The sequence below is a fragment of the Rhinichthys klamathensis genome, unplaced genomic scaffold (assembly GCF_029890125.1).
Source record: "Rhinichthys klamathensis goyatoka isolate OS25496 unplaced genomic scaffold, OSU_Roscu_1.1 h1tg000090l_1, whole genome shotgun sequence".
Classification (NCBI taxonomy): domain Eukaryota; kingdom Metazoa; phylum Chordata; class Actinopteri; order Cypriniformes; family Leuciscidae; genus Rhinichthys; species Rhinichthys klamathensis.
In genome coordinates, this window is record NW_026606629.1 from 5126776 (window position 1) to 5246412 (window position 119637).

The 119637-nt window shown below is 41.1% G+C and overlaps 4 protein-coding genes across 12 annotated transcripts; 1 reads left to right on the top strand and 3 right to left on the bottom strand.

The window, feature by feature from the left end:
* Nucleotides 1-637: 637 nt before the first annotated feature.
* Nucleotides 638-18332, top strand: cops8 (COP9 signalosome subunit 8). 2 transcript variants are annotated; one of them, XM_056251938.1, is made up of 7 exons: nucleotides 638-786; nucleotides 1123-1193; nucleotides 1279-1327; nucleotides 1408-1540; nucleotides 16908-17015; nucleotides 17292-17354; nucleotides 18065-18332. In XM_056251938.1, the coding sequence occupies exons 1-7, from the start codon at nucleotides 715-717 to the stop codon at nucleotides 18142-18144; spliced, it is 576 nt and encodes a 191-aa protein (XP_056107913.1). In that variant the 5' UTR covers nucleotides 638-714; the 3' UTR covers nucleotides 18145-18332. The 2 variants fall into 2 exon arrangements, with proteins under 2 accessions (XP_056107913.1, XP_056107914.1); XM_056251939.1 differs by lacking the exons at nucleotides 16908-17015; nucleotides 17292-17354; nucleotides 18065-18332 and adding an exon at nucleotides 11940-13386.
* A 17097-nt stretch (nucleotides 18333-35429) lies between these two features.
* col6a3 (collagen, type VI, alpha 3) lies at nucleotides 35430-87683 on the bottom strand. Of its 8 annotated transcripts, XM_056251940.1 has the most exons (73): nucleotides 87151-87683; nucleotides 86367-86963; nucleotides 85290-85889; nucleotides 84430-85029; nucleotides 83650-84249; nucleotides 82866-83462; nucleotides 81790-82389; nucleotides 80930-81529; nucleotides 80150-80749; nucleotides 79366-79962; nucleotides 78290-78889; nucleotides 77430-78029; nucleotides 76650-77249; nucleotides 75862-76458; nucleotides 74785-75384; nucleotides 73925-74524; nucleotides 73145-73744; nucleotides 72361-72957; nucleotides 71285-71884; nucleotides 70425-71024; nucleotides 69644-70243; nucleotides 68860-69456; nucleotides 67784-68383; nucleotides 66924-67523; nucleotides 66144-66743; nucleotides 65360-65956; nucleotides 64283-64882; nucleotides 63423-64022; nucleotides 62643-63242; nucleotides 61859-62455; nucleotides 60783-61382; nucleotides 56829-57434; nucleotides 53669-54274; nucleotides 52907-53500; nucleotides 52192-52806; nucleotides 50642-50976; nucleotides 50434-50512; nucleotides 49961-50106; nucleotides 49743-49835; nucleotides 49575-49628; nucleotides 49014-49085; nucleotides 48897-48923; nucleotides 48673-48717; nucleotides 48489-48542; nucleotides 48329-48391; nucleotides 48159-48224; nucleotides 47732-47785; nucleotides 47409-47444; nucleotides 47213-47275; nucleotides 46947-47009; nucleotides 46667-46729; nucleotides 46276-46338; nucleotides 45969-46019; nucleotides 45829-45864; nucleotides 45646-45708; nucleotides 45504-45566; nucleotides 45147-45179; nucleotides 45014-45050; nucleotides 44868-44879; nucleotides 44261-44754; nucleotides 43499-43601; nucleotides 42643-43344; nucleotides 42405-42507; nucleotides 42151-42203; nucleotides 41795-42055; nucleotides 40999-41079; nucleotides 40734-40814; nucleotides 40472-40552; nucleotides 40121-40201; nucleotides 37084-37269; nucleotides 36562-36624; nucleotides 35725-35913; nucleotides 35430-35634 (listed from the first exon to the last, which is right to left on the bottom strand). In XM_056251940.1, the coding sequence occupies exons 1-73, from the start codon at nucleotides 87671-87673 to the stop codon at nucleotides 35594-35596; spliced, it is 25110 nt and encodes an 8369-aa protein (XP_056107915.1). In that variant the 5' UTR covers nucleotides 87674-87683; the 3' UTR covers nucleotides 35430-35593. The 8 variants fall into 8 exon arrangements, with proteins under 8 accessions (XP_056107915.1, XP_056107916.1, XP_056107918.1 ...); XM_056251941.1 differs by lacking the exon at nucleotides 40121-40201; XM_056251943.1 differs by lacking the exons at nucleotides 40121-40201; nucleotides 40734-40814.
* A 117-nt stretch (nucleotides 87684-87800) lies between these two features.
* LOC130085811 (collagen alpha-3(VI) chain-like) lies at nucleotides 87801-93529 on the bottom strand. Its single transcript, XM_056251766.1, has 7 exons — nucleotides 92873-93529; nucleotides 91431-92091; nucleotides 90650-91249; nucleotides 89866-90462; nucleotides 88791-89390; nucleotides 87931-88530; nucleotides 87801-87808 (listed from the first exon to the last, which is right to left on the bottom strand). Exons 1-7 carry the CDS (start codon nucleotides 93527-93529, stop codon nucleotides 87801-87803), a joined length of 3723 nt encoding a protein of 1240 aa, XP_056107741.1.
* A 1120-nt stretch (nucleotides 93530-94649) lies between these two features.
* Nucleotides 94650-112559, bottom strand: LOC130085928 (collagen alpha-3(VI) chain-like). The gene is made up of 9 exons (XM_056251949.1): nucleotides 112270-112559; nucleotides 105508-105616; nucleotides 103225-103821; nucleotides 102008-102601; nucleotides 101170-101784; nucleotides 99217-99816; nucleotides 96177-96776; nucleotides 95491-96081; nucleotides 94650-95272 (listed from the first exon to the last, which is right to left on the bottom strand). Exons 2-9 carry the CDS (start codon nucleotides 105602-105604, stop codon nucleotides 94665-94667), a joined length of 4302 nt encoding a protein of 1433 aa, XP_056107924.1. The 5' UTR covers nucleotides 105605-105616; nucleotides 112270-112559; the 3' UTR covers nucleotides 94650-94664.
* Nucleotides 112560-119637: the final 7078 nt, after the last annotated feature.

Below are 119637 nucleotides of genomic sequence, written 5' to 3' on the forward strand. Positions count from 1 at the left end.
AAGTTTCATATGCTGCGCATCTGTTGTTGTTCTCGGTGGTTACATCTAAATATAGGTCCGACTGTAAGTTGATCTAAATGTTTATAAGACTGAAGTTAGCATTTATCACGTCAAAACTAATGTGAAATCTCAGTCAGTCATACAAGAGTGGAGCAAGCAAAGAAACATGGATTAATGAAGTGTATTATCACAATCGCAATATAACGGAATATTTGGTGCAACTTCAGAAAGTTTTAAACATACAACGCAAGGACTTCTCCATGTGTAAGCATTCACAGTAACAATCTTTAGGAGACGCTTCTAAATACAGTGTAGTGTTAAGAGAGGTGGATTATTATAGACACTTCTCTCTAGACAACCTGGTGAGCAGCTGGCCTAGCAGTAGGACAGTCAATCAAATTTGACCTCACAATTATGCTTTTCTGAGAAGAGCAGTTCAGTGAGCTGTTAAGCCTTCTCATATCTGTGCACAAATGGGTCTCTGAAGGAAGTAGAGCGACTCTGTAACGTGCAGCAATATACGTTCTAATAGGAGTAAAACTAGCCACCAGTACCTCCAGTCCTCACATTTTTGTTTTTCAGCTATACAAAAATGTAAGAGGCGTGGTGGCGTCGTTTGCTCTCCAGTCCAGCAGGGGTCAGTGTGGCGTCGCAGAGCCAGAGCAGCAGCGGTTTATTTTCCTTAGCCGTTAGCATATGAAGCTCCTGTAAAAGATGCCTGTGTCTGTCATGATGGCTGAACCTGATGAAAAGCTGCTGTTGCAGTTTGAAACTCAAGAACTGGAGGTAAAACCAGACAGATATGCTGATTTATTAATACGTTTATTTTGCGGATGTTTGTTATATGCTAAACAGCTACAGTGTCTGGGTCTGTCAGTTGAACAACACGTAAAGCCAGCTTTAGGCATCAGTGTAAGATAAAATAGAGACTTTTAAACTCATTCATGTGGAATGAAACGTTAATGCGTTAATGTTTATGAAGTTTTGTGTGTAGTAATAATTTTCCTTGTGCTTGTGTTTATTTGTTATTTTATTACAGGCATGACTGAATGTTTTTATACAAATTGTCATATTCATCTCCTAAATGTCATTCATTTTAAAGCATGTTACCTTGTATCGTAGGCTCCCGGTGGCATTGCTACACCTCAGGTGTATTCTCAGTTACTAGTCTTGTATCTCCTGCATAATGACATGTGAGTATGTTACATAAATTATATTTGATGTTAATATACATTTAAATTATCAGTTGATGTTATAATATTCACTTGCTTTATGCAGGAATAATGCTAGATACCTTTGGAAACGGATACCCCAAGCAATCAAAACAGTGAGTTGTATGTTTGCTTCCAATTAGTCTAACATAAAGCACAATAAATTTTAGATCTCTGATACAGATTTTAATTACAGGCAAACCCAGAGCTGGCGGCTATATGGGCGGTAGGACAGCGTATCTGGCAGCGAGACTTTCCAGGGATCTACACTGCTATTGCTGCTTACCAGTGGTCTGAAAGCATTCTCCCTGTGATGGAAGCTTTACAAGGTACTGAGATCATGTGGCTTGGGGTTTATGCTGTATTCCTAAAATTAAATCTATAATGAAGATGAGTATATTGGCTTTGAACTTTTCATTTGCTCTGTGGTTATTCTTGTCTGTTTAATTAAACAAATCCTCAATACGATTTGACATTTAAGAAATTGTAGGTTTCCGTGCTTGGCCAGATCTAGACTCACAGCCCTTTTTAGCTGTCTATATACTGGCTTTGATAATGTAATAATTAAACAGTGTGATTAATGAATTGTTGGTTGGTCATCTTAAAGGGTTAGTTCACCCAAAAATTAAAATTATGTCAGTAATTACTCACCCTCATGTTGTTCCAATCCTGTAAGACTTTTGTTCATCTTCGGAACAAAAATTAATATATTTTTTATTAAATCTGAGGGCTGGATCACTCCTCCATAGGCTTATATGGGATCAAACTTGCCGGCCCAGAAAGTTAGTAAAGACAATGTTTAAAATAGTCCAAGTGACTACAGTGGCTCAACCATAAGTTTATCAAGCAACGAGAATACTTTTTGTGCGCAAAAATAACATCTTTATTCAACTATTCATTTTCTTCTGTGTGGGCCTCTGAGTGAGTTCACGTAGTGTAACAGCGCAGCACTTCTGGGTTGTACGTCAGAACGTAGGCTCACTATTGGCCGACGCTGGTCATGTGTGTGATGCTGGCCAATAGTGAGCCTACGTTCTGACGTACAACCCAGAAGCGCTGCGCTGTTACACTACATGAGTGTGAGTAATTACTGACAGAATTTTCATTTTTGGGTGAACTAACCCTTTAATCAGTGGTTCTCAACTTTTCTGACATGAAGGTCCCCCGGTTGTCTTACAAAAAGGCCCCCTCCATCTTAGATTTTTTTTGCTGTTTTTGCTGTAATCATGACTATGCTTCTTGGTTTTAATCCCCTTACACCCTGATTTCAAGTGGCATACATAATGATTTCAAGTGGCATACTTAAAGGGTTAGTTCGCCCCTTTAAGACATGAAGTTGTATGCAATCCTTACCAGCACTATAGTGCATACACACTGACCGACTCTGTAGTCACCTCCCTGGTCAGAGTTCTGGCCGCTGGAAGTTTTTCAAGAAAGTACTCCCGGTTACTTTCCGGGGCCTCAAAACTGTGCGTTTTTACGTGAAAAAATTATTTGCGTTTCAAAGCTTGATTAATTTACCACACAAAAAACACGCCAGACAAAATTCATACCTCAGTTTTAATCGGCACTATTTTCTTTCCATTTCTATCAATCCGCGCTGCTGTCAACGTCAACAGTGCGCACGTTCCGATCAGCTGTTGATAGCGCGACTCGCTGACAACATGTCTGACTGCGAAATTTCTGATGATGAAACCAATTTTAGCACAATGTCAGACGGAACAGATGATGATGAAAGTAATTTTAGCACAACGCCAAAGGGATACCTTTATGAACCGGAGTATACCGATGCCGAACTTCAGCAGATGGAGATAGAACGGGAAGAGAGAGAGCGAGAGGACAGAGATGAATCAAATAGTTTTCTCAGCAAATTGTACCTATATCTAGGGATCGACCGATATGGATTTTTTAGTGCCGATACCGATACCGATTTTTTTCCCATCAGCCTTAGCCGATGACCGATACGGGCTGCCGATTTTCTTGAGCCGATATTTGGAGCCGATACATTTTGCTCCCTCAATTTACATCATAAAAATGACATGATGTTAAAAAATGTTACAGGTCTCAATTTAATAAAAGTAACATTTATTTAAAGGTGCTCTAAGCGATGTCACGCGTTTTTTAGGGCAAAATTTTTTTTGTCACATACAGCAAACATCTCCTCACTAACCGCTGGCTGCCTGTCCCCTGAACACACTGTAAAGAAACGCGATCTCTGTAGACAGCCCAGGCTCCACAAACAGCAACAAAAGCAAACTGCAGCGACCCGCTCCCTGAAACATAATAAACTATTCCAGCCAATGACCGACAAGAAGGGTTTGGGGGTGTGGTTTGGGGGGTTAGTGTGCGGATGAGGAGGAGGGAGGGTCTAGCTAGCCTCCGTTTTGTTTGACAATAGTTCGAACGTCAACAAGAAGTGACGTCACCCAGGATCGCTTAGAGAACCTTTAACGAAAAAAATCAATATTTAACGAATAGTAAAAACATGTGAGGTAGAACAAGAACAAGTAGATAAACAATATTTAACAAATATTAAAAACATGAGGTAGAACAAAAAAAAGTTCACTGCTGAAAATAAATATTTAAGCATAAATAAAATAATTACACTATTGCACACAGTAGCAACCAGCATAATAAAGTGCACAGTGCACACTGTACTTCATTTTAAAAGTAACAAACTATTTACTGCCATGGTTTAAATTTTTCTACATAAAATAAAATGAGCATGTCTAGTCTCTAATATCACTGCGATGGCGAGGGAGACACACACCACACGCGTCCAAACCTCAGGCAGGTGGTCGCTGAATAAATCTTCCACAAAAAGCACGGAACAACGTTGGTATTACTTAATCCTATGACCAGTGTTCGTAACAGCTACCGTACGCATACTAGGGCTGTCAAAATTGCTCAAATGGCGTTTGTATATTCCCTTCAAAAAAACATATTTGAACATATCGTCGTGCATTTGGTCAATGACGAGCATTACGTCAATAACAGGACAAATTAATACAAAGAGACATAACTACTAGTATTAAGTAGCTTATTTGAGTTTAAACATATTTGACAACGTATTACTACAAAAAAAACGAGTAAATCAACTAATGGCCAAGACCGCAGAGCTCACTCTGGCTCGCCCGGACTCGCAGGCGCACTCTCTCTCTCTCTCGCACTCACCCTCACGCTCTCCGCGCATACCGGGTTAAATGAACAACAACAAACAAATGTTGAGTGCTGATCAAGAGTTTTGTGCAAGCAATTTAAGGTATACAGCAGGCTTCATTCAGTGATTGAAACAAATACATTAATTTAAGTTTCACAGTACATAGAACCGACACTGAGCGCTCCGAGCGAGCTGTGCCTGCTACCGCGGGCATGTTTTTCCACATTCGAATATTAATTTTCACCTTCAAAATTCAGTTTTTTGAAACTATTCGAATATATATTCGTATTTAGAATATTCATTGACAGCCCTAATGCATACTGATCGGATAGCCTACAGCTATTTGCAGCTCCCTAAATACAATGGCAAGCAAGCAGTTTTATAGACGAGTCATTCGCGTTTTCCATTTGGACCCACAAACTTGCTTAGCTATATAGTTGCAACCACATAACAGTTATAGAGCAACGTGTTTCCATTTTCAAAGTGTTTGACAATATTTCAGCAGTCAAACAGTTAAAAGATGCTTTGAAAGTTTAAAAGTTACCGTTATCTTGAAGCGCAGGTTGCACTCTGCTAGTGGGGGAGGGACAGTGCAGGGTCTGCACGTGAACTGCAGCGTCTCCAGCAGCACAGAGCTGCCTGTGGACGCCTGTCTATAAATAATGGCGGGAAAAAACTATCGGCGAACGCAGCAGCCGCGTATGGGCCGATTCCGATACACGTAAAAACCGCAAATATCGGCCCGATATATCGGCTGGCCGATATATCGGTCGATCACTACCTATATCCCTAAAACATTTTTTATATTAGACATCTTTTCACGTGTTTTCCACTGGAGTCTAAACATCAGCTTGTTTACCGTACAGTTTAGACATGGGATCATAAAGTTAGTAAATAGAGCTTACCCGTGGTACTGGTACAGCAAAACTCTTTAAAATCTGTTTTTTTCTTTTTCCTCCTTGGTTGGGGATGTAATCGTCTTCGCTGAAGTGAGCACTGCACACACGATAATCCTTGATTCTGGATATTTTAGCTCCCGCAGAGTAGCCGATGGCAACCAGCCAAAGCTGTCTCGTAGCTATATCCGAAACAGGAAAACGATGGAATCTGAACGGTGATCCCGGCACATTCTTGTGGTCACAGCCTGGGAATTTACAAGTTCGCACCATTGTTAATTTTCTACTTTTTACGTCGTTGTCAATCGATTGTGTAAACACTATGGAACAGCTGATCGGAATGTGCGCACTGTTGACGTTGACAGCAGTGCGGATTGATAGAAATGGAAAGAAAATAGTGCCGATTAAAACTGAGGTATGAATTTTGTCTGGCGTGTTTTTTGTGTGGTAAATTAATCAAGCTTTGAAACACAAATAATTTTTTCACGTAAATACGCACAGTTTTGAGGCCCCGGAAAGTAACCGGGAGTACTTTCTTGAAAAACTTCCAGCAGCCAGAACTCTGACCAGGGAGGTGACTACAGAGTGGGTCAGTGTGTATGCACTATAGTGCTGGTAAGGATTGCATACAACTTCATGTCTTAAATGGGCGAACTAACCCTTTAAAGGTGCAGTGTGTGATTTTTAGCGACATCTAGCGGTTCGGTTGCGAGTTGCACTAAGGGCTCAGCCCACTGCTCACCCCTCCCTTTTGAAGAAGCTACGGTGGCTAAAACGGGACAAATATATCGTCGTCTGAGACAGCAGAGAATAGCCAGAGTAAGCCAAGAGTAGGGTTGGGTATCGGTTGGGTTTTATCCGATACCAGTACCTACTCGGTATTTTTTAAACGGTTCCGGTGCTTAAACGGTTCTTGAAACGGTACTTAAGAAAACGAAACCGCACACACTTTGTAAAAAAATAATACCCCTTTATTTACAGGGCCAAACTGGACACAATATTTACTTATATCTTTTAAAGCTCCAGTCGGCAAGTCTGGCAGATTGAGTGGATTTAGGAAAATTTTGAATGTTTACAACTCTCATGCCCCTCCCCCACTATCAACGGATACCCTCCCACCCAGTTCATGCTCGTCAGTGCGTGTGCACCAGATTTTCAGTGAACGCCAGGACTCTCAAGTGTCACGCATTGAGCGTGACAGTCACTCATTTCGGTCTTTTGTCACGCTCTCCTGCCACACATTGTATTTCTCACGCTGAAAAACTATTTGTAATATATTTAATATGCCGCAGCGCCCAAAACTCTGGCCGCGCCGCTCTCACTGTGGAACCGGCATGAATCAAGCGCGTTTCCTCTGGTGTTGTTCGTCGAGCTACCCCATAAGCCAATCAGAAAATAGCACTATTGTATCTGGGTAAGATTTAACGCAACAACCAATGACAAAAATGTATCCAACCCCCCGTCGGCTGGGTGTCACTCTTACCTGTCTTCAAAACTTGAGAGCCCTGGAACGCGCCCGTCTCATCAGCATCCATCAACACCATGGAGTATTTGGAGGTATGCTGTCCTGGCTAATCTACCGATAGATTGCAATTGCTAACGTCATTTATACTCTAAATGAGCTTACTTGATTTTCCGCCATCACTCTTCGTTACTGCGCGAACTTCCGCGAACTTCAGGCGTGTGCATGTGATTGTAACGTGCGTGAGGGGTGGCGTGTGCCCGATCTGTGATTGACAGTCAGATCTCACACCCCCCTGCGCTGATTGGACATGATGAACCGGGAGCTGTGGATTTTTGCAAAACAAATAACACGCTCCAGGTGGAGTTAGAAGCTCGGGTTTTTTCTAAAACCACTTTATTTATGTTGTTCTGTCAGATTATAGTGTCGATTTCACTGAATATGATAAAAAAAATGTTGCCGACGGCAGCTTTAAACAATATAAATACAAGTAACATATGGTAATAATAAATAAACCAATATAAAATAAAATTTCACATTACATAATATCAAATAAAACAATATTGTATCAAACAATCTAATAATACTGGAGATTAACAGAGATTACTACCTGGGTAATCTAATATCGACATGGCTACAGGTTCCCATGTTTTGTCTGCTTGAACCAGTCATGTAAGTTATCTGATCATTGTACTAGTTAGGCAGCGCTTAGCTTGGCAAATTTGGTATTTCGTTCCCACTGCGTCTTAGCTACGCAGTTTTGAGTAAAATTATGAAAGAGAACGTCTCTGGTTACTGGTGTAACCCATGTTCTCTGAATAGGGAACGAGACGCTGCGTTCACTGCCAAACTCCTCGCGCTGCCAACAAGCTTCCTTTTTCGGCAGAGAAATCTGAGGAGCAGATGATGCACGCGCTAATATAATATGATGACGTGAGCGTCAAGGCGGCGGCCGCGCCATCAGCCAATGGATTGGAGTGAATCCTGATTCTATATGGGCTTCAGACAATCGTTCTGACGCGTAATTTTACACGTGAAATGCAGCCAAACCTTGGAGCGTTTTGTCTTCGGCATCTTCAATAATCCCCTCGCTATCAGCAGATGTTCCGGGAGTCTCCCGCATATTGATAATGGCTCCCTCATGCCCGCAAATTAGTTAAAATCTCCCGGAACGCTTGAGCGAGCGAGCAAAAGCGCGCATGTGAGACAGAACAGACAGTGCTCCAATAAACCGTATAGTGCGTGCACGGCGGAGAGAGCGAGAGACTTTGCGTGTGTGCGCCTTATGCCACAGAGACTCAGGCACCGAAATCAGGCACCGACATTTTCGTTCTTATTCAGTCTGGTTACTACCGTTTACGTCAGAACCGGTTCCCTATTGGCACCGCGTTTCGGTACCCAACCCTAGCCAAGAGTGTGTAACATTGTCACTGTTTCTGTACCACAGTCTATTATAAACCACATCATGGATAAAGTTTACAAAGCCATAGTCAGTTGAGGATCAAGGGTCTTAATATATAATATAATAATAGTAATCAGCTGATTGTCTCACAAACGTAACCAGCACATTTCTCCCCACATAGCAAACCCATAATACAGCGAGGGAGAAGAACCACATGAAACTATGCAACTATATATTTTTTCTAACAGGGTAGTAAAAGTTTAGCTGGCTAAATATGAGCTGTTACTGTGGCTGAGCTGGTTAAAGCGTAAAGCCTTGTTTAAACTCGACGCGTCCGCATGAGCCCAAAGGTGCGCGCGGCAAAAATGACATGATTGTAACAGCGCGCCTCCGCATCCCCTAGACACCATTTACTACACACAATAGGCTTTTTTTCTCTGATTTTGAAAACTCTTCGCAATCGACTTAAAATGCTTCCAAGATCGACTTGTCGACCGCGATCGACGGGTTGGTGATTCCTGTAACATACTGTTTTACGGTCAATGACTAGAGTACTAATCAGCTGTCTCACGAACGTAACCAGCACATTTATCCCCACATAGCAAAGCCATAACACAGCGAGGGAGAAGAACTAAGTTACATGAAACAATCCAACTACATATTTTACACCACTGACAAGGGAAAAGTCACTACTCACGGTGTTTATGGCTTCTAGCTTTCTGCTGCTTCTCTTTCAAGGTAGTGACGAAACGCGCTCTGTAGCGATGTTTGTTCGCTGTCGGCTACGGTAGAAACATGACGTCACAATGTGTCGACCTTCATAGAAGGGGGTGCCCGCGGTTATGTAGATATAAATGTCTCATTCTAAGGTAATAAAAACATTACGGTTTATTAAGTAAGTTCTTTATACACCACTGAAAACATAGTTATGGATGTCATATTGCATTTCTGTTAATAGATACTCAAAATTTGTACTGATTGCACCTTTAAAGTAATGGTTTATAACTCTACAAAAAAACAAAACAAAGTATCAAGTACACAGAGGTTATTATGTTACAAATTTTGTGTTGATATCTCAATGCAATCAAAGGTTATGACATTTGGAACCATGGTACCCTTTTTATCAAACATTTGTCCAAACACGTGAGTGTTATACTGACATGAGAACTACTTGCGTGTGTAAACACCACAAAGCATACAAATATTAAAGTGGTTTTATTATGTCCTTTTACAAAGTCTTGATTTTGTTTTTAGGTTGTACTAGAATAAGTTTTCATGCTTGATTGTTCAAAAAACGCATTGTTTCACATATTTTACATTATTACAGCACCTCTCTTCCCAGTCTGGCTCGAACATGCCGTATAGTTCGATGAAGCCCCTCCTTCCGAAATACGAAAAGTGCTGTGATTGATTAGCTGGCCCAGTGTGTTGTGATTGGCACCGGTTAGCACGTGTTCGGGAAATGTGCCGCCCCTCCATAACTGCGTGTTCTTCTCTAGCATAAATATTACAGATGGTGTCAATTTCAAACCAATTCGAGCTCAAGTCAGACCCTGACAATGTTAATGAACAAGAGGATTGTGCAGAACGGATTTCATGCACAGACTTTGCAAGCACCTATTTCACAGGACGTTTCAGAGTGGAATGTTTGTTGTAATTTCCCTACATAATAGATACGATCCACCATTTTAGCGTTCATATTTTTATGCTCAAACAGCAACTTTCACACTAACTAAAGTGGAAAAGCATAATAGGGCCACTTTAATAGTTACATAGAATATGAAACAAGTAATAAGATCCTGGTTGATTTGTGATCATCTTCCAGCACTGTTTCAGATGTGCACTCCTATTCTATGGCGCATGGTAAATTAAGACCCGTCAATCTGATCGATCGATGCAATCCAAGCACGCTCCAGCTATAAAACAGTGTCTGATTGGTAGGGATGCAGCGAAATGAAAATTCTGGGCCGAAACCGACAATTCTGGATGCACTCTGCTGAAAACCAAAAATTACTTATTTTAAATTAGTTTAAAAAAAAATTAATATTAGTATTAAAATGTTAATATTAGACTTTTATTGAATCTGAATTTAAAACGTACAAGCCAATAAAAAAAAACTTTTATTTAAATTAACACCAAAATTGGACAGAAAATATATTAAAATAATATTAAATATCAATATATTATTCCTCATTCAGTTCTGTGCAACATAATCAGATTTAACAGATTTATTTTTTTGACCAATTATCAAAATAATATATAGTGCACTTTATTATACTGAATGTCCTGTGTTTTTGTTGTTTTTTTGTACTTGAGTGCAATCAATTTTGGTTGAAAAAATGAGAATCGTGTAAGAGAATCGTGATTTCAATTCCCATGGAGAAAAATCGTGATTAACATTTTAGCAAGAATCGTGCAGCCCTAGTCCAAGCTATTATTATCAGAGCATGTGAGCAGAGAATGAGCTTTACCCAGCACATCTATACCACACCATGTTACAGTACATTATAGGGCTATTGCAAACAGAAACAAGTCTTCTACAGAGAAATTTCATGTCGGCACGTTATTTGAACAGACGGTACAGTTGCTTCGAAGTTCTTCGGAAGTGGAGCCGTTTGCAAAGTTACAAAAAATGCTGCACGAGAGTGAAACCTGAGCACTGATCGCTGAAGGTTTTACGTCATAAAATTGAAATCGGTTCTTGAGATCGGCCAAATTTACCAAGCAAGTCATAGAATATGATTATCTGTGTGATTAGCTTTACAAGCAAAAAATTTAAATTGTGTGTAAAAAGAGCCCGCCATTTAAATATGGATGGATGTGCAAAAATAAATTAGAATTTACCCTAAGAAGTGGCACATATCTTGCTCTCAAATTTAATTTCAAGTGGTTCATGACTAAACTTAGCTCAGACATTTAACTCTATTCATAGGCCAAGTGTGAATCATTTAAATGATGACTGCTTGTAGGGACAATTTAAGTGTGGAAGTTACTTTATCATTAAAATGCTACATTTTGTTGTATCCTTTTCTTGTTCTAAGGGAGCAACAGTTCTTTTGCAATCTCTTCTCTGTATCTTCAGGGTTCATGCTAAAACACAGCTTTCATTTGATCCCCACGTGTCAGAAGCTGACCCACCCAGGCCAAGGATAGGTTAAAAATAACCCTTTCCATGTGTTCATGGGTTCCCTATGTACTGTTTTAGGACATCAACAGTTGCTTTTCACAAACAAATTACTCAAGAACATTTGAACAAGAAATTATTTTGAAAAAGAATGCGTTTTGAATGATTTATGGGTTGTTTTTCTAAATAAAATATATTTTCAAAAATACTATTCCTCAGAATTTTAAGAAAATGTAAAAAAAATAAAATAAATTTTTTTATAGAGGAGCTTATATAGTTATTGTACAATTTGGCATATTTTTATTTTATTTTTCTGAATAAGAAATTAGCTATGAAAATTCATGTTGAAATTTCAACTTGTTTGTCACCATATTTCACCATTGAAATCTCACTGTACAGGAAAGGGTAGGGGTGTTATGGTATCATCATGACAACACATGGGTTTTAAGGGGTGGGGGCTTTTGTATCTCCAAAAATGAATCCTGAAAACAAGTGGATAGGAATGTGTGCTCTGATTGGTTGGAGGAATGGCATGTCACCCACTGGCCGAGGGTAGTATAAAGACCAGGGCCACTGTGCCCCAGAACAGATCTGATAACTGCAAGGGATCATTTGCTGCCGTGCCACAGTTTATTTTTGACACATTTTTTTGAGAAGACCGCCACTGGAGTGGCTGAAGTGAAGCAAAAGGAGACAAGTCGACCACTCAAATGGAAATTCAGCGAACTGCCTCTTTGTTGGGGTCTCCTGACTCCATGGAGAGCCTTGAGAAACAGTTGAGCTGCCCGATCTGTCTGGACATGTTCACTAAACCGGTGGTGATCCTGCCCTGTCAACATAACCTGTGTCGAGGTTGTGCTAGTGATCTTTATGACTCTCGAAACCCTTACCGTTTCTCCGGTGGTGTCTTCCGGTGCCCTACTTGCCGATTTGAAGTGGTTCTCGATCGTCATGGCGTGCATGGACTTCAGAGAAATCTTCTAGTTGAGAACATAATTGACATATACAAACAGCAGCAGGAGGGTGGAGGTGGTGGAAACACCACCACAGAAACTTCGATAAAACCCAAAAGCTCCAAGGAGCCATTGTGCCAAGAGCACGAGGACGAGAAGATCAACATCTACTGCGTGACTCACCAAACTCCCACTTGCTCCATGTGTAAGGTATTTGGCCAACATAAAGACTGTGAGGTGTCACCACTTGCTAGTGTCTATCAGGCTCAAAAGGGAGAGCTGAGTAACGCCATTGATGCTCTTGTGGCAGGGAACGGTCGCCTTCAGGCGTTGCTCAACCAGATGGAGGAGGCCTGTACAGGCGTTCAGGACAATGCTCAATGTGCCAAGCAAAGGCTTGGTGAATGCTTCGATTCTCTGTACGCAGCCTTGGAGGAGCGTAAGAATGCCCTCTTGGAACGTATTGGCAAGGAGCAGGATGAGAAGGTAGCTGCCCTCAGAAGTCTGGCTAGGCGTTATGGGGATCGTCTTCAGGCAGCCACAGAGTTAACGGACACTGCAGTGCTGGCGCTGGAGCAAAGTAGTGCCGCAGAGTTCCTGCAGGCCTCCAAGAACCTGATTGTCCAGACAAAGGATGCGGCGAAGAGCTCACTTGCTGAAGAAAGGCCGGAGCCAGGCTTTGAAAGAATGGACCATTTCACTCTGGATACAGAACATGTGGAGACTTTGTTGTCCAAGATGGACTTTGGAGCCGATGAGGAGGAGGAATTTGAAGATGCTGAGGATCAGGAAGAGGAGTAAATGGGTTGCAGGGAAGGAAGAGTGTCTTGGAGGTCAAATAGGATGTGAGGAAAGACAAGATGATCAAGCAAAGATGGTGACAATGAGAAAGAAAATGTTTTAAATGTTTGTATATCACTGCTAAGCAGTGTCAGCATTTCAACTTGTATTATCATAAGAATATTTTAGATTAACTAGGTGCCATTTTTATACTTTTTATAATGTAGTTAAAATTCTGCTGTTGTCACTTTAGAAGTTATCTTCCTACTTTCACATTGTTTCACTCAAAAATTGATCATTGCTGTCATTTCACGATATGTGGTTATGTAGGTCTGTATGTTCAGTTTACTCAAATGTGGACTTAATGCTTTGGTATTAAATAAAATTTTCAAATTTCAGATTTGAGTTCATTTATTTATAAATTGTAATTATTATATATTTTTTTATGTATAAACCAAGTTACACATTTAAGGATGCAGTTTAAATAGAGCATCTTGGACTTACTCTAAACGTAACTGTTCACAAGTGAACTCTGTGCACTCTTTACTCTCAACTTCTCTGGTTAAAGGCACATGCTATTTTTAAAAGGAAAGAGGATGAGATATGGCTGGGGGGACCTTGGGGTAGGATACCAGAATAGGACAGATGGACACCACTCCACCTCCCCCCAGCACTGCCTTGCTCAGCAGCTCTTGCTATTCATGATAGAGGGTCAAGGCAAGTTAGGAATCAGGTTGACTATCATGGATTGACAAGCACTTGGAATGACTGTTGTTAAAAATAAACAAGCAACATACTGAATGTAACTCTGTTCAAGTTTTCTTGTTGCTTGTGAGGTGCTAAGACCAAATGTTTTTCACAAATTGGGTGTATCTGGTTTTCTTTCTGTAGAGGTCATTCTTGTATAACATGTTCTTGTCTGCCTGTAATTTCCAAACGACAGTCTTGTATTCAATGCTGACCTCCTTGGTGTTGTATACCAGTAGCTGTTAGTAAACACTGTTGCTATGAGAGTTGCTATATATTTAGTTCAAGGGCTGAACGTGTTTAGAAGTGTCTGTAAGCCTTTGTATCATACTTCTCTCCATTATAGCAAACAAAGAAATATAAACAATTTAATAAAACCAAATATTTATCTGTTTTTCATGTATCTTCTTTAGGTTAAACTTGGGTTGATAGATAATGTCACACAATCCCTTTAGTGCCTTCACAGCATTACTTAAAGTCTGTTTCAGTAATTGGAAGTGTGACAACAATTTACAGACATCATCTTTCAATCTTGATAACATTTGAAAGCAACGGTTGTCCTCTCAATTTGCTTAATTGCACTATAAAGTAATTTTTAAGCAAAATGATTGTACTTTTGTTTAATAATCAATAATACAATTTCCCAATGCATAATGCAACTTGAAAGTTTAAACAAACATGATTTCAGTTTGTTTCACTTCAAAATATTTATACGTAAAGCATGTTAAAAACGATAAACGCACATTTTGCATAAACAACTTATTTTCGAGAACATATACTACCATTAAAAATTTGGTGACGTTTTATCGTTTGTCGTTTTAAGATTTATGTTTTTCAAAGAAGTCTCTTATGCTCACCAAGGCTGCATTTATTTGAATAAAAATATAATAAATCAATAACATAGTGAAATATTATTAAAAAAAAAATAAAAAAATCTACTTTCATATATTTGGAAATGTTATTTATACCTGTGATGGCAAAGCTGAATTCTCAACAGCCATTGCTCAAGTCTTCAGTGTCACATGATCCTTTAGAAATCATTCTAATGTGCTGATTTGGAAAATTATCAAGTATGATTTATTATTATTCTCAGTTGAGAATAATAATAGAAGGGTCTAATATTGAGCCCAATTCTATTTTCCCTGTTTATGTTACCTTTGGGGCCTATTTTCAGAAAATATGAGATCTCATACACTGTTATGCTGACGACACTCAAGTGTATGTCCAATTACACCCAGTTGACAAGTCCCCTCTTCCAGCATTGGTAAGTGTCTTGAGGATGTAAAATGCTGGATGGCTAAGAATTTTCTCCACTTAAAGTTGGTGATTCTCTGCAGAAACATTTGTTTGTTATGCTGGTTGAAAGTCTCCTAATATCCTGATAGCAATCACTCTGTTAAGTGGTCTAAATTTATTAAGATAAATATGTTGTCTGTAAAAGGCGTAGTACCACAGAATGTTCGTTCAATCGTTGCGTTCGGTCCGAATGGTCCTATAGCGTGTGTTCCCGGTCGGTCAATGTGTGTTTGCATACCACTGCGCTACCACTACCACTCTTTTGGAACCCACAAGGGAAAAGGAAGAGAGGCAGGCCAAGGAACAGCTGGCACCGCGACCTGGATGCAGATGTGAAGAGGTCTGGCCACACATGGGGACAGTTAGAGAAGTTGGGACAGTTAGAGAAGTTGGCCCAGGACCGGGACGACTTGAGAGCTCTTGTTCGTGGCCTATGCCCAAAGTTGGGCGGTAGGCGTAAGTAAGTATACCACTGCGCAACCTGTATACGCAAGTCATCAGCGTGTTCACGTACGTTGTGCAGACAGAGCGAGAATGGCAGGCAAGCAACAACAACCAGACTCTCATCGTGGAACCCCTGGCATGCAAGAAATATTATTACACACTGACAAGTTTTGCTAGCTAAACAAACCGATAACTTGCTGCATCTAATTTCGTTTTTAAGAATTTGTTTACGTTTGGTATTGTAGTACTGTTACTGACTGTACTATAAAGTTTTCTCACCGGTGAATGACACACTATTGCAGTAACGTTGTCTCCGGTCTTCTGGGCTGTGCGCATTCATGCTTTCAGGAGTCGTGGCTTTGGACGGCGATTTGCAGGGAGGGTGGGACGTACGCTTTTAGTGCTATCAGGCTTAAGTTAGCATTTTCACAGATGTCCTACTGCACCTTTAAATGAGAGCAAAACGGATATTGTTGTTTTTGCCCCTCTTAGCTCATCGCCCCTTCTCTAACAACTTGGGGCCCCTCTCTAGAAATGTTCACCCATACGCAAACAATCTGGGTATATATTTTTTTGATCCAGAGTTGAATTTTGTAAAACAAGTTAAAAACTGTGGTGAAAACTAGTTTTTTACTACCTGAGGTTAATTGCTAAGATAAAACCTATGCGATCATCCTAGAGATCTGGAGATGATCATCCATGCTTTTATATCATCCAGTCTGGACTATTATAATGTTGTGTATTTAGGACTCTAACAGGCAGGGATGAATCGATTGCAGCTGGTTCAAAATGCTGCTGCTAGACTATTGACCAGTATGTGAAAGTGATTTTTTAAAAATTTTAACTGGCCCTAACATCACTCCCTCTTATCTGTCAGATCTTGTTATTCTACACCAGCCAGTAAAGAATTTGAGAGAAACTCTTGCTTCAGGTACAGTGTTCCCGATTTAAGCGAAAAAGTGACCGTGCCTTTTCAATAACTGGACCTAGGTTATGGAATAACTTACCGCTCTCCATCTGCTCCGCCCCCACTTTGAATGCTTTTAAAATGGCTTTTACATCTTGGCTTTTGAGTCTGACCCAGGAGAGAACTAAATATTAGTCTTTTATGTTTTTGTGTTTGTATTGTCTTTGTTTGGTTTTCTTGATTGCTGTGTACAGAAGCACTTTATTTAAGAAAGAAACTGAACTAATAAACTAAGTTGGCTTAATAAGTTTGTGTAAACTGATTTTTTTTTTTTTTCAGGATCCTTTGGGGAAAAAAGTTCAATATAACAGCATTTATTTGAAATAGAAATATTTTGTATCATGTCTTTACTGTCACTTTTGATCATTTTAATGCATTTTTGCTGAATAGAAGTATTAAATTTGGGAGATTGCCACCTCTGGAAAACCTCTCATTTGTTTTTCTTGCATTTTGTGTTTCTTGTAGAGTCCACCCGTAGGAGGGCATATGGGCTTGTAGCTCAAGCGTACACCTCTATCAGTGCAGACGACTTCGCTGCCTTTGTGGGATACTCTGTAGAAGAGGCGGTTAAAGGTATATAATCCTAGAAAGAGTGCCACAACACACATACAGTATGTATATGATGGATTTTTATGTAAATAAAATATTTTGAAGAAATATATTTAAACATGCCTGCATTTCTGTTGGAGTGCTTTCACACGTGTTTGGTCATCATTAGAAAATAAGTTTCTTTTGGCTGTGACCATTTCTTGATCTTCTGGAAAAGCAACTTATATTGGTTTAGAGATGTGCAAACCCTTTATTGTGCTGCACTTTGTTATGTAAATGTCCATTTTTCTTTCACTCAAGGTGTAGTTAGCCATGGGTGGCACGCAGATTCAAACACCAGGATGATCATGCCACAGAAACCAGGTGGGGGCACTGTTTCACTTCTTATAACCAACAAGAACAGATGTTTTTTGTCCACTCTATGACTCATTCCTCCATAAGGTTTTACTCATGGGCACTCCTCTGTATAAAAACCTTCCATTGAGTTAATGGTTCTGCATGGTTATTTCATAACAAGCATGTGAATGGGTGCCTTCACTCCAATTCCGTTTTCATCCTGCTCTCATGTTCGTTTCTTATTGGTTCTCACAGTTTCTTGAAGATTCCTTCATTTTGTAAATGGCAAGAAAAAATGCTGTAAATGCTGCTCTTTGCGTTTTGTATTGTAGTGCACACAGCTTTTTATGTGTTTGCCTGTAACTGTTGAGAACCATTTTTACGAGACACGTTTATTCCAAAGAAGCAGGAACAAGCAGCATCTGGGTTTCTGCATGGGCCTCGTGAGACAGCGCAGATGTCTGTAATGCATTTGAGTAACTGATGATTGAGAAATTATTCCCAGTACTTGTGACCTACAGCTTTCACTAAAAGCAGCTGAAGTTTATTAATTCAACAGTTGGTATGACATTTTTCTTTCTTGTGCTTTTGCATCTCTCTCGCACATATTCATGCGTTTATTCTGTGGCACATCTTTGTTTACATTCATAGGTCTATGTGTTATAGAGCAGATCATAGAGGACTTGAAGGAATCCCCGCTCCTCTCATGTTTCTGTTCTGTCTTCCCCTCTCTCCAGATCCGCCCCCGGTCTCTCTTGTTCCAAACGAACAACAGCTGGCCAGACTCACTGACTACGTGGCTTTTCTTGAGAACTGATAAGCACTCCACTCTCTCCCATCCTCTTCCTCAACACCTCTCAGATACTCAGTTTTACGGAAGAAACCCTCTGGTGTCCAGGACCCTACACACACACACACACACACACACACACACACACACACACACACACACACACACACACACACACACACACACACACACACACACACACACACACACACACACACACACACACACACACACACACACACACACACACACACACACACCCATCTGTCCTGCTCAGTGATGGAGCTGAAAATGGTCTAAATGGTTGTACTTGTACAAATTTTACATCTGCTTTGAAATATGGCACTGCTGACAATATTGTAAATTATTATTTTTCAGCAGAAATACTTCACTATATGAATATATTGTTTAGGCCATTTGTGCTGTTTTGATGTTACAGTTCAAAATGTGATATTTGTGTCATTTTGGTTCAACGAAGACGATGGTTTGTGATGGTTAAGACTTCCATTTCCATCTGTTGTACAAAATGACTCATCGGAATAAATCAGCACATTTTTCATATGCGTAATTTCAATTTTATCATATTACAAATTTTGGCACATCAGGTAATCGAAATGACTTCTTGCAATATTTAACACAGTCTCATTTTTAAGGCCATGCATACAATTATATAATATGTAAACTATTTTCTCTTATGTTGATGCAGTGAAAAATAAATGAGTTTACTTGCATTTTGTTGTTAGAAAAAGAAGCTTATGTAAATCTGATTATTAGGCAGAGTTTGCAGTGAAGGAAAAGTTCAGTTTATAATAGCCACAAAAAAAAAAAAAACAGCTGGAAAATAAATAAAACAAAGGTGTTTTTTACCAGTGCAAACAAGCGACAGCTTAAATCTGTTTATTTTGGGAGGCACACAGTTGTATTTAAGATGTTTTCCACTGTCTGACAAATGTTTTGTTGACAGTGCATCTCTGTCTGCTATTCAGATGCTTTGCACTGCCGCCTTGGTTTCTCATGCAGAGTGGTTTTGAAAAAGTAGAGGAAACGTACCAGCTGTTGGCCGCTGTCGCATCCTTTCAGCTTGAGAATAAAAGTGCACTCCATATGTGCTGAAACAATGGGCACAAATGGTACTGTGAGAATATTAAACCCATCCATTTTACTCTGTCTTTGAATTATATCTTCCACATTTTGAGATTGCATCAACTTTGCAGATGCAGTTTATTGTGGAATTGTGGTTAGGTGTCTTGGCCAAGGGCATAATGGTCAATGGGGAAAGTGCCATATCTCTGGCAGGTAAGTTCACTGTTTGCTGTGAGCCTGAGCAATAGAGCCATAGAGCCTGAACTGTTTAGTTCATAATAGCCTTTTCGAACATTTTAAAGGAGACTTGTTATTTGGACTTAGAGCATGATCCTTTGCACTACGGTCCTATAAAAACACGAAACATTATAAAAAATATTGACATTTGCCTCATTTGTGTGTGCATGCATTTCCTTTGTGTTTTATTCTGTGACCAGGACTGGAACTCTTGAGGGGTGAATGTGTTAAACTAAAACTGAAACCTATAGATGTTTTTTTTTTTTTTTAATTGTCATTTGAACCATCCTATTTTTCTTGTATTTTATATTTCATTTATTATGTTCTTTTTTTCTTTTTCTTTTCTTTTTTTTGGTTGTTCGATCCAAGTGACAAAAAATCTTCAAAGGACATATTTCAAGATCTGAGGTCATCATTGACGTTACACTACTTCAAACAGTAATAAATGCAGTCCAGCTGAACTGAAGTCTTAGACATCAGGAGCGGTCAGGGGTCACAGACAGGCTTTACTGGAGCAGCTGCGGTGTGTGTGTGTGTGTGTGTGTGTGTGTGAAACGACACAGCCATTTGTTAAGTACTTGTTGCAAGGCCAAATGAAAGTGATATCCGTTCCTAATCTTTGAAAGTTGGTGCTTTTTTGCTTTCTTCATTTTTTTTTTTTACTTGACAAATGATAAATCAACATTATTATGATGGGTTTTTTCTTTGCTTAGGCCTGTGTCTTCATAAAACAAGCACCCCTGAGGGAGGTTTACAAAACCAGATCTTACCTCTTCTTAGACAGATGTTCATAAAGTGCTATTTACCATTCCTAATGAGTTCGCTTTTTCAAGGGTTAAGGGTTATGTCTGTATCCCATCATGCTACATGCCACAGAGGTGACGTGCTGTAAAGGTGAGCAGATTTCAAATCCTGTCTACCCAACTCTCTATGCAATCCTCTTTGAAGAGTTTTTGTCATCATAGATTTGTTTTTTTGCAACAGCTTGATAGAAGAATGAAAGTCTGGAAATGAATCTGTAGGCAATGTTTAAGCATATACCTGCTGTTGCTGCAACTACACTACCTCTTAAAATTAGCTTTGTCTCCCACTGCACTTTTTTTTTTTGTCTCACTGTAATACTGCACATTGTCGTCCGTTTAGATTTTCACTTCAGCACTGTAAGTGTTGCCATTCATCAAATCTGAACACCATCGTACAGATCAACAGTTCTGGCGTTCTGTTTATGGACAGAGAGCGTTATGAACCAATGAGGAAGAAGGGTTATCTGTCAAAACACAGAGTATAGATTTATTAAATTTAAATAAACAAAAATCCTGCCACATGTGAAGGGAAAATGTTTCCATGTGGGTGGATGAGTCATAAGCTTTTTTTCCCCCCAGCCATGAAGTATTAAAACAGTGTGTGCTTGTGCAAAACAGAAAAAGTGTTTTAAAATTGCAAAATGTTCAGAAGAAGACTTATTTATGGTTTAAAACTATAACATCTCTTGAAGTTTTACAGTTAATTGTTGCCAATGGGGAGGGGGAAGGGTAGACTCTTGTGATTTAAAGAATGTGCAGTGCTTACAACCTCACACAGTTTAAAGAGTGACTCATTTAATTTGCCCCATATGGAATTCCCTAATTTTAGCTGGTCTTTGTGTATTTCACATGCCTTGTTAGTCCAGAAAAAGTCAGAGGGGGATAACATTGCTTTGTCATTATGTCTCTGTATGTAAACTACGGAAGCGCTCCGACCAACATGAACAACAGAGCACCAGACATGGAGGTGGCATCCAAATACAAAACATACTCCCATTGCGAACGTTGTAGGTTCTCCTCTGTGGTGAGTTGAGCTCACACAGATTAAAAAACAATCTGTTTAAGACAATCAAACAAACTGCAGCTGCTTTTTGTTTGGCTCCAAGTCATTGTACATTTATTTAGTTCCAGCATTTTGATCTTGGATAAAAAAAGAAAAAGATTTATCTTCTTTCTGCAAATGTCTATTGTCATTGTTTTTCTTTGTGCAGAGGTTTAGTTGACATCCAAGCTTGTATCCCATTCCTAATTTAATGACTTCTGTCTTCTACGTTCTATGGATGTTGAAATTGTTCAGCTGTCTGGGTGATCCCAATGATTCATACGGCCTGCGTTTGTGATTGCGAGTTGCATGAACACAGTGGTGTAATTATCAACTGCCCTGCCTGGGCAGTTGACCTGAAGCCCACCCAACAGGAAACCCAAATATTCCAGCCATTTCCAGGCACCCATGCAGTTATTATACCCTGTCAAATAGTGTATTACAGAGTTTAAGCATTGTAACTTTCTTATTAGGCTGTAAATAGTATAATCGTTTTTGTATGTTCTTTTTGAGTAGTTTATATTTTCATCATGGAGGTCATGAAAACTGCAGTAAAAAAAGATAAAATTGTACTTTTATGTTGCCTGGCTGAAAGTACTATGTGCATCATTAAAGGGTTAGTTCACCCCAAAATGTAAATTCTGTCAGTAATTACTCACCCTCATGTTGTTCCAACCCCGTAAGACTTTCGTTCATCTTCAGAACACAAATTAAGATATTTTTTATTAAATCTGAGAGCAGGATAACTCCTCCATAGGCTATAAGGGATCGAAACTTGCCGGCCCAGAAAAGTTTAAGACATAGTTAAAATAGTCCAAGTGACTACAGTGGCTCAATCTTAAGTTTATCAAGCGACGAGAATACTTTTTGTGAGCAAAAAAAACAAACAAAAATAACGACTTTATTCAACTATTCATTTCCTTCTCTGTGGGCCGCGAGATTTCACGTAGTGGAACTGCGCAAGGGTTCTGTGTTGTACGTCACATGTAGACTCACTATTGGCCGACACTGGTCATGTGTGTGATGCGTGTGACGTACAACCTAGAAGCGTTGCGCAGTTCCACTACGTGAAATCTCGTGGCCAACAGAGAAGGAAATGAATAGGTGAATATAGTCGTTATTTTTTTTTTTGCACAGTCTTACAGGGTTGGAACAAGTGTAATTACTGACAGAATTTTCATTTTGGGGTGAACTAACCCTTTAAGATCCTAATATGCACCTTTTTTTTTAAGAGAAAAATTAAAGGTGTACAAAGTCATGGACAGTCCCTGAGAGTACTTTTGATAACGAAGAAAAACTAATGAGAATAATGAGACATCTCATTTTCAACACATTAAACATTGCTGAAAAAGTTCTTGTTATTCCAACCTGCCACTACTCTGCAAAGTTTAGAGTAATTTTCCATGGGATTCAAACCTTAACATGTACAGCCAGGCCAAAAAATGACATAATGCTCCCTAGAAGCTGAAGTCTGTCAGGATATGGAAAGGCAGATGTACTAACCACGCAGCCAAAGCAGCCAAAATTCTCATTGCAATTAGTTCCAATCATTTGCTTGCTACTTTTCCATTCCAATCACTGAGATAGAGTGGGTCATTTAGAATAATCAGTAGCACAAGAAAGTGGATATTTCACAATATTTAACCAGAAAAGTCCATACTTGCACGTCAAAAATACAAATATTTGTGGAGAAAGCAGTCTGGTCTGCTTCACCTTTTTCCAGGTCATGCTGAACCAGAGAATGTGAGCATATGGTGTCTCATTGCTGGCTGCCTTGCATTTTTTTTTTTCCAGAACCAAAACGGAGGCAGATTAGAAACACCAGGATGTTACTAGTTAATGGAAAAAGCCTTTTCCCATCTTTCATCTGGAGCAGGGGGATGTCTGTGGGTTTAGGGCTAATCAGTGTTCTGGCTTAAGAAGTCCACAGATGAGAGTGGGATGTGATTTTGGTTATACTGAGGTGGACATAACGGCGCTGTTTAATAAATAAAAAAATATGCCCAGCTGTGTACAAAAGCGAAATAATTATTGGTATTATAAGGTGTTGCTATTGCTCATTCTTGTTTTTATTTACTTATTCGAAGAGGTGTTAGTGAGGCCAGCAGGGGGCGCTCACCCTGTGGTCTGTGTGGGTCCTAACGCCCCAGTATAGTGACGGGGACACTATACTGTCAAAGAGCACCGTCCTTCGGATGAGACGTTAAACTGAGGTCCTGACTCTCTGTGGTCATTAAAAATCCCAGGATGTCTTTCGAAAGAGTAGGGGTGTAACCCCGGCATCCTGGCCAAATTTGCCCAGTGGCCTCTGTCCATCATGGCCTCCTAATCATCCCCATATATATATATACACTGATTGGCTTCATCACTCTGTCTCCTCTCCACCAGTAAGCTGGTGTGTGGTGGGCGTTCTGGCGCACTATGGCTGCCGTCGCATCATCCAAGTGGATGCTGCACATTGGTGGTGGTTGAGGAGATTCCCCCTTCCATGTGAAGTGCTTTGAGTGCCTAGAAAAGCGCTATATAAATGTAATGAATTATTATTATTATTATTTAATTATTATTAAATTATTTTAAAAACAATATAGCTGTAAATATTAAACTTTGGTGCGTACAGTCATGGTCAGAATTAATGGTATACCCCTGGTAAATATGACCAAAACTGGCTGTAAAAAATAAATCTGCATTGTTTATCCTTTTGATCTTTCATTAAAAAAATTGGCAAAATTCTAACCTTTCATTGAAGTAAAAGAATTGAAAGTGGGGGGGGAAATCACATTATGAAATAAATGTTTAATGGACATCAGAACTATATTCTTTGGTTTTACTCATTGTGATGAATGATTAAGGGGATTTGCCCTTTGTTTTTCCTCAAATTCAAACTCCTGTGAAACACCAACTCATGGCTGGACAATATCATGTTCCTAGTCACCCTGGTGTGCTAAAAAAGGTAAATATTAATGGGAATATACTTCAGAGATATTTTACTGGTAAAAAAAATGTAGGGGTGCCAATAATTGTGGCCAACGTGTTTTGGAGAAAAACATTTATTTCATAATGTGATTTCCCCCACACTTTCAATTCTTTTACTTCAATGAAAGGTTAGAATTTTACCAATTTTTTGAATGAAATATCCAAAGGATAAACAATGCAGATTTATTTTTTACCAGGGGTTACCATATTTACCAGGGGTGCCATTAATTCTGACCATGACTGTATTATACTATTCTGATGCCAGATTTCTCAGAAAGATGTACAGCAGGCTATACCACAGGAGCTTAATGCTAAATTTATTCTCCTCAAAACAGTGAAAATGTATTGTTTACATCATGGCTTCATATACATAATCATGTTTGTACACTCATGAAGTAATGTTTAGTACAGTTTAATTAGTGGACTTTGTCTTTCAGAAAAGAAGCAAACAAGCAATCTGCTGTCATTTTTGCATTCAAACATCTGTTTAACATCGGCTAATTATGATCAAAGACTATTTTTCCCTCAAAACATTTCATCATTCAGAGGGAAAGGAAATAGATTAAAATAGATTGACCAAATTAGTCCCTTACATTTATTTCTTGAATCTTTTGAACAGTACAAATTGATTTTTTGTTTGATGATTGTTTTCCTGACCATCTCATTTGTAAGTGCTATTTTACACCAAACGCAAATGAAAAATGCGTAACAAATTGCAGATGAGTCAAATTACACTATAAAAGTGCCAATGACCTTGGAGACAGATACATGACAGATTTCAGTGCCATGAAATGCTTGGCCCTTGTGATCAGACAAATGGAGACATTTTTCTGTGTGACAGATTGCAGATTAATTGGACTTATGGTGAGCCTTTTATGATGTGAAATATATAGTGGGTTTTTGTATTTATTGCACCCATGGAAAGCCAAAATGCCACTACAATGAGTCATATGTGAGCCTGGAATAAACTCAAAGCACAAACTCACAGAGCAAAGGAGCTTGAACTCTCATCTGAATTCAATTCAAAAGAACCAGGAGAACAAAATGCATACTCTATACTTACATGGACATCTCATCCACACTGCCATTTTGTAATGCCAGTTTTGTTGACTTTCAGAGTATAGTCATGCTGTAGCCCCTTTACATGAATTCTTCCCTTGTTTTTCCACTCCTTTGTAAACTCCTTTCCTCATACACTCTAAAAAAAAAGATGGTTCTTTAAAGGTTCTTTACATATAGTAACAGTTCCCTTTCAGTCGAGAACGTCAGACATAGTCGACGTCGACTGAATGGGGATCACGCTAGGGAGCCAATCGTCTTCGAGTACTATTGAACGAGCCAATGGAATTGGTGTGCATGATGACATCACACACTCCGCCCCCGCAGCGCGGTATAAATAAGGAAGTGGATGCACGCACTAGTTGCCTTTCGCTTCGGAGCCGATCGTTTGATGTCTCTGAAGAGTGCTGTTGTTTACAACAAGCGAGTGTGTCTTCTGGAAGACTCTCCCAGTGCTGGTGGTTTCTACAGCGCGAGTGCAGCGGTGATCCCGAGCTTTGAGCTCTCAACTGCTGTTTTAACAGCAACACATTTCTAAATGTTTGTGTGTGTTGACGGCTGGTTAGAGGGCGGAAAAGTGAGTGCTTCACTGTTTCAGTTCACTGTTCAGTGTTGCCGCAGTCATTCCCCTGTGTGCTCCGGCAATGGTGATGGGTCCTATTTCCTGAAAGAGCAACACGGGTGCGTTTGCATCTTTTTCAAGATGTCATTCCACCCGTGCGTTTCTGGATGCAGTCGTTCCCTTTTCCTCTATGGCGGTCACAATTGTTGCATCACGTGTTTGGGCTTACAGCCCGCTGAAGCAGCTTTTGTGGACGGTTCATGTTCCCATTGCGGGAATATGACTGTCGCGGTGTTGAGATCGAGACTCGCCTTCGTCCGCGAAGCTCGAGTCCCCATTACTATGCCCCACCCCAGGGTGCCGTGTGGGATGGGTGATCGGAGGATAGTGATGGATGACTCGCCCGGTAACCATTCCCTGTGGGCTCCTCACTCGTCCATCACACCGCAGCCGATGGAATTCCTGTTGAACGTGCTGATCCCTCTGTAAAGGACCGATCAGCCGTTTCAATTGGGGTTCCCCCAGAGGATAAGATGTCGATAGCAGCATCGAAGGGTGAGCTGACCTCTGGAGATGACGACTCGGCTGTGTTATCTCCCTCTGGAAGTGTAACATTGCCCGAGCCAGATCCAGAAATGTCAGCTATGCTGAAACGGGCCGCTGAGGCTGCCGGGCTCGAGTGGAACCCTCCACCGTGTCTCGTTCAGTCTCGGTTGGAGGATTGGTATCTCTGGGCTGGCCGCGCTGGTTCTCAGCTCGCCGCCCCAGTGCCTTTCTTTCCCGAAGTGCATGGAGAGCTTACTAGGTTGTGGACGGCACCTTTCTCTGCCAGAAACTGCCTGAATAGCTTTTCCCCCTCGCTACCCTTGAGGGAGGAGCGGTGAAGGGTTATGAGGCTGTCCCTCCAGTGGAACGGTCTGTCGCGACACAGGTGCACCTGTGCCCGACGGCCACTGCTTCTGGGGGATCCTTGTCTCCCCTCGCAGGCCTGTAAGCTCGCGTCAGGTTTGGCGGTCAGAGCTTACAAAGCCTGCGGTCAAGCCGCCTCCTCTTTGCATACCATGGCGTTGGTGCAGGTCTATCAGGCCAAAACACTCATGGACATGCACGAGGGTAGTCTAGACCATGCACTCATGAGTGAGCTCCGCACTGCTACCGCCCTCGCCCTCCGGGGCACAAGTGTCGCAGCGTGCACGGTCGGTCTAGCGATGTCCACATTAGTTACCATCACTTCGGCGAGCACTCCCTGAAAAGAGGAAGTTGTGCTTACGCCCAAATAGAAGTGGAACCTATTCGTTGAGTGAGTCTTCTCTCCATTGAGAATATCCTGAGAGCGTTCGGTCATTTCAGTGCTCTCTTTCCTGCAAGATGGGTTTGAGTAGGCTGTTTTCCTATTAACCCTCTGGGGACCAGAGTGTTTTTGGGGCCCTTGGGATGTTTTGACATGCACTGACATTTGTGCTTTTTTCAGTTATTTATAAACATGTTAATGGCAAAGGTGTAAATTCACTCTATATAGCACAAACTTGGCTACCATGAGATCTGAGCAACATGTATGTACATGTTTGTATTTTTAATAGAATAATGTTTATGCGTGGTTATTGAAAAAAATAAAAATGAAAGTTGCTGAAATAAGACCACAAAACACATATTGATTATTTCTTCACAAGACTTTTGAAAATTGTATCACATAGCCTAGAATATTTGCTCCAAAACTATGTGAGAATCATCCTGACTACTCATTCAGATAAGTCAATAAAGTCTTTTACATTTTTAATGACGTGTTTTGTTTGAGAAAGCTTTATGCAGGAGGCTTGATCTCTCATTAATATGTATGGCATTCCACACCTGAGAAAGACAAAGACCCTCCCATAATGGCCCTATTAGGTGCTATCAGGCCATATCATTACAGGAGCCTTGCACAAAGAATGAGGAGATTTAAAAAAGAATGGCTTTTAGATTGTTTGGATATTATAAGGAAAATACAGGGTGCATACGTCTGGACACTTCTATCACACACCCTTCACCATATAGACATGGTTTTATTTCAGTTCAAAGTTAGAGTTGGAAACATCTTGAAAAGAAAATTGTCTTTCTCCATAAATGTCTTAGTTTGATCATACATATTTCAAAGTTGAGGATTCATTATTTTGATATAGCTTGAACAAACACTATAACATCTTAGTTGATTAGTTTATTGACAAAACATACTATATATTTAACATATGAGCAGAAACTCCTAAAAAAGCTTATTTGATGTCTATTTTAGAGTAAAAACTTTATCCAAAACGAGTCAACGAAATGTTGTCTGTTATTTAGTCTGTAACAGTGCGTATCTGTGCGTTCATTCATTCATTCACACACACACACACAAACTGTGTGACACAAACATGATTCACATTTAACAGTATGCTATTTTTCCGTTTACAGACACTACGTTATTCTATATCGCGATTAGAACAAAGCACTTGCAAAAAACACTTACTTCTCAGCTGAATCTGTTCATCCTCGAAGTGAAAATAACCCAGTGGTAAATGTCCCAGGATTGTTCCACATATAGCCGCGCAAGACGACAGTAGATTAATCTGACTAAAAAATAATGTGTGTTTTCAGAGTTCATGGGCGTTAACGCGTCTCAATGTGTTGCTTCACATATTTGCGTTTGAATAGCGCGTGCTCTCCGTAGGCGTGTCACATTACCACAGATAATCAGCTGAGAGAACGATAATGAGATGGGCTGACACGTCTCTCTTTTTATATAGATGACATAAACGGAGAATAATAATTTTAGTTTTGAATCGGATCATTTAAAAGTACAAACTCAAATGATTTAAAAGATATATTGCTTATGGCTGGGTGAATAGTATTAGCTGAGTTGTGTTGAAGATTAGAGACGTGCTCCAGAAAAAAAGTTCACGGTGACCGAGAGGCAGAACGCACACCCTGTTTATTTTCTTTATTTTACAAAAGCACAATATTTTATTTCGATTGTATGTGGGCACATAAAAAAGTAGACATTTAACAGATTATTTTCTCATATTTCTTAACTCTATATGAACAGAAATGATGGTAGTACTTTAAGTCTATTTTTCTGCTATGTGAAAAAAAACGAGCAAAACGCGCCGGCGCGTTTCTGGTCCCCAGAGGGTTAAAGAAGCCTTGCGCCCCTCTTTATCCTCTTGGGCCTTATCTCTGGTGCTATTGCACTGCAGAGACCGCCCCTGAGCCACTGCAGGCAGTGAGTTAAAAATTCTGTTTTTACAGTTCTCCTGCGCTCATGGGGGTAGGGACTTGCTCGCTTTCGGTCAACGAGTTGTGCCTGGAATTTGGGCCGGCTGCTCTTACAAGTTGAGACCCCGGCCTGGATATGTGCCCAAGGTTCCTACCTCTCCCTTAAACTGGGACCAGGTGGTGAGCCTGCAAGTGCTGCCCCGGAGGAGGCAGACCCAGCCCCGGCTTTCTCTGTCCGTCCGCTTCATTCCGGTTATATGTGTACAGAACTCAAGCCATAGGACCTCAGACCAGCTCTTATCTGTTAAGGAAGTCAGCAGAAAGGGAAGGCTGTTTCCAAGCGAGGTTGGCCCACTGAATGTGGTTGCCTTCATTTTGGTGAAAATCACGAGATGCACATGTCCACTTAGGTGGTGAGCTCCTCTTAAATGAGTGTGGGCTCCCGCCTAGGCATTGACACAGAGTGCTTCGCTGACAGATATTCTAGAGTTGGGGGCTGGGCAACACCTTAGTCGAACCGCGGCTTCCCGTGGGCTCCCTTTTCATGAAGCCAGATTCACTGTGAGCCCGGTTCGAAGTGTCGGCTTGCTGCGGCATTTTGCTCCAGTAGAGTTCCCTTAACCGAACCCTGTTCGTATGTGTGTATTCTTCCACGGTATGGCTCCCTACGGTATGCCCATGTCTTCCCTCGGCAGAGCCTGCTCTGCCGTCATTGGCCGGTTGAGTCTCCCCCTGTCATAGGCTGGAGCCACCCCAGTGACCTTACATATGTTGTACTGCCTGGTCTCCGCCCAGTTCATATGTGTATTCTCCACGTTACCTCCCTTCGGGCAGAATGTGGCTTCCGCAGCATCCCTTCCTTCCATGTACAGGGAACGCTTTCCCAGTGAGCCTGTAGGAACAGCAGTGACTTCCCTGGCCTAAAGCCCTGTCCCTTCTCCGCCTTTAATTGCAGGTGGATCAGGAGGCTTTTTGTCTAGGCACTGGAAGGTGGCAGCTTTAGTGGCGTGTTCAATGGTTGATCCCCATTCAGTCGGCGTCAGTTCTTGACTGAAAGGGAACATCCTGGTTGCGCATGCAACCCCCATTCCCTGAAGGAGGGAACGGAGGACCTAGTCCCCTTGCCACTACCGCTGGACCACCGCTGACTCCGAGTTACGCTCGGCTCCTCAGCGAAAAAGCAACTAGTGTGTGCATCCACTTCCTTATTTATACCCACGCTGCGGGGGCGGGGTGTGTGATGTCATCACGCACGCCAATTACATTGGCTCGCTTAATAGTACTCGAAGACGATTGGCTCCCTAGTGTGATCCCCATTCAGCCGACGTCGACTACGTCCTTCATTCCCTCCTTCAGGGAACGGGGGTTGCATACACAACCAGGACGTTCTATTTAGAACAGTAATGTCCTGAAGAACCCTTTTTATGCAGAAATGGTTCTTTGTGTTAGAGTTTAGGGTTCTTTATTCACGCCTTTTTGTTTTTCAAATCTGTAACTGTCTAAGCCTCCTCATTTTCTGGAGCTCAGCTAAACAACTACAGTTACACAGACTGTCAACATACTCTCAACAGGTAAATGATTTCTTTCTTAAAATGTCTATACATTATAACTTAAAAAATTGTAACAATCATTTCCTAACAATCATGTCTTTTGCTCTTTATAGTTTAACAGAACATGCAAGTGTGAGCAGCTCTGTTCAGTTAAGGATACTCATCTACTCTTCTCCACAAAGTAAGTAACAGAGATATAGAATGCATGGTCCATATTGTTTTTTTTTGTTTTTTAATTATTATTATGACTTAATGCCTAAACATACCCCGTCACATTAAAAAAAACATTAAAGCTATCCCATGACTTTATATCCCTTTAACATGGTAAAGGGCTCATACTGTCCCTTTTTTGGTAATTTTGGCCTTCATGAACATAATTGTTTTTACATAATCAAATGGAAGAGACACAATGTAACTAAACTCAATTGTTTATTTCAGATACTGTCACGTATCATAACCTCATCATCTGCAGAGAGAAACTACTCAGAATACACACATAATGAAGGACGTAAAGACATCATAGAGGATTGTGAAGATATTTCACTGGAACTTGGTCTTCATTACATCTATATCGTGTTCAATGTCAATTGTTATTTATTAATGTATTCAGCTAACAACTGTTGTTAGAACTGTAATTTTTGCTACAATCTGCCATGTCAATAAAAAATAAAAGTACCTAATTGACACAACATGCTGTTGTTTTTAAATGTAAAACCCAAATAGAGGCAACAAGATATAAAACCAGGCAGAAAGACTAAAAAAACAATATTAATAAATAATTTATAAAAAATAATAATATTAATAATAGTAATATTGATCATATGAAGCTATATTAATGAAAATAAATATTGTTGAAAAGGTTATTTATAACACCATTAAGCCCCTATATAGCACTTTCAAAGCATGGGTCTTTATGGAACCTTATTTCACGAGTTCACACTTACAAATAAGTCAGATAGAATAAATGCGTATTTGGCGTGCTGTCCGAGGAGAGGGCTCCGAGTTAGGTATTCGGCCCGAACCCAGAGCACTCCCCCCGTATTCCTGGCTGTGAAATAAATAAATAAGATAAGCCAAGAGTGAGGAGTCGGGGTGGTGAAGGGATGCTGAAACTGTCAAGGAATGTTAGGTGAGTTGACAGAGTGAATATTTATATGCTTCCTCTCGTGCTGATAGGGTAGACATGGTAATTGTTTGATGACAAGTTGATTGGAATGATTATTTGAACGTGCTCCTCCCGAACTTTGTTTATAAAACATCATAAAAAGGGTTCTATTTAGCACCAAAAAGGGTTCTGCTATTGTTACAAGCAGAAAACCCCTAATTAACTGTTTAGAACCATTTTTCTTAAAGGGGTCATATAACGGTACATGCACTTTTACAAGTTGATTGTACTGAAATGTGTGTTGGCAGTGCCTGTACACAACCATCATATAATGATAAAAATCCAACCAGCGTTTTTGTTTTAATCTCCTTATGTTTTCCCTTGTCTCAAATCGAGCCGTTCGACCGTGTGACGTCACACGGTCGGACGCCCCTCCCATGATTGTTGATTGACAGCATTGTTTCAACACAGACCCGCCCTGAGCGAGCTGTCATCATAGTCCGCTATTGTTGATACGCTGGAGCAGAATGGCATCTAAGCGATTGTGGTGTTCTGTTCTTGGGTGTAATAATGATGTTCCTAAATCCGAACCGCTGAAGACGCAGTGGCTGAGTTTGTTTTCGAAGGGAATATTCCCCACGAGCAACGTCAATGCTCTCATGTTTGCCGAATCATTTCTCAGTGGACTGCTTTATAAACGAGGATCAGTGTAAAGTTGGTTTTGCTGAGAAGCTGCACCTGAATAAAGGATCGGAACCTAGTCTTCCTGCTGAACCTTCAGAAGAACTAAAGTGAGTGTAACGTTTTATTAATCTTTATATTAATATTTATATTAATCTTTGCAAATCGCCAGCTGCACGCTTCACGATGGTTTACACTCGGTTTACACTCAGGGTACATTACAGCATGTTTTCTATGTACAACGTTCTCAATATAATTCATAATCCCACGTTTATAATGAACAACGCGTTATGGTATTGTGTTATTGTGTTACAAACGGTGTATGCGCAGAACAGAGAGGCGGGGTGAGCAAAGCTCATTATCATTTAAAGTCATAAGCACTGAAACGGCGTGCTGAAAACAGAGCTGTTTTTGACCAGGTAAAATAAGTGTTTTCTTACAATACTAATGAGAATTTTTAATTAAAGTATATTACAAACTTTTAATTTAGACCCTAAAGAATCATATTAGCTTGTACAAAAATGGCATTATATGACCCCTTTAATGAGAATTTTTAATAAAAGTATATTACAAAGTTTTCATTTAGACCCTAAACATTCATATTAACTTGTACAAAAATGGCATTATATGACCCCTTTAAGACTGTATTTTAAAATAGTGGGTGAGTGATGAATTTTAATCTCCGGATGGAAAAAAACAAAAACAAATCCAGAATCCAGGGAAATTTTGAAAGGTCAGTATTAGAAGAATATATGTGAATTTATTAAAAACATTTTTTCTTTGAATGGTCACAGATTCAGAATCACTGTATGAGTATATTTTGGATTTAGTATATACCTAAAACTTCTAAGTATTCTGAATTCTGTTTGGTATGGCTGTGACAGTGATTTCAGCCCCATTGATAGTAAATTCCTCTTGCTTTTCAATGTAACCTATGATAAAAAGATTTTTATTTAAAATTTTCATGCATGTGGCAGACACTTGTATCCAAAGCGGCATTGCAATCAAGGCACACATTTTTTTCACATATTATCTAAAAAGGAGAAGGCTAAAAAACTTCTGTAAATATCAATGCGCATATGCACTGTTGATTTAGCACTCTCAGTGCATTGTGCTTTAATTCTGTGTAGTACACAAGAAAGAATAACTTTTAAGAAAAAGAACTAAATAGGACCATAGTACTTTACAAAGCATACATTAGCTAGAGTAGCTGAAACATGAGACATTGATGAAGTGGAGAATGACATCTTTCAATCACAATGAATCATTGCATTAAAACAGGATTAAAAATAAATAAATCGCAATATAAAAATGGTAAAATACAACAGTGGTGAAAACCAAACACTGGCATTCAGCTCTGCAGGCACCTATTGGAAAGCACTGATACATTTCTTATACAGTTAACCTCAGCATGGGAAGGGGCCAGAGGGACTGCTGCAAAGCCCACAAGGCCACGTGCAGATTGCTCAGGATTGAACATAATTCGTATATACTGCAGTGATGGATTTACAGACTGGCAGAGAAAAATACAACAAGTGTACATAACAAATCAGACTGAGACGCTGTGTAAATTGTTTATATGGTGATATAAGACGTGCCAATTGAGGCACAATTTAAGAATGGAAAACCAGATAATAATTCATGCATTATCGCCTCAGCTGTTGATGGATATTATACACTTTAATTAGCTAATAACCTTATTTTGTGAATATAAATGGCTGGAACTGGTTTCAGGTGTTTAATAAGGAAGTGCTCCTATGAAAACATGCTGTATTTTTAAATTCAGAACTCAGAAATTGGGTCACATAGAGTTCACAGTGAAATGTTTTTTAAGTTCTATGGCAACTGAAGATAACAAACTTTGATTTATAAAACGTCTGCTGATGAAGCTGCCTGTCCTCCCCAAACAGTCTTGATTTGGGGTAATTTCCATCATGATAAAAAAAATACAACATTTACAGGAGAGAGAGAGGAAATAACTGCCTTGGTGCAACAGAGGAATTCAAAAGCATACCTCTTTTTGATATACTCTCAGGTTCCTGCACTTTGAATGAATTGATTCATTTCATTTTATTTTTCAAAGTCTGAACCATGTATCAAGTTGTGGAAGGAGACAATCTTGTTCATGGAACTATGAAATATAAGCTGCTAATGCTTACTGCATTAAACACAATACTCTTCCTTGAGCATGCAAATGTCACATCTGTCCATTTAATTTCTTGTTCTCTTAGCATTACTTATAATTGAATGCTCAGAGTCATAAAAAGGGATATTCTTCTCAGCATGACTCACAGCAGCCTAGTAGGAGTAAAATAATTTTAAGCTTCTAATGCATTACAATAAGTAAAAAATGAAGGGACAAATCAAAATCAAAGTTTTATATAAAGACTAATTTATTTATATCTTCCCATTTCCAAATACAAAAAAAAAATACAAAAAAAACACCAACCCCCCAAAAATACAGTCTGAACAGTACATTCCAATTGCTTTTTTTGTGTGTGTAAGGCAATGATTCCAAAAGTGCATAGTTATTTTTTTCAGATGATGGTCATTTTATAATTACCTAATTTGAAAACATCAACATAGCATTTGCTTGGAGATTCAGTGGGGATCTTCAGTGGAGATCTCCAGCGGTATGGCCAAAAAGAGCAATTAAGATTCTTCCTTCCAAGCAGTAAAAAAACATAATAAGGGTACTGCAGTAGGAGCAGACTTTACTAAATTAAACTAAACTCTCATGAACCTGTCTCATAACTACAAAGATTTATTGATATGTTTTGATCAAAATATTTCCACAAACAAACCATGTGATTAAAACGGAACAACATTCTTAAAAAAAAAAAGAAGCTATTTTGCCCTGGACATTTACACTGGGTTTCATACAAACCCATACACACGTTAAAAATAAAACAATTAAAAAATATTAAAGAAACTGATTGTAGCACCAGCACGAAACAAAGAAACTTGCTTTTAATTTTTTTTCTTTTTTCTTTTTTCTTATTTGGAAAATACTAGTACTTCAAGGTTTTCTTTGGATCAAATCCTCTGGCAGGTTCCAGTGCAGGCATCTTGGCTGTGGTGAAGCTTCTAGTTTTAGGTGCTATTTCCTCTAAATGTCGTCAGTGGTTAGCTTACAGTCTTCATTAGTTTCTATGTTTTAACCGCAGCGATTATCCCTTCTTTAACAGGTGCTGTTAAAAAACAAATAATGTTAAAGTAATGGCTTAATCAATCTTCACACTAATATCACTTTGACATGCAATTTTTAGAAGTAATCTCACCTGCTTTTCCACAGGCCTTTTCACACTCATCTTGTGTATCAAAGCGATTCTGGTTCCCTCCACAACCTCCGTACCAGAAGCGAGTACAGTTTCCACTAAGTGGGTCATAATGCCATTTTAGCATAAATTTAGCACAGGAACCTTCTTCTTTTGGTAGCTTGCAGATACCCACACTGGAGTGCAAGGCAGCTGTTAGAGAGCGCAGTGAGGATGAGAAAAAATGACAGAATTGAATACAATATCTAATTATTTGCAAAAGCCTTACATATATACTGGATCTTAGTGAGGTTTTGGAAAATTAGCAGGTTTGTTTGGTTAACTAGATGGCATCAAGGGTTGTCCTCTGTGGACACTGGCATTTTACATGTTGTGTCATCTGCAACACAGTTTCTTGAAACATTGCACTTTGCCCTAAAATTAGCTATAGCTATACAGACCTTTCAGTTCACTTGATACCACATTTACACAATGATTTAACAGTATTCTTTCCAGAGGTCATCAAAAAGTGGTAAAGTATTGTTCACTAAGGACTGTGCATTACATAACAAGTAAGGAGGTGTTGTCTTAACATTTTCAAAGGTCTTTGGCAAGAAGGCAGTTCTTAACCTTCACATGGGCCATATTTTCCACATTATTATCCATGAACCCTGTTTCTTGTGTAAATCAATGTACATGCATCAGTGATTACTACACATAATCTGATCTCTTCTGAATTGCAAATGTATTACTCACAGTACAGCACATTTTTAATAAAGTGGTCCTATAACAGAATTTTGAACACTTCATCACAAAAAGGTTCAAGAGGTTTTTAGAGGTTAATGTAACCGGTGGACTGACCTGGAGCTGGTGCTGGGGGGAGAACAGCTTTGACATGCTTGTCACTTGCTTTATACTCAGCCACTGTGGTAGTAAGAAAAAATAAATAAATAATCGAACAATCATTTTCCTATCTTTCATTTTATTGTACTTCCTTTTAAGAGTGCTAGTAGCCACGAGGGAAAGTCTCTAGGCTAGTAATATACGGTTATTGTTGGTCAGTGCTGGAGAGTTACTGGGTGAAACATACAATGATATCCGAGTAAGGCACTGCATTTAGTGTGCTGTAAATGATTTAGATAAATCATCTAATTGACAAGTAGTCTAATTTTGTAGCAAGAGTTTGCACTGATTTCATCCTATTTTGGGATTTAAGCGTTTTAAGACTTTGACATGAGTACTGCAACCTGTAAACTGCTTTTATAGACTGATTTTATTCATTCGTATTTTTTTTTTGTTCAATCATGAAGTCTCCTAAATATAGATAACAGGGCAAATGGATTGCTGCAGAGTTCGGGTCAAGGGGTCAAAGGGCGCACATACCTGTCTTCATGCAGCGTTTGAGGCAATCAGCCTCAGTCTCAAACCTATTGTCATTTCCTCCACAACCTCCATACCAGAACTGTGTACAGAATCCATTCTTTCTGTCAAAGTACCATTTAGCTTGGTAATCTTTGCATGGCAGTCCAGTGTCAAAGTCAAGTGAGCATGGGTCCATAAAATTGTTAACTGAAACATGCAAACACAGAGACAAACAAAGAGGTATTATCACGAAAGAGAAAAGACAAAGACAGTTAGTGTTGTCAGTAAAATTAACATTTAGTCTGTAGATATTAGGTGATTGTTATAGCTCATATGGGATTAACTAATTATTTTAATGGGTTAGCAAAATCAGGAATATGCAAACCATGTTTCATTTTCAAATCAAAGCATGATTTCAAACTGTAATGTTTAAGATTTGTTGTATGTTACACTTGGAAAGGCCACCAAAAGACATACAGTTCTCTATTCACAGATTAGACATCTTTGGCTCAGAATAGGAGTAAGTTTAGTGCATTCACTTTAGTATTGTCAGCACTGTTGATCCAAAACCACTTTAAAGCACACATACTGCCATTTTCAGTTCATTTGATTTATATGCTGTACAAGTGCCATCTGCAGGTAATTAGTGCAATGTCAGTCTCATTAACTGTGTCTGTGCTGGGGCCATCTCACAAATGTCTGCTTCATAACCCCCATAGAGTAAACATGCCTTTTATGTGAAACGATCACTGTTTTCCTTCAAAGTAAGTATTAAACTTTGTTAGTGGGTTATCAAGTCAAATGATGTGTAGTTCAATATAATCTATGTTAGTTTTTTTTAGATGCATTTATGTTAAAAGTCAAACTGCCCTGAATGAAAAGGGGTTCCCTATTACCAACTTATAAGACAATGATCTTCTTGCTTTACTATGCTAAATACCTCAATCATAACAGAACAGAATCAAGAAATCATTTATAGTACAGATTCTTCAATACTCCCACACTACAAAGCCCTGTTTAACATGCAGGTTTCTAAGCTGTTATGACTTTTAAATTGACAAGTTTAACTGTTATTTTTATCTTTTAAACAATCAGTACAAAAACTAATATTGTGCATGCAGACATTTCATTGTTGATCTTGCACAAGCCTGACATACAAGAAACCTCTAATGCCATGATTTTTTTATCCCAAAGCACCCACAATACTGCTGCTTCGATGTATAATTTAAACAAGATGTTCTCCAAAAATTCAAATAGAAAACTTGTCTGAGAATCTCACAAACAAGTAAATGAAAAACATTAATTAATTTATGGGACAACCTGTCCCCTGGACCCCATTCCATCTGCACTGCTCAAGCACTGCCTCCCCTGCCTCAGCCCACTCATCACGGCTATCATCAATTCTTCTCTCACCTCTGGAACAGTTCCTTCTTCCTTCAAAGTTGCAGCCATCACACCAATACTTAAAAAACCTGGCCTGGATCCTGACAACCCCAACAACTTCCGCCCCATCTCTAATCTACCTTTCCTGTCTAAAATCCTGGAACGCTCGGTCGCCTCTCAACTAAAACACCACCTCCTATCAAATCAGCTCTACGAAACCTTTCAGTCTGGATTTCGTACTCATCACTCTACTGAAACTACACTACTCAAAGTAACAAATGACCTCCTGCTCGCCTCTGACTCTGGTTCCCTTTCCATTCTCATCCTACTTGACCTCTCTGCCGCCTTCGACACCATTGACCACTCCATCCTTTTACAACGCCTACAACATCTTGGCATCTCTGGCTCAGCTCTATCCTGGTTCACCTCCTACCTCACCAACAGATCTCAATTCATATCCATCAACAACTGTACGTCCCACACCATACCCGTCAATCACGGAGTCCCTCAAGGCTCGGTGCTAGGTCCCCTTCTGTTTATCCTGTACATGCTTCCACTTGGACTTATCATTCATAAGCATGGATTAAAATTCCATAGTTACGCAGACGACACACAATTATACCTCAGCACCAGATCCATCACTCCTGCCACAGTATTAACCATCACAACCTGCCTCTCTGCAATAAAATCCTGGATGAATGCCAACTTCCTTAAACTAAATTGCAATAAATCGGAAATCATCGTCATCGGTCCCAAATCACTTCTCCCCTCCTTCCAAGACTTCACTCTCTCCGTCGATGACCATACAGTTACCACCTCTCCCCAGATCCGAAATCTTGGTTTCATTTTTGACCCCTCACTCACATTTAAGCCCCATATCCGTCATATCACCAAAACTGCCTTTTTCCACCTACGTAATATTGCTCGTCTACGCCCTACCCTCTCCACATCTGCTGCGGAAACTCTCATTCATGCTTTCATTACATCAAGACTCGACTACTGCAATAGTCTCCTATATGGTCTCCCATCCTCTGATAAAAAAAAACTGCAATACGTTCAAAACTCCGCTGCCCGCCTCCTCACCCACACCCGCTCCAGAGACCACATCACCCCCGTCCTTCAACAGCTTCACTGGCTCCCTGTACAACAGCGCATCCATTACAAAGTTCTGCTCATCACTTACAAAGCCCTCAATAACTTGGCACCTCCATATCTCACAGACCTCTTGCAGCATCACTGCCCCTCCCGACGCCTCCGCTCTGCCGACTTGGGCCTTCTCAAACCCATCACCAAATCAACACACCGAACTTTGGGGGACCGAGCATTCGCCATCGCTGCCCCCACCCTTTGGAACTCACTCCACATCCACATCAGAAATTCGGACTCACTGACCACCTACAAAAAACTGCTCAAAACCCACCTGTTTCACCTTGCCTACAATTTATAATAGCACTCTCATCATTGACTGTTTCTTTGTTTGTTTGTTTCATTTGTAAAGCGTCTTTGAGTTCCTTGGAAAGCGCTATATAAGACTTATGTATTATTATTATTATTATTATGCTGATGCATGTGCTGTTTGTGCAAACAATATCAAGTTTTACATATTAAAACTATATTGGACATGTAAAAATACTTTTTTTCTGATATACAGTGGTTGATCGTCTGTATCACTTACATATTTCTGGTTTACTTAAGGGTGCAGAGGACACCATCCCCATTACTTGACTCGGAGCAAGAACCATCTGTTCTGCCGTTTCTGTTCATAATGACCAATATGAAATTAATTGGATCTCACAGAGATCATTGTTTTCAGCCAACAATAATGCATTCACATTTAAACTCTGAACTATATAACAGTACTAAAGCAAGGGCCATCAAAATAAATTAAGGGGAATAGACTGAATCTGTTGATAGTATTTGCTTTATACGAACCGATTCCGATTACAAAAGCTGTGCCTGTTATACTATATTAGCTGAAAAAGCCTCTTTCTTATATTTTATAGAGAAAATCCTTCATGCTGCTTACTCATTTCTGGTTTACTTAAGGGTGCAGAGGGCCCAATCTCCATCACTTCACTTGGAGTAATAACCTTCTGTTCTGCTGATTCTGTTCAAAAGAAATCTGAAGTTAACTAACTCCTGCATGGATCTTAGTTTACAGTAATCATAAATACTTTCAAACTCTGAACTATGTACATGCCAGGTCTATGAAAATACAGTATTATTGCCGCTTTTTATGTTATATCATATTCAGAAAAAAATCTGTATTCTACTAATCTGTCACTTACTAATTTCTGGATTACTCAAAGGTGCAGTGGACATCAACCCAATCATTTCACTGGCATTAAGAATTTTCTGTTCAGCTGATTCTGTTAAAAAGGACAAATTTAAGGTTTACTTGATATTTCATTGCTCAGTTTTCTGGCAAGCATTCATAGGGTGAATAAAAAACCCACACATCAACCTCTTTGCTCTTTAAGTTATACTAATAAAATATGCAACAACAAAAAAATCCACTGATACAATCTGTTGAGCAAATTCTCTGTCACTTACTTGTTTCTGGTTTACTCAAGGGTGCAGTGGGCACAATCCCCATCACATCACTTACAGTAAGGACCTTCGGGTGTGCTGATTCTGTTTAAAAAGATGATCATGAGGTTAATGTCATCCTGCAGAGCCCAACATTAAAAGAACAGTTCACAAAAAAATTTATTTACATCAACGATTCACTCTACTGACGTTGGAAACCTGTATGATTTTTCATGATAAGGGATCATTAAAGATACTATTTAGCAAGATATCTAGTCTGCTTTTTTGAATAAGAAAAATAGAAATAAATAAGAACTAGGGCTGACCAACCCCTCAAAAAGCTCTCGAAAAGTAGAAGTCAAAGACACACAATAAGTTTGTGAGAAACAGACCATAAGTTGCTATTCACTGAAAATGTTGTCTTCCAGCACAGGTCGCAAATCTCTTTCACTAACCAAATAAGGTTTTAGTGCAGTTTTTTTCTGTGGAGTTAAGCACACTGGAAACTCATCTATCATAAATCTACCACAATTAATCTGCAGCAGAATGTCTGTATAACGATTTAAATGATTGCCTCCTTGTTCTATACAGTATCTAGAAATTCTGCTAAATAACTTCTTTTGTGTTCCACTGAAATAAAAAAATAAAAAATCATACTGCTTTATAGTGGAGTAGAATTTTGTTAACGACATTTAAAGCATACCTTTTCATGTCATTACTTATCATTTCATACTTAACATAATCTCAACTACATGACAGTACGTTGCTTTAATTCATGATCACACAAATAGTCATTTATGTGAAAACATGATGAGCTTACTTGTGGGTACAATGCCTTTGTAGGTGCTGGTAACATGGCCATTGACATTCTGAGAGTTGACCACTACGTGATAGGTTTGGGCTGCTTCCAGCTCAGTAATGGAGAGATGGCTGCCGGTCACATTTTTTCTCAGTACCAGACTATGGTCCTTCAGACGAGTAACAGTAACCTCATGGGTTGCCTTTGAATCGCCACTCAACCACTGGAGGGAGAATCCGCTGGAGGTGACGTTAACCAGATGCAGTTCCTCCATACCTGTTTCTGAACAAACACATTCACATAATGTGACATGACTTAAACCCTAAACATTGTTTTATAAACAAATACACACAACCTACAGCGTATACTGTCAGTACCTTTATGTTTTGTATCATGAACCTCCTGCTGTCCATAATGCTTCTGGTGTTTCCTGAAAAATGACATCATAGCGATATTCACACAATATATTGACAAACTCAGTATTAACATGAATTAAATTAATTAGCAACTCATAGAGTACTCTCTGTCTTCTGAGTCTGTCTGTCTGTCTGTCTGTCTGTCTATGCAGGAGCAACATCAAATGCGTACATGTGCGGTTTACAGGGAACTTTGCTCATAAGTATATACTCACTCCTCTGTTTGTGGTAAAGTGAATGGGACTTTGTGTGGTTGGTCACTCTGATACCACTGGCACTTCTTAGAGACTTCAGGCGACAAGTAGAAAGCATTTTCAACTATATATAAAGAATAAAGAAACTGTTAGTGACAGTTCCTGGAGAAAAACCTGGTATGAAATGACAGGCTAATACATCATTGGGTATATAAGGCAACTTTCCTAAACATTTTGAGAATGTTAAATGATAACTTACGGCCGAGGTACTTGGGCAACAGTCTAGCAAATGTCTGAATATGGTCATCATAGAAGCCTGAAGGTCTATCCACCCTCTTAAAGAACACATCTGAAGGCTCGCTTGCCACTTGGGCCAGGACACGGACATCACCTGAACTGAACAGCTTTCCAACTGCCATTACCACTATGAAGTACCCTTTGCATTTAACTTCAGTAGCGGCCCTTATTATCCTCTCCTCGTGCAGTTCAACTGGTCCAGTCACAAACAGAACTAATGCCTTCAAGTGGCGGGAATGTGGTGCCTTCTCAAACACATGCTCAACAGTGCCATCAAGAGCAGCTGCAAGGGCACGTCCACCCTCCAGCTGGTGCACCTTATCCTGTAAGAAGCTTCGGACACTGTTTGGTGAGTTGTGATCTGTCAAACCGAAGGCCACCCTGATGGGAATGCCACTGCCATTGTGCAAGTATTCATAAGGTGCATGCTGGACAAGTGCCACTCGAGCATGATGGGTAGTGCTGGTTGGCTCAGGGGACATCTCAAGCTGCTCTGTCATTAGAGCCACATATTGCTTTATCTCTAAGAAGACGGAGGGCCAGGTGCTCTCTGAGCTATCGAGAACGAAGGCCATGTCGATGTCCAAGTCAGTGGTGGGATCCCTCCGGCTTCGGACTCCACGTGGAGGAATATAATCACAGATCTGATCCGGGGCACAGAAGTCTAAAAGAATTGTGACAGATGAAATATTCCATTCAAACATTCTCTTTTGCTACTGTTTTGCCATTTTAAAAAGTTTATATTCATGGTTTTATTTAAAATAAATTACTAGTTTGGAGGCTTTTTTTTAATGCTGAACATGATAACACAGTTTTACCCAGGCAGATATGGCACGTCATGATCTTCTTGATTACATTGTTGTATTCAGCACTTCCAGGTGAGGGTAGGACAATAATCTGGGCTAACGCAGTGTTGTTAAGCTGAAACAGAGTGATTGTAACAATGATAAGCTTTCGTTTACACCAAACATCTAATCAGAACATCGGTTAGGTCAAGTTTTCACTTAATATACAACTGTTGCACTAAAACACTTATTACACCTGGCAGGTAAAGTTTATGTAGAGTTAATTACAGTTAATTCGTCCAAGAGGTTGACATTTCCCAGCATTTCCCATTTCACAACATCAAACACTACAAAATGATGTAAGCTGCAATCTGATTTGGAAATTAGCTCACTGAAGGTGTGAAGTTACTTGGCTTTTTTTTTTTTACAATCACAGTTGTTGTGTCTATGACCTGAACATTTTAAGCTTAACTAAGAATTAAGGCAGAGACCAACACCAAAGTAAAGTTACACAATATATGCATTTCAGTACAAAGAGGTCAAGCTTATATACTGGGGCAATGAAACAACTGTCACAATGGCCCAACATTGTATGGCTGTTACACTTTCTGAACAGTATTCTAATGTGTAAAGACAAAGGGCATTCACACAAGGACAGCTGACGAAGCCACTTAGATGAGTGATGAAACATACTGGATGAATGAAAACATTTACCACCACTAATGGAAATGGAATGAAACTAGTTCTTATTCTTAAAGACGCCAATTACAATTTTTGGCCTTATGCTGCTCCTACCTGCAAGGCTCTTGTGAGTTGACGATCTTCACGGTTAAGAAGGAATACAGAGGAGATTCCTGCATCGTAGAGGCGCAGAGCAGCGGCACTGAATTCTTGTGTGACTGTAACAGGGCCGTTGACAAAGAAAACAGCAACCTTACGCACAAGGAAGCCACTGCGAACTCTCTTGAATGTGTTCTGTGCAATGAAGTTCATGGCTGTCTCCAAGCTGCGTTGCTTACGGGTCTGCTGAGCCTGGAGCCCTTGAACTCGCTCAACAAGTGCTCGCTTCTTCTGGCTATCTCCAAAGCGTATCTCGGTAGTCACCTCATTGTTGTAGAGCGCTAGAGCAACACGGGCGCCTCGGGGACAGTTGCTCTCAGCAATAGTGATGTCACTGACCAAGCGGAGAACAGTGTCACGCATGTTGTTGAAAGCAGAGCGTGATACACCATCTGATGAATCCAGGGCAAAGGCCAACTCAGTTGGGTATAGGGGACATTCCTGAGCACCTGAGGAATTAAATATTCAAAAGCTGAACTGGAAGTACAGTATTACGTAATGAGTGTTTGAAACTCTTAAAGCACAGTGGAAATGCAGAAGAGATTGTTCACTCTTCACTTACCATAGCAGCAAGCTAAAAAAAGAAAGAAAAAGAAAGAAAGATTTCAAAACATTAAAGTATAACTATAAGAAAGTCTATAAAAGTACTAGTCAAACTATAAGAAAGGGAACATAATTAGATCTACACTGGAGAGTCAATATACTTACGACAGTTATCCCTAATTTTCTTGACCAAATCACATTGCTGTAAGGAGAAAAATTGTTCATTAATTTTCCAAACATTTAAGTAGGAATAAACAATACAGACACTTATAAAGTGAAAGAAAGGAAAAGTACATACGACAGCACCAACTCCTCTGGGTCCTTTAAGGCCCTGTTTTTGCAAAAAATGAAGAAGAGAGAAACACTTTCTCAACAGCTGAACACAGCTGGGTAGAGCAATCTGGATTTAATCCACAGAGCATTTTTGTGAGCCAAACTAATGTCTGTCACCAGTAAAAAATAATAATAATCAACAGCTTGAGTAAATCAAAGCAAAGGAAGTTGCACAGTTTGTAAGAGAGAACAGCCCTTGTTTCATGCTTCAACTGAGCCACATTGTTCATTCAAAGTCAACATTCCTGTATTTAAAGATTTGTGGCAGGATTTTTTTGAAAACGTCAAAGAAATCCGTATAATATCAAAATATTTTGCTTACATAGGGCCCTGGGTATCCAATATCTCCCTTTTGACCAGGACCACCACGTCCTCCTGAGGTACCCTACAAAACATATTATCTGTCATTACCAGCAATATGGACGTAATGACCTAATAAAAACAGTTCAATCAAGATTACTCACCCTCTGGCCATTGTTTCCTCTAGGTCCAGGTCCTCCTTTTGAACCAGGGTCACCTGCCTCACCCTTTCAATCGATTCAGATTTAACATCTAGTTACTTCTATTTTTTTGCACAAAGTGCATTAGTATAAAAACTACAGTGCATGCTGTAAAACATTCAAGGCTGCAGACTCCAGTAATCTCACCTTTGGACCAGGGAAACCAGGGAAACCTTCATCACCCTAAAACAACATTAAATTGTGTTTAGTGTAAAATACATTTTGAGTAAATAGGACTTAAGCCCTATACTTGTTATACAGAATGTTATACAGAAACATACACTCACCTTTCTTCCTTTAGGACCAGGTACACCAAACCCATCTCGTCCATCCTCACCCTGTATAGACAGGAAATCTCCTTAGTTTTACTCTCATTTGTATTCTGAATTTAACTACCCATCTAGACCAATCTGCTAATATACAGTAGATGGGGCTGATAAATGAACATTGTGCTGTATGTTTTAATGTTTATAATTATTCTATCTATTCATCAATGTCTCACATAATAATGCTGATGGTTATTATTTGTTATTATTGCTACAATGTATAACATGTATTTGGTATGACTGGTGTAGGTTGTGACTCCTCACTTACAGGCTCCCCACGGGGTCCCTGGGGTCCAAAAACACCTTTAGGTCCTGGGTCCCCTGGTTCACCCTTTAGAGTGAAAGCGAAAAAAGTGAATCATAATTTTATAAATAATAAGGTATAAAAGGTGCAATGGTGACACACAAAGCAGGTAAGATAGAATGAAATGTAACAGCTAAAAGAGCATCCTACTTCTCACACTAATGCAGTAAAAAAAAAAAAAGTGAGTTAATTTCCTCTGCCCAAATTGTACAAATACAAACTCCCCAGAAACTTTGCTTTAGGTCGACAGTGAGATGTTTTCTTTAATAAAGTGCTTAAGCTTGCCAATGGTAACTGAAGTAAGAGAGTGTAACTGACTGGCAAAGGAATTGCTAATGCTAAAGGTGATCAGTACCTTGCGGCCAACAGCACCTCTTCTACCCTTTTCTCCAGCAGGTCCTGGCAGTCCTCCTGGTCCCTAAAAATAAATATAAAATAAGATGAATGCTTTCCTCATATAAAGCAGGAGATTTATTCTTTTCATTTGTTAAGTCATTAACCAAAACTCTTTTTTATTGCAAGTATAAAGTTATTAAACCTTTTGTCTGCACCCAAATTCATAATCCTTGTTACAATCCCTTTTTTTAGTAGCAGAGAAAACAAGGAAAATAACATGCTTAAACTTCTTCTCTTACCCTTGGACCAGGGTTTCCATCCTCTCCTCTAATACCAGGTGCTCCAATTGGTCCAGCGGGACCCTAAAATAAGTACAGATACATAATATTTATATTATCTATAATATATTTTTTTATTTAATAATAAAACTGCAGGACATGCGTGCAAATTTGCATGAAAAATAAATGTAACCAGATTGTAAACCAGATTGGAGCCATTATGTTTGCATGTATATATCATGGGTCTTTTGTTTTGCACAACTGCTTTTTACAACTTATTAATTTACCCGAGGTCCTCCAATTCCTGTCTCTCCTGCTAAACCATCACTTCCGGGTCTTCCAGCAGCACCCTATAGATGCAAACGGGCCATCAAAAAACACACACAAATAAATTCAATAAAACAACAACAATTGGATTACCATGGGAGTGTTAAAATAATGTTTATTTCCATTAATGGCATGGAATAGCTTATGTCTACTCACAGCTTGACCGGGAGGCCCCCTTCTACCATCAGAGCCCTTTTTCAAAAGAGAACAGAACATCTGTCACTCACCATTTCATGGACTAATACAAAACATTTCAAATCATGTATTGCCATAGATAACAGGGCTTACACTTGAGGTAACAAGTACTATTTTGAATGGTTATTAAAGTCAAATTAGAAATTTAAATTATTTTATTTCATAATAGTGTACAAATTTCTTTAGAATGTTTAGGTTCTAAACATTTGATTAAGGGGTTTTAAGAGAAGATTTATGAACCGGTTAAGTTAGAAAAAACAATCCCTTTGGTCGAGAAACCATACCCGTCTGCCTGGTTCACCAGGACCTCCTTTAGTTCCATCCACCCCTGGCTCTCCCTAAAGAAAACACATCAATGAACTCCAAAGATTGCATTGCAGTTGTGCATTTTATTCAAAAAGTACAAACAAACATGTTATAGTCCACACTGAAAAGATATGCAGAAACTAATAAGTCTTACAGAGCTTGACCATAGCCAGAAACTAAAATAACATGTAATGAGAAATAATTGATATAACAACTTATATCACTTTTAAATTAGATTATTAGGGTAGACCTATAAATTAAGCTGAGATGAAGCTTGTTACTTTACAATATAGATGCATGAACATTTTCTATGGTCCTGACCTCTGGTCTGACCAGACATAATCAAATAAATATAAAAATCCACCAGAATGACTGATTAACTAAGTCTAAAAAAATTGACCATACCGCTGGGCCAGCATCGCCTGGGTCGCCTTTTGGTCCCCTCTGGTTGTTGTCACTCCCAGGGGTGCCCTATAACAACAACAGCAACATCAAATTCTCTTATTGAATGAAGACTAAGTCATTCTAAATTACGACAAATTCTTGACTAATATCTGACTATTTATATAACATACTGGATCACCACGTATTCCAGTCTGACCAACATCTCCTGCCTGGCCTTTGGCCCCTTTAGGCCCCTAGAAACACACAAAAAAGATCAGATAAACTCTATTTTCTTCATTTATTTTAAATTTATTCCACATGACTCCACGACTATTATTCTACATGACTTACCCTTTGGCCAGGGTTTCCTCTATCTCCTGGAGGCCCAACAACACCACTTGTTCCCTGAAAGACAACAACACATTTTAACTGGCATTCACTGAGAACACTGACTGCAAACCATTGTACAACAGATCACTGATAAAATGTTTCTGGAAAACATAGCATAAAACATGTTTGCTAGACAACAGCTGACCTCTTCTCCATTGATTCCATCTAAACCAATCTCTCCAATTTCACCCTTAAAGAAAACAAATGTTATCAATTAAACATATTCTTTTAATATGATACAATGTAAATGTTATATTACAGTAATATATTATTATATAATTATTATTCACTATGAAATCATTTGAATATATATATATATATATATATATTCAAATTTAACACAAGTAATATATATATAAAAGTTCTTACCTTTTCACCATTGTATCCTCGAGATCCCTAAAAACAACAACATTGGATTAGTCAATCAATATGTTTTAGCAATAACCTGCTTTCTTAACAAGTGAGATTTACTTGAAATGCACTTACTTTAACACCTCTTTGACCTGGACATCCTTGGAATCCTTGAGTTCCATTTACACCAGGTGGACCTCTCTCTCCCTGTGAAAATACGGATTATCACAATCATGAGAAAAAACATACCACATGCACAAACATCGTATTTTTGACAAAATGTTGCCTTCTAATTAAACGATGCACATTGATTCAATGACAATGGCAAAGTTTAAGGTTGCTGATAGAAAGAAGATATGGGGTAGGTAGAGGATTCATTTTATTTACGAGCAAATACATTAAATAAATAGAAGAAACAACAGTGTTATGGTTTAAATTAATAAATTATCACATCATTATAATCTGATTACATAACATGCATTACTTATAACATGTTACCCTAACACTGAAAAGGTATGATCTGTCTATTTATTAGTGCATGCTGGAAAAAAGATTTAACTATAGTGAGAAACTGGGAATTTTGAATCAAGTGAGAAGTTAGATCTAGAGCTAGGAATCACAGACAAAAGAGAGTAAAAAATATGCCTTTGAAATAATTTTAGAAATTCACAGTAGTTCATGCGAATTCATGCTCACCGGACCACCTTCATCACCAGGATGTCCACTGAAGCCCGGACCACCAGATTGACCCTATAGACAATCACACATGGAAACGTGGACATGAGTCATCACTGAGAAAATTTCAGAATTTGAAATTGTTTTAGCCTAAAATATGTTGTTTCTTAAAATAAAAATGTATTTGACCTTTGGTCCAGGAACACCAACAGCTCCTCTGTCCCCTCTCTGGCCATTACACTTGCATGGAACAGAACAGCATTCCCGCTCAGCAATGTTATCCTTAAAAAGAGAATTTATTTTTTCAACCAGAATCATATTAGACAAACATATTTATCTCTTTTTGTCATTGAGGTAGGTCTTCCCTTAGTTTGCTTATTTGACTGAGCAATGAGGACAGTTCTTACCAGTTCTTCTAGAAGTTCATAATCCAAGTCCATGAGGTTGACACGCAGAGGTCGTGTGTACCTGAAGCCACGGCCAAATTCCAAGAGAACTGCATCTTCAAATCGTGGCACTCTCTCCAGTGCAACAAGAATGAAACTACTAACACCTTAAAGAAAGAAAGAAAGAAAGAAAGAAAGAAAGAAAGAAAGAAAGAAAGAAAGAAAGAAAGAAAGAAAGAAAGAAAGAAAGAAAGAAAGAAAGAAAGAAAGAAAGAAAGAAAGAAAGAAACCAAAATTAAAATGTGTGTGGTAACATATTGTGAGATGTATAAATCATCAACAACAAAAGTTTCAAAAGTATCAGAGAATAAATAAACTGATACAACAATAATTAATAAAGAAACTGATTGTATTGTTACAACCAATTGATATTTGATTGTGAATTAATGCAGTTTATAAGACATTTTCATATTTAGAATCATGATTACGCTTACCAGCTAAACGCATCTTTTCAACTTGCTCTTTCAGAATGTTGTACTGGACATCTAATCCATCAGTTAAGTGGATCACAACCTTTATGAGTGTAAAACCACAATTAATTTAATTTATAGTACAGATATTTTTGATAAATATACAGAGATAATACATACAATATGGTTAGATTTTGAGGTTAAAGCTTTGCCCTGAAAGAAAATGATGTACCTTGATACTGTCTGAAGGCTGATTCTTCAATCTATCAGCATAAGCCTTGATTGTGGCACCATTCAGAACAAAAGGTCCACGATTCCGGAGGGCCCTGAAGGGCTCAAGAAGCTCTGTGTATCTGTTGGTGAAGTCCAGCTGAACAGGCTCCGAGGCAGAGTCCATCGCTAACATGCCCACTTGTATTGAGGGAACCTGGCCAGAAGTGCAGCTGATGGGCTGCATCTGGGTAATACGTTCGAGAATAGCAGACACCTTTGAATCTAATGATCTCTGAGCAGCAAAAATGTTCTGTGCAGCCACGTCAAACCCCACAAGAACATCCAACTTGCAGGCTGCCAGGGAGTAGAAAGAGATGGTGATTAATGACAATCAAGAGAAAACCGCTGTTCAAAACACTTAGGGCCAGATTTACTAACAGCTTGCGCAAGTGCAAACCCTCTTTTGGCATTAAAGGTCCCGTTCTTCGCGATTCCATTTTTCAAACTTTAGTTAGTGTGTAATGTTGCTGTTAGAGCATAAATAATACCTGTAAAATTATAAAGCTCAAAGTTCAATGCCTAGCGAGATATTTTATTTAACAGAAGTCCCCTTTCAAAGCCTACAGCGAACGGCCGGTTTGGACTACATCCCTCTTCCTTTTTTAATGACGTAACTAGAACAGTTTTTTGACTAATCTCCGCCCACAGCAATACTCAAAAAAGGGGGGCGTGGTCTTGTTGCGCTCCCACGGAGAAGAAGCACTTCAGCACACTTCAGCAGCGCTTGCATCTCCAATTTATGGTAAGAGGCGTGACCTTTCCGGGCAACGTGCGATCAGAGCCATAGAGAGCGTGCGATAAGCTGCTGTCGAATCACAACACAGGAACCACTGGCACAATCAGAACTCGTTACGTATTTCTGAAGGAGGGACTTCAGAGAACAAGGAAGTCATCGGGCCGTTTTTTGGACAGTGAAAACAGCGGTATACAGATAAGTAAATTGTGTGAAAAATACTGTTTTTTTACACGCGAAACATGAACACATGTTATATTGCACACTGTAAACACAATCAAAGCTTAAAAAAAACATGAAGAACGGGACCTTTAAACAAAAAACTACTGTCAGGATTTACCTAAGACATACAGTGAAAAATTAGCACTGAAAAGGTGTGGACAGTGTTATACCTTATTTCATATGCATTTGTAAGAGTTTCCTTTTTAGACGCAAAATGTATGGGAGGAGAGTATTTAAAGGAATTATGCAAAGTGATTTACTAATGTTAGTCAATTTACTGGTATTTGCCCCATTATTTACCACCCAAAAAAGAATCTCCTAAACCAGATGCTAATTTGCACTGCTCTTGGTAGATTGCCTCATCATTATGGAAATTATCCGGATGATTCTGTGTTCTTTAATTTGCATGTCGTCACCAGTAGATCACTCGCAGAAATTTCCACTCCCTGTGCTTATTGGAATTGTGCTCTCACGCTAATTTGCCCTGTTTAGTAAATCTGGCCCTTAAACTGTACACTTAAACTTTCACTTGATAAAAACAACAACAAACAAACCTCTTGTAGCATCCTTTACTCCAGTGCACAGTCCTATTCCTTTCACATCATCATCAAGTGTTTCCAAAATCTGCTCATTCAGCTCAGAGAGCTCTTGGAAGGTGCTGGCTCGGGCCACTGTAGTAGCTTCACTGCCCAAATTATTGAGTTCGTCCTCAATATCACCCACCCCAACAGCATAGATGCGCACGCCACTGGCTTTGAGACCTAATGCTGCTGTTTTGCTGTCATCCCTTGACCGTCCACCAGTGACTACCATTAGAATCTGTGGAATTCCCTCATCCTTCCGACTGCCTCTTTCTTTTACAAAATGTGTGTTCTGAACATGGCGAATGGCATTGCCTGTTTTAATTTCTCGACCTCCCTTGTACTCTGCTCGAGTTATAGCATTGATAATATCATCCTTATTTTTGTAGGTGTTGAGGTAGAATACATCGGTCACATCAGTAGCATAATGTGCTAGACCAATCTGAATTTTGTCTCTCTCAGTAAAGAACAGGTCAATTAAATTAAGAATAAATTCCATGACCTCTTTGAAATTGTCCTTGCCAAGATTGATTGAGCCATCAACCAAAAAGACAATGTCAGCAGCTTTGGCTTGTGGGAGTCCAGGAGCTACGGGAAACCAGACAAAATAAAACATTTAGAGCCTATTATTATACATGCATCATGTACAGTATGTCTAAAATAACAATAAGATTAATGCTCCACTTACTTGGCTCGTCAGTGGGAGGTTCCTCTGCAATCGTTCCATTAAGTCTGGCTATAAACTTGCTCTGTATGTTTGGAAGATTTGGGAAAGTAGTCACTTGCAGAAAGTCATCAGAAGTGGTAGTAATCTGTGCCAGCTGTCTTGGGTCTGCATTTTCTGCACCAATTCCTATACAATTGACCCGAGAGCCTTTGAGAATTGGGCCATAAGTAGATACATCAGATGTTGACCTTCCACCAGTGAGCACAACCAAGTGCTGGGAAGCCTGTGCTAGACGTACCCCAGCAGAAGGCTGGAGCTCATTTCGAATCACATACTTTATTGCCTCAGCTAGGTCAGCACCACGTCCCCCCATGTGACGCAGTCTTTTGATTGCAGAGATGACAGATTGCTTGTTGTCGTGGGAGTTCAAAGAGAACTCAGTTTTAGGTCTTTCACCATACTGTACCAGAGCCACGCGAACTTGGTCAGGTTGTACATCAAGCTGATCAACCACTTTCAAGATAAAGTCACGAATGTGAGCAACACCACTTTGTCCAACACTGTCAGTGCCATCAATGAGGAAGATGATGTCCTTTCTTCCAAAGTTAAGAACAACTGATAAGAAACAAAAATGAAATTAACTAGTAAATGTAATGCATATTCTAAAAAGGTTATGTGGTTGTGTAAAAATAAACATGACATGAATAAATTAGGCATCAAATGTTCTGTTATAGTTGATTAACCTGAAATAACTTTTTAATAAAACCAGAAAAAGTAGAATACCTTGTGTGCGGTTTGCAATTTCATCTTTGGTCATGGTACTGACTTTGGTCAAAAGCTGTTGCTCCACTCTTGGAAGTTGCTGGAAGTCCCTAATGGTGTATGTTAGTTCCGGACTAAAAGAAATTAATTTTAACTCCTCTGCATCAGCATTATGAGCTCCAACTGCTAAGGGAGCAACATGGCTTGACTTCAGTTGTTTAGCAGGACCAGATACGTCATCATTTGACTTTCCCCCGGTTACCAGGATGAGAAACTGGGGCACACCCTCTTCTACACGGCTTCCGGCTGATCTTTGATAGATGTTCTTTGATACAAATTCCAGAGCTTGACCAGTGTTAAGCTGATTGCCACCTTTGCTTCTCATTCTTCGTATTGCTTGGCGAACTTCATCCTTGGTGGAGTACTCATTGAGGAGAAATTCCCTTTTGGGATCATCACTGTACTGCACAACTGAGACCCTGACATTGTCGAGACCCACATCTAACTTCTCCACCACTCGCAGAACCATGTCTCTTATGGCAGGGAACTCAGTGCGCATCTTTGTTGTGCCATCAATAAGGAAAACAACATCCCTCTTATCTCCAGAAGGTACTGGAATTGTAGCCTCTATATGTTTCGAAACAAATAGAAATGTTTTTTTTACATACAAATAAATATGACAATAACCATAGCCATAACAATAGTAAATTGATCTCAATTAATACACAAATGAAACTGACAGTCTGACCACAGGATTCACACACAGTTGCACAGATTTAATACCAAATCGAGTAGAACTCAACTCATAGTTATACAGAATGTCAGGTATATTTAAATAGTTTTAAATTTTGACTTCTGGACTTTATCAATTTTGCCACTCTGAAGATGTTCTTCCCCTCTTCACAGTTTATGGGGATGATGGAAATATCCATTCTTGGTATATTTTGTACATTTAAATGTAAAAATGCTCTAGATTGGCACTTATATAAATTTTTTGTGTCTTGTCATGTGCACTGAAGAACTATAACTGTTTGTGCCATTTTAATTAATAGAAGTCTTTGACTATTGTGGTAGCTCTGGCTGTTTTAGTATGTCACTCACACCATGATTATTGTGTTTTTAAGATGCTGTGGCATGAATGTCTTAAAAACAAAAAAAACGTTGATGGAGAAGCTGACCACACTTAAGGTGATGATACACAGGGCAACTTTTTGGGCAATGTTGCCCTCAACGGGCAACCAGATGAGACACAGGGCCCACGGCCGATATAAATTATCCAGATATACATTTATTGCCCATTTTCAATGGGAAAGTGCCCAAGCAACAATCACTTGGCAAGATTGCCCAGCAACATTGCTCAAAAAGTTGCCCTGTGTATCATCACCTTTAGTGTAGTCTTAGCCTCACTCCACTGCATACTGCACATAACAGAACAAAGTTATTATATAATAAATTGGAAATAAAAGTTTTCTAGAAACCAGTGTATCCATTCTAGTATTTATGTTGTGGGGAATGTCTGTATTTGTTATCTGAGAGGTGACCGAGGGTCTGGCCCATGTTAGAAATACAATAACAGTATTTACTCCTTTAATCCAGCTTCCAGAGAAGGATTATGTATTTTGTTTTGTTTAGTCGTGAAAGTCAATAACGCATTAAATGTATCCACTAATGCATATTTAGTATGTGTAGTATGTAATTTAATATATTGTTTGTATACTAGGGAAGCAAGGAACAATATATACAATAGGTTCTACACTAGCCTACCTATCAAGTCAATCCCTGAATATTGATTTAATTTCATTATAATTATTTTAACTAACCAGATCATATCATTTAATATTCATTTAGAATACAGACAAACCACTGTAATTGTCTACATTGGCAATTGGTTTAATTTGCCCTATATTACTCTAAGGCTATACATGTCACAATCAGCTGCTGGGTCATTATAGTAGAATGAAATTACTCCACATGATGTTTCTTTGTCTCTGTCATTCACAGTTTAAATCAGTGCATTGACTGAGTGCTGTCTGTCACTGAAAATATTTCATGATTTTGTTATTACAACTTTTAACAAATCATTTGTCAAATTAGCTTAGGTTCCCAAATGTTGTTCAGATAACAATATTTTGAGTTTATGTATCTTTCTTTGTATCAACTACAAATTTTTGTTTAAATGAGGTATGAATGAATAGGTTAGGCTAATTTAAGTTAAACCAATACGTTTGTACAGTGTGATTGTGTCTAATAATTCCTGTGCATGATGTTAATACCACATCCAGAATAATACTTCTTAAGTGTTTCTTCACGTTTCGTCTTCTATGTGTGAAAAGGTATGAATGCAACGAAAACTTTACAGTGGATGAGAATCTCGTATCTCATAACTTGCCTTGTATCGCTCCCGCATCACATTATGTAAACAGCATTCATGACAAAGAACTGCAGATGCAGATATCATGACAAGCTATCGATAAACACACACCTTGTCCTCTGCTTCTGACGCTGGCTCTGCACCCGTGCGCCACTACGGACTGAAGAACACTCTGAATAACGCTGACTAAAAGACGGGGAGGAGCTGAAGCCTGACGCCAATTTCATATGAGGTTTAAAGGGTACTGAGACAATCACAAATTAATGTACAGATTACAGATCTTTTTAGGGGGGCTGAGTAGAAAAAGGACCTAGTGATGCCCCCGGTACCTGCAACATGTGAAAAGTGCCGGTATGCAAGAAAAAGTTAGGGTACGCTACAGCTTAAAATATAGAAGTGCAGATACTGCGTACCAGTGCGTACCGGCCCACTTTGAACACTGCTCTAACTAATTTCCTAAGGCCTTTGGAATTGTGGAGAACTTTGTCTTTAGTAAACTATCTGACAACTGATTTGACTTCAACTTTGACTCCTGATCTTCATTTAGCATATTAGATGCTGTTCCCAGCATAGAATGCTGGTGTTGTTAGCAATCTTCTTAACTGATTAACCAGCAAGACTTCTATGTTCAACCAGCAGTAAGTGACAAAATATACTATATGACCAGCTTCATGAGCTTAGAAGTTTTACTGATCCACTATATTGACCATCACTAACTATAAAAAACCAGGATGGGGCATGGAAATTCATGCTGGTCAGAGGTATTATCACATCAACTAGGAAAACCAATTATGAAATGATTGCAATTACCTGTAGGGTATACAGGGCGCAAATTGGCTAACTCCTCACTAGATAGCTCAGTCAGGGTGGTGATGAGTTTGTCCTGAATTGTGTAAAGACCAGGCAAGTCATCAACTGTGTAGGCAAATCTGGGGACATAGGAGGTCACTTGCAATTCCCGAGGGCTCACGTCTCTTGTTCCTATGCTAAGGGGGAAAGTTCCTGACTGTTTCAGTGCAGTTGCAGATGGTCTTATATTGTCTGTTGCTTTTCCTCCTGAAACCACAACAACAAATTGTGGAACTCCCTCCTGTTTCCTTCCACCACGTCCAGAAACCAGAACTTCACGTCCAACAAAATCAATGGCCCGACCAAGGTTGCGCTGTCTCCCCCCACGTTGTCGGAGTTCCTTGATGTCATTTAGGACACCTTCTTTTGTCCTATGTGAGTTGAGGTATATGTCTGCATATGGAGAATCTCCATACTGCACCACGCCAACTCGAATCTTGTTCTCACCAACATTGAGGTTCTCCACAACTCTGCGCACAAACTCCTGGATAATTGGGAACTCTCTGCCAACACCTTCAGAGCCATCAATCAAAAAGACGATGTCCTTTTTGGGTCCTTCTGACTCCACTAAAATTAAAAAGAAAGAAGAAAAAAAATTAATATAAAATAATGCTGATTGGACGAAGGACAGTCTGTAAAATTTCAAACACCTGACAAAAACAAAGATATGAATATAATTACAACACTCGACACCCTTTGCACTAGATTATTAAACATGACTAATTTGCACTTGATTCCAACATCTATTGGTAAGACATCATGTCAGCAAGTGAAGTTTGTTCTGTTTCTTTACCTGGAAATACCAGATGTGCTAGGTGTAATTTTCAACTGAATTTCTATAACTGAAATTGTTAAAATGAATTTGTGAATATAATAAGATAGTATTTTCAAAAAGAAGAAGAAGAACAACAACAAAAATCTAATATTTTGGAAATGAACTTTAGAAGGTGAATATGTATTACTATGGTGTGGGAAATGGTTTGGAAATGAAATGTTCACTACTTAAATATGCAACCATGATAAAAGTATAGTCTTGGAAAGAAACGCTTAGAATTTTTTAATAAAAATTGTCTCTGTGTTTTTAATGGGAATGTTGAAAAGACAAGACTGTTTATATACAGTATTTTTAGTTTCCATGCAGTTCCCAGGCCGACAAATTAGGGGCGCAGCCATTTGTGAATAAGGAAAGCTTCTGTGTTTATTTAGTCGGCCCAGAGCATCGGTGATAGTTGCATGTTCCCTCGTTTTTTTTTTTTCCTTTCTTCACTGTGTGCGTCCTTGAGACAGGTGGGTGTTTAGCTGTGCAATGTCTGTAATGTTAAAGTGTATAAGAGTGTTACTAGAGTATGTTTGGCATTATTTTTTCTCGTTCATTGTTGTTAGCACTTGAGCTAAGATGTTAAGACAAATCATGTTTTTCCTGCGCACTTAATGCTCATTCTATTTTACGTTTAGTTGGTTGATAGCATCCTATTATGCTAGTGCAGTCACCTGTATATCAGTTCTGTTGATTAGTAGTGTAGTAGTGTCTATTTATGTGTAATAGCAGTAGTCCTGCGTAGTGGTGAAGGCTTTCGGGCCTGCGTGATAGCATGTGACTGCATTATTACAGTGAATATATGGTGAATTATACCTATTATCTTCTTTTGGTTAAATTCTCATTTCCCCAGGTTATATTTACACTACTATTTTTTGTTATTTGTATGTAAATGGTAATTAATATTCCTTTTACTGTCTGTTTTGTTACAGAACCACACACGTATATGTAACTAGTCATTCTATACTCTCCCATCTGAAAATAAAAAAACATAAAGATCCATCCATCCTATTCCATTGCATTCTAACCGATGCACACTCCGCGATCACACCACTATTGAACCACAGTAGTAAGAAAGTCTCCAGAACAGGGAAAGACACGCAGATTAAATAGAACATTACTTATTCACAAGCCACACTTTTGATGTAAATGTGAAAATAACAATAAAACAATCTGACACCACAATAAAGATGGTGGGGCATGCAAACATGCATGTATCAGAGGTGGAAAGAGTAATAAAATATTCTACTCAAGTAAAAGTACTACTACTTCAATTAAATTTTACTTAAGTACAAGTAAAGGTACCGGTCTAAAAATCTACTCAAGTAAAAGTAAAAAGTAGCTCATTTAAAATTTACTCAAAGTAAAAGTTACTGAGTAACTTTTTTAACAGCGGGGGTGGGGGACTCTCCCGTGTAGGGTTGTAATGGTATGAGATTTTCACAGTATGATAACGTCTCAGAAAATATCACGGTTTACAGTATTAATCAATTATTAAATAAATAAACTGTATTGTTAAATTATGGGTATTATTATTATTATCATCAGTTAAAATGACAGTTAAATTAATGAAAACAGGATTTTTTTTTTGGGATGAACAAATGCTTTTATTATAACACACTTGAAACCATTTGTTTGTTTTGTTTATTAAAATTTCAATAAAACATGTCTAATCAATTAAATTTGATAATTGATAATGAATTAGATTAACAACTTATTTTTAACATTAATAATTTATTAAAATGTTTAAGAAAAATATTGTCCTATGAAATGTATTTTATTCAGAAAATTAATGTTTCTTTTTATGATTTAATCCAAATATATTATCAAAAACGGTTGTAATCAAATGTAAATTTAAAATTGTGTCCTTTAATTTTTTGGGGAAGCGCTGCAAAAACAGATTTACTAAATTAAACCATGGACAAAAAATATTTTCCTTTAAATAATGTTTAAATAAAATGTATTATTATTGTTGTGATTATTATTATTTAGAGAAGTAGGCTACGTTCTATTGTATGCCTATAATAGTAATATTTCTGTCCTAATTTCTCCTATAAACCAAACTTTTATTTTGACGGGTTGTAGTGAAGACCAAAAGTGTAAAAAAGTCTTTCAAAGTGTATTTGACAATGGTTTATCTCAAATAAAATTATGAAAATGCTCATTCTCTCAGAGCAGCTCTGGAAATGTTCATGTATTCATATCCTCAAATTGTTTGTGAGACTCTGAATGTCACGCGTACTTGAGTAGGCTATGCAGTAGTTTCCGGAGTGTTTTTTTTTTTCTTTTCTTCTTGTATTATTATTTTTTACTCAGTAACGGATATGATTTAAAATGTAGCGAAGTACAATACTTCAAAGAAAACGTACTTAAGTAAAAGTAAAAGTACAGATTTTAAAAACTACTTAAAGTAGAAGTACACAAAAAAACTACTCAATTACGTAACGCGAGTAAATGTAATTCGTTACTTTCCACCTCTGGCATGTATATGGTATTAGTATACCACATGTATACAATTTTGAATATAATTAATCTCTAAAGATGCAATACCAAATAAAGATGTTTCCATTTAAAACAGTAATGTTTTGGGAAAAATTACACAAAGTTCACAATGTGCAAAAGGAATAAAGGACATGAATAAAGAAATACATGTAAAATTTGCCATGAAACTCTCTATGCTAAGATGCTAGCTGCTATGATGATGTTTGATGTTCTAAATTATTTTTAAAGTAAACTTCATAAGTAACACTTTCACTAAGGTGTCTGTGTGGTTGTCAATGTGCTTCAAGGTGGATGTTTGATGCTTCTTATTGAATAAAAAGTAAAAGACCCATACCAAAGTATTTCTGACACTATGATCCTTAGATATGATGTGGGTCTCTACATAAATAAAAGATTGCAAATTTTCCTGAACCAAAAAAATAATAGTACATCTCTCCGCAACAAGCCACCAATCTTTAGGCAACGTTAGTGTTTTAAGCAAAATGGTAAAGGATAATTCAAGAGAAGAAGTTTACATACTGCTGGTGATACTTACCTTAGCGAGTACCATAAACATTGAAAATAAATAAAGCAAGCATGTTTTATCTTTTTCTTACCTATTACAGTAGTAGTGATGGACATGCCGTCTAAAAGTATTGTGTTAATGTTGGTGAGAAGCTGCTGTTGGACACTGGGAAGGTCAGCAAAGTCACTCACTGAGAGTGCATAACTAGGCTCATTGGAGATCTTCTGGAGTTCCCTGCTGTCTGAGCTCCTCGACCCTATCGCAAAGATAAGCACTCCCAGCTCTTTCAGGGATGAGGCTGGTGTGTCAACATTATCAAATGACTTTCCACCACTCAGCAGAATCAGCAACTGAGGCACACCTTCTACAAGTCTGCTTCCAGAGGAGGCAGTGAAGACACTGTCCCTCACGTACTGCAGAGCTGCCCCTGTGTTGAGGGGTCTCCCTCCTTTGTGCCTCAGACCCCTGAGCGTGTCAAGCACGTCCTCCTTCCTCGAGTATGTGTTAAGATAGAAATGGGCCTCTGGATCTCTGCTGTACTGGACCACAGACACATGGTCTCTTTTCTCAGACACGTTCAGTCTCTCCACCATCCTCTCAACAAAGTCACGCATTGCAGGGAAAGAGCTCCTTGTGCCATCTGAGCCATCCAGCAGGAACACTACATCCCTCCTGGCCATCCTTCGCTCAGCTATGGATAATGGAATGGAACACAAAGTCACGTGAGCCCTGGGTATCTGATATTGTCTGTGGGCGTGTGTGTGCTCTAGTCGGCCACTACAAAAGGGAAAAATCGCTCCTATCCTTTCAGCTAGTTTACAGCCAATCTAACAGTCAAATGTTATTACTGTCTGCTAAAATAGCATCTCATTTTGGTCAGAGTAAAACTGCTTAAACTTACTGAATACGACAAAGTGAGGTCTATAATTGAAAGGATATTTTCATCAAAAGACAAAAACTGTGCCTAAAACTGATGAACGAGCGAATAAACAAACACATTAAAACTCAACACTGCTTACAGAGAGTTCAAACCCATTACTTGTTAGGCTAATTTCCCCCGCCTCTGCTAACATGCATCGCTAACATAAACCGTATAGTGTCTACGGCACGCTTTGCAAGGAGGGCTCAGTGTGCTGTTTTCTAGAGACGTGTGATAATCTGTCTTACCCGCCACAGTAGGTGTCATCGGCTTGACTTGTACAAGCACATTGTTGAGGGAGCTGATAAACTGCTGCTGGACACTGGGAAGGTCAGAGAATTCATTGACGGGCTGTGCATAGGTAGGGTCGTTGGCAATTCTCTGCACCTCTCTGCTCGAATTTCTGGTGCCGATGCCAAAAATCAAGATTCCGCTCTCTTTTAGGGCAGAGGCAGGTGTATCTATGTTATCGCTTGACCGTCCTCCACTGAGGAGGATAAGAATCTGAGGGACACCCTCTTGCTTTCTACTCCCCGCAGAGGCGGTGAAGACACTGTCCCTCACGTACTGGAGAGCTGCCCCCGTGTTGAGGGGTCTCCCTCCTCTATGCCTCAGACCTCTGACAGTGTTCAGGACCTCCCCTTTTGTTGCGTAGGTATTCAGATAGAAATTGACCTCAGCGTCTCTACTGTACTGCACCACAGAAACACGGTCTCTGTTTGCCTCTATGTTGAATTGCTCCACTACTCTTTGCACAAAATCACGCATTGCTGGGAATGTATTTCTAGTGCCATCTGAACCGTCCAGCAAAAACACCACGTCCTTTCTGGGTATGGCGTCATCAGCTAGGAAAAGAAATCAGCATCATTAACACCGAGTAATTTCAAAACACCTTCAAAATGTCACATTAATTCAACCACCTCATCGACTACCTAAGCTGTGGGTAATGGTCCCACTGCTCATTACTACTTAGGGAGATCAACAATGCACAACCTGTGAGCTAGCTGTCACAAAGTTCTGCCATGCACATACCAGTGAGAGCCGGTGAAGTTGGAGTGATGGGCATTGCAACAGCCTGGACAGAGGCCAGCAGCTGCTCTTGGACATTTGGAAGCTCACTGAAGTCGGACACGGAAAGAGCATAATTGGGGTCGTATGAGATTCTCTGCAGTTCTCTGTTATCAGAGCCCCTCGATCCAATTCCAAAGGTCAAGACGCCAAGCTCTTTCAGAGAGGAGGCTGCTGCCTCAACACTGTCGAATGACCTTCCCCCGCTAAGCAAGATCAGTATCTGCGGCACACCCTCCAACCACCTGCTGCCGGAGGGGGCAGTAAATACATTGTCTCTGACGTACTGGAGAGCTGCCCCCGTGTAGAGGGGTCTACCTCCTTTGTGTCTCAGACCTCTGACACGGTCAAGAACCTCTTCCTTTGTCGTGTAGCTATTTAGATAGAAATGGACCTCGGCTTCTCTACTGTACTGCACCACAGAAACACGGTCTCTGTTTGCCTCTATGGTGTGTTGCTCCACTACTCTCTGCACGAAATCACGCATAGCTGGGAAAGAATTCCTAGTGCCATCTGAACCGTCCAGCAGAAACACTATGTCCTTTCTGGGTGTGACGTAATCAGCTAAGAGGGGGAAAAACAGCATCAACAACACCAAGTAATGTGCATAACGTTCATAAACCTTCAGAATGACACATCAGTTCATCACCTCATTAATTCTCTAAGCTATGGTTAAAAAAAAGTAGGGACATCATGAAGAAAAAACAAGACACAGCGTATTGTAAATTACTGCAACGCACGTACCGGTAACAGTCTGTGAAGTTGGAGTGAGGGGAATTGAAACAGCCTTGACAGAGGCAAGCAGCTGCTCTTGGACATTTGGAAGCTCACTGAAGTCGGACACGGACAGAGCATAATTGGGGTCGTATGAAATTCTCTGCAATTCTCTACTATCAGAGCCCCTCGATCCTATTCCAAAAGTCAAGATGCCAAGCTCTTTCAGAGAGGAGGCTGCTGCCTCAACACTGTCAAATGACCTTCCCCCGCTAAGCAAAACCAGTATCTGCGGCACACCCTCCAACCGTCTGCTGCCGGAGGAGGCAGTAAAGACACTGTCTATGACGTACTGGAGCGCTGCCCCCGTGTAGAGGGGTCTGCCTCCTTTGTGCTGCAGACCTCTGACACTGTCAAGAATTTCTTCCTTTGTCTTGTACGTGTTTAGATAGAAATGGGCCTCTGGGTCTCTGCTGTACTGGACCACAGAAACGTGATCTCTGTTCTCAGCTACTTCCAATTTCTCCACCATTCTTTGCACAAATTCTTTCATTGCTGGGAACCCATTCCTAGTGGCATCCGATCCATCCAGCAGGAAGACAACATCTCTCCTCTGTCTACGGCCCTCAGCTAAAAACAGACAAATTTGTGGGTCAGGTGGGGGACATTGTAAGGAGAGAAAAAAACCCAACAACGCATTACACACTTGGTGCTCGATCATGCTTTTTGTGTCTTCGATATCGCGTCACCTCCCGTAAAGTTTTACTCTTCAGGAGGAATTACATTTCCATCTGAAACTCATTAGAACTAGAGGAACAATATGGCACATTTCTCTACGACCATAATAAAAGGAGAGGAATTACAGGAAGCCGGTTTGGCTTTTTTCTTACCTATCGTCGTGGCGGTGATAGACGTTCCCTCTACAAAGACCGTGTCAATGTTGGTGAGAAGCTGCTGTTGGACACTGGGAAGGTCAGCAAAGTCACTCACTGAGAGTGCATAACTAGGCTCATTGGAGATCTTCTGGAGTTCCCTGCTGTCTGAGCTCCTCGACCCTATCGCAAAGATAAGCACTCCCAGCTCTTTCAGGGATGAGGCTGGTGTGTCAACATTATCAAATGACTTTCCACCACTCAGCAGAATCAGCAACTGAGGCACACCTTCTACAAGTCTGCTTCCAGAGGAGGCAGTGAAGACACTGTCCCTCACGTACTGCAGAGCTGCCCCTGTGTTGAGGGGTCTCCCTCCTTTGTGCCTCAGACCCCTGAGCGTGTCAAGCACGTCCTCCTTCCTCGAGTATGTGTTAAGATAGAAATGGGCCTCTGGATCTCTGCTGTACTGGACCACAGACACATGGTCTCTTTTCTCAGACACGTTCAGTCTCTCCACCATCCTCTCAACAAAGTCACGCATTGCAGGGAAAGAGCTCCTTGTGCCATCTGAGCCATCCAGCAGGAACACTACATCCCTCCTGGCCATCCTTCGCTCAGCTATGGATAATGGGAATGGAACACAAAGTCACGTGAGCCCTGGGTATCTGATATTGTCTGTGGGCGTGTGTGTGCTCTAGTCGGCCACTACAAAAGGGAAAAATCGCTCCTATCCTTTCAGCTAGTTTACAGCCAATCTAACAGTCAAATGTTATTACTGTCTGCTAAAATAGCATCTCATTTTGGTCAGAGTAAAACTGCTTAAACTTACTGAATACGACAAAGTGAGGTCTATAATTGAAAGGATATTTTCATCAAAAGACAAAAACTGTGCCTAAAACTGATGAACGAGCGAATAAACAAACACATTAAAACTCAACACTGCTTACAGAGAGTTCAAACCCATTACTTGTTAGGCTAATTTCCCCCGCCTCTGCTAACATGCATCGCTAACATAAACCGTATAGTGTCTACGGCACGCTTTGCAAGGAGGGCTCAGTGTGCTGTTTTCTAGAGACGTGTGATAATCTGTCTTACCCGCCACAGTAGGTGTCATCGGCTTGACTTGTACAAGCACATTGTTGAGGGAGCTGATAAACTGCTGCTGGACACTGGGAAGGTCAGAGAATTCATTGACGGGCTGTGCATAGGTAGGGTCGTTGGCAATTCTCTGCACCTCTCTGCTCGAATTTCTGGTGCCGATGCCAAAAATCAAGATTCCGCTCTCTTTTAGGGCAGAGGCAGGTGTATCTATGTTATCGCTTGACCGTCCTCCACTGAGGAGGATAAGAATCTGAGGGACACCCTCTTGCTTTCTACTCCCCGCAGAGGCGGTGAAGACACTGTCCCTCACGTACTGGAGAGCTGCCCCCGTGTTGAGGGGTCTCCCTCCTCTATGCCTCAGACCTCTGACAGTGTTCAGGACCTCCCCTTTTGTTGCGTAGGTATTCAGATAGAAATTGACCTCAGCGTCTCTACTGTACTGCACCACAGAAACACGGTCTCTGTTTGCCTCTATGTTGAATTGCTCCACTACTCTTTGCACAAAATCACGCATTGCTGGGAATGTATTTCTAGTGCCATCTGAACCGTCCAGCAAAAACACCACGTCCTTTCTGGGTATGGCGTCATCAGCTAGGAAAAGAAATCAGCATCATTAACACCGAGTAATTTCAAAACGCCTTCAAAATGTCACATTAATTCAACCACCTCATCGACTACCTAAGCTGTGGGTAATGGTCCCACTGCTCATTACTACTTAGGGAGATCAACAATGCACAACCTGTGAGCTAGCTGTCACAAAGTTCTGCCATGCACATACCAGTGAGAGCCGGTGAAGTTGGAGTGATGGGCATTGCAACAGCCTGGACAGAGGCCAGCAGCTGCTCTTGGACATTTGGAAGCTCACTGAAGTCGGACACGGAAAGAGCATAATTGGGGTCGTATGAGATTCTCTGCAGTTCTCTGCTATCAGAGCCCCTCGATCCAATTCCAAAGGTCAAGACGCCAAGCTCTTTCAGAGAGGAGGCTGCTGCCTCAACACTGTCGAATGACCTTCCCCCGCTAAGCAAGATCAGTATCTGCGGCACACCCTCCAACCGTCTGCTGCCGGAGGGGGCAGTAAATACATTGTCTCTGACGTACTGGAGAGCTGCCCCCGTGTAGAGGGGTCTACCTCCTTTGTGTCTCAGACCTCTGACACGGTCAAGAACCTCTTCCTTTGTCGTGTAGCTATTTAGATAGAAATGGACCTCGGCTTCTCTACTGTACTGCACCACAGAAACACGGTCTCTGTTTGCCTCTATGGTGTGTTGCTCCACTACTCTCTGCACGAAATCACGCATAGCTGGGAAAGAATTCCTAGTGCCATCTGAACCGTCCAGCAGAAACACTATGTCCTTTCTGGGTGTGACGTAATCAGCTAAGAGGGGGAAAAACAGCATCAACAACACCAAGTAATGTGCATAACGTTCATAAACCTTCAGAATGACACATCAGTTCATCACCTCATTAATTCTCTAAGCTATGGTTAAAAAAAAGTAGGGACATCATGAAGAAAAAACAAGACACAGCGTATTGTAAATTACTGCAACGCACGTACCGGTAACAGTCTGTGAAGTTGGAGTGAGGGGAATTGAAACAGCCTTGACAGAGGCAAGCAGCTGCTGTTGGACATTTGGAAGCTCACTGAAGTCGGACACGGACAGAGCATAATTGGGGTCGTATGAAATTCTCTGCAATTCTCTACTATCAGAGCCCCTCGATCCTATTCCAAAAGTCAAGATGCCAAGCTCTTTCAGAGAGGAGGCTGCTGCCTCAACACTGTCAAATGACCTTCCCCCGCTAAGCAAAACCAGTATCTGCGGCACACCCTCCAACCGTCTGCTGCCGGAGGAGGCAGTAAAGACACTGTCTATGACGTACTGGAGCGCTGCCCCCGTGTAGAGGGGTCTGCCTCCTTTGTGCCGCAGACCTCTGACACTGTCAAGAATTTCTTCCTTTGTCTTGTACGTGTTTAGATAGAAATGGGCCTCTGGGTCTCTGCTGTACTGGACCACAGAAACGTGATCTCTGTTCTCAGCTACTTCCAATTTCTCCACCATTCTTTGCACAAATTCTTTCATTGCTGGGAACCCATTCCTAGTGGCATCCGATCCATCCAGCAGGAAGACAACATCTCTCCTCTGTCTACGGCCCTCAGCTAAAAACAGACAAATTTGTGGGTCAGGTGGGGGACATTGTAAGGAGAGAAAAAAAACCCACAACGCATTACACACTTGGTGCTCGATCATGCTTTTTGTGTCTTCGATATCGCGTCACCTCCCGTAAAGTTTTACTCTTCAGGAGGAATTACATTTCCATCTGAAACTCATTAGAACTAGAGGAACAATATGGCACATTTCTCTTCGACCATAATAAAAGGAGAGGAATTACAGGAAGCCGGTTTGGCTTTTTTCTTACCTATTGTCGTGGTGGTGATAGACGTTCCCTCTACAAAGACCGTGTCAATGTTGGTGAGAAGCTGCTGTTGGACACTGGGAAGGTCAGCAAAGTCACTCACTGAGAGTGCATAACTAGGCTCATTGGAGATCTTCTGGAGTTCCCTGCTGTCTGAGCTCCTCGACCCTATCGCAAAGATAAGCACTCCCAGCTCTTTCAGGGATGAGGCTGGTGTGTCAACATTATCAAATGACTTTCCACCACTCAGCAGAATCAGCAACTGAGGCACACCTTCTACAAGTCTGCTTCCAGAGGAGGCAGTGAAGACACTGTCCCTCACGTACTGCAGAGCTGCCCCTGTGTTGAGGGGTCTCCCTCCTTTGTGCCTCAGACCCCTGAGCGTGTCAAGCACGTCCTCCTTCCTCGAGTATGTGTTAAGATAGAAATGGGCCTCTGGATCTTTGCTGTACTGGACCACAGACACATGGTCTCTTTTCTCAGACACGTTCAGTCTCTCCACCATCCTCTCAACAAAGTCACGCATTGCAGGGAAAGAGCTCCTTGTGCCATCTGAGCCATCCAGCAGGAACACTACATCCCTCCTGGCCATCCTTCGCTCAGCTATGGATAATGGAATGGAACACAAAGTCATGTGAGCCCTGGGTATCTGATATTGTCTGTGGGCGTGTGTGTGCTCTAGTCGGCCATTACAAAAGGGAAAAATCGCTCCTATCCTTTCAGCTAGTTTACAGCCAATCTAACAGTCAAATGTTATAACTGTCTGCTAAAATAGCATCTCATTTTGGTCAGAGTAAAACTGCCTAAACTTACTGAATACGACAAAGTGAGGTCTATAATTGAAAGGATATTTTCATCAAAAGACAAAAACTGTGCCTAAAACTGATGAACGAGCGAATAAACAAACACATTAAAACGCAACACTGCTTACAGAGAGTTCAAACCCATTACTTGTTAGGCTAATTTCCCCCGCCTCTGCTAACATGCATCGCTAACATAAACCGTATAGTGTCTACGGCACGCTTTGCAAGGAGGGCTCAGTGTGCTGTTTTCTAGAGACGTGTGATAATCTGTCTTACCCGCCACAGTAGGTGTCATCGGCTTGACTTGTACAAGCACATTGTTGAGGGAGCTGATAAACTGCTGCTGGACACTGGGAAGGTCAGAGAATTCATTGACGGGCTGTGCATAGGTAGGGTCGTTGGCAATTCTCTGCACCTCTCTGCTCGAATTTCTGGTGCCGATGCCAAAAATCAAGATTCCGCTCTCTTTTAGGGCAGAGGCAGGTGTATCTATGTTATCGCTTGACCGTCCTCCACTGAGGAGGATAAGAATCTGAGGGACACCCTCTTGCTTTCTACTCCCCGCAGAGGCGGTGAAGACACTGTCCCTCACGTACTGGAGAGCTGCCCCCGTGTTGAGGGGTCTCCCTCCTCTATGCCTCAGACCTCTGACAGTGTTCAGGACCTCCCCTTTTGTTGCGTAGGTATTCAGATAGAAATTGACCTCAGCGTCTCTACTGTACTGCACCACAGAAACACGGTCTCTGTTTGCCTCTATGTTGAATTGCTCCACTACTCTTTGCACAAAATCACGCATGGCTGGGAATGTATTTCTAGTGCCATCTGAACCGTCCAGCAAAAACACCACGTCCTTTCTGGGTATGGCGTCATCAGCTAGGAAAAGAAATCAGCATCATTAACACCGAGTAATTTCAAAACACCTTCAAAATGTCACATTAATTCAACCACCTCATCGACTACCTAAGCTGTGGGTAATGGTCCCACTGCTCATTACTACTTAGGGAGATCAACAATGCACAACCTGTGAGCTAGCTGTCACAAAGTTCTGCCATGCACATACCAGTGAGAGCCGGTGAAGTTGGAGTGATGGGCATTGCAACAGCCTGGACAGAGGCCAGCAGCTGCTCTTGGACATTTGGAAGCTCACTGAAGTCGGACACGGAAAGAGCATAATTGGGGTCGTATGAGATTCTCTGCAGTTCTCTGCTATCAGAGCCCCTCGATCCAATTCCAAAGGTCAAGACGCCAAGCTCTTTCAGAGAGGAGGCTGCTGCCTCAACACTGTCGAATGACCTTCCCCCGCTAAGCAAGATCAGTATCTGCGGCACACCCTCCAACCGTCTGCTGCCGGAGGGGGCAGTAAATACATTGTCTCTGACGTACTGGAGAGCTGCCCCCGTGTAGAGGGGTCTACCTCCTTTGTGTCTCAGACCTCTGACACGGTCAAGAACCTCTTCCTTTGTCGTGTAGCTATTTAGATAGAAATGGACCTCGGCTTCTCTACTGTACTGCACCACAGAAACACGGTCTCTGTTTGCCTCTATGGTGTGTTGCTCCACTACTCTCTGCACGAAATCACGCATAGCTGGGAAAGAATTCCTAGTGCCATCTGAACCGTCCAGCAGAAACACTATGTCCTTTCTGGGTGTGACGTAATCAGCTAAGAGGGGGAAAAACAGCATCAACAACACCAAGTAATGTGCATAACGTTCATAAACCTTCAGAATGACACATCAGTTCATCACCTCATTAATTCTCTAAGCTATGGTTAAAAAAAATGTAGGGACATCATGAAGAAAAAACAAGACACAGCGTATTGTAAATTACTGCAACGCACGTACCGGTAACAGTCTGTGAAGTTGGAGTGAGGGGAATTGAAACAGCCTTGACAGAGGCAAGCAGCTGCTCTTGGACATTTGGAAGCTCACTGAAGTCGGACACGGACAGAGCATAATTGGGGTCGTATGAAATTCTCTGCAATTCTCTACTATCAGAGCCCCTCGATCCTATTCCAAAAGTCAAGATGCCAAGCTCTTTCAGAGAGGAGGCTGCTGCCTCAACACTGTCAAATGACCTTCCCCCGCTAAGCAAAACCAGTATCTGCGGCACACCCTCCAACCGTCTGCTGCCGGAGGAGGCAGTAAAGACACTGTCTATGACGTACTGGAGCGCTGCCCCTGTGTAGAGGGGTCTGCCTCCTTTGTGCCGCAGACCTCTGACACTGTCAAGAATTTCTTCCTTTGTCTTGTACGTGTTTAGATAGAAATGGGCCTCTGGGTCTCTGCTGTACTGGACCACAGAAACGTGATCTCTGTTCTCAGCTACTTCCAATTTCTCCACCATTCTTTGCACAAATTCTTTCATTGCTGGGAACCCATTCCTAGTGGCATCCGATCCATCCAGCAGGAAGACAACATCTCTCCTCTGTCTACGGCCCTCAGCTAAAAACAGACAAATTTGTGGGTCAGGTGGGGGACATTGTAAGGAGAGAAAAAAACCCCACAACGCATTACACACTTGGTGCTCGATCATGCTTTTTGTGTCTTCGATATCGCGTCACCTCCCGTAAAGTTTTACTCTTCAGGAGGAATTACATTTCCATCTGAAGCTCATTAGAACTAGAGGAACAATATGGCACATTTCTCTACGACCATAATAAAAGGAGAGGAATTACAGGAAGCCGGTTTGGCTTTTTTCTTACCTATCGTTGTGGCGGTGATAGACGTTCCCTCTACAAAGACCGTGTCAATGTTGGTGAGAAGCTGCTGTTGGACACTGGGAAGGTCAGCAAAGTCACTCACTGAGAGTGCATAACTAGGCTCATTGGAGATCTTCTGGAGTTCCCTGCTGTCTGAGCTCCTCGACCCTATCGCAAAGATAAGCACTCCCAGCTCTTTCAGGGATGAGGCTGGTGTGTCAACATTATCAAATGACTTTCCACCACTCAGCAGAATCAGCAACTGAGGCACACCTTCTACAAGTCTGCTTCCAGAGGAGGCAGTGAAGACACTGTCCCTCACGTACTGCAGAGCTGCCCCTGTGTTGAGGGGTCTCCCTCCTTTGTGCCTCAGACCCCTGAGCGTGTCAAGCACGTCCTCCTTCCTCGAGTATGTGTTAAGATAGAAATGGGCCTCTGGATCTCTGCTGTACTGGACCACAGACACATGGTCTCTTTTCTCAGACACGTTCAGTCTCTCCACCATCCTCTCAACAAAGTCACGCATTGCAGGGAAAGAGCTCCTTGTGCCATCTGAGCCATCCAGCAGGAACACTACATCCCTCCTGGCCATCCTTCGCTCAGCTATGGATAATGGAATGGAACACAAAGTCACGTGAGCCCTGGGTATCTGATATTGTCTGTGGGCGTGTGTGTGCTCTAGTCGGCCACTACAAAAGGGAAAAATCGCTCCTATCCTTTCAGCTAGTTTACAGCCAATCTAACAGTCAAATGTTATTACTGTCTGCTAAAATAGCATCTCATTTTGGTCAGAGTAAAACTGCTTAAACTTACTGAATACGACAAAGTGAGGTCTATAATTGAAAGGATATTTTCATCAAAAGACAAAAACTGTGCCTAAAACTGATGAACGAGCGAATAAACAAACACATTAAAACTCAACACTGCTTACAGAGAGTTCAAACCCATTACTTGTTAGGCTAATTTCCCCCGCCTCTGCTAACATGCATCGCTAACATAAACCGTATAGTGTCTACGGCACGCTTTGCAAGGAGGGCTCAGTGTGCTGTTTTCTAGAGACGTGTGATAATCTGTCTTACCCGCCACAGTAGGTGTCATCGGCTTGACTTGTACAAGCACATTGTTGAGGGAGCTGATAAACTGCTGCTGGACACTGGGAAGGTCAGAGAATTCATTGACGGGCTGTGCATAGGTAGGGTCGTTGGCAATTCTCTGCACCTCTCTGCTCGAATTTCTGGTGCCGATGCCAAAAATCAAGATTCCGCTCTCTTTTAGGGCAGAGGCAGGTGTATCTATGTTATCGCTTGACCGTCCTCCACTGAGGAGGATAAGAATCTGAGGGACACCCTCTTGCTTTCTACTCCCCGCAGAGGCGGTGAAGACACTGTCCCTCACGTACTGGAGAGCTGCCCCCGTGTTGAGGGGTCTCCCTCCTCTATGCCTCAGACCTCTGACAGTGTTCAGGACCTCCCCTTTTGTTGCGTAGGTATTCAGATAGAAATTGACCTCAGCGTCTCTACTGTACTGCACCACAGAAACACGGTCTCTGTTTGCCTCTATGTTGAATTGCTCCACTACTCTTTGCACAAAATCACGCATTGCTGGGAATGTATTTCTAGTGCCATCTGAACCGTCCAGCAAAAACACCACGTCCTTTCTGGGTATGGCGTCATCAGCTAGGAAAAGAAATCAGCATCATTAACACCGAGTAATTTCAAAACACCTTCAAAATGTCACATTAATTCAACCACCTCATCGACTACCTAAGCTGTGGGTAATGGTCCCACTGCTCATTACTACTTAGGGAGATCAACAATGCACAACCTGTGAGCTAGCTGTCACAAAGTTCTGCCATGCACATACCAGTGAGAGCCGGTGAAGTTGGAGTGATGGGCATTGCAACAGCCTGGACAGAGGCCAGCAGCTGCTCTTGGACATTTGGAAGCTCACTGAAGTCGGACACGGAAAGAGCATAATTGGGGTCGTATGAGATTCTCTGCAGTTCTCTGTTATCAGAGCCCCTCGATCCAATTCCAAAGGTCAAGACGCCAAGCTCTTTCAGAGAGGAGGCTGCTGCCTCAACACTGTCGAATGACCTTCCCCCGCTAAGCAAGATCAGTATCTGCGGCACACCCTCCAACCACCTGCTGCCGGAGGGGGCAGTAAATACATTGTCTCTGACGTACTGGAGAGCTGCCCCCGTGTAGAGGGGTCTACCTCCTTTGTGTCTCAGACCTCTGACACGGTCAAGAACCTCTTCCTTTGTCGTGTAGCTATTTAGATAGAAATGGACCTCGGCTTCTCTACTGTACTGCACCACAGAAACACGGTCTCTGTTTGCCTCTATGGTGTGTTGCTCCACTACTCTCTGCACGAAATCACGCATAGCTGGGAAAGAATTCCTAGTGCCATCTGAACCGTCCAGCAGAAACACTATGTCCTTTCTGGGTGTGACGTAATCAGCTAAGAGGGGGAAAAACAGCATCAACAACACCAAGTAATGTGCATAACGTTCATAAACCTTCAGAATGACACATCAGTTCATCACCTCATTAATTCTCTAAGCTATGGTTAAAAAAAAGTAGGGACATCATGAAGAAAAAACAAGACACAGCGTATTGTAAATTACTGCAACGCACGTACCGGTAACAGTCTGTGAAGTTGGAGTGAGGGGAATTGAAACAGCCTTGACAGAGGCAAGCAGCTGCTCTTGGACATTTGGAAGCTCACTGAAGTCGGACACGGACAGAGCATAATTGGGGTCGTATGAAATTCTCTGCAATTCTCTACTATCAGAGCCCCTCGATCCTATTCCAAAAGTCAAGATGCCAAGCTCTTTCAGAGAGGAGGCTGCTGCCTCAACACTGTCAAATGACCTTCCCCCGCTAAGCAAAACCAGTATCTGCGGCACACCCTCCAACCGTCTGCTGCCGGAGGAGGCAGTAAAGACACTGTCTATGACGTACTGGAGCGCTGCCCCCGTGTAGAGGGGTCTGCCTCCTTTGTGCTGCAGACCTCTGACACTGTCAAGAATTTCTTCCTTTGTCTTGTACGTGTTTAGATAGAAATGGGCCTCTGGGTCTCTGCTGTACTGGACCACAGAAACGTGATCTCTGTTCTCAGCTACTTCCAATTTCTCCACCATTCTTTGCACAAATTCTTTCATTGCTGGGAACCCATTCCTAGTGGCATCCGATCCATCCAGCAGGAAGACAACATCTCTCCTCTGTCTACGGCCCTCAGCTAAAAACAGACAAATTTGTGGGTCAGGTGGGGGACATTGTAAGGAGAGAAAAAAACCCAACAACGCATTACACACTTGGTGCTCGATCATGCTTTTTGTGTCTTCGATATCGCGTCACCTCCCGTAAAGTTTTACTCTTCAGGAGGAATTACATTTCCATCTGAAACTCATTAGAACTAGAGGAACAATATGGCACATTTCTCTACGACCATAATAAAAGGAGAGGAATTACAGGAAGCCGGTTTGGCTTTTTTCTTACCTATCGTCGTGGCGGTGATAGACGTTCCCTCTACAAAGACCGTGTCAATGTTGGTGAGAAGCTGCTGTTGGACACTGGGAAGGTCAGCAAAGTCACTCACTGAGAGTGCATAACTAGGCTCATTGGAGATCTTCTGGAGTTCCCTGCTGTCTGAGCTCCTCGACCCTATCGCAAAGATAAGCACTCCCAGCTCTTTCAGGGATGAGGCTGGTGTGTCAACATTATCAAATGACTTTCCACCACTCAGCAGAATCAGCAACTGAGGCACACCTTCTACAAGTCTGCTTCCAGAGGAGGCAGTGAAGACACTGTCCCTCACGTACTGCAGAGCTGCCCCTGTGTTGAGGGGTCTCCCTCCTTTGTGCCTCAGACCCCTGAGCGTGTCAAGCACGTCCTCCTTCCTCGAGTATGTGTTAAGATAGAAATGGGCCTCTGGATCTCTGCTGTACTGGACCACAGACACATGGTCTCTTTTCTCAGACACGTTCAGTCTCTCCACCATCCTCTCAACAAAGTCACGCATTGCAGGGAAAGAGCTCCTTGTGCCATCTGAGCCATCCAGCAGGAACACTACATCCCTCCTGGCCATCCTTCGCTCAGCTATGGATAATGGGAATGGAACACAAAGTCACGTGAGCCCTAGGTATCTGATATTGTTTGTGGGCGTGTGTGTGCTCTAGTCGGCCACTACAAAAGGGAAAAATCGCTCCTATCCTTTCAGCTAGTTTACAGCCAATCTAACAGTCAAATGTTATTACTGTCTGCTAAAATAGCATCTCATTTTGGTCAGAGTAAAACTGCTTAAACTTACTGAATACGACAAAGTGAGGTCTATAATTGAAAGGATATTTTCATCAAAAGACAAAAACTGTGCCTAAAACTGATGAACGAGCGAATAAACAAACACATTAAAACTCAACACTGCTTACAGAGAGTTCAAACCCATTACTTGTTAGGCTAATTTCCCCCGCCTCTGCTAACATGCATCGCTAACATAAACCGTATAGTGTCTACGGCACGCTTTGCAAGGAGGGCTCAGTGTGCTGTTTTCTAGAGACGTGTGATAATCTGTCTTACCCGCCACAGTAGGTGTCATCGGCTTGACTTGTACAAGCACATTGTTGAGGGAGCTGATAAACTGCTGCTGGACACTGGGAAGGTCAGAGAATTCATTGACGGGCTGTGCATAGGTAGGGTCGTTGGCAATTCTCTGCACCTCTCTGCTCGAATTTCTGGTGCCGATGCCAAAAATCAAGATTCCGCTCTCTTTTAGGGCAGAGGCAGGTGTATCTATGTTATCGCTTGACCGTCCTCCACTGAGGAGGATAAGAATCTGAGGGACACCCTCTTGCTTTCTACTCCCCGCAGAGGCGGTGAAGACACTGTCCCTCACGTACTGGAGAGCTGCCCCCGTGTTGAGGGGTCTCCCTCCTCTATGCCTCAGACCTCTGACAGTGTTCAGGACCTCCCCTTTTGTTGCGTAGGTATTCAGATAGAAATTGACCTCAGCGTCTCTACTGTACTGCACCACAGAAACACGGTCTCTGTTTGCCTCTATGTTGAATTGCTCCACTACTCTTTGCACAAAATCACGCATTGCTGGGAATGTATTTCTAGTGCCATCTGAACCGTCCAGCAAAAACACCACGTCCTTTCTGGGTATGGCGTCATCAGCTAGGAAAAGAAATCAGCATCATTAACACCGAGTAATTTCAAAACGCCTTCAAAATGTCACATTAATTCAACCACCTCATCGACTACCTAAGCTGTGGGTAATGGTCCCACTCACTGCTCATTACTACTTAGGGAGATCAACAATGCACAACCTGTGAGCTAGCTGTCACAAAGTTCTGCCATGCACATACCAGTGAGAGCCGGTGAAGTTGGAGTGATGGGCATTGCAACAGCCTGGACAGAGGCCAGCAGCTGCTCTTGGACATTTGGAAGCTCACTGAAGTCGGACACGGAAAGAGCATAATTGGGGTCGTATGAGATTCTCTGCAGTTCTCTGCTATCAGAGCCCCTCGATCCAATTCCAAAGGTCAAGACGCCAAGCTCTTTCAGAGAGGAGGCTGCTGCCTCAACACTGTCGAATGACCTTCCCCCGCTAAGCAAGATCAGTATCTGCGGCACACCCTCCAACCGTCTGCTGCCGGAGGGGGCAGTAAATACATTGTCTCTGACGTACTGGAGAGCTGCCCCCGTGTAGAGGGGTCTACCTCCTTTGTGTCTCAGACCTCTGACACGGTCAAGAACCTCTTCCTTTGTCGTGTAGCTATTTAGATAGAAATGGACCTCGGCTTCTCTACTGTACTGCACCACAGAAACACGGTCTCTGTTTGCCTCTATGGTGTGTTGCTCCACTACTCTCTGCACGAAATCACGCATAGCTGGGAAAGAATTCCTAGTGCCATCTGAACCGTCCAGCAGAAACACTATGTCCTTTCTGGGTGTGACGTAATCAGCTAAGAGGGGGAAAAACAGCATCAACAACACCAAGTAATGTGCATAACGTTCATAAACCTTCAGAATGACACATCAGTTCATCACCTCATTAATTCTCTAAGCTATGGTTAAAAAAAAGTAGGGACATCATGAAGAAAAAACAAGACACAGCGTATTGTAAATTACTGCAACGCACGTACCGGTAACAGTCTGTGAAGTTGGAGTGAGGGGAATTGAAACAGCCTTGACAGAGGCAAGCAGCTGCTGTTGGACATTTGGAAGCTCACTGAAGTCGGACACGGACAGAGCATAATTGGGGTCGTATGAAATTCTCTGCAATTCTCTACTATCAGAGCCCCTCGATCCTATTCCAAAAGTCAAGATGCCAAGCTCTTTCAGAGAGGAGGCTGCTGCCTCAACACTGTCAAATGACCTTCCCCCGCTAAGCAAAACCAGTATCTGCGGCACACCCTCCAACCGTCTGCTGCCGGAGGAGGCAGTAAAGACACTGTCTATGACGTACTGGAGCGCTGCCCCCGTGTAGAGGGGTCTGCCTCCTTTGTGCCGCAGACCTCTGACACTGTCAAGAATTTCTTCCTTTGTCTTGTACGTGTTTAGATAGAAATGGGCCTCTGGGTCTCTGCTGTACTGGACCACAGAAACGTGATCTCTGTTCTCAGCTACTTCCAATTCCTCCACCATTCTTTGCACAAATTCTTTCATTGCTGGGAACCCATTCCTAGTGGCATCCGATCCATCCAGCAGGAAGACAACATCTCTCCTCTGTCTACGGCCCTCAGCTAAAAACAGACAAATTTGTGGGTCAGGTGGGGGACATTGTAAGGAGAGAAAAAAAACCCACAACGCATTACACACTTGGTGCTCGATCATGCTTTTTGTGTCTTCGATATCGCGTCACCTCCCGTAAAGTTTTACTCTTCAGGAGGAATTACATTTCCATCTGAAACTCATTAGAACTAGAGGAACAATATGGCACATTTCTCTTCGACCATAATAAAAGGAGAGGAATTACAGGAAGCCGGTTTGGCTTTTTTCTTACCTATTGTCGTGGTGGTGATAGACGTTCCCTCTACAAAGACCGTGTCAATGTTGGTGAGAAGCTGCTGTTGGACACTGGGAAGGTCAGCAAAGTCACTCACTGAGAGTGCATAACTAGGCTCATTGGAGATCTTCTGGAGTTCCCTGCTGTCTGAGCTCCTCGACCCTATCGCAAAGATAAGCACTCCCAGCTCTTTCAGGGATGAGGCTGGTGTGTCAACATTATCAAATGACTTTCCACCACTCAGCAGAATCAGCAACTGAGGCACACCTTCTACAAGTCTGCTTCCAGAGGAGGCAGTGAAGACACTGTCCCTCACGTACTGCAGAGCTGCCCCTGTGTTGAGGGGTCTCCCTCCTTTGTGCCTCAGACCCCTGAGCGTGTCAAGCACGTCCTCCTTCCTCGAGTATGTGTTAAGATAGAAATGGGCCTCTGGATCTTTGCTGTACTGGACCACAGACACATGGTCTCTTTTCTCAGACACGTTCAGTCTCTCCACCATCCTCTCAACAAAGTCACGCATTGCAGGGAAAGAGCTCCTTGTGCCATCTGAGCCATCCAGCAGGAACACTACATCCCTCCTGGCCATCCTTCGCTCAGCTATGGATAATGGAATGGAACACAAAGTCATGTGAGCCCTGGGTATCTGATATTGTCTGTGGGCGTGTGTGTGCTCTAGTCGGCCACTACAAAAGGGAAAAATCGCTCCTATCCTTTCAGCTAGTTTACAGCCAATCTAACAGTCAAATGTTATAACTGTCTGCTAAAATAGCATCTCATTTTGGTCAGAGTAAAACTGCCTAAACTTACTGAATACGACAAAGTGAGGTCTATAATTGAAAGGATATTTTCATCAAAAGACAAAAACTGTGCCTAAAACTGATGAACGAGCGAATAAACAAACACATTAAAACGCAACACTGCTTACAGAGAGTTCAAACCCATTACTTGTTAGGCTAATTTCCCCCGCCTCTGCTAACATGCATCGCTAACATAAACCGTATAGTGTCTACGGCACGCTTTGCAAGGAGGGCTCAGTGTGCTGTTTTCTAGAGACGTGTGATTATCTGTCTTACCCGCCACAGTAGGTGTCATCGGCTTGACTTGTACAAGCACATTGTTGAGGGAGCTGATAAACTGCTGCTGGACACTGGGAAGGTCAGAGAATTCATTGACGGGCTGTGCATAGGTAGGGTCGTTGGCAATTCTCTGCACCTCTCTGCTCGAATTTCTGGTGCCGATGCCAAAAATCAAGATTCCGCTCTCTTTTAGGGCAGAGGCAGGTGTATCTATGTTATCGCTTGACCGTCCTCCACTGAGGAGGATAAGAATCTGAGGGACACCCTCTTGCTTTCTACTCCCCGCAGAGGCGGTGAAGACACTGTCCCTCACGTACTGGAGAGCTGCCCCCGTGTTGAGGGGTCTCCCTCCTCTATGTCTCAGACCTCTGACAGTGTTCAGGACCTCCCCTTTTGTTGCGTAGGTATTCAGATAGAAATTGACCTCAGCGTCTCTACTGTACTGCACCACAGAAACACGGTCTCTGTTTGCCTCTATGTTGAATTGCTCCACTACTCTTTGCACAAAATCACGCATTGCTGGGAATGTATTTCTAGTGCCATCTGAACCGTCCAGCAAAAACACCACGTCCTTTCTGGGTATGGCGTCATCAGCTAGGAAAAGAAATCAGCATCATTAACACCGAGTAATTTTAAAACACCTTCAAAATGTCACATTAATTCAACCACCTCATCGACTACCTAAGCTGTGGGTAATGGTCCCACTGCTCATTACTACTTAGGGAGATCAACAATGCACAACCTGTGAGCTAGCTGTCACAAAGTTCTGCCATGCACATACCAGTGAGAGCCGGTGAAGTTGGAGTGATGGGCATTGCAACAGCCTGGACAGAGGCCAGCAGCTGCTCTTGGACATTTGGAAGCTCACTGAAGTCGGACACGGAAAGAGCATAATTGGGGTCGTATGAGATTCTCTGCAGTTCTCTGCTATCAGAGCCCTTCGATCCAATTCCAAAGGTCAAGACGCCAAGCTCTTTCAGAGAGGAGGCTGCTGCCTCAACACTGTCGAATGACCTTCCCCCGCTAAGCAAGATCAGTATCTGCGGCACACCCTCCAACCGTCTGCTGCCGGAGGGGGCAGTAAATACATTGTCTCTGACGTACTGGAGAGCTGCCCCCGTGTAGAGGGGTCTACCTCCTTTGTGTCTCAGACCTCTGACACGGTCAAGAACTTCTTCCTTTGTCGTGTAGCTATTTAGATAGAAATGGACCTCGGCTTCTCTACTGTACTGCACCACAGAAACACGGTCTCTGTTTGCCTCTATGGTGTGTTGCTCCACTACTCTCTGCACGAAATCACGCATAGCTGGGAAAGAATTCCTAGTGCCATCTGAACCGTCCAGCAGAAACACTATGTCCTTTCTGGGTGTGACGTAATCAGCTAAGAGGGGGAAAAACAGCATCAACAACACCAAGTAATGTGCATAACGTTCATAAACCTTCAGAATGACACATCAGTTCATCACCTCATTAATTCTCTAAGCTATGGTTAAAAAAAAGTAGGGACATCATGAAGAAAAAACAAGACACAGCGTATTGTAAATTACTGCAACGCACGTACCGGTAACAGTCTGTGAAGTTGGAGTGAGGGGAATTGAAACAGCCTTGACAGAGGCAAGCAGCTGCTGTTGGACATTTGGAAGCTCACTGAAGTCGGACACGGACAGAGCATAATTGGGGTCGTATGAAATTCTCTGCAATTCTCTACTATCAGAGCCCCTCGATCCTATTCCAAAAGTCAAGATGCCAAGCTCTTTCAGAGAGGAGGCTGCTGCCTCAACACTGTCAAATGACCTTCCCCCGCTAAGCAAAACCAGTATCTGCGGCACACCCTCCAACCGTCTGCTGCCGGAGGAGGCAGTAAAGACACTGTCTATGACGTACTGGAGCGCTGCCCCCGTGTAGAGGGGTCTGCCTCCTTTGTGCCGCAGACCTCTGACACTGTCAAGAATTTCTTCCTTTGTCTTGTACGTGTTTAGATAGAAATGGGCCTCTGGGTCTCTGCTGTACTGGACCACAGAAACGTGATCTCTGTTCTCAGCTACTTCCAATTTCTCCACCATTCTTTGCACAAATTCTTTCATTGCTGGGAACCCATTCCTAGTGGCATCCGATCCATCCAGCAGGAAGACAACATCTCTCCTCTGTCTACGGCCCTCAGCTAAAAACAGACAAATTTGTGGGTCAGGTGGGGGACATTGTAAGGAGAGAAAAAAACCCCACAACGCATTACACACTTGGTGCTCGATCATGCTTTTTGTGTCTTCGATATCGCGTCACCTCCCGTAAAGTTTTACTCTTCAGGAGGAATTACATTTCCATCTGAAACTCATTAGAACTAGAGGAACAATATGGCACATTTCTCTACGACCATAATAAAAGGAGAGGAATTACAGGAAGCCGGTTTGGCTTTTTTCTTACCTATCGTCGTGATGGTGATAGACGTTCCCTCTACAAAGACCGTGTCAATGTTGGTGAGAAGCTGCTGTTGGACACTGGGAAGGTCAGCAAAGTCACTCACTGAGAGTGCATAACTAGGCTCATTGGAGATCTTCTGGAGTTCCCTGCTGTCTGAGCTCCTCGACCCTATCGCAAAGATAAGCACTCCCAGCTCTTTCAGGGATGAGGCTGGTGTGTCAACATTATCAAATGACTTTCCACCACTCAGCAGAATCAGCAACTGAGGCACACCTTCTACAAGTCTGCTTCCAGAGGAGGCAGTGAAGACACTGTCCCTCACGTACTGCAGAGCTGCCCCTGTGTTGAGGGGTCTCCCTCCTTTGTGCCTCAGACCCCTGAGCGTGTCAAGCACGTCCTCCTTCCTCGAGTATGTGTTAAGATAGAAATGGGCCTCTGGATCTTTGCTGTACTGGACCACAGACACATGGTCTCTTTTCTCAGACACGTTCAGTCTCTCCACCATCCTCTCAACAAAGTCACGCATTGCAGGGAAAGAGCTCCTTGTGCCATCTGAGCCATCCAGCAGGAACACTACATCCCTCCTGGCCATCCTTCGCTCAGCTATGGATAATGGAATGGAACACAAAGTCATGTGAGCCCTGGGTATCTGATATTGTCTGTGGGCGTGTGTGTGCTCTAGTCGGCCACTACAAAAGGGAAAAATCGCTCCTATCCTTTCAGCTAGTTTACAGCCAATCTAACAGTCAAATGTTATAACTGTCTGCTAAAATAGCATCTCATTTTGGTCAGAGTAAAACTGCCTAAACTTACTGAATACGACAAAGTGAGGTCTATAATTGAAAGGATATTTTCATCAAAAGACAAAAACTGTGCCTAAAACTGATGAACGAGCGAATAAACAAACACATTAAAACGCAACACTGCTTACAGAGAGTTCAAACCCATTACTTGTTAGGCTAATTTCCCCCGCCTCTGCTAACATGCATCGCTAACATAAACCGTATAGTGTCTACGGCACGCTTTGCAAGGAGGGCTCAGTGTGCTGTTTTCTAGAGACGTGTGATAATCTGTCTTACCCGCCACAGTAGGTGTCATCGGCTTGACTTGTACAAGCACATTGTTGAGGGAGCTGATAAACTGCTGCTGGACACTGGGAAGGTCAGAGAATTCATTGACGGGCTGTGCATAGGTAGGGTCGTTGGCAATTCTCTGCACCTCTCTGCTCGAATTTCTGGTGCCGATGCCAAAAATCAAGATTCCGCTCTCTTTTAGGGCAGAGGCAGGTGTATCTATGTTATCGCTTGACCGTCCTCCACTGAGGAGGATAAGAATCTGAGGGACACCCTCTTGCTTTCTACTCCCCGCAGAGGCGGTGAAGACACTGTCCCTCACGTACTGGAGAGCTGCCCCCGTGTTGAGGGGTCTCCCTCCTCTATGCCTCAGTCCTCTGACAGTGTTCAGGACCTCCCCTTTTGTTGCGTAGGTATTCAGATAGAAATTGACCTCAGCGTCTCTACTGTACTGCACCACAGAAACACGGTCTCTGTTTGCCTCTATGTTGAATTGCTCCACTACTCTTTGCACAAAATCACGCATTGCTGGGAATGTATTTCTAGTGCCATCTGAACCGTCCAGCAAAAACACCACGTCCTTTCTGGGTATGGCGTCATCAGCTAGGAAAAGAAATCAGCATCATTAACACCGAGTAATTTCAAAACGCCTTCAAAATGTCACATTAATTCAACCACCTCATCGACTACCTAAGCTGTGGGTAATGGTCCCACTGCTCATTACTACTTAGGGAGATCAACAATGCACAACCTGTGAGCTAGCTGTCACAAAGTTCTGCCATGCACATACCAGTGAGAGCCGGTGAAGTTGGAGTGATGGGCATTGCAACAGCCTGGACAGAGGCCAGCAGCTGCTCTTGGACATTTGGAAGCTCACTGAAGTCGGACACGGAAAGAGCATAATTGGGGTCGTATGAGATTCTCTGCAGTTCTCTGCTATCAGAGCCCCTCGATCCAATTCCAAAGGTCAAGACGCCAAGCTCTTTCAGAGAGGAGGCTGCTGCCTCAACACTGTCGAATGACCTTCTCCCGCTAAGCAAGATCAGTATCTGCGGCACACCCTCCAACCGTCTGCTGCCGGAGGGGGCAGTAAATACATTGTCTCTGACGTACTGGAGAGCTGCCCCCGTGTAGAGGGGTCTACCTCCTTTGTGTCTCAGACCTCTGACACGGTCAAGAACCTCTTCCTTTGTCGTGTAGCTATTTAGATAGAAATGGACCTCGGCTTCTCTACTGTACTGCACCACAGAAACACGGTCTCTGTTTGCCTCTATGGTGTGTTGCTCCACTACTCTCTGCACGAAATCACGCATAGCTGGGAAAGAATTCCTAGTGCCATCTGAACCGTCCAGCAGAAACACTATGTCCTTTCTGGGTGTGACGTAATCAGCTAAGAGGGGGAAAAACAGCATCAACAACACCAAGTAATGTGCATAACGTTCATAAACCTTCAGAATGACACATCAGTTCATCACCTCATTAATTCTCTAAGCTATGGTTAAAAAAAAGTAGGCACATCATGAAGAAAAAACAAGACACAGCGTATTGTAAATTACTGCAACGCACGTACCGGTAACAGTCTGTGAAGTTGGAGTGAGGGGAATTGAAACAGCCTTGACAGAGGCAAGCAGCTGCTCTTGGACATTTGGAAGCTCACTGAAGTCGGACACGGACAGAGCATAATTGGGGTCGTATGAAATTCTCTGCAATTCTCTACTATCAGAGCCCCTCGATCCTATTCCAAAAGTCAAGATGCCAAGCTCTTTCAGAGAGGAGGCTGCTGCCTCAACACTGTCAAATGACCTTCCCCCGCTAAGCAAAACCAGTATCTGCGGCACACCCTCCAACCGTCTGCTGCCGGAGGAGGCAGTAAAGACACTGTCTATGACGTACTGGAGCGCTGCCCCCGTGTAGAGGGGTCTGCCTCCTTTGTGCCGCAGACCTCTGACACTGTCAAGAATTTCTTCCTTTGTCTTGTACGTGTTTAGATAGAAATGGGCCTCTGGGTCTCTGCTGTACTGGACCACAGAAACGTGATCTCTGTTCTCAGCTACTTCCAATTTCTCCACCATTCTTTGCACAAATTCTTTCATTGCTGGGAACCCATTCCTAGTGGCATCCGATCCATCCAGCAGGAAGACAACATCTCTCCTCTGTCTACGGCCCTCAGCTAAAAACAGACAAATTTGTGGGTCAGGTGGGGGACATTGTAAGGAGAGAAAAAAAACCCACAACGCATTACACACTTGGTGCTCGATCATGCTTTTTGTGTCTTCGATATCGCGTCACCTCCCGTAAAGTTTTACTCTTCAGGAGGAATTACATTTCCATCTGAAACTCATTAGAACTAGAGGAACAATATGGCACATTTCTCTACGACCATAATAAAAGGAGAGGAATTACAGGAAGCCGGTTTGGCTTTTTTCTTACCTATCGTCGTGGCGGTGATAGACGTTCCCTCTACAAAGACCGTGTCAATGTTGGTGAGAAGCTGCTGTTGGACACTGGGAAGGTCAGCAAAGTCACTCACTGAGAGTGCATAACTAGGCTCATTGGAGATCTTCTGGAGTTCCCTGCTGTCTGAGCTCCTCGACCCTATCGCAAAGATAAGCACTCCCAGCTCTTTCAGGGATGAGGCTGGTGTGTCAACATTATCAAATGACTTTCCACCACTCAGCAGAATCAGCAACTGAGGCACACCTTCTACAAGTCTGCTTCCAGAGGAGGCAGTGAAGACACTGTCCCTCACGTACTGCAGAGCTGCCCCTGTGTTGAGGGGTCTCCCTCCTTTGTGCCTCAGACCCCTGAGCGTGTCAAGCACGTCCTCCTTCCTCGAGTATGTGTTAAGATAGAAATGGGCCTCTGGATCTCTGCTGTACTGGACCACAGACACATGGTCTCTTTTCTCAGACACGTTCAGTCTCTCCACCATCCTCTCAACAAAGTCACGCATTGCAGGGAAAGAGCTCCTTGTGCCATCTGAGCCATCCAGCAGGAACACTACATCCCTCCTGGCCATCCTTCGCTCAGCTATGGATAATGGGAATGGAACACAAAGTCACGTGAGCCCTGGGTATCTGATATTGTCTGTGGGCGTGTGTGTGCTCTAGTCGGCCACTACAAAAGGGAAAAATCGCTCCTATCCTTTCAGCTAGTTTACAGCCAATCTAACAGTCAAATGTTATTACTGTCTGCTAAAATAGCATCTCATTTTGGTCAGAGTAAAACTGCTTAAACTTACTGAATACGACAAAGTGAGGTCTATAATTGAAAGGATATTTTCATCAAAAGACAAAAACTGTGCCTAAAACTGATGAACGAGCGAATAAACAAACACATTAAAACTCAACACTGCTTACAGAGAGTTCAAACCCATTACTTGTTAGGCTAATTTCCCCCGCCTCTGCTAACATGCATCGCTAACATAAACCGTATAGTGTCTACGGCACGCTTTGCAAGGAGGGCTCAGTGTGCGGTTTTCTAGAGACGTGTGATAATCTGTCTTACCCGCCACAGTAGGTGTCATCGGCTTGACTTGTACAAGCACATTGTTGAGGGAGCTGATAAACTGCTGCTGGACACTGGGAAGGTCAGAGAATTCATTGACGGGCTGTGCATAGGTAGGGTCGTTGGCAATTCTCTGCACCTCTCTGCTCGAATTTCTGGTGCCGATGCCAAAAATCAAGATTCCGCTCTCTTTTAGGGCAGAGGCAGGTGTATCTATGTTATCGCTTGACCGTCCTCCACTGAGGAGGATAAGAATCTGAGGGACACCCTCTTGCTTTCTACTCCCCGCAGAGGCGGTGAAGACACTGTCCCTCACGTACTGGAGAGCTGCCCCCGTGTTGAGGGGTCTCCCTCCTCTATGCCTCAGACCTCTGACAGTGTTCAGGACCTCCCCTTTTGTTGCGTAGGTATTCAGATAGAAATTGACCTCAGCGTCTCTACTGTACTGCACCACAGAAACACGGTCTCTGTTTGCCTCTATGTTGAATTGCTCCACTACTCTTTGCACAAAATCACGCATTGCTGGGAATGTATTTCTAGTGCCATCTGAACCGTCCAGCAAAAACACCACGTCCTTTCTGGGTATGGCGTCATCAGCTAGGAAAAGAAATCAGCATCATTAACACCGAGTAATTTCAAAACGCCTTCAAAATGTCACATTAATTCAACCACCTCATCGACTACCTAAGCTGTGGGTAATGGTCCCACTGCTCATTACTACTTAGGGAGATCAACAATGCACAACCTGTGAGCTAGCTGTCACAAAGTTCTGCCATGCACATACCAGTGAGAGCCGGTGAAGTTGGAGTGATGGGCATTGCAACAGCCTGGACAGAGGCCAGCAGCTGCTCTTGGACATTTGGAAGCTCACTGAAGTCGGACACGGAAAGAGCATAATTGGGGTCGTATGAGATTCTCTGCAGTTCTCTGCTATCAGAGCCCCTCGATCCAATTCCAAAGGTCAAGACGCCAAGCTCTTTCAGAGAGGAGGCTGCTGCCTCAACACTGTCGAATGACCTTCCCCCGCTAAGCAAGATCAGTATCTGCGGCACACCCTCCAACCGTCTGCTGCCGGAGGGGGCAGTAAATACATTGTCTCTGACGTACTGGAGAGCTGCCCCCGTGTAGAGGGGTCTACCTCCTTTGTGTCTCAGACCTCTGACACGGTCAAGAACCTCTTCCTTTGTCGTGTAGCTATTTAGATAGAAATGGACCTCGGCTTCTCTACTGTACTGCACCACAGAAACACGGTCTCTGTTTGCCTCTATGGTGTGTTGCTCCACTACTCTCTGTACGAAATCACGCATAGCTGGGAAAGAATTCCTAGTGCCATCTGAACCGTCCAGCAGAAACACTATGTCCTTTCTGGGTGTGACGTTATCAGCTAAGAGGGGGAAAAACAGCATCAACAACACCAAGTAATGTGCATAACGTTCATAAACCTTCAGAATGACACATCAGTTCATCACCTCATTAATTCTCTAAGCTATGGTTAAAAAAAAGTAGGGACATCATGAAGAAAAAACAAGACACAACGTATTGTAAATTACTGCAACGCACGTACCGGTAACAGTCTGTGAAGTTGGAGTGAGGGGAATTAAAACAGCCTTGACAGAGGCAAGCAGCTGCTCTTGGACATTTGGAAGCTCACTGAAGTCGGACACGGACAGAGCATAATTGGGGTCGTATGAAATTCTCTGCAATTCTCTACTATCAGAGCCCCTCGATCCTATTCCAAAAGTCAAGATGCCAAGCTCTTTCAGAGAGGAGGCTGCTGCCTCAACACTGTCAAATGACCTTCCCCCGCTAAGCAAAACCAGTATCTGCGGCACACCCTCCAACCGTCTGCTGCCGGAGGAGGCAGTAAAGACACTGTCTATGACGTACTGGAGCGCTGCCCCCGTGTAGAGGGGTCTGCCTCCTTTGTGCCGCAGACCTCTGACACTGTCAAGAATTTCTTCCTTTGTCTTGTACGTGTTTAGATAGAAATGGGCCTCTGGGTCTCTACTGTACTGGACCACAGAAACGTGATCTCTGTTCTCAGCTACTTCCAATTTCTCCACCATTCTTTGCACAAATTCTTTCATTGCTGGGAACCCATTCCTAGTGGCATCCGATCCATCCAGCAGGAAGACAACATCTCTCCTCTGTCTACGGCCCTCAGCTAAAAACAGACAAATTTGTGGGTCAGGTGGGGGACATTGTAAGGAGAGAAAAAAAACCCACAACACATTACACACTTGGTGCTCGATCATGCTTTTTGTGTCTTCGATATCGCGTCACCTCCCGTAAAGTTTTACTCTTGAGGAGGAATTACATTTCCATCTGAAACTCATTAGAACTAGAGGAACAATATGGCACATTTCTCTACGACCATAATAAAAGGAGAGGAATTACAGGAAGCCGGTTTGGCTTTTTTCTTACCTATCGTCGTGGTGGTGATAGACGTTCCCTCTACAAAGACCGTGTCAATGTTGGTGAGAAGCTGCTGTTGGACACTGGGAAGGTCAGCAAAGTCACTCACTGAGAGTGCATAACTAGGCTCATTGGAGATCTTCTGGAGTTCCCTGCTGTCTGAGATCCTCGACCCTATCGCAAAGATAAGTACTCCCAGCTCTTTCAGGGATGAGGCTGGTGTGTCAACATTATCAAATGACTTTCCACCACTCAGCAGAATCAGCAACTGAGGCACACCTTCTACAAGTCTGCTTCCAGAGGAGGCAGTGAAGACACTGTCCCTCACGTACTGCAGAGCTGCCCCTGTGTTGAGGGGTCTCCCTCCTTTGTGCCTCAGACCCCTGAGCGTGTCAAGCACGTCCTCCTTCCTCGAGTATGTGTTAAGATAGAAATGGGCCTCTGGATCTCTGCTGTACTGGACCACAGACACATGGTCTCTTTTCTCAGACACGTTCAGTCTCTCCACCATCCTCTCAACAAAGTCACGCATTGCAGGGAAAGAGCTCCTTGTGCCATCTGAGCCATCCAGCAGGAACACTACATCCCTCCTGGCCATCCTTCGCTCAGCTATGGATAATGGAATGGAACACAAAGTCACGTGAGCCCTGGGTATCTGATATTGTCTGTGGGCGTGTGTGTGCTCTAGTCGGCCACTACAAAAGGGAAAAATCGCTCCTATCCTTTCAGCTAGTTTACAGCCAATCTAACAGTCAAATGTTATTACTGTCTGCTAAAATAGCATCTCATTTTGGTAAGAGTAAAACTGCCTAAACTTACTGAATACGACAAAGTGAGGTCTATAATTGAAAGGATATTTTCATCAAAAGACAAAAACTGTGCCTAAAACTGATGAACGAGCGAATAAACAAACACATTAAAACTCAACACTGCTTACAGAGAGTTCAAACCCATTGCTTGTTAGGCTAATTTCCCCCGCCTCTGCTAACATGCATCGCTAACATAAACCGTATAGTGTCTACGGCACACTTTGAAGGAGGGCTCAGTGTGCTGTTTTCTAGAGACGTGTGATAATCTGTCTTACCCGCCACAGTAGGTGTCATCGGCTTGACTTGTACAAGCACATTGTTGAGGGAGCTGATAAACTGCTGCTGGACACTGGGAAGGTCAGATAATTCATTGACGGGCTGTGCATAGGTAGGGTCGTTGGCAATTCTCTGCACCTCTCTGCTCGAATTTCTGGTGCCGATGCCAAAAATCAAGATTCCGCTCTCTTTTAGGGAGGAGGCAGGTGTATCTATGTTATCGCTTGACCGTCCTCCACTGAGGAGGATAAGTATCTGAGGGACACCCTCTTGCTTTCTACTCCCCGCAGAGGCGGTGAAGACATTGTCCCTCACGTACTGGAGAGCTGCCCCCGTGTTGAGGGGTCTCCCTCCTCTATGCCTCAGACCTCTGACAGTGTTCAGGACCTCCCTTTTTGTTGCGTAGGTATTCAGATAGAAATTGACCTCAGCGTCTCTACTGTACTGCACCACAGAAACACGGTCTCTGTTTGCCTCTATGTTGAATTGCTCCACTACTCTTTGCACAAAATCACGCATTGCTGGGAATGTATTTCTAGTGCCATCTGAACCGTCCAGCAAAAACACCACGTCCTTTCTGGGTATGGCGTCATCAGCTAGGAAAAGAAATCAGCATCATTAACACCGAGTAATTTCAAAACACCTTCAAAATGTCACATTAATTCAACCACCTCATCGACTACCTAAGCTGTGGGTAATGGTCCCACTGCTCATTACTACTTAGGGAGATCAACAATGCACAGCGTGTGAGCTAGCTGTCACAACGTTCTGCCATGCACATACCAGTGAGAGTCGGTGAAGTTGGAGTGATGGGCATTGCAACAGCCTGGACAGAGGCCAGCAGCTGCTCTTGGACATTTGGAAGCTCACTGAAGTCGGACACGGAAAGAGCATAATTGGGGTCGTATGAGATTCTCTGCAGTTCTCTGCTATCAGAGCCCCTCGATCCAATTCCAAAGGTCAAGACGCCAAGCTCTTTCAGAGAGGAGGCTGCTGCCTCAACACTGTCAAATGACCTTCCCCCGCTAAGCAAGATCAGTATCTGCGGCACACCCTCCAACCGTCTGCTGCCGGAGGGGGCAGTAAATACATTGTCTCTGACGTACTGGAGAGCTGCCCCCGTGTAGAGGGGTCTACCTCCTTTGTGTCTCAGACCTCTGACACGGTCAAGAACCTCTTCCTTTGTCGTGTAGCTATTTAGATAGAAATGGACCTCGGCTTCTCTACTGTACTGCACCACAGAAACACGGTCTCTGTTTGCCTCTATGGTGTGTCGCTCCACTACTCTCTGCACGAAATCACGCATAGCTGGGAAAGAATTCCTAGTGCCATCTGAACCGTCCAGCAGAAACACTATGTCCTTTCTGGGTGTGAAGTAATCAGCTAAGAGGGGGGAAAACAGCATCAACAACACCAAGTAAAGTGCATAACGTTCATAAACCTTCAGAATGACACATCAGTTCATCACCTCATTAACTATCTAAGCTATGGTTAAAAAAAAAGTAGGGACATCATGAAGAAAAAACAAGACACAGCGTATTGTAAATTACTGCAACGCACGTACCGGTAACAGTCTGTGAAGTTGGAGTGATGGGAATTGAAACAGTCTTGACAGAGGCAAGCAGCTGCTCTTGGACATTTGGAAGCTCACTGAAGTCGGACACGGACAGAGCATAATTGGGGTCGTATGAAATTCTCTGCAATTCTCTGCTATCAGAGCCCCTCGATCCTATTCCAAAAGTCAAGATGCCAAGCTCTTTCAGAGAGGAGGCTGCTGCCTCAATACTGTCAAATGACCTTCCCCCGCTAAGCAAAACCAGTATCTGCGGCACACCCTCCAACCGTCTGCTGCCGGAGGAGGCAGTAAAGACATTGTCTATGACGTACTGGAGCGCTCCCCCCGTGTAGAGGGGTCTGCCTCCTTTGTGCCGCAGACCTCTGACACTGTCAAGAATTTCTTCCTTTGTCTTGTACGTGTTTAGATAGAAATGGGCCTCTGGGTCTCTGCTGTACTGGACCACAGAAACGTGATCTCTGTTCTCAGCTACTTCCAATTTCTCCACCATTCTTTGCACAAATTCTTTCATTGCAAGGAACCCATTCCTAGAGCCATCTGATCCATCCAGCAGGAAGACAACATCTCTCCTCTTTCTATCACCCTCAGCTATGAAACAAACATGGAACAGTGAAATAGGGGAGCACAATACATAACCTTTGATGTAATTCTAATTGCATGTTACAATACACAATATTAATAAGAATGTTGTATTTGAAAATTATTATTTTATTTAAATTATTGTTCCTGAGTAGAATGTTTAATTTCAATTATTGAAATGTCATATCATAATAGCCCGATTTTTTTTACTTAATAATAATAATAATAATACATTTCTGTACATTAAAGAAGCATTGGTAACACTTTACAATACAGGTACACTAATATGTATTTAATTTATTCTTAACTTATTCACAGATAATGTTCAGTTAAAGGGTTAATTCACCCAAAAATGAAAATTCTGTCAGTAATTACTCACCCTCATGTTGTTCCAACCCCGTAAGAATTCTGTTCATATTCGGAACACAAATTAAGATATTTTTTATTAAATCTGAGAGCTGTCTCACTCCTCCATAGGCTTCTATTGTAATTTAAACTTGCCGGGCCAGAAAGTAAATAAAAACATTGTTAAAATAGTCCAAGTGACTACAGTGGCTCAACCTTAAAATTATCAAGCGACGAGAATACTTTTTGTGGAGAAAAAAAACTAAAATAACGACTTTATTCAACTATTAGTTTTCTTCTATGTGGGACTCAAGAGTGAGTTCACGTAGTGTAATAGCGCAGTGCTATTTCAGAACGTAGGCTCACTATTGGCCGACGCTGGTCATGAGTGTGATGCTGGCCAATAGTGAGCCTACGCGTTCTGACGCATCATCTGTGCATCCGTTAAGCATGTTAGTGCACCCGTATTGTAATGTGTTAGCAAATAATTTCACTCATTAGGAAGCAGTATTACACTTACCTATCAATTCAGTTTTGTTGTAACTTGGATTAGATTTCATTGCTTCCAGTAGCTGTACTTGAATTTTTGGTAATTCACTGAAGTCAGCCAATGAGAGCACATTATTTTCAGAAGAAATTGTCTGTAATTCATCAGAGTCTGAGTACTTTCCTCCTATTCCATATATGATTACCCCATTTTTTTTAAGAGCAAAGGCTGCTTCAGAAATTCTGTCCCTGGACTTTCCACTCGTCAAAAGAATTAATATTTGAGGGGTACCTTCTTTGTGCCTGCTCCCTGAGGCGCTTATAAAGATATGTTCCTTTACGTATTGAAGTGCAAATCCTGTGTTTAAGGGCCTTCCACCTTTATGGCTAAGCACTTTTACTGCATTCAATACATCTTCCTTTCTTAAGAATGAATTGAAATAAAAATTTGCCACAGCCACATTGCTGTATTGAATTATTGAGATTCTATCGTTATCAATTCCCACATTAACATTTGTGATAATGTTATACAGAAAATCACGTATTTCTGGAAATCCTCTTCTTGTACTGTCTGAACCATCCACAAGAAAAGCAATATCCCTTTTAAATCCTGTGCCTAGAATCGCAATAATTATAGGATTAGAAAGATTTAAATTATTCAGCTTTAAAGTATTCATCTTATTAGAATTTGCTTGCTTAGTTTAATTAATAATCATATACAATGGCAGGAGACGCATACATAAAGATTTTCAATAAAATGTTCTGTAGCTTTCTATCTAATTCAGATTTCAAACAACCAAAAAAAAAAAAAAAAAAAAAAGAATAGCATAAACTTTAAATGATCAGCCTATAACAGTGGTTTTCAATCCTGGTCCTGGGAACCCACCGCTCTGCACTTTTTGTATGTCTCTCTAAATAAGGAACACATACAAAATGTGCAGAGCAGTGGGTCCCTAGGACAAGGATTGTAAACCATAGGCATATAAGCCTCAACATGTATTCTTAGAACTTCAATAAACTTCTTCAAATCTTTCAAGTTTTAACATGTATTATTTTTTATTCTTACCATCAACTTCAATGTCTCCTTTTTGTCTTACACCCATAAGTTTTGTCAGAAGGCTTTGACGGACATTTTTTAATTCATGAAAATCATAAACAGCAATGGCATAATCTGTCCGAGAAGAAATTGCTTCCATTTCCATGGGATCTGTCAGCCTTGACCCAATGGCAAAAATGGCTACTCCCATACTCTTTAGTGCATTAGCTGGTCCACGAGGAGAATCTCTTGATCTGCCACCAGCCACAAGCACAATATTTTGGCTAACACTGTCTATTTGCTGACTTCCAACTCTAGGGGTAAAAATATTGTCTCTAACAAATTGTAGAGCCTGGCCAATATATTGTGGCCTTCCCCCTATTGGTTTGAGGTTGCGTACAGCATCTGCCACCTCAGAAGAGGATGAGTATGTACTGAGATTAAAGCTTGTTGCTGCAGTATTACTGAACTGCACAACAGCAATTTGATCTTTTTCTTGACCAACATCAAATGTTTCTGCCAAACTGGCCACAAATTCTTGTATAGTTGTGAATCTATCACTAGCATTATCCGATCCGTCAATAAGAAAGACAATATTTCTTCCTGCATCCAAAGCCTGGCCTAAAATAAATAAAGGGAAGAATATTTTCATCAAGGAAACACAACAACAGTATTTTAACAACAATAGAAGCCAGAATTACAGTACATACAGTACATCAGTCTGCATCTGTAAGTCTCTTCTTCATTTAACATAACAACATGTTCAAGAAAAGATATCAGTTATTATAATTCTTACCCTGGGGAGTTGGAAATTGCTCAGGAATTTCATCACCACTTGTCAAAACAGAGGCAACTCTTTGGACAATGCTGTTGATGGAGGTGAAGTCAGGAACAGAGAAAGCATAGGCTGGAGTTGAAGACATTGTCTGTAACTCAAGTGTATCTGCATTTCTTGTGCCAATTGTAAATACTTGTATGTTGTTTTCTCTTAAATTCTGTGAAATGATTCTGACATCATCACCAGATCTACCACCGCTAAATAAGTACAGAATCTGAGGTACACCCTCATGACGTCTGCTTCCAGAGGATTGTGTAAATATATTTTCTTTAATAAACAGTAGAGCAGCTCCAGTGTTCAGTGGCCTTCCACTTTTGTGCCTCATAGAATGTATGGAATTTAGTACCTCTTTTTTGGTTGAGTATGAGCTGAGATAAAAATTAGCTGTGGGATCCCGACTGTACTGAACAACCGCCACCCTATCAAGATCGTCCTCCACATTTAGACTCTCAACTACCCTCTGGATAAAATTGCGAATTGCCTCAAAACCAATTTTAGAATCATCAGAGCCATCAATAAGAAATGCAACATCCCTTTTAGCAGATTCTGTAATAAAGAAATGAGACAAAAAGATTTACTATAATAGAGGACTTTAATAGCACATTCTACAACACTAGATCATGTGTTTACACTGATCTGAAGATTATGTAAGAATGTGTGTGGGCATTCTTTATGCTATCATGTGCTATAATAGATAAAACACTGCTGTCAGGCTGGTGTACACACATACACAGATACATTAAGAAATTAAATAAATCTCTTACCAGAGACCTGCGGAGCCATTGTTGGTAGCCGTTGGTAAGATAACCCTTTTATTAATGCGGAGATATTATCTTGAACATCAAGAATGTTCTCAAATTCAGAAATGAAAAAGTAGTTTGGTTGATGGGATATTATTTGTAACTCAAGTGTATCAGCATTTGTGGTGCCAATACTTAATGAAATGACACCGATATCTTTCAAAGCTTTGACTGGACCACGTATGTCATCATTAGACCTTCCAGAACTCAGCAGAATTAGAAACTGTGTCACACCCTCCAAATATCTACTTCCTGCAGCAGCAGTAAACATGTTGTCCTTTACATACTGTAAGGCTGTCCCAGTGAGACGCAGCCTTCCTCCTTTATGAATTAGACGTTTCACATGATTTATAACATCGTCTGATGATGAATGTGTATTCAAAAGAAAATCAAAAGCTGCATCATCACTGTACTGGACCACTGAAACACGATCTTTATTTGGTGACACATCCAGTTTCTGAACCAGGGTCTGAACAAAGTTTTGCATTCCTAAGAAATCTTCCTTTGTGCCATCAGAGGCATCGATTAAAAAAACAACATCTCTTTTTCCAGCATCTGTTACTATGGAGCATAAATATACATATAGTTATGTCACTAGTCCATAACACCTTTAAATCAACCACATAAAAAAACAGACATTTGATCCTTACCTGTTGCAGTTGGTGGAATCCTCCTGGGCTGACGAGGAACTATTTTTACATATGATAAAAGTTTCTGCTCAATGGTTTGAAGGTCATCAAACTGAGGAACAGTAAGGGTATGACCAGGAGTATACGAGATTGCCTGGAGTTGAATAACATCTGCATTTTGATTGCCAATACTAAATGGTACAATTTGGTCCAGTTTCAGAGCTGCAGCTGGAGCTCTAACATCATCCTGAGACCTTCCTCCAGTCACAAGCACAAGAATCTGAGGAACCCCATCCAGGAGTCTGCTCCCAGAAGAAGCAATGAACATGTTCTTTTTTGTATAATCAAGGGCTCTTCCTGTATTGAGGGGATTTCCTCCCTGGTGTTGCAGTGTCTCAATTGAATTGAGAACTTCTTGCTTTGTGGCATGTGTGTTCAGGTAAAAATGGACACGTGGCTCTCTGCTGTATTGGACTAAAGACACTCTGTCTCCACTGAGCCCGATATTGAGTTTGTCCACGACTCTTTGAACAAACTGACACATCTGTTTAAACTCATCCCTGGTGTCATCAGACCCATCCAGGATAAAGACAATGTCTCTTTGAGCTGCATCCAATTCAACTGGGATGAAAATTAAATGGCTTTAGTAAAATGGCCTTAACTCTTATAAAAAGTGTAAGACAAAACATCATCACAGTAATATTTCCCCTGGTATTGACAAAACAATTCAAAGGTGAACAACGATTTTAATCAAATTTACATTCCAAATACACTTTGCTATATTTCTGTTCTGTCTTAAGAAAATGCTGACAATATCTGAAACAAAAAAATCCATTATGAGTGAATATTACTAGTGTATTTTCACACTCACATGAATAAGATCAATCAAGCAACAGAAAAAGGGAAGAACAAGGAGTTGCTATTGATCAAACACCAACAATGATTAAGAAATCATTGGCTCAAACAAGAGCTTAAACTGAAGAGGAATCTCCGCAAGAAGTAAGACTCTTCCATGGTTGAGAGAACCAGTGGAAAATGATGAAAGTTCTTTGATGGACAAAGCAAAAGATGAACAGAACAGGAAAATAGTAAATATTTAGTGGCAAAGGCCATTAATTGCCAGTCTTTAACATATGTTAAGCTGAATCAATTAAAAATGGCCTCATGGTTAAAGCGAATAGTTTAGTGAAGTAGATTTTCATGTCCAAACTATCAGATATCTGAAGTCACAAGAAAAAGTTTGAATTTTAAGAAAATGGCTAGTGTAGTTATTCTTACCAATGATAGTAGGGGGTCCTATTTCCATTTTGGATTTGATAAAGGAGAGGATATCAGGCTGTATATGTAAAAGTTCACCAAAAACGGGAAGATTAAAAATAAATCTAGGTGAAAATGCTATGCTTTGGAGCTCTGCCTCTTCAACATTCTTTATTCCAATGGCAATGGACAGAACTCCAAAGTTTTTGAGATCTTCAGCGGGACCTGCCACATCATCACTGGACCCTCCACCAGTCATAAAAATCAACAGCTGAGGGACTCCTAGCTGATGTCTACTTCCAGAAGCAGTAATGAAAACATGGTCCCTGACATACTGTAACGCTGCCCCGGTATTTAGGTTTCTTCCACCTTTTGCTGTGAGGCCATTAATAGCATAAATTACAGCTTTCTTACTATTGTAAGTATTAAGTAGAAAATGAGTCGAAGTATCTTCACTGTACTGTATTACAGCAACTCGAACAATGTCCTGGTCAATGGCAAGATCCTCTGCCATTCTCCTAATAAACTCACGGATGGCAAGAAATCCATTTCTGGAGTCATCTGAGCCATCAAGGAGAAAAACTATATCCCGTTTGTTAATTCCTGTATCAGGCAAGTTACCAAGAAAAGAAAAGAAAAGGATATTGGAATACATCTGAATCATTCAATGTTTAAATTGAATAGCAAAAGCTTTAAAAGTGTACAAGAGTAAAAAATATGCAAGTAAATCAAAGAATATCAGTGACATCGACCCCTCAAAAATCATTTTTTGGGTCAGGATGTGAACAGCGTTGAATAAGAAAAAGCTCTTGCAAGTAAAGTTCAAAATACTTCCATGGAATGAACATCTTTATGTGCAAAAGATGTCAAATAAGGACATGGAAGACATGAGAACATACCTAAGAAGAAATATTTAAGTAAGAAATAATTTTCAGTTCCACACATCCTAAAACATCATATATATAGCAATTTATAAGACATTTACATTTAAGGTTTGTAGCAGACTCAATGCCTAAACTTAAACACAAATAATTGTTTATGTATTGCTTAAAGTGAAAGCTCTTACCAGCTGAGTCTAGAACTTCTGTTTTATGAATTTCTCCAGATTCTTTTGGGATATTCTTAAGAGTTGAAACAATGTGTGGCTCTACTAAAGTAAGATCATCAAATCGATCAATATAATGTGTGAATTTAGACTGGATTGATACAGTTTTCAGCTCATTTAGATCTGCATTTTTCACACCAATGCTTACTATCCCTATTTCAAGATTTTTCATAGCATGACCATGGCAGGTCCTATTATTTCATCACTAGATGGTCTGCTACTCAGCAATATTAGAATTTGAGGAATTCCATGAAGTCATCTACTCCCTGATGAAGAAGTGAAAACCTGTTGCCTCACAAATTGGAGGGCTGCACCAGTGTTAGCTATTTGTCCACCTTTGTGTTTCAGGACCTTAATGGCATTTAGAACCTCCGTCTTTGTTGAGTAGGTTTTGAGATAGAAGTCAACCACTGGATTGTCACTGTACTGAACCACAGATACTCTGTATTTTCTCTCCTCCACATTAAGTTTCTCAACAACTCTCTGAACAAAATCATACACTGCACCAAATCCACTTTTAGTACCGTGAGAACCATCCAAAAGGAACACAATATTTTTTTGCGATATTTTGCCATAAACGAAGATACAGGAAACCAATGAGAAATATTTAGAAACAAAGAATAGCACAGCCCCCCTAAAAAAATAAACCCTCCAGCATATAGAAGGCCACAGCTAAATAAAAAGCTCAAATGTTCTTACCTTTCTCTAGAAAGACTTTCAGTTCTTGATCTGGAAGGTTCACATAGTTCTTGAGCCTTTCCTGAACTGTGTTGAGCTGGCTGAATTCCTTCACATTGAAAGCAAATGATGGATTGTGAGAGATGGCCTCAATCTGTTTAGGATCTGCATTTTTCACTCCAACACCAAAAGGTACAACTCCATCAGTCTTTAGGGCTACCGCAGGTTCTCTGACACTATCTCTTGATCTTCCCCCCGTCAAAACGATCAAAAATTGGGGAACATTTTCGCCAGATCGACTACCAAATGCTGGTGACAAGATGGTGTTTTTCATGAAAGTCAAGGCAGCACCAGTATTCAAACTTCTGCCACCTGTCAGAGTGAGTCCATTCACAGCTCTCAGCACCTCATCTTTGGTTTGGTAAGTGTTCAGGTAGAAGCTAGGACTTGGGTTCTCGCTATGCTGGACCACAGAAACTCGCACTTTATTAAAGCCTATATCCAAAGGCTCAATTACTTTGGAAATGAAGTCACGGATATAGGGAAAGTCACCTCGGACATCATCAGAGCCATCGATCAAGAATGCAACATCCCTTTCTCCACCTGAGGGACCTGGTGTTACTGTGAAAGATACCAAAAAAAGAAATATTAATGAAATACAATAAAATGCTTAAAGGGGTCATATAATGGTACATGCACTTTTACAAGTTGATTGTACTGAAATGTGTGTTGGCAGTGCCTGTACACAACCATCATAAAATTATAAAAATCCATCCAGTGTTTTTGTTTTAATCTCCTTATATGTTTTCCCCTGCCTCAAATCAAGCCGTTCGACCGTGTGACGTCACACGCTCGGAAGCCCCTCCCACGATTGTTGATTGACAGGAGCGTTTCAACACAGACCCGCCCTCGCTCGTGAAGGAGCTGTCAATCATAGTCCGCGCGGACCGGCGCGGTCATTGTTGATATGCTGGAGCACTGTCTATGAGCAGAATGGCGTCTAAGCGATTGTGGTGTTCTGTTCTTGGGTGTAATAACGAACACAGCAGTCATTTTAAAGTTCCTAAATCCGAACGGAACCGCTTAAGACGCAGTGGCTGAGTTTGTTTTCGAATGGGAATATTCCCCACGAGCAACGTCAATGCTTTCATGTTTGCGCGAATCATTTCACACACCAGACTGCTTTATAAACGAGGATCAGTATAAAGCTGGATTTGCTAAGAAGCTGCTAATGAAAAAAAGGATCGGTACCAGATATTCGTGTTCCTGCTGAATCTCCAGAAGAACGGAGGTGAGTGTAACGTTTTATTAAACTTTATATTAATATATTAATCTTTGCAAATCGCTAGCTGCACGCTTCACAATGAATGCGTCTAAGGTTTACACTCAGGGTACATTACGGCATGTTTTCTATGTATGACGTTCTCAAATATAATTCATAATCCCATGTTTATACTGAACAACGCGTTATGGTTATTGTGTTATTGTGTTACAAATGGTGTATGCACAGAACAGAGAGGCGGGGTGAGCAAAGCTCATTATCATTTAAAGTCATATGCACTGAAACGGTCGTGCTGAAAACAGAGCTGTTTTTGACCAGGTAAAATAAGTGTTTTCTTACAATACTAATGAGAATTTTTAATTAAAGTATATTACAAACTTTTAATTTAGACCCTAAAGAATCATATTAGCTTGTACAAAAATTGCATTATATGACCCCTTTAAATATCTACAAGAGGTTACATTGTACATTTCTGAATACAAAAGTGAAACAATTTAAGTGCTAAAAAATAGAGAGGAACAAAAAGTAATTTGTATATGTTGACCAATATGACAGTGTTCTTTATATTATATTATAATAAAGTAATTGTTTTATATTATTCATTATATAAGTCTTAATTTATTAACTAAAACAATATTCAACAAAACTGAAATATTTTTTTTATGAAGTCATGTCAGCATGATTCAGCTCACCTGTTATTGATGTATCAGTCTCCCCAACAACAGTGATCAGTGGTGTCATAATCTCGTCAACAACACTTGACAAATCAGCAAAATTTTTTCTGTAGTATGCCAAATCTTCAACAAAAGCAACAGTTTTAAGGAAACTCTCTTCCACTTGGCCAGCTCCAACAGCAAAAGTCAAAACACCCTCTATAGCTACACGGTCAGCAATCCTCTTGACTTCATCTTGAGATGGTCCTCCTGTTATTAGTACCAGTACCTGCTGGATCCCCTGTCTCCTACGAGACCCAGCTGAGGGCTGGAAGTGGTTGGCTAGGGCATACTGTAGGGCTGCACCAGTGTTCAATGCACGTCCTCCCATCAAACTCAGCTGAGCAATGGCAGAGAGAACATCCTGTTTGGTGTTGTGAGTGTTCAGATAAAATTCATTTTTCTGCCTCTCAGCAAACTGCATTAGTCCAATGCGCACTCGCTCAGGTCGAACGTCTAGTCTGTTTACCACGCCAGTGATGAAGTCCTGCACAGGTTGCAAGTTATATCCAACGTAGGAAGATCCATCCACCAGGAAGACAATGTCTCGGACAACTTTTTGGGTGCGGACTGTAGTAACATCCACAAATGGGCCTAGAAGATTTTATATGACCACAATTTTAGATGTCTAAGTACCTTTAAAATGAAGTTCAAGAATCTAAATTTGTATAAGACAGTATCAATGGGCAAAAGTGCATAAAAATACATATAGTTTTTTACAGTATTTCGTTTATCTATATTCATCTTATTAGTTTAAATTAATAACACAATCTGCATTTTTTATTTAAACAAAAGCAGTATGTTTGTAGAATATTACCCGTTTCAGTTGGACCCTCTGTCACAACAGCACCAGTCAATGTAGAGAGATGGTCTATAATTTCTTTGGGGTTGCGCAGCAACCCCCTGAAGTCCTTCCGGATGAAAACCCCAGATTCATCAAAAGCTATTTGCCTGAGCTCAGCCCCATCGGCTGCGTTGGAGCCTGCAGCCAAAGTTAGAACACCCATTTGACGGAGAGCTTCAACTGGCTGTTGGACACTGTCTTTAGATTTTTTACTGGTCAGGAGAAACACAAGCTGTGTCACTTGATCTTGAATGCGGCTCCCACTCTCAGGTCTGAGCATGCTGGTTCTCACAAAATCCAGGGCAGCCCCGATGTTGACTTCAACAGAAGGTTTGGGTTTTATTCTTGCGAGAGCAGAGCTTAGCGATTCTTTTGAACTATATGAGTTGAGGTTGATCTCCGACCTTGGGGTGGTGGAAAACATGGTCACTCCGACCTGCACCTGATCAGGTCCAATTGGCATGGTGTCAATAAACCTTTTGATGAATTCTCGCACTGCATTGATTGAGGTGCCACCCATGCTACTGTCAATGAGGAAAATTATATCTCTTTTCCCAACAGCCAAAGCTAAAAGGGAAAAAAAGAATTCTACTTAGTCCTTCTGCAAATTCGAACCAAAATCAGGTAATCTATGAAGAAGTTAGCTATCATCATTTATTTAAAATGTATGATATTTTACAGATACAATGTATTAACTATCACCATTTTTTACTTGCCATAAAGCTAACATATATAAATCATATAAGTGGTAAAAATAATGGAAATCAATTAGCATAAAGTGATCATTTATTTCAAAGTATAGAAATATATACGAATGCTATGACCTAAATTTATTAATATCCTGAATATAAACATACCAGGAGTGTTAATGGGTTGCATGATGTGCTACTCTTGGTTTAGTCTAAATATTTTATCTTATAGAAAACACAAACTCTGAAAAGAACAGTGAACTAAAAAAAAATGTTTGTATGGCTCATTTGTAAACACAGCATGCGTATGTTGTTTAAAAAAAAAGAAAGAAAGAAAGAAATTTTGGGACACTAAAACCTTTACACTTTCACCTAAAAATATTATTATTATTATTATTATTATTATTTTGTTTAGATGTCCACGCCCGTGATAATGTGCTGTTATTATTTCCTTTTTCTTCAGGTTCTCTATGGAATCCCTCTCATACGGTAATTACATACCTTCTGGGAAATCTGTTTGAATCACAATGGTGCGCTCGGTGACCCCATTAATGTATGGCAGTATCTGGTCACCCATGCTTGCCACTGTTCTGACATCAGGAGCGGACAGAACAAAGCTTTTGTCTGTAGCAATAGCTTCCAGTTGGGCAGTTGCAGAATCACCCACAGCAATACCAAAGGTGTACACATTGGCCTGCTTTAGGGCCCTCTCGCCCTGATTGACATCATCAGTGGACTCCCCAGCACTGATTACCACCAGTGCCTGGGGCACCCCTTCCGCTGCCCTGCCTCCTGCATCTTGGCCCAATAGACTGTCTACCACCTCCTCCAAGGCGGCCCCCAGATTTGACTCAATCCCGCCAGGGTACTTAAGCCCCCGGATAGCACTGAGGACATTCTCTTTGTTGTCATAGCTATTGAGATAGAATTTAATCTCGGGATCGGCACCATAAAGCACGAGGGCAACACGGATTGCGTCCCTGCCCACGGCAAGCCCCTCAATCACTTGGACAGCCAAATCACTGACGAGGGGGAAGTTGGCAGCTCCAACGCTCTCTGATCCGTCAATTAAGAGTATAAGGTCGGCTGACCCGGGGGCTTTGAAGGAGAAGTGGAGAGAGGACAGAGAAACAAACAAAATATAATGCAAAATGTGTGGGTTAAAAAAAAAACGGAAAGAGGGAGACAGGGGAAGGGTGCAAGCATAAAACATAATCATGGATAATTACAATCCATCATAAAAACACAACACAAACACATTATACTGCATGTCTGCTGAACCAAGGAAGATGCTCTGCAACTTTCTAATTTTCATACTCTGAAATTATGTAGAATTATGTTGTGGGGTTTTAATTTACAGTTTTGTTGTGGGGATTTAATTTACAGTGTATTTAGAATAATTGTGTGTACATTACGAAGTTTCTGTATATGTATTTGGGCACCTCTAAAGGCTGCCTGGGCAATTGAATCTTTCCATCTTCTTGTGTTCAGTCAGACCATGCAGACTCATGTTACAGTATTCAGTGATAACAGCACCAGTCATGACCCTTCTGTCTCATCTTTGGACTTCTTTAAAATCACTTTTACTGTTACTTATTTCAACTGTACTGGCATTTTTCACATATTTGATTATTAAAGACTAAATGAAATCACACAATGAGCACAGTTTTATTTCTTGTGATAACATAATTCCTGTTGAAACAAAAGTTTCAAACTTTTATTACTAATTTAACTACTTCTAAAAATGTTATGGGGTCTTTAATGTTTGAATTAAGTGAAAAATGCATAGTAAACATTTCAAAGATGAAAACATGTGGGTTCATCACTGTATCAATTGTGGAGAAAATGTATTTATTTTTTATATATGGTTACACAGTGAAGACAGTCAGCACACACAAAAGTATCAGACATTAAGCTCTCAAGACATAAGCTGTGCTGGGTGGTTAGCCATCATCAGCTGCTGATGATCTCTAAAGTCTCAAAGACATAAATCAGTGACACCTTGCCATACTTTAAAAAAATGTAGGCATCAGATTTGAAGTGAATCTACCTTTTTATTTTTTCAAGAATTTAGTACAGAAATGATGGATAAATTAGTGAACGTATGAAGAGAGACAGAAAGACAGTTGGATGGATATTGGTGGTTTTGAAAATCTGTTACACCTAAAATCCATTATTTCACGCCTCTTTGCGCAAAGGCACTAAAAACAGAGTCACAGCATGCAGAAAATGTGACTGTAACAAAACTAGTCATGTTATCAGTGTGGGGGAATGGTTAATTGGGTTATTTCTGGGAACATTTTGCATGAATTACCCGTTGTCAATATTAACTGGCTGTGGCCATTCCCGATGCTGACAGTAGCTCTTGAGACCCTTCAGGATTAGTGGTATAAACTTGAAATGCAGTGTTCTGTTGAATTCTTCTTGATCATTGGGAGCTCTAAACAAACTACAGCACACCACTCTGAATATCTTCACAGTATTTAAATCAGTTAGGCTATTTAAATACGTGCTCAACTCCCTTTACTGAAACTGTAGATGTTTCTCTTCACTGTCTTTAGATTTCAAAGTTTTAACTCAAGTGATCGGGGGTCTAATAAAAACTGAATACTTAACAATAGCTTTGCAAAGAAAAACACCTAGTTTTAAGATCTCTCTTTCCAATAAAAGGAAACATTTATGATTTTTACTTGTGTATTGTCTGCAGCACAGTAAAATTAACATGTCTTCACCCATAACTGGAAGTTTACATCTAAAAAAAAAAAAATGCTGGACTTAACTTACCATCCTGAGCTTCAAGTTTTGGGAATAGACCAAAAGCCATTATACCCAAAAGGGCATACAGTAACAACCGGTTCTTCCCCATTGTCCACAAAAGCATCGGAATAGACAGCTGAAAAAACAAAACTGCTTTTAAGTTTTTGGGAATAATTTACACCATACTGTATACACTACAGTATACACATCTGAAGCTTTGTTAATCTCACACATCCTCACTGTATGCCAGAACTTGTACTCACTTGCAATGGCACAAACACATATGACTGTTGTTCATCCACAGTTCTGTCATAACTTTGGACAGTTTGATAATGTTTAGCTATCAAATTATAGGTATCAAAAGATCAATATTCTAAAAATAGTCACTTATTGGGTTGTTTGTTTGCTCATCTTTTCTTATAAAATATGACATAAACATTCTCTGAAATACCTCAGGACTGTTTACGCTTATTTTTAGGAGGACATTAAAAGTTTTGGCAGCACAGTGAGATTTATGTGACCTTTTTCCACCCCATGAGCCAAATCCACACAGCTGTCAGATTTCATGATTTCAGGAGGAAAAGGATTTCTTCCCACATCAACTGCCCTCACTTGCCAGTAAAAACCACAAAGCACTAAGAGGTCCACACATTAAGAAAAAAAAAGCATCAGACTACTGGACACAAACAAAAATGCAATAACATGTGGACAGACAGATGCCAGGACACAGAATGTCCCCTCCTTGTTGAGCTCAGAATCACACTGAAAAATACTGTTGTAAAAACTTTTAGACTGGACTAGGAAAATTACATGCTTTCCATCACATCAGTCTCAGAGTTGAACTTGGAATCCTTGAGTCACAGTACAAATTAATTAGTTTTGGTGGTTGGCTGCCATGTTACCGTACTACGGAGCCCCTAAAAGGACATGGTGGTGGAAAAAAATTTAGGATGGGAGAATTTTTTTTTCAAATCTTTTGCGTTCCCCCGATAAACTTTGCGTTCCCTCGCAAAGATAGCGTTCCCACGCATTTTTTTTGCGTTCCCACGCATAACCTGTTGGCAGCTCGGACAGACACTTCATGTTTAATGTCACTTCCTGTTTCAAACGCAAAAGATTGGTTAAAAAAAATTCTCCCATCCTAAATTTTTTTCCCACCACCACGTCCCTTTAGGGGCTCCGTACCATACACGCAAATATGATAAAATAAAAAACCTGAGAAATATATATTAATTTATAGTGCATGTTAAGAGGATACATATAAATCACTGTTAACGAAGTAAAGTGACCAAAGCCATTTGAGACAGTTTAATTTCTTCTCCACAAGGGGACATTCTAAAACGCTTAACGTGAAAAACGCTTAACGTGGCTTACTGTACTAAGACAGTGATCTTAAAAGACCAAACTCAGTATACATCATATTAATAAACCATACTATGTATAGTAGCTACAGTAAGCCACGTTAAGCGTTTTTCACGTTAAGCGTTTTTCACGTTAAGCGTTTTAGAATGTCCCTACACAAGCATTGTTAACAACATTTTTACTTCCATAAGTAAACATCTATCTATCTATCTATCTATCTATCTATCTATCTATCTATCTATCTATCTATCTATCTATCTATCTATCTATCTATCTATCTATCTATCTATCTATCTATCTATCTATCTATCTATCTATCTATTAGAGATGCCACAATTCTCAATATAATATTGAACCGTTCGGTACGACACATCCACGGTTCAATACGCGCTTGTGAATTGCGTTTTTTTTTTCCGGTTTTACGTTTAAAGTCCCCGTGAACCGGATGTTGCAAACGACTTTTCTCCAGTGTTGTGACGAATTTCCGAGAGAAACAGAATACTTAATGAGGCAACATAGTGGGCGTGGCTTTTTTCCCAACTAGCACCTGATTGGATCTAGAAAAGTAGGTGTTTTCATTCAGCCATACTGTCAGTTGGAGGGGCGTGATTACGGATGTTAAGCAGACACCCAAACCGTGAAACCTACGTCATCAGGGAAGGTCCTCCAACAGAGGGGAGGGGAAATTTCAGATTTTGATTAAAGATTACGAAGCCAAAAAATTTTTTGTGTGGATTGACTTGCATGGATGAATTGTTCACCACAAAACGATCAATTTAGGCAAACAAAGTAAGTATGGTCAATTTTGAATTCATGGGGACTTTAAATAATTTATGTGCGTTTTATTTCTCTCCGAATTGACTGTTTGTGTGTGCTTGTAAGTCGAGCTGACATGAGGAAACTCCTCCCCGCGAGTAAATATTCAATCACTATGCTCTAGGGGGCGCGCGCCATCATTCCACACTTTATGGCGAGCACGAGCAGCGGTGAAGTGAGGCTACAGTCAGGGCCGTAGCTAGAGGATTCGGGGCCCCCTGAAAAAATATTGATGTGGGCCCCCACCACCCTCCACCAATATCATATACTGTACAATAGATGGACATGGAGGCCCACATAACAGAAGATGGTGATGTTGTTGTAAAACCTTTATTTTAAAAGTTAAATGTTTATATAAAAATTACAACTAATAAAAACTAACAAAAAAGCAAGAAATTGTTAAATAATAATAAAACCAATTTTTAAAAAGTAATAATTCCCCCCCCCCCCCATCAGTCTGTTATAATTCATAAATCAAAAAGTAAACATTTAGAAATTGACAAGAATGCAGTCTAATTCAAAAAATAAAACCATTCATTGTCTTATTTTTTAATAAAGATAATATGGAACTGGTAATATTATTAAATAAAGCGAATACATTTATTCATCCAAGTGCAGTGTGTTGTATTCGTGTTTTCTCGATGTTTTAAATATCATCAGCCGGCAGGTCAGATGCAATGCAATGCGTCGTGAGTCGTGTAATTTTTTTAAAACTCTATTTACGATAGTGTCAAAATACAGGAATTTAGACCATGTAATTATTCGATTGATTGCGGCGCGCACCGATAATAAAAAATGACTGTACACGGCAGACTGTAGACGGAAGTTTTCTAATTCCCAGCGAAATAACAATATATAACCGGTCTTTAAGAACGTCTTGATCGACTGGGATACAACCGATACAACCACTCTCCTTGCCTCCCTCTCCGTCTTTTCCTGGCATTTCTGGTTCCCTGATTAATGTTTTCTTTTTCCCGACATTTTTCAGTCAGTTATGCCGCGTTCCAGGCAACCTGTAACCTGTGTTTTTCCAACTCGTAACTGGGAGTACATCGTTCCAGGCAACCTGTAACCCGTGTTTTTCCAACCTTATACCCGTGAAAGTGCACTGGAACGGCAGTCAAACCCGTGACTTCCCATCCATGAACTCGTACTAGATCGATGTACTCCCAGTTACGAGTTGGAAAAACACGGGTTACGGGTTGCCTGGAACGCGGCATTAGTCTCCTGCTCTTCCACCAAGTTCATCGTTAACTTCAGGCTGCCGCCTCAACTCTGATTGGTTCTGTTCACGAGCTGGGGTGGGACTTACAATTTTATTGGGTCCATCTGATGTTTGTCACTGACTCTGACTGAATAATTAATAAATACTTTAGGTCGGACTAAACCATTTTTATGGAGGTAAGAGAAGCAGATATTTGGAAAAATATTTCCCAAATTGCACGTTTTTGTGGTTTTCATTTAAATCTCAGGCATACAACTAATATAAATATTAGAATTATTCATACAACAGGGGCCTAAATAGTATAACTGCTGGATTTTGTGGGGCCCCCTGGGCAGCGGGGGCCCCTATAATTGTCACCACCTTTCACCCCACTAGCGACGGCCCTGGCTACAGTACAAGGAAGCGCCATTCGAATCCGTGGTGTGGGGACATTTCGGTTTTGCCGTTGAGTATCCACCTTATTCCTGACGACCTAATGCGTTTTGAATTATGGTGGCACTTCCGGTTTGGGGAACTTCCATTCAAAAAGGCTGAAACGAATCATTTCAAATCAAGGTTGCCCTACAAATAAAGCTGATCCGTCAGTTTGACTGGATGAGCTGTCAATTTTCCTTCATGATTTATTTTTAGACATCATGAGAATAACGTTATACTTGGTATTTTAACGTGACATGTTATAACAAGAATATGGCAAGAGCTCTTTTCAGTCGCTGCATGCTTTCTTTTCTTTTCTTTTTTTCCTTTGCAATCCGTTGTAAAAGTATGAAAAAGCACAACATATACGGCACATTTGTGGTCTGTTCTCCCGAATTTAATTTACGATATTCCATTAATAATTCACTGGAATGTACGAAGAATCTCTCGTTGTTCTCCTCAAATCCTCCTAAAATTTCATTTTAATGTTCGATGGTTGAAGAGTGAGTCGATTAATGTCATCTCATTGTAACACTTTTTAACGTATTGCGTTCATAGAGCGAGCCTTTCACTGATTGTTTACAGCTTAACGGAAGTTACACCCATAATTCGGGCAAAGCGTCATGGGGCGTAGGAATAAGGTTGCCGAGGAAGAAAAAACGGTAAACAAAAAATGACTGTGCAAGTTTTACACGTGTAGCCTACTCAAACGGAAACACATTACTGAAGTGCAAGTAGGCTATGTTTATTTGAAATGGTCAATTTATGTTTACCAACTTCACATACATGTTTATTTTCAAAATTTTGGAATTTATGTGTTCCCCAGTTTGTACATGGGCTACCAGCAGCTGTGAAATGTCAGTGTTAATTTTATATTATACAATACACTAGGAACTAGTGGACTTTTCTTAGCTTTTAAGTAATAAAGGAGTATTGCAATAAATCGTATTTTTTTTTTCTCCTTAACCTCTTTATACTGTTCCTATTGCCTAAGCATAGAATAACAAAAAAAAAACACGCTAACTGTGTTGTTGCATCCCTTCTATCTATCTATCTATCTATCTATCTATCTATCTATCTATCTATCTATCTATCTATCTATCTATCTATCTATCTATCTATCTATCTATCTATCTATCTATCTATCTATCTATATGAATAACCGAATGAATGAATGAAGCATTTATATAGCACATTTAATTATTATTGTACACCGAAAGCGATATAGGCCTACAAACAGGGTCTCTCCTGACCTTACCCATATACTATAGTTTATAAACTGCAACATAAATTTCTACCAAATCAACGCTAACAGAACAAAACTTATTGATCACATATCACAGCTAAAACCTAAAATAAGCCATAAACAAGATGACTTTGTGAGTTATTTCGGTTGGCATTTAGTTCATTTGGATGCAGAATAATTAAAAATATTCTTCAGCACACAATGGTGTTACATGGAAACGTACATTATATAACATAATGTGAACTGCATAGCGGTGTGTCTGAGAAGCAATAACTACAAGTAAAGCTGTATGAAAAGCTTGGCATTTCCATGTGAATTGTTCTCACTGTACAAAGAAAGAAATAACAAATCAATTTAATTAATTACAAACTCTATGAATCAGAGGCAAAAACAACAATAAAAGCAACTGCACACTGCAAAAATATTAAACTTTCAAATCATGGAAATCTCTCACAGGATTTTCCAGCATGATTTTGCTGCCTCATTCATTAAAGGTTATTAAAGGTTTCAATGCCCAAGGAACAGTAATGAGATGAAAAACATACGTTTGAACCAAATTCAATCCCTGCCCCCTTAAGCTCAGTCTGAAAACCAAAGCACCAAATGGCTATTGCAAGGTGTCTCAACATTGGCCTCTAGTGGTTTAAGTGGGGATAACAACCTCTCCCAACATTGGAAAGGCCACACCTCGGGGAAGGTTTTTTTTTTTTTTTTTTTTTTACCTTTAGCTTGTCACTGGGACAGTACTATAAGAGGTAAACTTTTATACCTTATCTACCCCTAAACGGTGATTATTAGTACCCTACGGAGTTGCATGTGTGACAATTATGTCTGTATTCCTGTATGTATGTCAATGGGAAATAACTGTAATGAATCTAATTTCTCTGGTGTTTTCAAGGGTCCACATCTGGTTCTGCTTCACTTAAGTTTAATGTCTGAGCTCTAACTCTCACAGCATTCTTTGTCCATCTGGCAGGGACAGTGGAAAAAGTTTCACATCACCCTGTCTTTACAGTGCTGGGCAGAAAGTGCAATAAAAAAAAATCTGAATAGTGTCTACTGTGGTAGAAAAGTGCAACAGAGCTTCCTGACTTGTTCTGCTTCTTGCTTCTGTTCAAACAAGCTCATAATCAGTATTATCCTCATCCGGGTGTGTTAGATATAATCTTTATAAACAAAAAGCAGCATAACAACTCAACCAAACTGTTATGGTGATAATTCTACAAAACATCTAGTAAAATGTGGATTTTACACACCAGAATCAATTAGCTTATGTGCAACCATATCACAAACACTTGATTACATACTGTAACAGTTGTCTCAAAAACGTTCCTGCTAAAGTTCTCACTCTGAACACACCCTTAGCACAGAACCCCTCCTAATGTATTCTATTATCTGAGCACTTTGCTCTGCCTCTTCTGCAATGCCTCTTCCTGTGGTGCAAGAAAAATTCCCTGTTTCTCCCAAAGCTTTGGAATTTGCTTTATCCAGTCAATTCTTAACATTAAAACTATAATTAAGAAGTAAAACTGCCTACACACTGTGTGCATTGGAATAGCCATACAAACAAACCAAGCTTTATAGGGTAAAAAAGGCGTATGCAACGGCAGATTTTTTAAAATGCATGCCTCAAAACACACTAAAGACCGCACCATCTTGCACAGTCTCACACATGCACTAAAACGCTCCTTTTACAAAGATGTATTTGCACAATTGAGCCACTTACCCCTGGAATACAGAATTCAGAGCGCTGTATTCCACAGTCTTTCTATGGAATTTCGAATATCTGCAAAAAGACAACTCTTAGGTCATTATCTTCTATCTGATATCTTCCTTCTGTGAAGGGATGGGTCAGACAGAGATGATGCTGATCAGCTTGTGTGCTTGAGCTTTGCTGTGAGACTCTCGTCCGTTGAGCTGACTGTTTGCTCTCCAGAGGAGCAGTGCAACTCACTCCAGCCTGGGACAGAACACACAACTCAGAGAATCCTGGAGAAGAGCCACACAATGTTTCCACGCCTCCTACTTTCCTCTGCAGAGAGAAGAAGGAAAAAGCACAAAGAGGAGAAAAAAGAGAGTGAGAGAGTCATAAATGAGAAACAGACCCAAGGCCCTATTTGGTATGGCTGTTCCTTATTGGGAAGGTGATAGTGGCGAGCAATCACGCAACCGGCCTCGCGCTGTTCTCCCATGGCCCTCGTCTTCGACCTGCTCGCCACAGTGATGTAACAAACCAAAGCAAGTTTTTCTTTCTCCTTACATTGCTCCATCTCGACTTGTATCCTTGGCTAATCACAAACACAATATATGAACTTTCTAGCAAGTCTCTAAATCAAAAAGGTGTGGAGCATAAACATAGAAGAAGAAAAAAATAACTTTCTGTATTGGACTTGTTTGGGTAACTGTAACATTCAAAGCTCTGGGTGGGAGCATTTGTTTCTGATTATGAAGAAATTAACCCAGCATAAAAAGATTTTAATGGTGGGTTTAAACCTCCATTTACCTTTTCATGGAAAAGTGATGCGCTGTTCAAGACTTTCCATGGGTAACTGGATGGATATTGTGGAGTTCTGTGAAATTCCCTGATCAGAGTTTACTCTGCTTAGTCATGGACTATGCTGAAACACATGTCCGCAAACCAACCTGCAAGTAGTAAAACTAGATAAAATTATGATTGATGTGTAGTTTATTTTGGGGGCCTTTTCACAGTAATAAAAAAAAATAAAAAAATAAAAAATACAGCAGAGAGAAGACTGGAGAATGGGAAATAATGTGAGTCAGACCCAAAAATCACATATCTTTCATGAACACATACAGCGACTCAATGTCATTATTATCAAGGCCATGACATTATTTGAGTCAGATTCAGCATGTTTGTGTGCACATACTTTTGGAAAGGTTTTTGCCAATACCACATCAAATGGCAAGAGTCAAATGATTTCCCTTTACTTCCTAGTCTGTCAGTTATTATCTGCTCCTTTATATCATAAAAATACATTCTAAATCTTTAATCAGCAATATGCATGCGTTGATATGTGGATTCTGTTTTTGAGAAAGTAATAAAGATACATGCACAATTGCAATGACAATGTGACATTTATCATTATAGTCAAATGTCATATCATAATATGATTACAAAATAGCTCTATTAAAAAACAAAAACTATTAATTGTCGCAGTTTTCTGTCTGTTCTGCTGCTACACTGACAAGGAACAAAGTAATTTTTTCGTTCTAAATTACTAGCCTGCTAGATCCAGTGACGATAAAAAGTAAATAGGTACAATCATTGCCAATTTTGCAAATAGATTGTTTACCAAGCAGTGTTGGCTTGCACTATAAAATTCACCAATGTTCATCCAGCTATAAGAACTACTTTACCAAAGAATTTAACAAAGGTGTCAGTGTAGGGGAGAGCGGGGTAATGTGAGACATCGGGTAATGTGAGACACCCCCTGTATCTAGTCAACGGAACACATTTGTGGTCATGTGACCATTATGTTTTCAAGCCCATCCCATTTCCCCTTGGCCATGATGGAGAGGACCTCATGATGCTGTGATAAGCATGTTTTTTTCACAAAAATATTTTTTTTGCATGTAAAAGTAAATTTTCTTGCTGTCAACTTAATCAACTGTTGTGCCAAAGCAAATTGATTCAGGTAGAAAAAACTTATATCATACATGTTGATGAACTATTAACATATAAAACCATGTGATGATGCTAGCTGAAGAGTATCCTGAATTACTAAGAGAGATCGTTTTTTTCTAAAATGTGGCAGTGGGGTAAAGTGAGACAAATGCTGTGGGGTAAAGTGAGACATGAGGCACAAGTTAAGTTTAGTCTTAAACATATTTTAATGTAATATTACATTACATATGTTTTATTTTTTAATGTCATAAACATTGTAGAAAAGCCATCATGCCAAGGTAATACACCAGGAAGACAACCTGGGGAAAAACACCCCTCGAGGAGATGGAGAGTGCAGCCGCTGAGGTCAAGGAAGGAAAGAAGTCTATAAGAGCAGCTGCAAGGCATAGAAATATTGACAAGCCTGACAAGATATTGACAAGATATTGAGGAGGAGGAGCCCTGTTTTAAAAATGTGGAATATTGAAGCCAAAATTTTAAAAACGCAGTGCAGCTGCACAGCAGACACAGATGAACGGCTAGTGCGGTCATTGGATGTGCTGCGGCAACTGCACAAACCTATGGCGAGGCGGCTCAGACGCAAGAACCAATAAGGCTGCTTCGCGCCCTGGCGTGTCAGAGCCCTCCAGAATGGGTGTGGCCTAAGCCTTTACATTGGCCAGTTCAGCCAAAGGTAGTCGACTGAAGCGATCCCCTGATCAAAGCCACATACACTTTGAACGTGGAGGGGATACGACCCGCGTCCAAACGCCCTTGTAAGAAGGCGAGTATACTCAATACTTCGCACAAATAGGGGTCCAGGCTCCGTGCAGCGCACCAGCCAGAAAATACCACCCATTTCTGAGCGTAGAGGCGTCTAGTTGACGGCGCTCTTGCCTCAGTGATCGTTTTCAGCACCCTTTCCGGGAGACACCCGGGTATCCGTTGAGGGGCCATACATAAAGGGCCCACAAGTCGGGACGGGGACGGCAGATTAATCGGTTTGGCTGCGTGAGGTCTCTCCTCAGCCGAACCGGCCATGGGGCTGTTTCCAGCAGCTGTACCAGCACAGAGAACCATGACTGGGTCTTCCAGAGAGGTGCTATTAGTAGCATTGCGCACTTGCTCTCCCTGATCCGTTCGATGACCTGTGGTAACATCGTGACCGGAGGAAATGCATACAGCGGGCGGCTCGGCCAATCGTGGGCAAGCACGATTGAGAAAAATATTCGGCAATGAGCGTTGTCTTCTGAGGCGAAGAGGTCGACCTCTGCCTCGCCGAAGATGCTCCATATTAGCTGAAACGTCTGTGGGTGAAGAGACCATTCCCCTGGGGGAACATTGTCTCTGGATAACATATCCGCACCCTGGTTCAGGATGCCTGGCACATGCGCCGCCCTTAGGGAGCGCAGGTTGTGCTGAGCCCATAAGATGAGGTTTTTGGCCATGGCATGCAGGTTGTTTGACCTGAGACAGCCCTAGCGATTTATATAGGACACCACTGCAATGTTGTCCGTCCGGACCAGGATGTGGTGGCCTTTTAAGTACAGGAGAAAGGCTTTCAGCGATAGAGTGACTGCTCTCATCTCTAGACAGTTTATATGTAGGCGCTTCTCCAGGCTTGACTATAGGCCAGAGACGGGCCTGCCCTTGTAAAGGGTCCCCCAACCTAGGTTGGAGGCATTTGTCGAGATCACTTGTCTCCTTGTAACCACACCCATACTTACTCCTGACTGATACCAGTCGTTTGCTTTCCAGGGAGCCAGGGCTCTGATAAAAAGTAAGTGGATCAGTTTACCCCCCGCTGGTTCACTTTACCCCCTTGATTTCTCTGGTCTGTCTCAGTTTACCCCTAAGCTGGGGTAAAGTGAGACACAAGACCACTTTTTAAAAAACAATCATATTTTCACTGCCCTTCGTCCTGAATACATTCTGATAATTTCCATTGCTAGGAAACATCCTGAATTAATGGGAAATGTGTAAATTTTACTGATATATCATTTTAGCTCGCTTAGAGGAGAGCAAATGTAAAAAATGTCTCACTTTACCCCACTCTCCCCTACTCTGAAATTAACAAACTCTTTTGAATGCCAAATATTCTAATGTTAAAACAGCAAATCTGTTTCAAAGCAAAAAATATCAAGCTACAAGTTCAGCAAGTTTCATTAACAAGACTTTGAGAGTCTAAATCCTTTTCTCTTCAACATGAGCTGAGGTTTACTACAGTTTTACACAAGGCCAGATGGGCACAGACCATCAATAAAGATAATTCACAGACAGCAGATTAGTTCCAGCTGGACACAGGCTGCACTGAGCAACACAAACTAAACTGAGTAAGAAAGTTTGGTCTACAAGGAACTGCAAGACTCGGATGCACCTAAAATGAAAGCAAAATCATCATAAAGGACATAGACTTTCAGATATTATATATCCATCCATTCCTTTATTTTAGCTATATTTAGCAGCACTTTTGCTGAACCAAGACATCTAAATGAATTTGTAACTGAGACTGAGGTTCAAAAAGGCACCAGCTGTCCTCATAGGGAGACCCTAGGATTGAAAGCAAAGGGTCTACAAGACAGAATGTTCATGTAGATCGCAGCTGATCAACTGATTGCGCTGGTTTCCAAACTCTCTCTCTCTTTAATTTCTGTGAGAAGACTAAATCAGATGAAATGGATTTTCAGAGATGGCTGGCAGCTGTGCACACCATGTGCAAAACACATTTCTAAAATCCTCCTTTCACCATAATCTTTTCCCTTTTCTCTCTCTGGACAGTTCGAGGGGTAAATCTGTTTTGAATTTGACTTCAGCATTTTAAGATTCTTCCTGTGGTGTTGAAGCCTAAAGACAAAAACGCTGGCACTAAACAAATCTGCACATCCAAAGCTTTAGGGGAAAAAAATATGCATATACTGAGTCAGGATTACAAGTTATGATGAGAGCAAAAGCTGTGGTCGCATACTGTGTCCAGATTTGCTCTGGCTATAGCTAAAGTTGTGACCATTTCAGCAAATATGTTATAAATACAATAAATCAATAACAGCACTTATGCTATATAAATAAAAACTGGTGTTATGATAAACAAGTTCTTGCTTTTTTTTCTCCATCAAAGATAACGTAACCAGGCCTTTGTTTACCTGTTTGCTGTTTACATCTTAGAATAGGTTTTTGCTACATGAACAAGATTCACTTTTATACCCACTATTTAACAGACTAAAAATCTGGAATAAAAACCCCTGTGTTAAAGTCCTTGGCCCTAAGAGTGGTCTAAGTGCTTATATGTATCAAATCCCCCGTTCCAGCTGCCAGCAGCAGCCACAGTTTAACCCTCCCTTGTTGCTTCATTGACTCACCAATCTATCTGAACAATAAACTCGATTGAAATCTCACTGGGTGTCCTGTACAGACAGCTGCTGTTTTAAAATTCTGAATTTAGTAACCATGACTACAATGCCGCAATGACTAATGTCTCATAATGCATACAGTATTCAGGGCTGGAAATGTAGTGAAACTGGGTGTGATGGAACTTGTAGAATATACTGCAGAACATAAGTCCTGAAAATGTGCCTTTGAAAAAGACACTGTGCTTGAAAATCATACTAATGTTTTCCATGAAGTATATGTACTGAGACTGGAAATGAGAATTTCCATGATTAAAATGAATCATGCCTAATGTTTGTTTGGGAAGCATCACAATCGTTAGGCATAACATTTCCTTCAACTCATGTCCTGCTCAAAAGGGAAAGTTTTTGTGTAAACTGAGAGAGTAATGAGGAAAGAGTGTAGTACAAGAAATAAACTACATTGGAGGAGTTGTCTTAATACACATACATTGCAGGCACAGTCCTACACTGAGGCAGGTTAGAAAATGGAGAGCAATAGAGATCATGATTCTGTTCTACTCTATGCTCTTGAACCAGATGAGCAAGCTAAGATTTATCAGTTAAGACTGTTTGTCTTGATGTAGGCCTAATGAAGGTTCAAAAACATGGGGGAAACAATCAAATCACAAAAGTTCTACAGCCTAAGGGCCATCCTGATAGAGCTCCATTCATAACTTTTTAATGCTACATGCTACACAGTATTATTTTTTTTTGTGTTCATTATAATGAGAACAAGATGGATGTTTATAAGTTAAATGTTTCTGTATGTTTATCTTGCATTTAATAACCTAATCCGCAAAACTCCATCAGCAAACATGCTCTCAAATAAAGTTGCATGAGCTCATTTGGTTCAGTAAGGAATTTTGCTACTTCCCTGTGTTTTGTCTAAAACTAATAGGCGTCCCTTTCTTGTCTGTGCCAAGTAAACCAAAAACATACAATTTCCTGCTTTAACATCCTAACGCAGAATTCATTTCATGTGATGCAAGATTGTGTCTTAAAGACAGTATATTCGGAAAGTACGGATGTGATGTAATCTATAATTAAATACAAAAAATGAAGGTAGAGGCTTTGTAACTTAGCCAGAGTAGTCTACAAGCCATATTCAATGTCATAGTTGATTAAAATATTACCAAAAATGTGATGGATAGACAGTCATTTTAATGGGTTACACAACTTTTCAAAAAAAAATTCCAGAGGAAATTATGGGTTGTGAAAATTAGATGGAACCTTAAAACAATAAAATCCATTGAACAGACTACATGTCTATCCCACAAAGCATCCCTGCCATTCATTTAGAATGAAAAAATGCCATCTACCCTGAATAAAGACCACTGCAACACATTTCAGAACCCATTAGAGATGTTATTTCTTTTATTTACGGCAGAGGGGGCTGTTCTTGCTAACAACCTCTTCCAGAGCCACATTCTGCAGAAAGATCATTATATATTTTATTTAAATTCTTAGCTTAAAACAACATGTACCTTGGTTTTTCTATATCTAGGTGTTTTTATCTGATACAAAGAATTACTATGATTTAACACTTCTGCCTTTTACCATGTCAGTCTACAGATTGCATAAATCTTATAGATCATCAATTCAACTCAATCTTAGAAATATAAAAGTCTCCACTTTTATATCGCTCACTATATTCAAGATTTATTCTCACAACAGGGAACAAACCAAGCTTCAGAATGTGTAGTATTTTAGAAACCCGCAGGTAGATCTTTCTAAATGTAGTTGTGGCTTGGGATTTGTCATTTTCCCAGTCATGAATAGAAGCCCCTGTATAAAGAAAACGCAAATGGTTGAACCATTTTACATGCATTGCAAAATAATCTAACTTGGGCAAACTTAATCAGTCACCAGCCTAGAATGAATCTTTTTTTTTCCGGTTGAAATGATGTCATGCGATAGGCACTTTTCCTTCCATGGTCAGGCAAAGGCAATAACTTTTCAAACTTGCTTTGAATGGAAACAGTGTAAACACTTATTTAGTAGAAAATCAATTAAAAATGGATGAACCATAGAATTTTAACCACGGGTGTTAACCACACTCTTTGAATGGAAACAGTGTAAACAC

What these genes read in the sequence shown, in the direction of transcription:
- LOC130085811 (XM_056251766.1), bottom strand. Translation starts at nt 93,529, where the DNA reads ATGAATACTTTAAAGCTGAATAATTTAAATCTTTCTAATCCTATAATT. An exon ending in TGATAGGTAAGTGTAATACT is followed by an intron (nt 92,092 to 92,872) that starts GCTTCCTAATGA and finishes ACATGCAATTAG; the next exon opens with AATTACATCAAAGGTTATGT. An exon ending in AACTTCACCGACTCTCACTG is followed by an intron (nt 90,463 to 90,649) that starts GTATGTGCATGG and finishes TTCTTTTCCTAG; the next exon opens with CTGATGACGCCATACCCAGA.
- col6a3 (XM_056251940.1), bottom strand. Translation starts at nt 87,673, where the DNA reads ATGCGTGATTTCGTACAGAGAGTAGTGGAGCAACACACCATAGAGGCA. An exon ending in TTGGTGTTCCTGGACCAAAG is followed by an intron (nt 49,629 to 49,742) that starts GTCAAATACATT and finishes GATTGTCTATAG; the next exon opens with GGTCAATCTGGTGGTCCGGG. An exon ending in GGGGGCCTCCCGGTCAAGCT is followed by an intron (nt 47,276 to 47,408) that starts GTGAGTAGACAT and finishes TTGCATCTATAG; the next exon opens with GGTGCTGCTGGAAGACCCGG.
- cops8 (XM_056251939.1), top strand. Translation starts at nt 715, where the DNA reads ATGCCTGTGTCTGTCATGATGGCTGAACCTGATGAAAAGCTGCTGTTG. An exon ending in TACCCCAAGCAATCAAAACA is followed by an intron (nt 1,328 to 1,407) that starts GTGAGTTGTATG and finishes TTTTAATTACAG; the next exon opens with GCAAACCCAGAGCTGGCGGC. An exon ending in TGTGATGGAAGCTTTACAAG is followed by an intron (nt 1,541 to 11,939) that starts GTACTGAGATCA and finishes GCTGAAGTGAAG; the next exon opens with CAAAAGGAGACAAGTCGACC.
- LOC130085928 (XM_056251949.1), bottom strand. Translation starts at nt 105,604, where the DNA reads ATGCTTTTGTGGACAATGGGGAAGAACCGGTTGTTACTGTATGCCCTT. An exon ending in GAAAGTCTTTCTAGAGAAAG is followed by an intron (nt 96,777 to 99,216) that starts GTAAGAACATTT and finishes TTTTCATCCCAG; the next exon opens with TTGAATTGGATGCAGCTCAA. An exon ending in GATTCCACCAACTGCAACAG is followed by an intron (nt 96,082 to 96,176) that starts GTAAGGATCAAA and finishes CCATAGTAACAG; the next exon opens with ATGCTGGAAAAAGAGATGTT.